Source organism: Ciconia boyciana, chromosome 14 (genome assembly GCF_034638445.1).
Source record: "Ciconia boyciana chromosome 14, ASM3463844v1, whole genome shotgun sequence".
Classification (NCBI taxonomy): Eukaryota; Metazoa; Chordata; class Aves; order Ciconiiformes; family Ciconiidae; genus Ciconia; species Ciconia boyciana.
The window spans coordinates 11,484,117-11,612,500 of NC_132947.1; the positions used below are offsets into that span (position 1 = coordinate 11,484,117).

The following is a 128,384-nucleotide window of genomic DNA, read 5'->3' on the forward strand; positions in this document are numbered from 1 at the left end:
GTCTGAACCAGCTGCAGCAGCTAATACAGAAACCTCCCTGGGATGTGACCTCTTCTCAGGTTAAGGCCAACATCATTATCAGCCAAGATCATCCTGAGGAGGCCAGGAGATAAGGGGGTGGGTGGGTACAAGGCCAAGCATGCTGAAAGAAACCCACCACCTTCACCACAACGGATGATGCCTCAGGCACTGGAGGAAGGCTTTGCTGCCAGGGAATTACTGAACCTGATGCTACTTGCAGGACTGGAGCCACCTTCCCACCAGTAGCTGTTTGGGATGATGACAGGTCCCCACTCCTGCCCCACTGCCTGGGTCAGTGCCCAGAGACCTCCACCATGTGGGACAGGAGACCCTCCCAGTGCCCGCGCCCCAGGGAAGCCCAGCCCAGGCATACACCAGTCCCTCCCTGCCCTGGCCCCCATTTTCACAAAAGGAAACCTAGAAAGAAGAGCAGGGTGTGAACCAGGCATGTTCCAGCAGGTCCCAGTGGGTCCCCACAACACACGGGGGCAGGTCCCAGCACAGCTCGGTCCAATTCCCAGCAATAAGGAGGTGGGTCCATTGCCAGGGCACATTCCTCTGTTACGTTGTTCCTTAAATAAACACATCCCATATTCAAGGCACTGGGTATAACAGCTGGGACTCAGCACCACAGCTCTGAGAAAAGCCTTTCAAGAGTACTCAGAGGAGCCAAGGGGTGAGGCAGAGCCATGCTCGCCATTTTGCAGGAGGAGGAACCTCCTGCCGGGATGGAGGGGATCAGGCCCTTCTCACCCTGCTGAGGTCGCTGCCCTCCTTGTAGACACCATGCACCAACAGGGACCAAGATTTGCACCCAGATTCAGCCCAGCCTGGCACAATGTGCTTCTCCTGAGGGTTTTTAGCACCATCTCAAAAGGCACAGCTCACTTGCAGATCGAAACCTCCACAGGAGCAGCAGCACGGTGTCCAGGCTGGGGCTGGAACATGATCCCAGTGCCCCACTCAGACCTACCTGACCTCTCCTGCAGAGCTGGACTAGCCCTTCTGGGCCTCGCTCGGAGCATCCTGAGCCAGCGGTGCAGCCCGTCGCACTGGGACCTGCCGGGGAGGAGCGGAGGGAAGCATGCCAAGCCCCATCCGGAATGACTCCCCCACGCACCCCTTCCTGCGGCACTTCTCTCGAGGAAGTTCTGCACCGAGCGGGCTGCCCTGCTCTTGTGAGGGGGTCACTGAGCAGAGCAACACAGACACAGCTCCCAAGGCTAAGCGTAAGCCCAGCTGTGGCCAGTTAACACATCTCTATTCAAATCCACTTTTTGAACAAGGACCAGGAGAGGGTCCAGAACAAGGACATGGGCTGACACCTCCGATTTTCTCTCTGCAAGGCAGGGCCCAGGGAGCCAAGGCTTGTGCAGTTTTACATGTATGCAAATTTCTGTGGCCCCAAACCCACGGTGCTTCCCCAGGTATTCCTCCCGTTATCCAGGGCTGTGTTGGGAGCAGATTTCCATCCTCACAGGCCAATGCAGCCATGAAGGAGCTAGATCAGGTTTCACGTCCTGTCCCATGGCCAAGTACTGTCTAAAAGTTGCCGAGTCAGGGCAGAGTAACAAGGATCCCAAATGAAACGCCTGGTCAGGGTGTGCGCACACACCTGGCAGCTGTGACCAGCAGGAATAAGCTTCTCCAGCCCCAGAGGAGACTCTGCGTGCTCAGGGTTTAGCTGCACGTGTTGCACTGGGGGCTGAGCTGCCCTCCAGCCCCAGCATAAGCCAGGTAATTAGATTACAAGCGCTGGGCCAAACACTGCCACCCGGGCCACTAAAGGACAGAGGGGAGCCGAGGACAGCATTTCTCAGAAGGGCTGTGATGCCGCAGGTCAGCGCCACGCACCCCCATCTTCACTGCAATGGCAAAAAAAAAAAGAGGAGAAAGGGAGAACGCTTTTGCCAAAACGGACCTTCTTAGAGATGCTTGGTTGGGTCTGAGCAGCAGCAAACAGCAGCATAATATTGCCCCCCTCAGACTCTTTCTAATATCACAGCCTCAGCTCACGAGCAGGGTGCTGTCACAGCAGGAAGACCCCGATGTCCCCAGCCCACAGCACAGCTCCCCGGCCCAGGGCAGGCAGGGCCCAAGGGGTTTGGGAGCTCCCAGCTCCTGCTGAACCCGAGGCCACATCTCACCTCTCCACAGGGTGCCACTTTCTGGAGCCTGTTCTCCCCCCTCCCCCAGGAACCCATAGGATCAGCTTTGTGCTTCTTCAGGGGTTTTCACCGAGCTCTCAGCCCTTCACCACGCAGTCATTCAGGGTGGGACTGGGGGAAGAGGGATGAGAGCAGCGCTGGTCAGCTGCTCCAGGGATGTGGGAGCTGCTGCATGGGACAGGTCATGCATGGGGAGGTGCTGCCTGCAGGGTCTCTCAGCACCAGGAGGAACAGGGCATCCCCTCCATCTGAAACCCCACCACATCAGGGATCTAATGCTGGGTTATTCCACCAGTACAGGCTCTGACCAAGCCATCCTGCTCAGGCTGTAGCACAGCAGTGCCAGAGCTGAAGGGGGTCTCTGGTCTTCTCAGCAGCACCTGTGGACCAGGGCTAAAGAGTCCATCATTGTCCCCTACCTTCATCCCCACCTTAGTCCAAGCCAGACATTTGGATCTGTGCCCAAACCCAGGTGTTGGGCCAGCAAGGGGAGCAGCACAGACCCAGAGGCAGCAGCCAGGTCCAACCAAGAGCCCAGATCATAAGGCAATATCACAGTGATGAGGCAGGTCCCAAGTCAAGCTGGGAAGTCAGTCTACCCATCAGGGTTAGGATCAGGTCCAGGAGCACCAGGCAGGTCCATAGGGATGGGGCAGGGCTGACACCAAGCCAGGAAGACAGCAGGTTGAGGTCAGGACCAAAGGCCCCATAGCCAAGCATTGACTGTAGCTAATCTGGAGCCTAGCACTCCTCCAGCACAGCTTAGGAAGAGCCTGATGCCCTGGGCTGAGCTTAAATAGAGTTCCTGGGCCCATGGGTGTGGGGCCAGGTGAGGCTGGTCAGGGCCATTAAAGCCCGTTAGTGCTCTCAGGGCTCTGACACTTGCAGCATCATGTCCTGCAAAGCAAAGCTGGGGGATCTGCCACCCTGATGCAGGGCACGGTGAGACCCCATGGAGCTGTTAAACCTGGCAGACAGCAGGGTTTGGTCCTGGCACTGATCCATCCCTGCCTGTAGGTGGTTTTGAGTGATAAAGGAGCTATTTTCATGCCCAGAGAGCAGGAACTTAAATTGTCCTTCCTGGTCCCAGCTCAAGGTTGCCATCCCGGGATGCTCAGATCACCCGCCTTGCAGTGCCAGCTAGGGTCTGGATGATCCCAAACTGAGGGTCACAGCACTCACATGTGGGGTCCTGGTCCCAGGAGATGTTCACTCCTCAAAGTGGGCTTGCAGACCACCAGCGGAAATACCAATACTAGGAGCTATTGCATCGGGTGCTATTAAAAGGAGAAATAGCAGGAAGGGAGAGAAAGGCAGGTGAAGGGGAGAAGAAGCAGAGGGAGAAGGAGAACAGCCAGGTGCTCCCACCCATCTCCCCAGTGCTGGCTCCCAGCAGGGATGGTGCTGCTGGGGCATACGGGGTCTGCCTGGCTGCTGCCCCGGCGAAAGGTGGCTGCAAGCCCCAGGGCAGACTGGGCACGGCCTCCTGCTCAAGCAAAAAATGTTTGAAGAGAAACTGATCCTTGCTGTGTTGAGCTGGAAATTTCTGGAGACACTTTAACTCATCTAATCCAGGGCCCTGACCCAATTAATATTCTATAGGATCTCCTGGAGCGCTTGTTTTGTTCTGTTCTTGGCTTCGCGGGCTGCAGAAGAAATTGAAAACAGATTATTGGGAAGAAAACAGCTTCAATTTTTAGACAGCTGTCTCTAGTGAAGTTGGCTTCATTTCCAATCATTCCCCAGGCGTGATGCAAGTCTGGCTACAAAAACTTTTCCCCAGTGGAAGCAGAAAGGCTTTGCTTAAAAGCTAAAGGTAAATATGCAGGAACGGTGCTGAGCAAAGAAAGAACAGGCCCTGCCTGCGAGCCCGCTGGCCTTGCTCACACCTCCCGCACCCGTGAGCACAGCGTTGTGATAAACCAGTGCGGGCACCCAGCCGAGAGGCACGGGGAGGCACGGCGGGGGCGGGGGGCCGGGGCGGGGGTGCGGGGCAGGGCGGGGGTGCGGGGGCGGTGGGGGAGCCCGGAGCAGCGATGCTGGAGGGAGATGCGGGGCCGGGCGTGCAGCCCCTCACCTGCGCCCGGCGGAGCCCGAGCGGAGCGGCCACCAGAGGGAGGCAGAGCCCGTGCGCTGCTGCGGGCCGGGGCTCCGGGGCCGGGGCTGCGGGGCCGGGGCTGCGGGGCTGCGGCCCCACCGCCGCCCGCCCCGCCCCGCCCCGCCCCGGACCGCGGCTCCAGCCCCCCCGGGGCCGGGGCGATGCGGGGCGATGGGCCCTGATTCAGCAGGGGTGCCGCGGGAAGGCCGGCCACTTGCGGTGGTACCCGTGCGAGACCGCTGCCCGCTGCCCCGGGAACCTTTGGTTCATCTGCTAGGCCTGGCTGGGGAAAAGACGATGAGCATCTGAACACACAAGTTACGGCTACGGTCCTTTTGAAGGGCTGTTTTCTCCTCCAGTGTCAGCCCGGCTGTGTCCCGTTCCCTGTTCACACTGAAGACGTCGGTTGTGGATGGGCTGTCTTACAGGTCAGCAGCAGGACCGGGCGGAGGGGGAAGCCTGGGAAGTCCCTGCGGTTCAGCTCCCATCTGGAAATCAGGGGCAGTCACCCCACTGTGCCTTACAGAGAGGCTGTGCAGATACACTGCATTAAGCAGGGGAGGAGCTCGCAGGGATGGGCTGTCGGTCCCCATGGCTGTATGTCCATCCTCTGTCAGTGGTTCCGGTTTGGCCTCAGTTTGCACCATGACAGGTTGCTGATCAGCACCAGGTGGGGTCAGGATCCCATTCCCACCACGGGTTTGGTGCCCAAATGGGCCCCAAAAGCACAGTCAGCAAGGCCCCATCGGTAGAGGGGTGTCCTGTTAGCAGCCGGGCATGATCCACCAGCCCAGGACATTGTCACGCTCTGCAAATCAATGGCCCCTTTGGATACTGCTGACACACTGCTGCTGAAAGACCCGAACGTTCGCTGGCAGCAAAGAGACAGGGCACTAGCGGGCCCAAACACACCTGGCAGGGAAGAGGCAGCCAAAAAGCTGCAGCAGAGGTGTGCTGGCTACCAGGGGCCAGGGCTATGCCAGGGCCAGGAAAGCAGCTGGAGGTGGGGAGGAAACTTGGGGAAGCTTCTTGTGGAGGTGTTTTTAAAATCACATCATGCCAGGTTCAAGTGTGGACTTCCCAGTGACACACAGGAGAACTGGCACTGCGATGCAAAAGTGGCCCAGACAGTGACTCGTGATAGTCCGGTGACATTTTAAACTCTAATTTCCAGCTAACTGAAGACTTTTGAAAGAACAACCTGAGGCCAACCTGGTAAGTTGTCACTGCATGGAAAACCACTCCTTGCAAAAACCAGCCTTTTGGGGGGACGCTGCACAGAGGGTGGCACCTGCGGCACAGCGGAGCGGGTCCCCCGGCGCTGCCAGCGCACTCTGCGTGCTCTGCCAGGCCAGCACCAGCAACGCTCCCAGCCAGTGCTTGTCTGTCTCGTGGCTTTCCAAGACAGATCAGCTGCCCGCCCACCTCGTTCACCAACTCAAGAAACGAACAGGGAGGGCAGAGGAATGCAAACCAGGCCAGAGGACTCATTCATCCTCCCCGCTCCCGGCTTCGGCGCGTTCCAGGCAGTCTTACTACAATGCAGCATTTTGTGCACTGCAATCCATCCATACACACGCTCGCCTCTCATCCTCTGCCAGGACTTACTCTCCCGAGGCACCTAGAGCTGAGTCTGTAATAAATCAAGCAGCAGCCTCCATCCAAGACACGCACACCCCGGTTTGCTCTGCTGAAAAATGAGTGCCTAGCTTTTCATCTGAACACCTGCAGCAGGCAGGCAGCCGCGCTGACCCAGGGCGCGGTATCGCCTCCTGAATGAAAGGCACATTGCTGTGCAGACACTGTCTCCCTGGCCGGTTTGCTGCGCTCCAGCATTTTTCTTTTTCCCATAAAGGGCAGGCTGCTCGCTCCCACATCCTGATGCCTCAAGCTCTGGGTGCCCTGGTCTGGCTCAGTGCCGCCAAAGTGAGTTGGAATCCATCGGCCTCTGAATTCAGTGATGTGGGTGCTGAGCGTGGCCATTGCTCTCTAACAAGCTGGTAGGAGACTGGCAGTACAGTCCTCCCAATGCACCGACAGAGGCTGGGACAGAGACCTGGGAACGGGCACACGCAGGGTGTGGTGGAGGGGTGTGCTCCTGCCCAGCCACAGGCATCTGGAGAAACGTCTCCAGCGGGAGAGGTGGGCATGGGGGGATTTTGCCCAGGGCTCCTGTGGTAGCACACCGGCAGATCCAGCGCAAGCACGGCTCTGCCAGCCACAGGAGGAAGAGCAGCAGCGGTGCTTGGAGCTGACTCGCTGCACTGAGATGCTCGGAAAAGTCAGGAGAGTGACCGGAGCCAGGACGCGGGGTGCAGGAGGGCGGCCACACTCCCAGAGACACCTCGTGAGAGTGGCCAGGTCCCCGGCAGCTGGGTCACCGCATGGTCCCAGCGCAGCACAGAGCCTGCAGGGACGGCTGCCCGAGGTGGGGAGCTCACAGGCTCAAGCTCCCTGCGCTGCACAGGGGGGCATGGCGCCGCTTGGGGAAGCTGGAGCTGAGCCCAAACCCATCTGGCTTTGCTTTGCATGCTGCTGAGATCTTTTTTGTTGGGTTTATTTTCACGCAGATCCCCAGAACGCAGAGACAGGCAGGAAAGCGAGAACTGAAAGCAAACAGGAAAAAGGCAGGTTCCCTCCACTTCTATTTTTAACACTGCAAACAGCATTAGTGTCATTATATTTAGAAAAAAAAAATTCAGAGCGTTTCCTGTCTCCCCTTTCAATACCTTCAGCTATTTCCTTGCAGATGTTTCCAGGGGCCAGGGCTCAGAGGCAGGAGGAGAGAGGCTAGGCTCTCACCCTGCAGATCAGCCCAGGGAGGGGAAGGTCCTGGAAGAGGAAAGTCAGCTCGAAGCAGGTGCCCGTGGCCTTGCGTGGGGACAGGGAGGACAACCAGGCTGTGGAGGACATGGCCAGGTCCAAGCAGAAGCTGCATGTCACCGCAGAACCTTCAAGATGCCTCTCCGTGAGTTGTAGCACCTTTGGTGCCATCGAGGGTGGCATAAGGGTGACTGCAAGGCAGGGGAAGGCACAGCGGCACCACCGCGGCACAGGTTTAGGGGAGAGAGGCTGTGGCAGCCGAGGCTGGAGACATGGCTCTGCCCCACTGCAGGGACCCTGGGCTGAGCAGAGCACCCCTGAGCCAAGCTGCTGGGGAAGGGGGCTGGTCTACAGCAGAGCTTGCACCGCCTGTCTCCTCTCATGCCCGGCACCACGTCTGTGATGGGGATCACGCGTGGGACTGGTGAACAGCGTGAGATCTCAAAGCCAGAGTTGCATGTAGAGGGTGGCTGATGTCCCTTGGAGCCAGAGCCTCTGCACTTGTCGCTTCTCCGCTCGTGCATACCAGGCTGGCTCGGCTTTGCCTGCGCAGCTCGGAGGATCTTCCCCTTTGCTTTGACAGCTCTCGGCTCATTGCCTCGCACTCAAGGACTGCGGTTTGCAAAGTGTTTGTGTTAATTCTCATACAGGCAATCCAGAGCATGTTTTCTGGATGGCAGGCCAGTGGAGTGGCTTTGCCTGCGCAGGCGGCAGACCACATCTCAGCAGGACCGGGGGATGTAAAGAAAACCGGGGTTTGAATGCGGTCAGCTTCTGGCGGTGGAGAGCGCAGCCAACCGCCGGGGAAACAGCTCTCCTAACCCCAAGCACGCTGTGCTAGATGTGGTTTCCAGCAAAATCACAGCACGGGGAGACCAGGATTTCTCCATGTGGCCTGGGGAGCTCCCTGCCCCAGGAAGGAGATGGAGATAATGTTGGAAATGTGGCACAGACAGCATGCACGGCAGCCAAAAGCACCTCAAAACATTCCCTCCAGCCTGGGCCGTTAGTGAGGGCTGAAGAGCAGCGTGGCTGCCCCCCACACACACTGCTCTCCATGCTCTAAGTTGCTGCCTTGGCAGTACCTGTAAGAGATGTTGTCCTTTATTGGGCTCAGCCAGAGCAGGGAGAGCCGACGTCTGTCCTGGCCCACAGTGCCAGGGCTTCCAGGCTGCGTTTCCCTTCCTGGAGTGTGGTCCACGAGAGGAGCTGCCTTGTGACATGCTCCTCTGGGGTTCTGGCTGACTCCAAACCAGAGAGGGAAGCCTGGCTGGGAGCAGCTCCTGGGACAAGCCGAGCCACAGTCAGGCTGCCATCGCCAGCCCTGGGCACCAGGTGCAGACAGTCCCATCGGTCAAACACTCCCTTTCTCTATTTCCCTCCCCAAAGCCCTGCAGCAGACGGAAACTCAACCCCAGAGGGTCTTGATGTGAGGACTACATGAAGGATGCCCTGCAATTCCCAGTACAGCCCAGCCTGTCCCAGTTCCCAGCATGGCTGTGGGCAGGAGGCGGTCCCGCTGAAGCTCCACCACGAGCTGCTGGGCTTTTTCCAGGGTGGAGGCAATGGCCGCGGGTGGGAGCCTTGCTCTGGTGACCCCCGGCAGGAGCTCCTGCTATTGTTCTCCTGGGGCTGCAGGGATCTGGGCTGCTGTCAAGGCACACATGGTTTTCACAACACTGCCCTGCCCGCCTCGCCAAGATGTCTCTGCAGATGGTCCCGGAGGTCTGCAGTCAGCTCGGCAGGGCAGCGATGCTCTGTCATGCTCAGCAGGCTCCTCTCGCCCCGGGTTGTCTGAGCTCTCAAAGGGAGCTCACCAGCAGGCTCCCTGGAGGAGCTGTGCCGGTGGTGCGGTTGGAGCCAGGGAGGTGCCGATCTCTGCGCCAGAAGCAGAACTGGACTGGTTATGCAAGCAAAAAAGGCGATCCGTGGCGAAGAGGAGCAGCCCAGAACGAGCAGATGCTAATCCAGAACCTGACACATCCCAGTGAGTCACGAGTCACGGACGGGCTTTTTTTCCTTCCCCCCCCGCCCCCCGTGCTTTTTTTTAAGAAAATCGTCAAAAAACTTTAGTCAGAAAAGGAAAAACTTCCAGAACAGTCTCTCTTCCCATGCCTGGGAGGGCTGCAGGTGCAGGGACCCCACGCAGGCAGGGCTTGCATGGCTGAAGGCCAACGGAGTCCCATTAAATAAGAATCGGGGAGTTTTCCTGCAACTGCTAATCAAGCGTCTCGTGGCAGCGAGGTGGGGTGGCTGCAGTGCAACAGCATCCGGTGGTGGCTGTAACTTGCAGCCTCACTCTGCCAGGTAAAGATGGAGCTGTCACCGCAGAAGATGGAGACATCACTTTGTTTGATGGGCAGCGGCAGCTCGGAGCCTGCCGAGCAGCCCAAGCAGGAAGGTGAAGCACTCGCCACTCCATCGCCTCCTGCCCCGCGGTGCCAGGGCACAGGTAGCTCCCAGCCCAGGGGCTCCGTTCATCTCTTTTCCTATTTCTGCCTCTCTGCAGTTGTGGTTTCTGGGGATGGTCTCCTGAGAAGAAGCATAGGTGGTGGGAGACTTTCATGGTGGGGTTTCCCAGTCTCCCTGAGGAACAGTGGGACAAAAATGAGACTGTCACAGCCCTTCTCCTTCTCTTTCCTCACCATGTCAGGGAAACCACCAATTCATGGGAGACCCCCATGCCCCAGGACACCATCCCCCAACCTCTGCTTGCTTTCTCAGGAGGAAATTCCTGGCACTTCCAGATGGCCGCAGGCACCAGCTTCATGGGGACTTGCTGCAGGGGATCTCCCAGGCCGTGCTTCCTCCTCCTGATCTGCTTTTGTGGGTGCAGTTCCCCAAGACACAGACACTGCATCTCTCCCATGCAGATTGACACCATGCTTGACACAGCTTGGGCTCAGCCAGCATGAGGTCTGAGGACACCGTCCCCTCCAGCTCTGTCCCTGTGGTCCTGCAGGTCTCCAGCCCCCCACCAGTGCCCACGCAGAGCCCCAGCCTGGGCTGCACTGGGTTCCAGCCCACCAAAACCTCCCCACATCCTGGGGGCCAGCATAAGCCAGCCTGGCTGTAAAGGGCCAGTCTCGGCTCATGCTTTGAGGTCAGAGCACAAAAGAAGCCCAGCCAAGCAGGCTGGTTGCTTTTAATTAGATTCGGGACCTGCATGAGGCAGCCGCCTCCGTGTTCCTTTGTGGGGGATTCTCAGGGGCCACCGGTTTGCAATTAGCAAGTCACTGCTCTCCCACCTCCCACAGCAGCAGGTCACCCTGCCCCGTGGGCAGCCTGACAGCCGGGCCAGAGCACACCCAGCCAAACACCTTTTACAAATCATTCTGCATAGTTCGCATTCTCGGCCAGTTTATGAGCATTTTAGCTCCTCATATTGATCAGGACTGGAGCCGAAGTAATTACGTTCATCAGAAATAATTTCCCCTGATTTTGAGTCATATTTGAGCTGGCGCCCACTTCCTCTGCTCGCCCCTCAACACAGGCAGCTCTCTTTGCTCGCTGGTACATACTTTCCAGGCGACATCGTTGCTTTCATAACCATAGTGAGACCGAGAGGTTTGTTTTTCTCAACTGGATCCCACACACACACTAAAGGTTTCAGTCGTGTCTGTATTGACTTGGGATGTGGACAAGAGGAGGTGGTTTATGTGAAGTGCATGCTTGGGAGATGTCTCCAGATGTCTTTGGCATTGGGAGGGGGCAGAGGGGAGGGCTGGGGGCCTGGGACCCCTCTGCACATGGAGGCACCACTGGCCTCAACCTTTCTAGTCTTGCTCAGGAGGTGGAGGGCAAGCCCAGCCTTTGCTTTATTCCCTGGGGTGGAGGTAGGAAGTGGGACTCACCCCCAAAGCCTTTGGCGTGAGCCCTGGGGAGTAGCAGCAGGTCCCCTTGCCAACTGGTTTTGGGTGGTGACCAGTCATTTGGGTTTTTTAAGTGCTGGGTTTGAACAAAGCACTGATGCAAGACAGGTGAACTGGCAGCTCTTCAGTCCTCCCTAGACTGGCCGACTGCGCTGAGCCCTGCTAACGTGCCAAATGCCTAAGCTGAAAGCCCCTTCCCTGCATAAGCCAGACTCCTTCCAATCGACAAGGATGCTAAGAAGTGCCTGCTGCACAAGGTCTTTGGGAAGGTCCCAGCAACAACCAGGAATTTGCAAGGAAGCTGTGCAGAGCATCCACTGGAGATATGCCAGCCGAGGAGGGTTATCTTTGCCCCAGGTCACTGTCCCCTCCCCAGCACCGTCCTGTCCCAACACCATCACCCTCCCTTCCCTGCACACATCCTGGATCCACCGGCACCCTGAGCTGCTCTGCCTCGCAGTGCTCCTGCTGATGGCGAGCCAAGGCCAGCCCTGGGGCTGTGAAGGGCTGTGACATTTGGGAACAGACAAAACCCGTGTCACCCAAACCTCTTCCAGCACCACCCGCTTCCCAGGCACAACACTAGCTGCTGCATGGGTGCAGCACTTGCGTCCTCAAAGGTCTTCCAAGAGCCACAGAAAACAGGGCTGGAAGGAAACACAGACATCACCTAACCTCTCCCTCTCTATAGCAGAGCTGGCTGCAATTACAAGGTGAGTTTGGCAAGACCTAAAAGCATCACTGGCTGTCCCTTAGTGCATGCCTCAATTTGCAGTCTATTTGATGCTGCAAGGCACATGGCAGCTGCTTGGGAACACATAGCACACTCGAGCAAGACAAGAACCGAAGGAAAAACACTGTCTATTTTAGCCTGAAACCACAAGAAAAACAGAGATAGTCAAAAAGAATGAGCAATTTGATCAGGAAACATGAGTTAGCCATGCAGTTCCATGGAAAATACCAAGGGCCTGTCAATAACCACACAAGGTCAGGATCTGGGGTTTATATCTTGTCTGAAAGACAAAACTTCTAGTGAGATTTTTTTTAAGTAAGTTTATGTTTGATGATGTTTGATACCAAAAATAAACTCTCAGAGGATCATAATGTTTGATACGTGATGATTTCTGACACTGTTTTCCAAATAATAATGGAAAGACTCATCTGGCTGAAGTTTCCAGGCTTTGTTTTACAAAAGTCTTATTCTTTGGGTTATCTGAATGTTTAACTTAGGGGGACAATTATGAATTGCTCTTGTCTGGACTGCAGCAAAAAAAAAAAATCACACAGAATTACTGACCAGGGTTTGATATGTCTATTAAGAAAAAGCGTCGTCCTTTCACAACAGCTGATACAAGTCTGGACTGTACTAACGAGAAGCCCCTCAGTTTGAACGATGAGATCTTGATATAGTTTTGGCTAAGCAAGCCCTTTCTTGGTTGTGATAGTCCGTTTGCTCCCTGTGTAATCGCTCGGCTCCTTCCTCTTGGCAATGTCAGCCTTTGAGACCAGAACCAGCACCGAGTCCCAAAACCAGTGTTTCTTTCTAATGAAACCTACTTAAAAATGCCTGGAAAATGGTGAAGGATCAAGTGTCCTCACCACCACGCACCATTCCCCATCCAAAAGACCCTTTCTCCTTTGGAGAGGGCAATGCCCAGCTCTTGCTCGCTCCCTCGCTGGCCCTGCCGCGGTGGCTGGGAGCTTGGAGGGGTCAGTTGGTCCCAGATGAAGCCGAAGTTTTCTGATGTAGTTGCCTGACCATCAGAAACTGGACGGCAGCCCTGAATTCTTTTCTCACAAGTCACTTGGACAGGCACCAGATGGTAAATACTTTCAGTCTCTCCCAGCCTGGCTCTGGGGTGGAAGCAGTGACCTCAAGGTAAAAGATTGCCTGGCCTGTCCCTCATCCCTCGGGGTGGCCAGTCCTCCAGCCCGGCTCCACTCTCCACTTAAGGTGTGAGAACCAGAGGGAATAAAAATGGCCAGACAGGGATGGAAATGGCCATCACCACCTTCTCAGCTCTTGCTGTTTGAAACTGGAGCTGGATTCGTTCTGGGTAAGAAACAACTTTCCCATCCTGCCAAAAACAAAGGTATTTCAAAGTTTCCCAAAGCTGGGGTGTTTCCAGAAGTCTCATGAAAAACAGCCAGCAGCCACCTCAAAGTGTCCAACAGCTGAGGGAGACCTGAGATGTTTCCTTTTAATCTCAGGGCTTTTGGCTTTCCCAAGCTGGGTGTTTTTCCAGCTTTCCCACCAGTGCTGTCCACCCTCCATGGACAGCCTTGCTCCCCTGCAGCAGAGATTTGAGCCAGGAGTGCCCAGAAGCAAAGGGAACATCCTCCCCACCAAGGTATGGAGCTGGTCTCACCCTAGACCCATGATTTCACTGTTGATACAAAGAGGAAGAGACCCAGCAAGGACTCAGGACAGCCTAGGTGCTCCTTAGCAGAGATGGACGTCCAGACCCTGATCTGACCTCAGCCAGCTCTAGGGAGGGCGTTGAACACATGGCGTAGAGTAAAGAAAGGGAGAGTCTTGAGCAAAGGAAAGGGATGGAAGGAGAATATGGTCTGTATCTGTCACAGATGGATGCAATTTCAGCTGAGAGGGTGCACAAATGAGAGCTTTGCAGTGTTATTCATGATGGCATGTTAAATGGCACAGACATGAAAAAAACCAGCTGTCTAAAATGTAAATTCACTGGGTCAGTTCCTTCATTTCTATAGAAACAGCAGAGCTTGCCAGCGGCTAACTCAAAGGAGATGTATTCAGATCCCTGTATCAACTATTTTCTTGCACAACTGACCACAAAAAAAAAAAAAATACAACCCCCAAAAATCCTGACAATAATACCATGGAAACTGTGGAACACAACATATGGACTTAATTACTAGCTATGAAATCACACGTATGGTACAGAACACATACGGGCTACATGCTCCAGAGGGGAAGGGTTATAACTGAGTATTCATAAAATGAACTGCTAATGTGCTGCTCTCGTGCAGCTTCGCAAATCAAAACCTGCGCAAGGGCTGTATCGCTTTGCTGGGCCCTGCCTGCAGCCCATGGCCTCCCGGTACGGCAACCTGGGTGGGCACATGGGACCCCAAGAGCCAGGAGAAGGGAAGCTCAAGCCCATGTCACCCATGGAAAAGCCTCCTCGGGAAGGCAGAGTCACGGTGGACGTTGGGGGTTCACGGTGGACCCCCAAAATGCAGCGAGGCACCGCCAGGGATTGCCGATGTCATCTGAAGTATGGGCAGCTGGCTGGGTGCGGGGTGGTGGTTTGGCCCCCGTCCGGCTGCTTGACTCAGCGCTGCGGCTCTCTGTTGCTGCCTGAGCTCTGCTGGCTTCCCGGTGATGTCATACCATCACAGTGATGTCACCTTACTGCAGCGAAATCTCAGTGACATCAGGTGTGTGCGGGGAGAAGCAACGTCCTCTCTTACCCCAAGCTGAGGGAGAGCGTAAAGAAGGGGTCCCCACCCCGAAGAGCCAAACCTGTGCCCAGGAGAGGGCAGGCAGCAGGCTCCACAGGCAGCCCTGAGCCCCAGCCCCCCCAGGGTGCCCGCTGCCCCCCGAGGCGTCACACATGGGGGTGTTGGCTGCTCCCAAAGCTGCTTACTGAGAGCGATGAGAGGATTTTATTTCCCTTACCAGCACTGTCACCTGATCTCCAATTGGGAAATGAAGTCAAGCCCATTAATCAGGATTCCCTAATAAACACAAGCCTGGAATAATTAATTGAACTCCCCATCTCCCTGCGGCAAGGCTGGATCAGTGCTTTGGCTGCTCTCGAGCCATTGCTGGTAGAGGCACTGCAGCTGCCTCTGGGACATCTGGCTGAGCCTCGGCACCTGAAACACGGTGGCCAGCGGGAGGGCATCAGCCCCGGGGCGCAGAGGAGAAAACGGCAGCATAAGATGTGCCTCCAGCCTGAACCCCCCTGCTAGCGAGGACGGGGCAATGCGTGGTCCGCACGCCTCCCCTGCGACGGGCAGCGTTGCCTCCGGGCAGGGCTTGGGCGATGCAGGGAGCTGGGGCTTCTCCACGAGGAGCGGAGACTCCAGCGCCGGGAGAAGTGACAGCAGCCTTTGGAAGGTGGCCTGGTATTTCCACAAGCTGCCATGACCTCGTTAACAGACTGATTGCAGCTAACGAAGCAAAACCAAAGCAGAGAATCAGAGCTCTGAGTGCTCCTCCCTGCGGGGCTCTGCCCTCCCTGCTCCGTGCCCCAGCTTCCAGGCTATGGCAAGCGGCGGAGCTGAGGTCAGGATTGCTGCTCAGGTGACTGAGGACCTGTTTTGCAAAAGCAAAAGCAAAAGGAAGGGAAAAGAGGCTGGAGGGAGGGATGGGGCATGAGTCCTAGTTGCATGATTTCAGTCCTCTGCTTATACAGCACCTGGCTCCTCCTGCGCATTTGCCAACATATATCAAAATATATGATATAGAGCAGCAGTTCTCATCATGCCTGCAAGACACGGAGAGTCTGTGCACAGCTGCCAGGATCTGTCCCTTGGGCTAGGGCAGAAGCAGTGCTCCCGGCCCCCAGACCATGTCCTGCAGGCAAGGGGGTGCAGGAGAGGGGCTGGGGAGAGCTGCCAGGCACCCTGCATCCTTATGTGAGCTCAGGCCTTTCCTTCGAGCTCTGGACTCACAAATTGCCCTTCTTACATCTTGTGATAGGCTCTGGGGGTGGGAACATGGAGAAGGTTTCCTGGAGGTCTTGAGATGTTTAGTTTTTTCTTTCCTAAGAGCCAGCCTCAAGTCCCCAGACATGGCCACCGCAAGGAAAGCTTGCACAGGGCAGACTGAAAAGCGGTAAAGCATTGGGAGGCAAATGCTGAGCACCTGCTCCTCTTCCTCGAAACTGGATTTTAAATTCTCATGATTGCTTAAGCCAGTCATAATTTTTCAGGAGCTGAATTGGGGCTTACAAGGCTTGAAATCAGCAGTGCTTCTGCAAGGGCCAGACTGCAGCCCTCTGCATCATGTACCAGCGCTGGGGCAACGCAACCCGATGTGCGTCCAGCCCCCCCGCCCCAGCTGCCTCCCTGGGCAGCGCAGCCCACGCAGGACGGGGGATGCTGTGGCAGCAGCACCACCACAGCAAGTGCCTTTCCTGCTCTTGGGGTGCCAGAGAAACTGAGAAGGGAATCGCACCTCTACGTCCTGGAGAGCTCGCCTGGCAAACTGCCGCAGCCTGAGTTGCTGGCAGTCAAAAGGAAGTCATGCACTGTCCCCAGCGATGGAGGGACAGGATCCTGCCCTTGACTTCAGGGCTCTGTACAGCGTGGGCAGCTCACCCCTCTCCCGCAGCCTGCCACGCACTGCGCTCAGCATAAAACGTAGGGGTGGGTCCCCTGTTCCTGCTTGGTCGTGGCAATGTCCCAGGGTGGCAGCAGGGACAGCCCTGCCAAGCCCTTCGAAACCCAGGAGAAAGACACCAGCTCTGTCTGGGCAGACCTTGATCAGTAGGAAGAGGCATGGACCTTCCCTCCCGGTCATGGCTAGCAGCAAGGGGCTGGTTCACCACACCAGCCTGGCTCCCCAGCCCCTCTCCCGTGCTTCCCGGGGAGAGCGTCCCTTCCCTTTGCTCACTGTCTCAGTGGACAGCACGTTCTCACCTTGAGGGGAGTAGAAATGGCAGCTGGAATGTGGGCTGGAAAAAAAAAAAGAGAAGAAAAAAAAAAAAAGAAAATGCTGAGGCTTGTCCAAACCTACTCATGTTTATATTGGAGCCTGTGAGTGACATCAGAGCGGGGAGAGTATAAACACCAGCAGGACCTACTCAGGGCTTTAAACCCTGCGAACACGCCGCTGCCTCCAAACTGCCTGGGGGGTGATGTGCCGAAGTGGCGGAGGGGAGAGCAGCATGAGGCTCCAGCTGGAGAAGCAGCTCCTCTTCCTCTCCCTCCTCTGCATCCTCCCCAAGGTAAGGGAGATGGGGCCCTGGGGCGGCTTTAGCCTGAGTCGGGGAAGCACCCGGTTCTTTCAAAGTGAGATGCAGGGAGGACTGGGGTGTTACAACGAGCCCGGTGGCTAACGCCGGCTGGCAGACAGGCTGTATTTATGCAGTCCCATGGGGATAGAGCTATGCTTGGGAGAGACGTTTGCCGTTAAGCAGCAGGGTCTTAACGTCCATGGGCCAAAGGAGTCTGTTCTGCAAGTCCACGGAGCGCGCAGGAATGACAGCAATGCGCTCTGTTTGCTCGCCCCGTCCCTGCAGCTCTCCTGCACCCGGGGCTATGGTATGCGTCCCTGCGAGCGAGCGAGCGAGCGGCAGCTTGGCGGTAGCGGCTCCTGCAGACTCCTTGGTCCCTGCCCAGGCTCCCGAGGCAGGGGGCCAAGCAGCGAGCACCAGCCTCAGCATTACTCAGCTCTCCCCCTCCCTGGGGTGCTCATGCAAAGCCAATGCCTCCGACAGGATTTGGGTCGTTGTAGTGATTTTTTTTTTTCCTCTTGGACTCTGTGTGAAAATAGTTGCCTTGTGCAGAGAGCAGGAAAGTTGAAAAGTTTGGGGTATCTCAGATCCAAGTTCTTCTAATTGCTGCTTGAATCCCAAGGCAGACCTTCTGCAAGCAGGGACATCATGGCAGCGTTGTACCTATTTGACTCCTTTCCCAGACAGTTAAGATCTCTGATAGGAGCCACATTGTCATCTAAAGACAAGTTAATTACAAGGAGCAGGGGGAAATGGATTAATGGAGTTGGCTTGGCTAATCTTTCTAAAACATTGACTTGTAATAGCAACCTCCTGAAAGATGAAAAATGCCCTTGGCTGCCTGGGTAAGTTGTGACGGAGAAATGACTCCTGCCCCAGGCGCTGAGTGCCTGGAGAATCACCAAGGGCCCTTGTGCCTCCAGCCCAAACACGGCCAGTCCTTCGGTCCCTGCCGCGAGTCTCTTTCTGGTTTCTGCCACACTAATAATGCTGCTCACTGATAAAACTAGAGCAAGACCCAGATTGCCCAGCCCATTTCAGATGTATTTTATCTCCTGGCACTGACATTTTTACAGGCCCATAAAAAACATCTGAACTGCTGCAAATGGGGAACAGATAGCACACCAGTGCCCACCTTCTCTGTCTAACTGGTCACATCAGAACTGATGCTAGTGGGAGAAACTAAAAGAGAAAGAAAAATGGTATCTAAAATCCACATGGTCCAGCTGAACCCATCGATCTCTTGGCAGTCTCAGCAGAGACACCAGTGTCTGGACCAGCACAGGGCTGAATTTTTCGGTTGCACATTTGCTGAACTGCTGCCTGCGTTGCACGTGCTGGCCGTGCAGCAAGCAGAGCGGCAGGGCTGCCGGAGAGCGGCTCAGAGCTGCTGCGTGGGGCTCACACATGTGCAGAGTTAGGCCAGTACTGGCAAAGAATTCACTTCCAAACTGCAGAGCCAAATCACTTGGCTTCAGGCCCTATATGCAACAGCCCCGTCAGATACGACATGATGGGAGCATGAGCGCTGCCTGCAAAAGCTGATTGTGCCAGGGTAATTGTGCGAGCAGAATGGGCCATGGATATAAACACCTACCTTCCCCAGGTGAACTCCTGCAGGCACAGCCCTGGCAAACGACCAGCTGAGCAGCCAAACGCCTGTGGTGCACAGCCCTGCCGAAGTAATTGCTCAGTCCAGCTGGGAGGGGAAATGTAGCTCCCAGTCCTCGAAGACCTGCCTGTCTCGGGGCTCCTCAGCCCGCAGGCCAGGCCAGGCAGAGGAGGCTGCAGCCAGGGACGGGCAGGGGAGGCAGCTGGTCCAGGAAGAAAAGCGGGGAGGTTCCTTTGGCTTCAGTTCCCCCACTGCCAATGCAATGCCCTGTTTCTCAGGATGAATGAGAGCTGTTAAGACTGTTCGGAGGGAGATGCTGTGCCCTCACCACGTGCATTCAGCCCCTGCGAAGCCACGTCTCCAGCTGGGCACAACCTGCCGCCCAGCAGCAGGCGTGGGGTCAGGCTGCTGAGGGCAGCGCACGGCTGCCTCCAGGGCTGCCAGCCCCATTAAATCACCACCGCTACCTGGGATGTTCGCTTTGCAGCTCCATCCTCTTCCTTTGTATTCAGAGCAGTGGTGTGTTTAAGTTCCCATCCTGCGGAGTGCTGAGCATCCCTGATTCTCCCTGGTTTCCATGGGTGCCCATCATGCTGTGCCTTTATAGCTTTCCAGGCTGCTTCTCCATATTCCCATGGATTTTCAGAGCCTCCCTCCACTGAAAATCTGCCCCCATGATTGAGAGAGGATTACCTGGCTGTCCCAGTGAAATAGCAGCCACTAGCCAAAAACCAACCTGTACTAAATCAGCGATGATTTTCCTCCGCAGGTGTGTGCCCAGCTGTGCCGGAGACCATGCTACTGCCCCTGGGTGCCACCCCGCTGCCCCCGTGGGTCCCCCCTGGTCCTGGACGGCTGCGGCTGCTGTAAGATCTGTGCCCGGCGCCTGGGAGAGCCCTGCGACTTCCTCCATGTCTGCGACCAGAGCCAGGGCCTCGTCTGTGACTACAGCACGGCGTCCGCGGGGACAGGAGCCACCTGCAACTGTGAGCCCCGGGTGCCCGCTCCCCGCCAGGGATGCCCCTGTGCCCCCAGCCCAGCACGCACCCCAGCTCCGGCCAGGGCCCCAGCCAGCTCCAGGCATCGCTCACCACTTTCAGGGAAGCTGCTGAGGCTCCGAAAGCAGCTTAACTGAGGCTGATGCACACAGCTTGGCCGCGGGGCTGTGCTGCAGCTCCAGCCAGCTCTTGTGCCATTTGCCAACTGGGTTTTCGGGGTGGTTTGAGTGGGGATGGACACAGGGGTCCCAAGGATGCTGCAGTCACCCTGCCGGGGCTGGAGCCTGGGGGTCCTGCAGAGAAATTTCAGAGAAACTTTTCCTAGCCTGAAAATCCTGAAAGGCAGGGTCAGGCCAAAGGGCAGTGGGTTTCTCACCAACTGGTGAGCTGCTGCTTTGAAAATGAGGAGGGGAGGTAGGGAAGAGGAGGAGGCTTCTCAGTCCCTTCTGTGGCCCCCCAGTTCAGTCCCTTCGTGCCAGCAGAAGGGGAAACTCTTCGGTTTCCCCCAGCAGTCCCCTCTGCCATCCGCATCTCTCTGTCACTTTGTCCCTAACGGGCTCCCCGGCTGTTGCCTGCAGTTGAAGACGGTGAGGAGGGCTGCGAGGTGAACGGCAGAGTCTATCGAGATGGGGAGGTTTTCCAGCCCAGCTGCAAACTGCAGTGCCGCTGCCTGGACGGGGGCTTCACCTGTGTCCCGCTCTGCCAGGAGGATGTCCGGCTGCCCACCCCGGACTGCCCCTACCCACGGCGCGTGGAGGTCCCAGGGAAGTGCTGCCCAGAGTGGATCTGCGAAGCCCGGGACCGGCACATCCTCCAGGATGCTGGGGCAGGTAAGATGCAGGGCATGCCAGCGAGGGGATGCCCGTGCAGGTCTCTAGGGATGGTCCCTTCACCCCAGACCATGAACATCAACACGAGACACCTTATTTCCCCGCCATGCAGGGCTATGCCCGCAGCACCCGGAGGCTACGCTGCACAGCATCTGGCTCCAACCACCCTTTTCCCCTCATCTCTTTTCATCCAGCCCCTGGGGCAGTGTCCCCGCCGCGGCCGTACCCCTGCCAGGAGTGGGGCACGGAGTGGAGCGCCTGCTCGGCCACCTGCGGCGTGGGCTTTTCTACCCGCGTCTCCAACCAGAACCGCTACTGCAGGCTGGAGACTCAGAGGCGGCTCTGCATGGCCAGACCCTGCCCGGCTCTGCCAGCAGCATCCCCGGTGGTAAGTGAGGGCCTCGGTGAAGCGGGCACCTCTGGGAAAAAGGTTTGACCGAGAAAGGGAAATGCCAGCCAACACGAGCCATGGGATCCCCAGTTACCCGTGGGCACCCCATCACCCCTCCCCAGCCACAACCTGACCGTGTCTCAGGGACAGATAAACTGTCTCCTGAAACTGTGCTTGGAAAACAGCTGATGGCAGGTGCAGACGTGAATTTTGGGGTCTCTGGGTATCTGAACCCAAGAGCACCGTGGATCCCACATAACCCTGGGACCCACAGGTGGGTTTCACCTGCCCCTGCGGCTGGAGATGCATCTGCAGCTCCTGCCTGGCTCCCTGGGTACACCCGAGAGGCAGGGCTCTGCCACCCCTTTAATTAGCCTGGCACAGCTCCAGCACGGACATGGGGCAAAACTGCCTTGCTCGCATGGCACCCACAGTGCCAAGTGCCCCTGCTCCCTAGACGCAGGGGACGTGCCTCCGCTCCGCTCCATCTCCCCATCGCTCTCTGCTCTGCCTTTCCAGAGGGGAAGAGGAGGTCGTTTGTAGCTGTGCCCACCCCAGTCGCATCCCGGAGCCAACGCCTCGTCCTGGCAAAGAGTCTGGCACAAGCCCACGGCACTGTGGTTTCGGTGGAGATGGAGGATGCATCCCTTGGGAAACTGGGGAAGAACTGATGGACTTTGGCTGCAAAGGAGGGTGGAAATAGAGAACAAGATCCCCATGTCATGCAGCACCCGCCCCCTCTGTGCACCCCCGCTGCCCCAGGCAGGGTCACTGGGCAGCATCCCTGAGTTTCTTAGGCTGAATGAAATGGGAAATGGGGAAACCCTGCCATGAGCATGAACCCATCCGAGAAAACAGGAATTGGTCCTTTCCCGGATCAGTGGGATTTGGAGAGGTGATGCTGCTCCTCCACCATGTCACGCACGCAGCTCTGCTCTGCAGGGGCTGAGAGAGAGACCGTCTCCACCATCGAGAAGCCCAAATCCCCAGTGGGGATGCCTCATGCCCTGGCCCCCGGGGAAGGAGCAAGTACATCGGGCCGCGCACCACAAGTCACCGCTGCGCCGGGCTGCGCAGCTCGACTGTGCATGAGCTCGGCCATCCCACGATATCCCAGTGACCCGGCAGCCGCCTTCCTGGGCATGGGCAGAGGCGTCCTCCTGATGGCAGCTCTAATTCACCTTCCCCGCATCTCTCCAGAATAAACACAAACCTTCCTGCTCCGCCTGGCCTCCTCCTCTCCAAAGCGCTGGTGGTTTGGCAGGGCTTCGGCGAGGGAGGAGCTCAGACGCAGGAGACACCGCTCAGCAGCACCAGACATACCGCTTGCCATCCAAGCGCATACCCCACGAGCCAAGGCCAAAAGAAAAGCAAGAAAAAGAGAAAACAAATCACAAAGATGAGTCGGGGCCGTCTCCCGACGGGCTGGAGCTGCTCCAGCTATGCAAGAGTCGGCGCAGGAGAGCTGCTCGGCAGCTCTGCCTTTACTTTCTCCCAGCGATAATCCTTCTGGGTGATTGAAAAATGAAACCCAAATGCCCTCTAACGGCCTCGCACAAGCGTGCAGAGGGAATGCACATCCCATGGCGAGGCAGGCGAGAAGGGCAACTGGAAAGGAGCAGTGGTTTAGGTGACGTGTCCAGGCGAGATCTGGGCAGTTTAGATGTGTATTCGTGGAACTGAAAATAAAGATGCGCTCGCCTAGGTGTGGAGCTTGTCTGGGCCTGTCTGTGCGGGGTGAGCCTGGCTCCGGCGAGCCCTCGGGAGCCCTGCTGCTCATGGCCAGCTCGGCTGCTGCAGAAAAGGCCTGACCCAGGACGGGGCAGCTTGGAGGCACCTCGATTCAGGCTGCTTAGAATAAGAAAATAAAAAAGAAAAATAACGTTAATCAAAGCATTGAAAACATTATTACAGTATATTATATCCTGGATTAAATCCTGCCCCTTCCCTTTTACCCAGCCAGGAGCTCCATCCACTCTGCCGATGGGACCAGCCCTGCCCATAGCGGTGCCTGGGTCTCCACTCGCTGCCGGGATGCGGGGAAGAGCACGGCACGGTGCCGGCTGCGTTACTGCTGGGTCTGCAGCCCCAGGCACAGACCAGGCCATGCCTCTTCTCAGCCCCCCAAAAACGAAGCCCAGATTCTCCCCCTGTAACTCATCCCTCCTCCCGCCAGCCCCACACCTCCTCCGCTCACCCCGGACCAGGACTTCCCCGGCACCATGCCACCATCATCACCAGCTGACCGTCCTCCCGGCCCTGGCCAACGCAATACTGGGGCAGATGTAGGGGTGCAGGGGCAAAAGGCAGAGGGAGCTCCCCTCTCCTGCCCGGGGGAAAGCCTCCCCACAAGCAGCAGGAAAGGCAGCAGGGCCAAGGCAGCCACTCGCCCGCTCTCCCAGTCCCTGCAAGTGCTGAAAATAAAATTAAAGTCAAGGATGCTTTTCAGTCACCTCTTGGGGGGAAAAAAAGAAAAAAAAAAAATCTCACTGCTCATGCAGTAAAACATTGCTTACAAAGAGAATTATTTACTGTGATCATCTGGTGCTCTGCTCGAATACAAATCATTAATTCAGTTTGAGACGGGGGACGCAGTGAACCTCTGGCAGGCAGCAAATCACAGAATGAACACGGCCCGGTCTGCAGCTTTTGTTGGCTTTTTCCCTTCTGCAATGGCTGCACCAAAAAAGCAGTGACACGAGGCTCATGTAGACTTTAAAACCACAATGTTCCTTGATTGACATGGATAAGATATGTTCTGTGTACTGAAAATCCTGGTTTTTAAGCCAGTTCTTGTTTCAGCATGTTGGGACACGGCCACCAAGGCCAGGTGAGCTGCTGGCAGGGAGCGCTGCCAGGGCTCTCATCCCCTCCCAAATCCTGCCCAGCCGCCTCTGGGTGATGGTAAAAATCAAAAGGTCACTTTTTAAGCCACAACCTGCAATTCTCATCTCCAACAGAAATGACTCAACGCACCTCTGCTATAATTTTCTTTTTTTTTTTTTCCTGCAAAATGTCATTTCTCCCTGATTCACTAAGCAGAAAACATCTAAATAATGAATTAATTAATCCAAATAAATCAGAATTATTTTTCCCTAAGAATACAGGGAAATCAACTCTTGCAATTTGATTGCTGGTCTCACAATATTTGCTGTTCCCTCTAAAGCCCTGCTACCCTGGAAACGTGGTTATTTGAGGATGATGTTTATTGCAGCCTCTGACACAGCGGGTCCTGGGCTTTGCCTGCTCTTGTGGGGCAGTAGAGAAATACTCTGCCATCCACAGATGATTATGGTCACCTGTAAAGATAAAAAAAAACCCCAAAACAGAAGACAACTCACCCTGTCCTCAAGGCATACTGCCACATCTGCACACATAAATGGCATGTGATTTGACAACCATATTCCCGAACCAGCAGTGAGCAACAGATCACAGCTCGTTTCGGAGCAAGCACACCCAGCACCTGAAGGAGAAACTGCGCGCTGCTGCAGGAGTAAACAACGTGCATCAGAATTTTTTTCCCAAGCCATTCTCATGACTGATGATTTTTAAAAGCATGGAGTTGGCTGAGAAAGGACTGGATGAGCCCCTCATTAAAGCTAAACGTTGTCACATACCTCCCTGAGCACAAGAGTGCAGTGCTCAAGAAAAAAAAGCAGATCAAGGCCATTTTTTTGCTGTTGGTGAAGAGCCTTGAGTTGGTTGCCCAAAAGCCCACCACTCAGGCTACGTGTTTGCTACCCGCAGGAGCCATCCCAGCCCTGTGCTGTCACACGGCCCTGGACGTGCTGGTAGCAGCATCGCTGCTGCGTGCTGGAGCCGGGAACCGGGGCGAGCATCCCAGTACAGGATACTCAGGCAGAGCTGGGTGGCAGCACCTCTACTGCGAATGAAATCACGGCTCAAGTGAACACCTTAAACACACACGAGGCAGGCACGAGAGAGGAGCCGTGCCGCTGTGTGCGTGCCTCAAACAGGTCCAGAGAGCAGGAGATGTGGAGGGCTCGGGGCTGCAGCCGGGCATGGGCAGTGCTCCCCGTGCCCTGCTTCTCCCTTCCCATGGCAGGAGGCACCCAGCCCCAAGCCTTCATTTTGGGGACAGAGAAAGTTTTCCCTACAGTGCTGAGAGCAGCTTGTGACCCTTCCAACGCTTACAGCGGCTGCTGTCTCTGCCTCGGTTTCCCCAATGGCTGGTGCTCTGGGACAAAGGGGACCGCTCCCAGTTTGTTCCTCTCATCTCGCTGCACTTCCACACCTCCATAAAGTTGCTCTGCAAGTGCCACCCCAACCCCAGGCTGCAGGAGCAGCTGAAATGCATGGAGGCGAAGCGGGGAGGAGCAGGGCAGGATGGAAGGGTGCTTTCCTGAGGGGTGAACCCCATGGACCCCCTCCCTGTTACTCCAGGAGCACAGCTTCACCACAGCCTATGCAAACCTCAGAAAAGCCATATCCTCACCCCATGGAAACAGCTTTTAAGCGCCACATCTCGGGGCACGCCTGTAGTGGTGAGATTTTATCATGCAGGCAGGAAATAACATACAGCCTTTCCCATCATTTATCTGCTCCAGCAAGCACTTTTTGGAGTCAACACACTGATACTCACAATAAGAGCTACTACCACCCCATGTCTTGGGCTTCCCTACGCTGGCCCTGACCGGCCGTGCCCGAGTATGGTCTAGCGGAGATGTTCGGCTGCTCCCAGGGAGGGAAGGGCAGTCGGGATGCCGCAGCAGGACTCGCCCCCCTCCTTCCCTGCTGGCAGATGAGGTACCAGCCTCTTCCCACCCTGCCCCAGATGAAGTTCCAGGAAAGCAGGGAGCCGTGGCCCTTCCTGGGCCCAGACCTTTACTTGACATCATTTTGCCAAGGTCGTTTCCCTATGGCTTGCCAGGGTAAACCTTATCCCTTCTGATTGCCTGTTTACTCCTGCGCCTGGAGATAAAGTTATTTCTGGCCTTGTTTATGCGGCAGCAGCTGCTCAGCAATGCAAACGGGGGCCGGCTTTCCTTGGGGGTCCTCTTTGCGGTGGCTGGTTTTAGCTCTTGCCCCAACCCCACCGTACCTGGGTGTCTTCTGCATGACATCCCCTGCGACAGGGAAGGCAGGAGAGGAAGGTCACAGCCTGCCTCGCATTTCCTCCCCGCGTGGGTCAAAACCGCTCCAAGGGGAGGGGGAGAAGAGGATTTGCGTACCTGGGGAGGGATATAGAAGAAGTAGGCAGCAAGAGCGGGTGGTCGCTGCCTGCCGTAGGGAAGGTGCAGGTGTTGGGCAGGGAGCGGGGCTTACTGCTGCCCGCGCCGAGGGCGGGCGGCTGGGCCCGCCGGGGCCCGCTGGCGCTGCCTGCCCCACGCGCGCTGCCGGAGCGGCACCGGGCCCGTGGGGAGCTGCCGGTCTCTGCCTCACCCCCGCTCCCCGTGTTTCTGGGTGGACGGCGCAGCCAGAGCAGCGGGGCCAGGAGAAAGGGCGTCCTGAGGGGAAGCGAGGGACGGCTCACGGGGAGCAGGCTTCCGGCCCCTGGGCTGGAGGGATGCGGGGTCTCTCCTCCCCCCGAGCGGGACAGGGCAGAAGCGGGAGCAGGCTGAAAGCTTCGGCCCCTGCCGTCAGACAGCTCCCACCCGCTCTGAGCCGGAGCCCCCCCTCCCGCCTCGCTGCTCCCTTCCTCCCGCTCCCCCCGGGCACGCCCGGTGTCCAAAATAGCCGCGGGCCCGCGCGTCCCCGGCGCCCGGCTCAAAATATCTCAAGTGGGCCGGCGGCCGGCGCCGAGGGAGCGGCGGAAGCCGCCGGACACCCAGGCTCTCCGCCGAGGCGGCCCTCGCCACATCCTCCCCACGCTCCGGGAGAGATCCCTGCACCCCAAGCCCCCCGTCCGGGGCCCGGCAGGAGCGGGGAGCCGAGGGCAGCCGCAGCCCGCGCCGGGGCACACCGCGCTGCCGGGGCACACCGCGCTGCCGGGGCTGGCTCTGGGCGCGGCGCTGCCGCTGCCACCCCGCCCCCGCCACGGGCAACCGGCAGCGCTTCGCTTCGTCCGGCGCCGGCACCTCCGGGCTGCACCACGACCGGCACCGCCCCGGGAGCAGCCGCCCCACCGCGGGCAGGGCTGCCGCAGCGCCCGATGGCCGCGGAGGCTCTCGCCCCGTGGCCGGGCAATGGCAGCGGAGCCCTGTGCCCTGTGGACACCGCCTTCTCCCAGCGCTTCTTGCCCGCTGTCTACCTGGCAGTGATCCCCCTGGGGCTGGTGGGGAACGGGCTGGGGCTGTGGCACCTCTGCACCGGGCCCCGGCGCGGTGCCCACCATCCCCTTGGCCTGCTGGTGGGCAACCTGGGCCTGGCCGACCTGCTGTACATCAGCACGCTGCCCTTCCTCGTCAGCTACTACCTGCGGGGCAGAGTGTGGCTCTTCGGGCAGGGCTGGTGCCAGATCACCAGGGGCCTCTTCCACCTCAACCTCTACGCCAGCATCGGCTTCCTCACCTGCATCAGCATCCACCGCTACCTGGGCATCGTGCACCCGCTGAAGGCGCGGGGCAGGTGCCAGGGGGCAACCTCTTCCGCGTGGCTCAGCACGATGGTCTGGGTGTGGGTCATCGCGCAGGTAGCTCCCGATTTCACCTTCAGCAAGATGGACAACACGGGGACGCGGTGCCACGACACGACAGGGCACGAGAACCTGGGCGTTTACTTGCCGTACACCGTGGCCATCACTGTGACTGGCTTCGTCATCCCGTTCCTCATCATCATCAGATGCTACTGCCATGTGGTGGTGGTGCTCTGCAGGAACGATACCATGGATTTCAGCCTCAGGAGAAGAAGCATCAGACTGGTGATTCTCGTGATGGTCCTCTTCTCCATCTGCTTCCTCCCCTACCACATCTTCAGAAACCTCAACCTGTTGTCTCGAGGCTGGCAGCTGCAAGGGTCCTGCACGCAGGCTTTGAAGAACATCTACATTTCCTACCAGGTGACCCGAGGCCTGGCCAGCTTCAACAGTGCCCTTAACCCCCTGCTCTATGTGATGACCAGTGAAGACTGCATGTCACGTATGAGGACCATCCGCCAAAGAGCCAGCCAGTCCCTGGGGTCCACCTTCAGGAGCAAAACCTCTTGCCAGGCGCATGAGAAGAAGATTAAGATCATTCTTTGTGAGGAGGAGGCTTCTGATGAGCTCTGAGGTACTCAACACCCCCTCCAAAGGATGCACTACTTCGGTTTGCAATCGGCCCCTTCTCAGGAGCAGCCCCCCCCACCTTGATGCCTGTTTTGCAGAGATGGTGACTGCAGCATCACTGGCTCCAGTCTCACACAAGGGACAGACAGGACTGCTGGTGTCAGAGAGCAAACTGGGACCAGGTTTTTAGAGCAAAGCTACTCAACCCAACCATTTTGCCTACAGTACACCTGGAGATGGAAGGAGGTAAATGTTGCATTTATTCCAGTCCTGAAGTATTTCTCAGCCCAGCTTCCAGTGCAACTCTCAGAGCTGGTTAACGTCCCCCTGGATCCCCATCCGCTCATCGAACTCCTCAGTGAGTGAGAGATAGGTGTGAACGCTGCCTTGTCCCCCCGCTGCACCCCCTCTCCCCCGCTGGACATGGGTTTGAGACAGGATTCCCTCCTTCACCCAAGGAGACGGCACTGGGAATTAACTCCCTGCATCACAGCACAGCAGAGAGGGTGAATTTTTGCAGGGAGGAAGCGCTTTGGAAATGGAAATATTCATAAAAATATCAGGTTTTAAATAGATGACTAAGCTGTGCCAGTTCCTGGGTTAGTTGTTCCTGGGTGACTGAGCTGCTTTGGGATCTGTGTTATCCTCTACTGCCCACCTCCTTCACAGAAGAAAAAAGAATTTTAGCATTACTGACTCTCTTCCAGAAGAGCATATAGCAGACAAGAACAAATTGGCATTTTAAAGTTTCCGGAGGCTGTTGGTTGGGTTTGGTTTTTTTTGCAAGGCGAATGACTGCAGTAGCCTGAACCACTGCTTTCAGCAGGCAAATCCCAGGAGAGTTTGGAAATCTTCAGGTGGGTGACTGCATCTTACTCTTAATTCCAGGCTTGCGTGGGGATTAGACATGTCTATTAAAAATTAGACATGCAAAAAAAAGAGAGGCAATGCTCGTTTGAAGGCTTGTGAAGGCAAGATTCGATGGCAAGGGCAGTCTGCGTGTCGTTGCCGGGGAGGGTCGTGGGGATATCTGCTTCGGGGGGGAGCAGAGGCTCCCGAGCAGCTTTTTGGTTTTTGCTCTTGGTGTTCCCCACCATCAACAGCTTGAACATTTCGATCCTTGTGAAAGGAGCGATGCGATTTGCAACAGCAGATCTTGCAGCTCGGCTGAAGGAAGTAGATTGCGAGTTAAAACCAGCCCGTTCTGGGAAAGTGCTGACCCATGGACACTGTGCTTTTTGGCCCAAAGCCCGATATTTATCACGTCAGCTGCTCCTTGCACAGACCCACCTTTGCTCCTGCACAGAGGAAGCGACTGGCTTTCAGATGGAGCTAATATGTCTGAAGTGCAAATAAACACCTAATGCTTTCAGTCATGAGTCGCCTGACTTCTTTTAAAGCTTTATAGGAACACGGGAGCCAGCTGTCCTGCGGGGCCCGCCTGCTGCGGGGAGCGGTGACGAGTTTCCCAGGGCTCTGCAGACGAGGAGCTGCCGGGAGCGCTGCCGGCCCGCGCGGCGAGGCTGCAGGCAGCCGGCGGAGAGCAGTGCTGGGCCAGGCGTGCACTGAGGTAGGTCCCCAGCGTCTGCTCAGCACTAGGCAGGGGTCCAGCAAAGCCCTGAAACTTTCAGCTCCCACCTCATCCAGAGGAAACCCAAAGGCTAAGCTTAAATTCCCAAGTGAGATATTCTTCTGTCTCTGCAGTAGGGAAGACTTGGGACATTAGGATCAGATCTGGCCTCTGTTCCTTGCACACACTCCCTGGATCTGGGCTTCTTCAGAGCTCTGAACTCTTCTCCTCCTTTCCTGAAAAAATACCCACACCTCCGAAACCTGTCCAGCTCTTCCATCTTCCCACATGGATCCCATCCAAGATGCTGCAGCTCCCCACAGCCCACAGGAGCTGCAGCCCCCTGTCACTGCACCCACTTTGTGCATGACTGATTGAAATAAAGCATCACTGCAACCCCAGGGAGGGAGAGCTGCGTAGGAAGTGCCAGCAAACTCTGCTCTCACCCCCTGCGTCACTGTGCCCAACTCTGCCTTCTCCAGTGCCCCCTCATGTCGTTGTTAATGATGATTTAAAGATCTGTATCCTGAGAAACATCTCTGAGCCCCAGGGACAATTGCAACCATAAATGTGCTCATTTTTCTGTGTCCTGTATCTGTCAAATCAGCAAAAGCCATTAAGGATCTGTGTGTTGGGCTGATGCCCCTGAGATACAGGGTGGGTGGGGTTCTTTTGTATCTTACGCTTTGCAGTCCCCTTGATTCTCAGACAATGCTCCTTCCCCTTGTGAACTGAAGAAACCAGCTCCTTCCCTTTATTAGCTGTATGTGTAATTAAGGGCCAACCGCTGGCACATGAGCCTGCATCGCCGGCTTTCGCAGCTGGTGATAGAGCAGCAAAGCAGCCCTCCCTCCTCCAGCCCCTGCGGTCAGGGGAGGCTCCTTCCCTCGCAAAGAGCAGCCGCTGCTCTCTGCGGGACGCTCCAGGGCATGGTCACTGCTGGGGACCCGCTCAAAACGCGTGGGCACTGCTGAGCCCTCAAAACCTCCCCAGTGCTCTTTATCTCCTGGGAGCAGAGCGGTGGGATTGTCCCTGGAGCAACCAGCATGGGCAGCTCTTGCTCTGTGCTAGTCCCCACTCATGGCGTGGGGAGGCGAGGACGTAGTGTGTGTTTCAGCAGTGGACGAGGGGACAGGGGAGGTGGGGAGCTGCCCTGTTCCCCCTTCTCCTAGCAGCTCTGCCAGCCGTTGGCAGGGCCGTGCGCAAGCATTTGCTGCTGGCAGGAGGGGGTCAGTGCCCACCGGAGTTGCTGTGCCGTGGCTGCATCCTGCACCAGGCGTCAGCCTCAGCTCCTGGCTGGCACAAGTGCAGGGAGAAGACCTGAGCAGAAGACCTGCGGCAGCGCCTGGGTCGGCACCCACCCGCTCAGGGGCTGGCTTTGAGCGAGGTCCTTTCCCGTCTGCTGCAGAGACCTTCCAGTGCTGTCAGGTTCCTTTATGTGAGCTGCACGTCCTCATGGGGTGAGATGGCTCTGCAGGAAGAAATAAATTAATTTCACTTCTTTTGGGCTCTGGACTTGAGATTATTTGAATGTTCCTCTTTCGCTCCCTTGGCTATCTGTTGCTGGACTTGAAGATGCCTAAAATCAGGTGAGAGGAATCCCACCTGTACCGTCTGCTTTTCCCACAAACTCTCTGGCACAGCGAAATGGAGCAATGAACTTGTCTGCAAATCTGACCCGAATGCAGATTTTTAACTCCCTTACCCAGATTAGACCCAACCAACAAACCAAACATGGTGGGAACTCTCCTGCTGATATTAATGGGAATGGGATCAAGCCTGGAAATTTGGCAGCATTTCTTGCTTCATTAGATAAACCCCTCTTGGTTGAGGATTTGCTGCAAACACAGTCAAGATCTGTTACATTAAAGAGAACTTTTGAGCTGACAGCCCCGGGAAGCCGTTCAGGCAGAATTAACAGGCACACGTACAGATGCACAGATGTACAACCACTTTCTTTCCCTAAAATGCAAACCTGTTTTTCTTGGCATGCAAAACACTCCACAAGAAGAAAATATCACTATCAGCAGCAGCTAAATGCATAGGACTCAATTCTGTTTAATTCTTTATTTCACTTTGCGCAGATTTCTAAAAAGACACTAAACACGTCGTGTTTCCAGAGGCACCCAGCAAAGCGAGGGGGTGAGAGGCTCCCGTGTGCAAGCGGTGGGGCGCGGGAGTGAGCAGCGAGTGCCGCAGGAGCTGCAGAGACTCCTTGAGTTCAGCAAAATGATTGCCAGGCCTTGTTTAACGGCTGCTGGCTGCAGAGGTACAAGACATTAGCCCGCTGGAGCAGGAGGATTTGCCCACACCAGTGAATACAGAGTTCACGGTGTGTGACACATGGCCTCTGGCTGAAATCTGGCTCTGACCGAGCTGCCCAGCTCACTTCAGGGGGGTTGGTATGGCCAGTAAAGCCCTGTTCACTAAACAAGCGTGGGTTGGCTGCCCTGTGCTGAAAACATGGGCTTATGCGTTTGTGTCAGAGATTTCCACAGCCTGGGGGAGCGGGAGCTGCTGCTCAGACAAGGGCTGGGGGTGCCGGGGACATAGCTGTGGGTCCCCAAGATGGTACACGGGGTCCCCTCCATGCAAATGGGGCACCTCCATACCGCGAGAGCCCCCAGGCCCAGGTGGAGGTGTGAAGACCACGTGCGAAGCCAGAGGAGAAGCAGTGTGAGCCGGAGGCTCCCGTGGGGCTCGGCTCCCCATTACGCCGGGCACCAGGCAGCGGGACTGCGTGGTGCATCTTTTACAGCGTGGTGGGAGGCTGCACACAAAAAGGGATGAGTCACTCAGGTCACTAATGAAAGGTCACAGCATCCTCAGATTCAGCGAGAGGCACTTATTTCTTCAGCAAAACAATTTCATTGCTGAAGTACCTTTGGCTACAGGGACAACAGACCTGACAGGTTATCTTATTTACCAAGGATATTGATCAGGCTGGGGAAGGAATAGTAGATGCAATTACTCCAGGTGACCTGGGAAAAAATGGTAAATATACCTGGGACTGGGTGCCATTGGTGAAGATTTTAATAAAGGAGAAAAAAATCTGAGTCTTTGTCTATGCTATGCAGAGTGTTTTGGCATCTGGGAGATCAACAGCTTGTGAAGAAGAGCAAATCACATAAATAGAATAACATTTAGCATGACTGTGTGAGGCCATCAGTCTAATATTATTCCTGCAGTGCATGCAGTTATAAATAGGTGATGCCGTGTAGCGTGGGACCTGGGGAGAGCGAGAGCTAAGGAATGCACTTGCAGCGTGGCGGCAGCAGCACTGCGCAGCTTGCTGCTGTAACACGCATTTGTATGTGCATTACAGAGCGATTGCGGCTGCACCCTGCGGGCAGGGATTTGTCCTGGAGGACTTCGTGAGCCCAGGCTTAATAGAGATGTGCCATTTTTCAGACCATCCCTCTAAATATCCCCCGGCAGCAAGCCCTCCGCGCCCCTCGCCATCAGTGCTGCTCGTTGCTCAAGGCAGGGGTGAGCACAGAGAGCAGAGCAGCGAGAAACCCCCGGGGAGCTGCTCGGCGCACCACGACCTGCCTGCCTTCTCAGCAACCTGGGAGGAGACTGTAGTTTGAATTTCGCCCAACACCTCCGCTCTACCCTGATCAGTAGATGATCAGGTCGGATCCGGCTCCCTGAAGAGCCCTTCATGCCAGGGCGCAGCCCAGCCAGCATGAAATTCTTCTGCTTGTTTGGGCTCATGGGCAAAAAGTTTACCCTAAGGAGCATCAGAAAGCTCCCAGGCTTCTCAGTAGCACCACAGCTCCTCCTCAGAGAGGCTGCTTTGATGCTGTGCAGAGGACGTCCAAGGACAGGAGAGAGATTAACTCAGTCCTGGCTGCCTTTGCTCTGATGCGGAGGTGTTGCTCAGCAGAGGTGGGCGAGAACCGCACACCACAGCTCCCAGTCAGCTCTTACCAGCCCAGACCACCCTGCAGCACAGCTGTGCCTCCAGTCCAGGCCGTCTGGGGTGAGAAGGTCCCACGGCAATGGGAAGCTACTGGCACGGAGGACGGCTCAGGGGCAGGTTTGTTGGTGGTGATGCCGAGAGCCAGGCACTCGGTGAATGAAGCATTATTTGGTTGTGGGGGCAAAAATCCCCCTATAAAAGAGTGTGCAATGCTGGGATGGCAACACAGTACTGTGCTGAGAGCCCAGAGGAGCCGGGGACGCAGAGAGCCCTTGGGATGCAGCTCATCTGGGTGCCTGGGGCTGTCCAAGACACCAGCAGGTCTGCAGTACCCAGCAGGAGATGCTGCAGCCTCCCCAGGGCTGCTGGGGCAAAGCATCTTTCGGTGTCCAAAGCAGAAACAACAGTCCCATCACCACAGCCACTATCCCACTGCACTGAGCTGTGAGGGGGGGAAGAGCTCTGGCAGGTTTGCCCTGGGGCCAGCTGCAGAACAGAGATGCCAACGGCACAAGGTGCCCAGTGAAGGAGAGGGGCCCCGTGATTTGAAATATTAGGGAGAAGTGTGTGTTGTAACCCGCCGGTCCACAGGGATGAGCATGAGCCATCTCTCCATGGCTGGGTTTTGTGGCCACAGCTGGGGGTGGAGGAACCAATCTCTGGGTGGGTCAGTGCCTCTTCCCCCTCCTTGCCAGGTCTCCATTTGGTAACTCCTCATCCCCAAATTTACTGTCAGTAGCTCTGGTAAGCCCCAATGGGAGCAAACCCAGCAGCACAGAAGGCAAGAGGAGGGTTTATTTTCCTTTCCAGTGCCGCATGGGTGAGGGGCAGAGGGTGGTTCATGGATGAACCCGAGGAGCAGACTCAGCCTGGGAGTACGGGGCAGCATCCTCTCCCACAGGCACAGCACAGGGATGAGCGGTGGACTTGCAGTCGCATCAGCACCTGCAAATCCCAGGCTGAGGGACAGCTCGCAGCTCTCAATCTTCCTACATCAAGGGGACCATTCACATGCGGTTCCCAAGCCAAAACCACAAAAATGGCCATGCCCTGAGTCTGTCACTTGGCCCTGTGTGGAGGTGCCCTGGGGGGGTACCCAGATGAGCGTGGTCTCGTGTCACTGCTCAGCGCCTCAGCTCCCACCCCAAGAAACACTCAAACAAGGGACCCAAGAGCTAAATATTTCAGAACCCAGAGAAGCCTCCGGTTTATTTTCCCATTTAGCTCAGGTGGTTTGCCTGCCTCCAGAAAAGCCTAGTGTTAATTTGATTCCCTATAACTGATTCATGGCATATCTGGCATCCTGATGCCCGGAACAGCTGTGATTCCTGTGCTGCCGTTTGCTCTGCCCCAGGGACACCGCACAGCCCCTGAGCATGGCTGGAAAGAAAGGACCAGGGCTGGAGCAGGGCACAAACAGCTCGGCCAGGCGCACACAAGAACATCTTTGCATTTGCAATTCAGAGAGGATGTGTCTCATCTTCCCAATTAATCCTTCCAGAGCAAAGCCTGCAGAGAAGCAGCTGGAAAATCTCTGCATACAAACAAGACTTAGTAAAATCTGCAATTTTGAAGTGGAGGAAGAAATGTGGCCCCAACACGGTGCTTTCACGGCAAGAGAAAACAAATATTTTCATTTTGTTGTATTCATCCCCCACTGGGAACCTGCCGCGCTCTCCAGCATGGCGCAGCTGGGAGCATTTTCACAGGGCAATGCACAGCTCCCTCGGCTGGGAAATTGCTTGTGGCCCCAAAGCCGGAGCCGCTTCTGTCTGGCAGAGGCAGGCGGCTGGGACCAGCCTGCGGAGCATAGCTAGCAGGGAAAGAAAAATGCGTCTTGGTGGAATCAAACGCTGCGTTGAAATAAGTTGGTGCCTGGCTGGGAAGCTCAGTCAGCATCTCGGCACTGGTTCCCTGAGCTTCAGAGGCAGAACAGCAAAGGACGTCTTGAGTTTTACTAATAAATGCACTTTCCCCCAGTTGAAGTTCTGGGGCCAATTTGTTTCCTGCCGGGTTATTTTTAGCATCGAAACGAGCCATTTGCTGTAAACTGTCTGCCTGGGAAGCGAAGCCCCGGGGCGGCAGACAGGGCTGCCGCAGCTCCCGTGCCACGAGGTCACCGCCCCGGCTGCCGGCATGGCCAAATCTCACCCAGAGCACGGCTCAGCTCGCTGGTGGGACAGCAGCCACCGCTGTTCCTCCCTCAAGCACACCCAGGCAGGCACGCACACGCGCTGCCGGAGCCGGCAGCCGGCAGCAGCTGCCTCCTGCCCAGCCAGCCTGCGGTGCTGGCCGTGGGACCCGCTGCCCTGCGGCTCCCCTGTGGGAAGGAGGGTGCCATGGGACCCGGGGACCCGGCTAATGAACCCACTATGCGGGCAGACACCTTTGGCACTGAAGCCACCCACAGGGCTCCTGGCAGGGGCTGTGGCGCTCACCGGGTGCCACGTGGGTTACGATGTGCCACGCAGCATGGCAGAGCCCGTCGCTCGCCCAGGGGTGTCCCACAGGAACCCTACAGTGGTTCAGGACCTTTCCCATCCCCATGGTGCAGTGCCGCCGTGGCAGGGGCTGCCTTGCAGGACAGGGGCGAAGCTGTCACCAGGGCACCCTCTGAAAGAGCCTTGCATATTTGCAATTCATTCCCAGACCCTTTGGCCCCCTGCCCTTGACCTTCCTGGCAACCCCGTGGGCTGTGATGCAAGGAAGTCATTTATAGCATCGCGACGCTGCTGCGGTAGGAGCAGCGGCGTGCTCAGGATCAGGCCCTGCTCTCCATTTGGCCAAGGGTTTGACGTGGCCCTGTTTCTATGGTGAGTCTGCAGTTGTGGCCACAGCAGCTCATCTCCAGAGGAATCTTCCCAGGGAGTGGGACCCTTCTCCAGACACATTCCCAAAGCCTCTCTCCTTCGTCACTGGGGTCCAGTGCTTCCTCACAGGGACGAGCCCACCCCGGCACTGGCAGCAGCACCATGGAGCCTCCCACCTCCAAGCCCCAATCCAAACTGGTTGCCAGCTCTGATTTAACAGGCTCTCAGCAAATATTTCCACAAATTATGAAGCAGGGGCATTATTATTTTATCTCATTATTTTATTATTAAAGCCAAGATCCTCAAACCAAATAAATGAAGCAGCTAAAGCAGCTGAGATCGAGAACTTGCTAAAGCAGAGCAGCACCTTTCCCGTTTGGTTGCAGTCCAGGCACTTTGTGCTGGCTGATGTTCAACTGACAGCTTTTCAAGCGTATAAAAAACTTATTAGGCTGAAAATAGAGTTTGTGACCATAAACTGTCAAGAGCACTGTCAGCATTTCCAGCCCAGGTCTGCTTCGTGTACAACCGCTGGCAGATCGGGCTGTCGGGGAGCAGGCATGGGGAGGATGGGGCTGTGCGGGCCCTTGCAGGACCCGTTTTGGGTAGGAAGGGTAATTGGGGAAGGCTCACTAACGGGCTGTGGGGTATCAGGGGGAGGCACGGCCGAGGTTTAGCATGGCTGGTACGAGGCAAGGTGGTTGAAGACAGTCATACGTGGAGCTGTGTCCACCTGCCCTGGGGTTTGAAACCTGCAAGCCACATCCATGGTGACCATGCAGAGGCAATCTGCATTTGCAACCAGTTTATATCCAACGCTTCATGAATTCCCTCACTCAGCTTCCAGATTATAACGCAGAGCAAAACGCCTGCAGCCGTCCGAGCTACAAAGAGTCAGGGAGGGAGGCAGCAGGGAAATCCCAGAGCCGAGAGAAAGCCATGACGTTCCTGAGCCTCCAATAACCCAGAGCATGGCCTGTAGGACAGAGACAAGTCAGCTCTGGCTAGCAGGACGACATTTTACAGGAAGATTTATGGAGTCTTGGGGCAGAAGCAAACATTGGTACATCCAGCCTGGATCCGGTCAGGGACTCTGCGTCCGCAGGGCATCGCCGTGGCCCCTTGCGCGGAGAGGAGGGATCGCTCCCTGTGCCTGGCTCACGGTGTGGCCTGGCCTGGGACAGCAGGGCAGTGCTCGGAGTCCCGTTCTCATCTGGGCAGCTGCAGCTGGTTGTTATTCATATCTCGGTATCTAGTCCTTTTTAGAAATGAACTAATGCATTGCTTTAAAAATATCCTGTGGCATTGTGAGGCTATAATCTCGGTATTAAATGGCATTAAAGCCAGAATAAATGATGCTTTTACTAAGGCAAAATAAAACATCTATTTGGTCTTTAAAAATAACCGAAAGAAGAGCAGAGCACGCCAGGATGGTCCCCAAGCCCCCAGAGAGCTGGAGCACTTTGCGGCCAAAACCCGGGGAGGGGGCTGACGCCTGCCAGACCCCGTCCTCGGCCCTGGCTGCCAGCCGTGGGTAGGTGGGCAGTGCAGCCGAGGTGTGATGGCAGCCGGTACTGGACATCCCGCTAACATTGACCCCTTTGCTTGGGGACCAGGAGCTGTCTGCGCAGAGCAAGGCAGCGTCGATGCCCGAAGCAGCTTGGAGCAAAGCTGGCGGGATGCTCCCCCCTCTCCCCACGTACGTCGGGCTGCAGGACCGACTCAAACAGACCCACACTGCTGGTCCCTATTCAGCATCTTTCATCTGAGATGGTTAAGCAGCTTTGCTTATTTCAATCCATTAAAACTAGAAAAGCTTTCTAATAAATTCCCCGCCAGCCTGGAATTAGTAGATGTGGGCCAATTAGGCACATTAATTAGGCACTGGTTTAAACACAGATGAGATTTGACTTTGTTTACCAACCCCAGAAGGAAGCAGCTTCTCAAAGTTCACCTCCAAAGGACTGAACAAACAAGGTATGCTCGTTCCCGGGCACAAGCACCTTACATCAGAAACATATCACTTTGACTTCTATTTTATTTTCAGAGCTCTTGCTTTCTCTCTGCCTCCCCATGCAATAAAAATGAGACATTTAATCTCATAATGCAACTTCTCACTGGAAATCAATGATAAAGTACATTATCTTGCCTGGCCTGATCCTGCGGCTCCCGCCTGACCTTTCTCAAGCGCAGCGAAGTCAGGGCAAAGACAAAGGTTGAACCGAGGGAGCTTCCCAGGGTGCCTCGGGAGGGACTGCTCTGCACAACAGCGATCTGACACAGTTTGCTCTTGCTCATGCCCCTGTGCTCGCTGCATGCAGGAAAAAGAAATGCATGAGCAGTAAGATGGCAGAGCAGGCTGATTTCAGCACCATCTTAATTATGAAGCCTATCAGCCCCTTCCGAACACAGGGCTGTGTGCATTACTGCCGCACGGTCCTGGTTTCATCAGCGCTGGATTTGTTACTGGGGGGTTTCTTATTAGGAGATGGATCCTGCTACCCTTGTTCCCGCTGAGCAGCATTTATTCACAGGGGCCTGTGACCTGCATGAGGTCAAAGCAAACCCCAAAAGGAGAAACCAGAGACATCCCAAACCCCCGTGGGAGTGATCAGCAGCCGTTTGGTTGTGCCTGTTGCTGAATGAGACCCTCTTCCAACTCTGCTCCATCGACGGCATCCCCTTTTCCAGAAAAAGGATTTGGCTGAACCTCTGTAACTCCCAGCGTAGCAGGGAAAGGCCATGCCAAGGGAAGATCCATGGCACAAGACACTTCCAGCTGAGGATTTCTTCTGGGGTCAGGAGGAGACCCGAAGAGGACAGGGCTAGCAGAAACCACGCTGAGGAAGCGCTGAGAGCTGATCATACTGCGGGAGCGGAGATGGACCCCCTGCCCCAAACGGCCCCAGCCACGGGGAGGTGAGATCCCATCCACAGGCCCTTTCCCTATGCAGGTAGTGCTTTGAGAAGGCTGTGCTCTACCATCTCTGCCCAAGCACTGCTGGCCGTCATTGCAGACAGATGTTTGGAAACAAAATGTGGAGGATTTAGGTAGCCCGTGACCATCTATGATTGATGCTGCTGATAAAGGAAACCATGCAAGTAGCTTGTGCTGATCTTCTCCCGTGGCTGGAGAGCATCTCCCAGGGTTTTGCATGCTTGAACCTGCACTGGCATGTTGGCCCAACGTCTGCACAGAGCAGCTGGCTTTGGACAACATGCTACAACATCAGCTTCATGCTCCACGTATTACCTGGGGACAGCAGAATTTGACCTGCAAGGCACTGGAGGCCCCAGAACCCCTCCTAAAAGATGTGTGACAGGCACCCAGTGATGTGATCACCGTGACAACTGCTTCCTCTGTAACAGAACCAACGGGAGCTCAATTAGCAGCACTGTGTCCTGTCTTCAAGGTGGGATGTCATTGTTGACCAGTGGAAGAAAATTACCAGCAGCTGGATGGCAGCAGGTGAAGCGTATCTTCTCTAGCAGGCGGCCCCCACATTGCTCTGGGTCTGGAGGTTTGACGGTATCCCAGGCCCCATTAGCAGGGCTGCAAACGACACCACGGAGAACATAAACCAGACACGCTCCTCCAGCAGAGGCTTTGCCGTGTGATTTAGGAGGCTGCAAGTGCTACGATGTCCAACAGCAGTCCACCGACAGCTTGTGCTGCTGGTGATGGATGCCGGAGCCTGTATTTTTTCTTCAATACCAACTTTCACTAATAGTGCTGGCACGGAGGCTCGGCAAGGAGGAGGGAAGTGGCAAGTGTCCAGGGTGAAAAAGAGTTCACGATTACAGCAGGAAAGGGCACCGTGTCCCTCATGCTGGCCATGGAAATGCAGAGGACAGGGCTGGAAGGGGCTCCGGGAGGGCATCGAGTCACCCCTGCTCCGGGAGGGCATCAGCTCTACCCACAGCACTTCTGGCAGACATCTGCTGATCTTATTTTTAAACTCCTCCAGTGATGGGGCTGCCACAATCTCCCCAAGCAATCTGTTCCAGTGTTTCACTGTCTTCACGGTTAGAAAGTTTTCTTATGACCAACTCAAACCTCCTTTGCTGCAATTAAAGCCCAAAGCGCCTTGGCCTCTCCAGAGAGAGAAGTGAGACGGATGAAGAGGGATGTAAGCCTGCTCGTTGGTTTGTTTTCCTTGTTTGTTTTATTCTCAGTCATCAGGAGAGTTTATTTCTTGAAGGAGGTAACTATTTCCTGCAACATCCAACTCAGAGAAGTATCTTCCTAATTTTAAAAGTGAAACATAAGGGTTACATAAAAGCTCAGGAAACCAGTAATGAGAAACAGGGTCTTCACTTTGTGGGCTCTGTCTCCTACCACAGTTAATTTCCCCGCACCTCCCAGCCGACCTGGGCTGTCCGCAGTGCACCAGCACAGGGAGGCTCTGCTCCCTGCTCCCCAGGCCAGCATAGGGCTGCTGGGCCCTGTGTCCCCCCGCCCCTGCGGCATCTGCTGAACGTGTCAGATAAATCAGCAGAAACCCTGAACCTGATTATTTTGTTCCTTTCTGCTCTCTTAAACCAGCACTGGACACAGCAGGCCAAACCATCCGCTCTGGGACCGGCCGGAAAAGCAGAGATAACACCGATCGCACGCACCGCGGCGCGTTCCTCGCTGCTGCGGGCGTGAAGCGGCACCCGCCTGCCCAGAGCCGGGCGGAGCAGCGGAGGCGAGGGCTGCCCGCACCGGGCCGGCACCGCAGGGCTGCGGGAGCAGCGGCAGCCCGCGCAGCCCCCAGCGCCCTGCTTGCGGGCAGGGCAGGCGGTGAGGGCGCTGGCACCAGAAACCCCTCCGGCCTGGGAGCAGCAGCCAGGTGCACCTTTGGGAAAGGGACCGTTACGAATGTCACCGGCAGGGGATGGAGCACGGCCTCGCCAGGGCTCGCCTGCGGCTGCCAGCTCCGGCCCGGTGCTGCCAGCACGGCGGGCTCGGGGCGTGCAGGAGCCAGTCTCGGTGCGAACGGGAACCGGTAGCGGTGCCCGCAGCAGCCGGGGCCTGGAGCGGCCGGTGCGCGGGGAGGCGGTGCGCGGTGCAGCCGGTGCGCGGGGGAGCCGGTGCGCGGTGCCCGGGGAGGCCGGTGCGCAGAGGCCGGCAGCCGGTGCGCGGGGAGCCGGTGCGCGGGGAGGCGGTGCGCGGCGGCGGTGCGCGGGGCAGGCGGTGCGCGGGCGCGCAGGGGCGGTGCGCGGGCGCGCAGGCGGGGCGCGCAGGGGGCGGCGCGGGGCCGGGCGGGCGCGGGGGACGCGCGGCGGGGCCCGCGGGGGGCGGCGGGCGCGGGGCCATGCGGAGCCCGGGCTGAGGCGCCGCGGCCGCCCCTCGCCATGAAGCGGCAGAACCTGCGGACGGCCGCGCTCATCCTCTGCATCTTCTCCTACCTGCTGGTGGGCGCCGCCGTCTTCGATGCGCTGGAGTCGGAGGCGGAGAGCGGCCGCAAGCGGCTGCTGGAGCAGAAGCGCGGGGAGCTGCGGAGGAAGTACCGCTTCTCCGCCGACGACTACCGGGAGCTGGAGCGGCTGGTGCTGCAGGCCGAGCCGCACCGCGCCGGGCGGCAGTGGAAGTTCGCCGGCTCCTTCTACTTCGCCATCACGGTCATCACCACCATCGGTGAGTGCTGGCATCCCGGCGCGGCTCTGCGCCCCTCCGTCCCCACGTCCCTGCACCCCCGTGTCCCTCCAGCCCCGCACCTCTGCGCCTCCGCAACCTCCCACGCTCCCACCGCCTCTGGGTGCCCCAGGACAGCCCGGGGAGGGGGGGTCGCCTGCGGAGGGGAGGCGGGTCTCACCCTTGCAAGGCCGGGACATCTCTTGGGGCCACCCCCGCCCTGACCCCGTGGGACCCCAGGGCCCAGCGGTGGGAGAGGGAATCCCCGGGCCGGCTGGGGGCCAGCCGGTGCTGGGGGATGCCGGGGGTGCTGCGGTGGCTGGGGCCACAGGACGCGGCGTGCACGTTGTCCCAGGGAGGTGGCAGCACGCGGAGCTTCTGCAGGCACCTTTGGGGCAGGCAGCTGCAGAAGTTGGCGGGGTGTAGGAGGGCAGAGGCGGGAGCCGCGGCCGTCCTCTGTGCAGCGCTGTAGCCAGCAAGCCAGGCTGAGGAGCTGGGCAAGAACTGTTGGCTTCATTGCCAGCTCAAAACTCTGGATGTTTGGCTGTATGAGACCCGCTTCAGGGAGCCAAGGCAGCCACCAGACGCTGAACCTCGCTCTGCCTGCACGGGAACCTGTGGAGAGATGGGTGCCAATTAGCCTGGAGGGGAATGATTGAATCTAATTAAACCCCCACGTAGACACGCTTACCCATACTAGAGCCCAGCCTTGGTTTGCCCTCTTCAATTTTGCAAGAGAATGAAACTAAATTGAATAAGGATTGCCTTAATTCTAGGTGAGATTAGCCACGTGGGAGTTTAGCGTTGTTTAATTAATCCACTTTTATTAATCCATGCACCCTGAGCATCCCGTGGGGGTAGACAGGCGTGGGATCCTGTGCTCATGTCCTGGCTTGGGCTGGGATTTCAATCAGCAGAAGTGTTTTGGAGGCAGGAACCCTGAGGCCGAATCCTGCCCTTCCACAGCCAGCAGCCACCTCCTCGTCTGTCGGACGGGGCTCAGCCTCACCGAGGGGCTTGGGATGGGTGAAATACGTCTGGTAGCTGAAAGCGTCATCCCTCAGGACAAGGGCTGGTGGGATCAACTGTGCTGCGTTAGCAGGGGACAAGAGGACAAGAGGGGCAGGTACCCCGCAGGCCCTGCCCCGGGGGGCTCCGTGTGCCCCCACGAGATGTGGTGTGGGGTTTGTGCAGCTGGCAACACACGTGGCAAACAGCGATGGGTTCAGGGCACGGTTAGTGCCAGGCCCCAGCAGGAGGGTAGGATGAATGGCTTCAGTGAAAATCTCCATCATCTCGTGACAGGTTATAGCTTCATTTACATTATTTTCCTGTTGACTGTGACAAACAATTGCTACGCTTATCACACACCCCATGCGATAAATAATTTCAGCCCAGGTGCCATATTTCTAAAACGCTGGCACGTCAGATCTCTTTATATGGGGCTGTGCTCTGACTCTCAGTTTTAACATTAACGTAGCTGTGTTTACTCTTTCTAATTCCCCTTGTCATTTTGAAAGCATCAGTCAAATGCTCTTTCAGCAGTCTTTCAGGGTACAACAACTGTTTTTCCACTTACTGCTCTTCTGGATCATTGTATTTACCTCCTCATTGCTGTCATCGTATTATCTTGTAGCCTAGGACCTGATAATTGCACTTGGTTATTAAGCTTGGATCTGACTGGGGTTTTTTTGCCACTGCGATCTCATGTCTGCTCTGTAATCTGTGAAATGTGGCATGCAGGCATCAAGTTTGTAATTTTTGATTGTGTGGGTTTATGAACAGACAGAGCAATTAGAAACCAGTCCCTGCCTGCCTGCTTGCAGTTTGGAGCACAGCACGGTCGAGGATAACGCTGTCCTCGGCCTCCCAGCCCTGTCACATTGCAGGAGTTTCCTGGAGCGGGAGGTGTGCTCGGGAGCCTGGGACAACATGATCTGGTCAACATCCTCTGGTCTTCCCATCGCTGCGTGCTAACAGCTTCCCTCAGAGTCCTGGAAATCCACTGGCAGCAGAGACAGAGGGGAAGCCAAGTCACAGCTTTGAACAAGACTTAGAAATAAAAAAGGGGGGTTTCCCCACATATCTTCGTGCAAAAGTCATGTGGTGGTTACCTGGAAAAAGTGCAAATGTAAATAGCTGCTTGCAAAAGGCCACACAGCAGGGCGGGAAGGAGCCGGCGCTGTTCTGCAGGCGCCTTCAGAAAGGAAGTTTCCAGCCCTGGTAACTTCTCATAGAAACCCAGTTTCTATGTTCTCATAGTTTCTCATAGAAACCCAAAAGAAAGGCTTGGATGCCTTTGGATGCCATTACTCCCCACGCTGCGTGACTCCCTTGCACTGAGTTAGTTACTCATCCGCTTAGGTCAGAGGCCACCGATTTCTGTTAAGCTTCTATAATTAAGTGAGGTGGGCGCAGAATCTCTGAAGTCCGGAAGATTGCAGTGAATACCTCATTACGACTCATGGTATAATTGTGTGTGTCCTTGAGTCACAGCTCTGAAACTTGGAGCAAGGTGGGGAAATTAAATCTCAGAAGGCGTTCAAGGAGAACCTTGTCCTCTTGAGCTCCTTGTCCCTGGGACAAGGGCTGACAGGGCTGCGGTCCATAAATACTTCCCTACATTTAAAACAGCACAACCCCTCCTCCCCAACGATCCTGCAGTGCTTTAGGTCTGAGTCTTAGTGACACTGGAGTAAATCCAAAGTTGCTCTGCAGAAGGCCTCCCAGACTTAGCTGCTCCTGCGGCGGGGGCCCTATAGCTCCCATCCAACAGAGCACAGGGGCCCTATAGCTGCTATCCAACAGGCCATGCAGCAAATGATCAGATAGCCGAGAGTCAAAGATGCACGTGACACTGGAGGGCTCAGGGGACAGGAGGGGCAGGAGTGGGTGCCAGGGGGAGGTGACGATGGCCCTGCAAGGGCAGTTGTGGACGAGACTGGCTGGGTGCGTACCTTCCTGCAGGGTGACCTGGCGCTGTTGGTCTCAGCATCCTGCAGAGCCTCCGTCCTCCCTCGCTGTGGGGATTCAGGTTACCCTGCAGACCCAGCGTGGCACGGCATCATTGCCTGTACATTGCTCGTGAGCTGCAGAAGGCTTGCAGACCCCAATCCAGCTCTAGGGCTCCTCTTGGCCTCCATGACCTCATACAAGCTCAGGGGCTATCAGGAGAGTACCTTCTCTCTTTAGAGGCCAAATGAGGTTCTGCCCACATGATACTGCGATGTGCCATCATCCCAAAGGATGTGGCATCCCATGGCCCCGTTAGCATGGCCTGCAGATCTGTTATTGATTCATTTTCCATTTCCACCTGCCATTCTCCTACTGCTCCTCTTGGTCCCAGGGCAGCCTTGCTGGCAACCCCAGTGAGGGCTTGACGCCCGCCTTTCCTCTTTCCTTCGCAGGCTATGGGCACGCCGCCCCGGGCACAGACGCCGGCAAAGTTTTCTGCATGTTCTATGCCATCCTGGGCATCCCTCTGACGCTGGTCATGTTCCAGAGCCTGGGGGAGCGCATGAACACCGTCGTGCGGCTACTGCTCAAGAAGATCAAGAAGTGTCTGGGCATGAGGACAACCAACGTCTCCATGGAGAACATGGTCCTAGTCGGCTTTCTGTCCTGCATGGGGACCCTGTGCATCGGCGCAGCAGCCTTCTCTTATTTTGAGGGCTGGACTTTCTTTCATGCCTATTACTACTGCTTCATAACCTTGACCACTATCGGCTTTGGAGACTTTGTGGCTCTGCAGAAGAACGAGGCTTTGCAAAAGAAGCCCCCGTACGTGGCTTTCAGCTTCATGTACATCCTGGTGGGCCTGACCGTCATCGGCGCCTTCCTCAACCTGGTGGTGCTGCGGTTCCTGACAATGAACTCGGAGGACGAGCGGCGGGACGCCGAAGAGCGTGCCTCGCTGAGGAGGGCCCGGAACAACATCCACCTCAAGCCGAAAGAGGACAGCCGGAGCAGCAATGCTATTTTTCTCCCCGTGGAGGACAGGACAAGCCAGGTGAACCTCATCCCGCTGATCCAGGAGGATGCGGAGAGGCAGAGGCGCCAGTCGGCCAACTCAGCGGCCGCGGTCCCCTCCTTCTGCACGTGCCTGTGCTACAGACCTCAGCTGTGCGGCAGCCCGGTGCCCTCCCACCCCGAGACCCTGAGCTGCCACACCAACCCTGTGTATTACAACTCCATTTCCTACAAAATCGACGAGGTCTCCCTGAGCACACGGGGTCAGACCGGCTCGTCCCCGGGGAGCACTTTATCATCCAACAGCGCTCGCTGCCGGCAACACCCCCGGCTGCGGAGGAAATCCATCTAGGAGCGCGTGCCGAGCTGTACTCAGTGCTCGAGTCTTACTATGATGATAAATTAAGAACAGAGTTGTCAGGTCCTTCTTAATGCTCATTTCTTCTGTTCGTCTCCCCTTTCAGCTGGCAGCCAGCCCCACGCAGGGTCCAGCAGGAGCCTTTAAACCCTGTTGAGAAATAATCATTCCTTTTTGCAGGCACTGAATGACATTGTTAGTTTCTCTTTGCTTTTTCCTCCCAAGTAGGTTCAAGCATTTGGGTCTGGCAAGAGGCCCCCCCGATGTGAAGCCCAGCAAGCTGTAGGTTTGCTTTCCCACCTTCCTGCTCCCCAAATGGAGGCGTTGCTGCCCTCCCACCCTGCCTAACCTTGGCTGTGGCTGCTGCCAGCACGTGCCTCGTGCTACATGGGCTGGATTGCACTTGCTGAGAGCGTATCAAAAGCAAAGCCCACGTTAGTGAGCTCTGCAGGGTTGGGGATCTTTAAGTTGTCCCCTGACGCCGGGTGCAGGTAAGTCGGTGCCACGCAGCAGGTTTGCAGCTGGAGGGTGGGCAGGGAGAGGTGGGCAGGAGGGGACGGGCTGCAGCCCCGCTGCCCAGCACACGGGGACAGCTTCACGGCACTGCATCTCCCCTGACCAGCCCTCCAGGTCTAAGCTCAGGCTTGTGGCTGGCTCAGTACTTCTGGAAGCTGGAGGTCCATACACTCACCCACCTTAGCTCGCTCCTGGTCGGTCCTCCAGGCTGAGCTGGCTGGAGGAATGCTGTGTCCCATTCGCAGGGGAAGCTGAACTCCTCCAGCCCAGCCGTAGCCCTCCTCTGGGATGAGCCCAGACTGCACTAAGGGTGCAGCCCCAGGGACAGCTCCCTGAACCATACAGAGCCACCTCCAAAGGGTTTGGCCCTGATGAGGTCATTAGCTAAAATCACCCTTTCCTTCACCACCTTTCCTCTAGCTGGCAGCCCAGCAAGCGTGCCTGCTCCTCGCCTCCTCCCAGTCCCCACGAGCCCCTGGGTTTGCGCTCATTGCTGCTGGGGTCATCGGAGGTGGGGTGATCCCGTCTCGGTGTGCATCCCCAGGCGGGATGCGGTGCCCGCAGAGCCCCACCTGGGAGGCTGTTTCCAGCTGGTGCCATGGCCCGTGTCCATCCTGCCTCGTCTGCAAGAAAGAACTGGGCTCTGACAGCGGTAGGAGCTCCATTTCACTTTTTTTGCCCAATAAAGGGATATTTTCACTCTTAGTTCTATCTAAAATACCCTCTGAGGGGGTTTTTCCTGGAAAAAAAATCCCCTTTTCCTGGTGAGGAAGACGTGCAGAGCGCCAGCATTGGGAAGGCCTCAGGGCAGGCTTTGCTCTCTCCTCTTTTTGTTCTGGGCAGTTTAATAAAAGGTGAATCCAGCTGGTGGTGGTTGGTTATTTGTCACGAGGGGGAGCAGAGGGATGTGTCCGAGCCCCAAGCCCCAGCCCTGCCTGGCTGCAGGGGTACACCAGGGCTGGCTCCCCTGCCACGGGGGTGTGGGCAGCGTTTGTATCCAGGGATATTATCCCTGTGGATGTTTGCTGGGATTTTTGGGCGTCAGAGGGAGGAGGGGGTGGGGTGGCCGTCCCAGAGCTGGGAAGCAGCTGGGTCTCGTTGCTCATCGTGGGATGGTGTCTTTGCCCCCGCACGGGGATGCCCTGGGCTCCTCCACCCTCCCTGGCCAGTGACCTTCACGTTTCCAACCTTTCCTGGTGCTTGGGCTTCCCTGGAGCCAGCTTTGGGCTTTGATGTCACCCCAAATCTGTGCAGGCTTGTTATGACTGGGACTTTCTTGTTCCGGGCTCTAAAATGGCAGGGATTTGGGCTTCGAGACAGGTGGTGCCCGAGCAGGCAAGTAGAGGGATGGGCAGGAGCTCTGATTGCTGGGGCTGGCAGAAGAGCAGAGCGGTGCCGGCAGGGCAGCTCTGCAGAGCGGCTGCTGTGCTGCCTGGGTAGGTGAGGGGGGTTCCTCACCTAGTGCCGTTATTTGGGGGACATTCTCTGGCACGGCTGCCTGCCTGCCAGGTTCTCCACCCCACTGGAGGCAGACGTAGGACTTTACACCTCCTCTTGGGGTGCGACATGGCCACGGTAGATCCATCCTTCCTGCTCCTGGGCAGCAGGACTCTCATGCAAGATGCTCGGCCCTTCCCGGCCTCAGCCCGTCCCCTCGTCCCACGTGCGGGCAGGGAAGGGACAGTGACAGAGCCAGGAGCACAGCCCTGGGCTGCACAGCCCAGGGCACGCAGGCGGGGAGGACGGTGCAGGCGCTGCTGGGCCGGCACAAGGGGCTGCTTTGCGAGACCTTTGCCCGGAGGCTCCCCAGGGCCCTTCGGGGTGTGTGGCACCTCGCGGGCAGGAGGGCAGGGGGGTGGAGAGCCTCCCACCACCAAAATGCCCGGGCTGCAGTTCCTCCCAGGTGCTCAGCAGCTGCATCGCTTTGCACCAGTGGCCCCAAATCTGGACCAGCTGCGTAAGCCTTGGTTTAAATAGAAAGGGGGAGGAGGAGGGGAGAAGGCAAGCTGTGAGCATATAAAACAGGCTTAAAAATGAGGCTTTCGTTGCCTTCTCAGCTCCTCAGCGATGTCATTTCATGCTGATCCCACCAGCTCAGCCCCTTTGTTGCCGTGTCCCATCTCCCCCCACCCTCACCAAGGCTGCCAGCCCGAGGCTTTGGGTGTGCTGTGGTGCCCTCCCCATCAGAGCTGTGCAGCAGACAGAGATCTCCCGCCCTTTCGTGTTGAACCTGGGACATCTTCTGAGTGGCCAGGATGGAGCTGGCACCTCTCACCCTCCTTCCACTCTCGTGGAAGGAAGCAGCTCTTCAGTTCCTGCACAAGTCAGAGCCCACGTGGCATCGCCCCAGTGAAACCCACCTCTTCTGGAGCTGGAAGCAGGAGAACAACCCCAGTCCGGAGGCTGAGCCAGCCTTGCACTCCCTGGATTCAGTGCGGTGCTGCCAGTGCTCGGTGGCTCCATGCTCGTGCTGCAGAGCCCGCTATGCAATGATGCAAAGGCAAAGCCCGGCAGAGGCACCGGGGCCGGCGGTGTGACGTCCACACCGCGGAGCCTGTCTCGGATGGAGGATGGAGCTGGTAATGAGCTGACGGTGCAGAAAGCAGGGCACCTGCTCGGGTTTACTGCTGCTTTTGTGCAGCCCGAGCTGCTAGGCAGCGCTGCTGGGGAGCTTGGTTGCTTAGTGACTGCCTGAGCCCTATCCTGCTTTTGGAAGCTGGTGAAGGTCTGAGGGTGGGAGATGCCCTTCATCCCCAGGTGCCATGCTGGGCTGGGCTGACCTGACCTCCCAGACACTCACACTGCTGGAAAAATCCTCCTCCTCCTCCTTCCTCCACCACTGCTCCCCCCGGGGCTGCAGCTGGGGCGGGTGGGTGGCTGGGTGGGGAACTGCCCTGCCCCTCGGCCCTGCCCCGACGACCTGCAGAGGGATTTGGAGGCATGAGAAAAACCTTTAAGAAATTCTGGGTAAACTGGGACTTTGCCATCCCTTGTAATTCCCATGGGAAAAGGGGCTTGCGCGGCAGGTCCCCGGGGAACGCTGCCTGTTCTTGCCACTGCCTCCCGCAGACCCCTGCAGCAGGAGTCACACCAGAGCTCCCAAACGCTCCCCACCCGAGGGCTTGCAGCTCAGGGCCACCTAGGACCAGGCAGTAGCTGCACACCCAGTAACACCCATGGGTCTCCTTCCCCGGGGGTCCCCAGGCTCCCCCTGCACGCACACTGACTCTTGGTATTCCTAACAGCCTGGGCCAGGGTAGTTTTTTCTGCCAGCAGCATCTTCACCTCCAAGGTTTCAAAATCAACCTTGAACGGCCAGTGTTGACCATGAAGAGTCTTGGGAAGAAAACAGCAGGAGCAGGCGGCTTCCGACTGGGGTAGTGAGCAGAGTACAAGCTAGGAGCAAGCTTAGCTCTGTGCCTGGAGATGCCCATGGCCAAATTACGTCTGGAAATGGCACGGGGAAATGCAGGTTTGAAGCCAGCATTGATTCAGAGAGGGCCCTTGCACGGAGAGGACTGGGAAGGAGCCTGGGACAGTGCTGGGACACACCAGGCTGAGCTGCTCTCATTCCCTATAGGCACAAGGAGAAGGGATGGGCCAGCTGAAATCTTAGGTTGAAGATAATGGTGGTGGCCACAGAAAGGGCAGAGACACTCCACAGAAAACCTCCAACACACCGTAGGAAAAAAAAAAAAAGGTTTTATTATCACTATTATCAACGTTTTCATTAGCTTAACACTGAATTGTAAATCACTCAATCATTACATATTGTCTGAATAAAACCTACAGACAGGAAAAAAGTACAGCAGAATCCTCTCCCGACTACAGACGAGCAGCCGGTGGCACACCGGCGCTGCCGGGACGGCATCCCACCTTCCACCCAAGGCAGCCCACGCACCTCGCAAGCGACTCGCCATGGTGGCAAGCAGGCTGCCCGGCTCCATTGCCTGTGTTCCCTCCAGCTCCACGGAGATTACATCTCACTGGATGACGTTAAAAACCTCCAAAAAGTTTTGGAGAGGGTTACAGAGGCCAAAAAGAGCAGATCAGCTGCCCCCACTCCTACAGAAAGGCAAGAGGAGAGGTAGCAACCGTGTAGTGCCCCTGCAAAGCTATCGGTTTTCGTGAAGCAATTAATGAAGTAAAAAGGTTTAATTCCATGAAAGCAGATTTCCCTACCGTGGCCAGGCCCCTGGGCAGTGGGGGTACAAGGCAGAGCGCCAGCACGCTGCTGGGGGGGTGAGAGCGTGGATGTGCTGGGGGTGGTGGCTCCATCCCCGAGCAGAGGCCAGCTCTGCAGCACCGCCCCGGGGCTCCCCGCGGGCAGCGTGGGATGGACGCTTCAGTGCAAAGAGATGCTGCGGGCAGCCTCAGTCCCCTCGGGTTGGAATAAGGCCTCGTATCGAGAGGGAAGGGAGAACCCACGTAGGGAGCAGCGGGCACAGGGGAAAGCAAAGGGAACCTGGAGGAAAGCTTTCGGGGAGCTCCCCTTCTCCCTGGCCAGCAGAGGCAGCTCCCTCTCCGTCCCTGCCTTCTCCTGGCTGTCTACATGGCACATCACGCCTGCGTGGGCTGCAGAGCCCCTGCAGAAGACCCCTAGCTCCTACCAAGGACGGGAAAGGAAGAAGCCCCTGTGGTCTGAATTCAGGACTGCCACAAAACGTGGGCAGGACGCTGGCATCCCAGGTGGGTGACAGGCCATGGCAGTGCTGCGTTGAGGGGGTCTCGGGTGAGGCACTGCATCCCCAGGATGCCCTTTCCGCCCGGCGCAGGGAGCAGCCTGCAGCTCGCAGGAGGAAGCAAGCCCAGCAGGGTGAGGCTGGGGGAACGTGCCTTGGATTCGCTCTCCAAACCTGGCTCTTCCTTGCTCCAAACAAAGCCAAAACCAGCTCCAGGTCGAGGAGATGGAATCACCAAAGCAGAGACCAGTGAGCAGCACTAGGTAAGGAGCAACAGCCCCAAAGAAAAAATTGCTGCAGGATTTAAAGTTCCAGGCTGGTGTTTAGTGGGATCCGGAGCCCTGGTGGGCAGCCATCCCGATCTGTGGTGCCCAAGCAACTACAAAAACGTAGCTCCTGGAAAGCTTGTGGGCATGGCTTCAGCAGAAGGTGTGCCTCAGTTCTGCCCTTGGGTCGCTTCTGCCCCCATCACCGGTCAGCAAGCGGAGCTCACTGCTGCCCACACACTTCGTGTGCCCACACGGCCTCTCCGCAAGACAAATCCCTTTCCTTCCCATGCAAGGGGGTCTCAAGCCCACGCGAGGTGCCCAGCGTGCAGTGTAAATGCAAAGGCTGTCTACTGACCCAGCAGAGCGGGGTTTGACAATATAGCTTTGGTTGCCATTTTAGCTACTGGAAAGTCATGAAGGGAAAATCATTAGGTCGTAGCCTCGGTTTGCTGGTGCTCTGTAAAGGGCTGGTGCTGGCTCCTTCTCAGTTTCAGCCGCTAAAGTGCAAAGAACCAAATGCTACAAGAAACTCTCCCTGATTCCTCTCCTCTACCAGGACGAGAGCAGCTACCTCAGGGAAGGGCGGGCGGACGGGTGTCTACACTATGAGAAGAGCTTGAGGTTCCCAGGAATGGGCCTGATGCTGCTGTCGTGGGCAAGCGGCTGGGGCTAGGGATGGACGTGCAGCTGCTTGGTCACTGGGACATTGGCCACTGAGCAGAGAGGAGTCTGGCAGCGTGAATTTAAGACTCATTAGCCACATTTTGAGAACACCTAATCACTTGCAAACTCCCTGGGGAATTACCACGTTCATAGACGCGCGCTGGAAAGCCAGGCGGAGCGTCAGACACACGCAGGGTGCAGCAGGAGCACAGCTCTGGGTCTCTGCCGTGCCGGGTCTCACGAATGTCCCACAGACTTGGCTGCTGGGTCTTGCGTGGGCAAAGGGCTCATACAAGGGAATGAGACACTGACTGCACAACCAGACAGCCTCTTCAGAGGGATTTCACCTCCCTAAGGGAACCTGGCATTTTCCAAAGCGTTACTGTGCGCCGTGTGCCTGTATACATTCAAACAGACACACATATACGGAGAGCCACAAACGTACGTGGCTTGGCAGGTGTGCACTGGGGTAAACATGAAAAGGCTTTCACTGATCATCCTCTTTTCTAAATGTTTGGCTCAAATTTGATAGCTGCAATTTAATTGTAGATGCTTGCTCCAGGTCTCGATATACTCTGGACTTCTCTACTGACGGCACTTTGCATTTACATGGCTCTTTTTCTTCTCAAAGCATTTCACAAAAAAACGTGAATTATTTCATCATTCTTTGGGGCTCCCAGCATCACTGGCCAGTGACCTGCTGCCTGCATGGCCAGCAGACCGGCCATCTTGAGAACAACATGAAGATTCTTCCTAAGGGAAATGCTGTGAGAAATCCACAGGCAATGAACTGGGATGCTGTTTTGAAGCTGTTTCATTTTATGCACTGCATCAATGATAGAGCTGACTTAAAATCCAATATCCCGATCCTGCCACTTTGGAAAAATCTTTAGATGAGCCCAGCATTATCTAACTTCTAAAGAATGGCACAGAACAGCCTGTTCCTGTTTTACACATTAGTCCCCCCGATCCTCTGCGAAGGTACAACCTCTCTGCCTTGGGTGGAATTTTCTAACGAAATGGACAAATACCATCTATGAAACGGACAAAATAACCCACAAAGCCTTTAAAGAAGAGCAGCTCAATCTGCTGCTCTGAAAAAAGCTTCCCTTTAGCTTGCCCCTGGTATCTCGAGGAAAATAGGCAGCTGTCAGGCAGAACTCATGTGGCCCCAGAGTGCAAAGGCTTTTTTGCTTTATCAGGGCTACAGTGGCAGTGGGAACCATTCTCATTGAGTTACAAACACTAGATAGCCTAAGAAAAACAGGGAGATTGAAACAGTCATGAAGTTTATATTGAAACTATTTTTTACCTCTGTGGTATGAAGTCACCTACAGCTGTTTCATTCTTCACCTAAAAGAGATTTCATGTCGATGGGCACATATACTGACAGAGAAGTCTATAGGGTGAATATATCTCACAAGGCAACAGCCCAGTCTTCGTTTTTTACAATCAAAGTTAATATGGATCTTTTTCAAAAGTGATGTCATTGAGATAGAAGACAATTATAAACTGTATCAACAATATGTACTACAGCCTGCAAGTCACAATCTGTGCACACCAAATGGAATATATTATTGCTTGTTAGCCTATTAGACTTTCTTTATAAAAAGATTTTTATACAGAGTACAGGATTATGACAAAACTAGCTAAGTAGTTTTCATCTTGAAAATACAACATCAATTCTTTCAACAAAGGCTTGAATAGTAGCTGAGAGTTAATGAACGATAACAAATATTCACTAATAATTTTATGGCCAGTTTGAACAGAATTTCGTATAGGACTCTTTTCTGGTGTTTATTTACATATGCCTCTTTTCTTTTGGAAAAAAGTTGATAAAATATAACAAGGAACACAGGAATCGAAGGAATGAGTAAACTTCATACCAAGAACATTAAATATTTTTGAAAACACTAAATTATGTTATCTGTTAAAAAACATACATCATTTTGTCTTTAAAGAAAAATATTTTTCCTGTTTTAAAATATTACCAACAGCATGTAATAAACTAACTTAAAATGAGTTTCATAAAAAAGTTGTCTTGCTGTCTAAACATTACTAAACATGCTTAGGTTGAGATTCTGTTAACTGCCTCAACATCTTAAAAATAGCTCCTTTACAGGAACTTGTGATATTCATACTCCAGAAGACCTGCAAATTTAGAACAGTACTTTGATAAAGGATCCGGTAGCTAGAAACAATAAATATATATTTTCATCCAAAGCAAATAATTCTGCAACTTTCTTTGAAACAATCCATGGCCAAGAAGTGGGGATGTACTTGGCTAAACAATAAAGCCGTCTGGCCCTTACTCTGCCCGTGGACACAAACGCCCGCACGCAGTGCAAAAGGGATGCCCCAGCCTGCGCGCGTGGCTTCGGCTGCAGGACGAGGAGCCACGGACTGAACTGCAGAGTGAGGACCTTGTGTTGGCTCTGTGGCATCCCAGCTGTGTTGGGGCAAAGGGAAAGCGACACCAGGAGACTGGGAAAATATCACGTTTTTTGCCTGAACAAATCAGGACTAACCACGGTCACGGCTGCTTTTTGCTCAGACCACAAAGAGGACAAAGCCACGTGCGAGGCACGGTTTCAGTGCTCTGCTCTCCCTGTGTGCAGGGGATTCCCACTGGGGAGAGATCATTTTGCTCTCAGCATCAGGATTTCTTTGTTTTCCATGGTAATGGTAATGCAGGTAACATTTAGTGACCGGCTCTCCATTTTTTTTTGGCAAGCAATCCTCCCGTTACTATTAAAATGTAGTATTTCATGCACAAGGAACAGGGAATCAACCGTGAGCTGGGCAAGTATTTCTCTCTCCTCAGTCTCATCCCTCATCACTGCACTGAGACCAAAAATACTATGAAATCTTTTTTTTTTTTTTTTTTTAAGTCTCCTGCTCTTCCTTTCTCTCCCCCTCCCTGACTATAACTAACAGCTAGACTTGGACACAGGAAAAAACTCAGTCAGGACTTGCAAAGGGGACCAAAGTTTAGTTTTCAGCTACTCATCACTCTAGCAAACTGCTACTTCTTACGCGACCACACTGGTAATCCCAACTGTCATATCACATCACCTTAGACAGAAACTGGCAAGTCAAATTGGGGGGGAAAAAAAAAAGGTAGGCTGTATAGAAATAAGCTATTCCAAGCCTGAGACTTGCCTTGCATGGATAACTAGAAGACTACTTCTTTAACTATAATATGCCATGGTCAGTGCAGGAATCACAGGCATGAGTGAAGCAAGAATTTAGACTGTAGGGTACCGTGCAACGCTCCTGGCCTCACTCTGCGCCCCATGGGCACTCTCAGAAGGGCTCCTGTGAGTCTGCTTTACGAAGGAAGGTCATCTGCACTTGCCAGTTCACGTGACTTTGCTGTGCGTGGCAAGCAGGGGTTGCAACGTTCGCTTACTGGGGAGAAACAGGACTTGGAAGTGAGTAGAAACAAAAGCGAGAACCACTGGACTACAATCAACCACGTAAAAAATGCAGAAGAAAACAGGATGGAGCGGACTGTTAAAAGTGCCTCCAAATTTCAGAATCTGAGACGTTAACAAAAATAACACAAGTAGAAGTCTAACTTTTTTTTTTTACCCTGACAGTGACCTTTTAGCATGATTAAAAACATATGGAAGATAGTCTTCAGTGTTAAGTAGTCCTATTGTAACTAAACTGATCATCACTGAGCTTGCAGAGCTTTTGGAGGGGTAGGATACAGAGACACATCGCATTTGCCAGGCATACAGGAACTGAGCTTTTCAACAGACAGTCATTAAACAAAGTTTTTTGGGGAGTATTTTTGGCATATATAGTCTCCTACTCTCCATTAAAGACTGCAAAAATGTTGCATTCATCTTATTGGACACAGGAAAACCATGATTAACTAGCTATTACTGGTAGATAATGTCCAAACTAAGTACCAAGATAAAGTTTTCGGTGTAACTTAAGACAGAAGCCCTGTTACTCAGCTGCCAGGTCTGGCATGTACCTGGAGCTCCCCACGGTCCTTTTAAAGACATAGTTATTAAAAGATCCAGTGCTACAAACCACTAAATCTACCTAATCTATTCTAGTTCATACACATATTGTACAATATTGCCTAGTACTCACTACATACCAAGAGGAAAAGATGCTGACTTGAATTACAGTAAATGTGCTTTTTTTAAAAAATAAAAATAAAAGAGAGCCACAACATAGTTTGACCAGCATGCAACAAACTTTCTTCAGCTAATATATAGAAATTGTCTAATACGATTAGAAAAAATAATTAGTGAGAGGCCAGAGACGTATTTGATCAAGGAAATTAAGAGATTTATCTGAAATGTTGAGGCTTTTGCCACTGAAGACTCAAAAAACTATTCATTCTATGTCCCTTCTCCTTCTCCCCTCTCCTTTATATTATATCATTTTTCACAGAGATTATTGTAAGGCCTATTATTTTTGCATCTATCCTGTAATCTATCTCAAAATAATTTAAAATGCCATAGACAAGCTAGAACCAAACGCAACTGCTTTTACCAGCCACTCAACACTCATGCTTTTTTTCTAACAAAGCTGAGGTCCACATGCAGAAATAAATGTTCAGTATGCCTCTATGACAGGTCACAAATCTGCTCATTCCTAAACGTGACATGGGACCTTCACTTTTAAATCACAAAGTAAAACATCTCCAAAAGCTGAGACAGCAGTCATCAAATCCTCATTAGGAACTAAGACAAAACCTAGCCAAAACAGGTCTATCAACAGAAAATCTGTGGAGATTCTCTGTGATTTTGGATAATAAGTTTTTAATTGTCTGAAGGATCTAGCGCACTTACTCCAGCACGTGACTCTGCTGACAACAGCCACCGTAGCTCGGCAGCTCAGAGAATGTGCTTTACTGGCTTAATCTACAAGACTCGTTTACAGTTAGTGTTGCACTTTAATTAACAAAATATACATGCTGTGACCACTGCGTCTTCAGATTCCTCACCCACTACCTCTCCATACTTTGGGGATTGCATCTCCTCTTGCAGGACACTTGACAATGTTTGTGTACTACCAAGACTGCCTAAAGCACCTTTCTCTCCACAAGGAAGGTTACATGCTCTCCAGCACCTTCTTCTCAGGTGACAAGCTGAGGTTTCTTTCTTCTGCACCCCCAGAAACCTCAATCTCCTCTCCTGTGGCAGAATAAAACAGTCCTCTTTCAGGTCAGTCCATAGCACAACAGGAAGGGCAGCAACTCCAGCAGATATGTACCAGTACAAAGGAGACGGAAGAAAAGCAGGAGATAGAAGACATCATGACTGAAGGATGCACAGCAACAAGTAAGGGAGTCAGTAAATTGCAGAACGTTGTATCTGACAATACAAAACATATCTCAAGCTGCAAGTCTGATGTTCAGAACCCACTTCTAGTGGTTTTTTTCTGAGCAAAACTGCAGTTAATTAACCTGTTAAACTAGAACTCTGCTCAAACTGTCTGGTCTAAGTAGGCGCTACTTATTCTCCCGCCAAGTATGCTTCATCAGCAGTGTTAGACAAGTAATGCAGTAAAGACACTTGCTGGTAATTTGGCACAGTTTGAAAACACAGCGACGACAGTGTTACAGTTAACATGACGCAGTGATGTGGAACTGATTCTAAAGAAAGAGTTGCAGGTTTCTTTCTTTTTCTTCCTTTCAAGAAGAAAGACCTTACAAAAAACCTAATGCTTCCTCTGAAACTTTCTGCTCTTGCTCTTTTTAGGTCAGATATCGGCCTCTGAATTTTTCAGGTACTTTCTCATGAAAGAATCCGTATTATAAATTTCTAAGACGCACGGTTAAGAAAAATACCTTCCTTACTCCCCCCAAATGCTGCAACTTTCCAGGGTTAATACTGATCTTAAACAAGGGTCCAAGAATGACAGCGAGAGAAGTGAAACAAGACGGGTATGTCTAATTTGACAACTAGGACTCATGCCCCACGGCACCTCCTCCTCGGGTGGAGAGGGCACAGCGCCCTGCCCCTCATCTTCTGTCTAAGGTCACTGGTTTATCCTCCTCTTCCAGCTCCACAAGAACTGATTGAACATGCATTGCGCTTGAGGTCAGAGTTCCAGCAAACAAAACCTTGACAGCATGTTTAAAAAACAAAAGCAGTTCCCCCTTCCTTACTAAGACCTGTCACAGCAGGGTCCCACTGTGCTCTCCAGGGAAAGCTGTGAGGACTGACGCAGGAGCGGGCCTGTAGTGGGATCTACCATCGAGGAGGTTGGGAAGAGCTTGTACCAGCCAATTGCTAAAGTTGACAAATCCAGTTCTTCCAGGAGGACCCTGGCGACTCCCATGAAGTGCTTGCGCTCCATGCGTCCATAGTTTCCCCAGACTATCACCTTAGGAACAAGAGGGGGGAGCACAGTTAATCCTCCAACTTGCACACTTTCTTGGGAAGCACAAGTCTTATCAATCCTCCTTTCTACTCATCCAACTTCCCGGGGCTTTACTACAGCCCAAGAAGAGCAAAAAGGTTTACACTACCAACAGGTGACATGAAACTCTGGCTGATGCATCTACAGTTCTTTTAAAGCACACTTTTACAAATCCTGATGTTATCAGACTTTTTTTCCACCCCCATGGAAAAGAGGTGAATGCATGTGTGGATGAGACACCATTCTGCTGTTCTACCTGCTGGGCAGGGCCAGTACATGCACGAAGTACCTCTGGAGCTGCAGCTCCAACACCTGCATGTAAAACCTGGCCCTGGCACAGTAACGGGCCTTGGACACAACAAAAGGTGGCCTGGGAGAAAAGGGCAGGAAGGGCTCCTGATCTGGAAAAAAATACACCAACAAAAAAAGGTGGGCAACAGCTTGGGTCAAGAGCCAACAGTTTGAGAAAAAGAGCATGTCTTAACTTCTGCACTTGGAGCTCCTGACACTGAGATGGTGACGAGGCATGGCTACTCACCTGGAGAAAGGGCAGGAGCCAAGTGCTGGCAAGTGGGACCGGTGACGCAAGGGGCACACATGGAGTGGCATGCAGGGGAAGCAGAACAGACTGCCGAGAAAGGCTTGCAGTTGCAGAGGAAGGTCTAATGAAAGAGAGCTGGCAGACGAGCAGGGAAAGCTGAATCACACTTACGACACGATGGAGACCAGTGGGTGGAACAACAGATGTAGTGAGGGTCATGGGCTTAGGCATACTGGAGGTCTGCACGCGACCAAGTGGCCCTATGTGGCTCAAGACAAAGGTGACGACTGACTCCAGAGCGAGTCCATGTTCTGAAGAGGAGGGGATGAGTACGATGGGTTATGACGGTGACTAGTGATCTCTGGCTAATCCTGACAGCTTCCTTCCCTAGGGTCCAAATAACCAGAACATTACAATTTTCTGTAAAATGAGGTAGGAGAGACAACGAATGTAAATTAAAAGACAAAAATTAACACCGTCAGTCAGCATGAGATGGAACAAGCCTGCAGAAAGTTGGTTTGGTGGCATGGCCGCTGGCAGAGAGCCAACCTCCCCATTTTATTCTCTTGCAGTAAGTGCCTTTCCGGGCAGCAAGGCAGCAGGTAAGGAAACCCATGCAAGGCAAGAGCAGACCACGCCAGGTCCCACCCCATTTCAGTCAAAAATGCACAGTCTCATTGCAACAGGGGAAAATCCTTCTAATCAAGGTAAATGAGGAAGAGTTCACTAATGAGAAGGGTCCAGCAGGTTAGCTGGCAATTCATATGCCAGTGGAGGTAAGCAATAGAAACTCATGGATTAATTACATCAGTATTACCAGTGGATTTTAGCCAGGCTTTATTGGATGGAAATGATTTAGGTATGAATTAACGATGCAAATCACTCTTTGCTCTGGAAACATAGGTGCAGGATTGAAAATATGAGTATGGCAGAAAATGTATGGCAGTAAAAGAAAAGAGGTAGAAAAAGGTAGGACATGTGATTGGGTGATGGCCAAAGCAGAGTGCTCTGAATACATATAAACACAGAAGACAACCTATGCTGCAAGACTGTTTAGCATCTATAGGTACTACCTATCTCCTAACTGGGTGGGGAAAAAAAGAATTCAAAAAAATAAAAATCAACATTTTCCTGGTAGGCGCTCAATGACACCCTGTCAGGGTGTCAAATAATAATCAGTTTGAGAACAAAATAAAGGTTTTCCTTTCCATTTGTTATGCTCAGATTGAGTGCATTTGGTTCAATGAAAACACTGGCTTTTTCTCATCTATGTTAACTATCCAGATCCCTTGCCAGACTTAATATCTTCCAGCAGAGGTGGAAGAGAGAGATGGGCAGACCTGAGACTTGCTTGTCTTACCTGTAAAACTTTGCCCTGGGGGCTCTCGGCAAACAGTAACACCTGATTGTACAAAGGGTCTAATGATTTGCGAGCCACTTTTGTCTTCTTTTTCGCAATGCACACGCCATTCTCTAGCAGGTAAGCTTTGATGTAAGCAGCTGGAAAAAATAAATATGGTCAAATATGAAAAAATCTTCATGCGCACTTTAGAAAAGACAGAGTGCCATGTCTCAGGTATTTCTAAAGAAGGCATTTTACAGCAGTGAAAAGATTTGCTCAACCAGCCTTGTTTTCAATACCACATACAGACTGCTTATTCCTGCAGAAGCCAAGCGGAATTAAAATTTTTTCTTTTCACAAGCATCGCAGGAGGCTGGGGCTCAGTAAATTACTTTAGGAGGTCAAAGCATACTACCTGGCAGTGTTTTGGAGCCGGGTTTTGGTGTCAGTCCTCGAGCCTGAATGATATCCACTTCTAGCTGCCCATTTCGCTCTTGCAAGCCAATTTCCACATCCCCTAAACCAAAATGTCAAAATAGACAGAAGACTTTCAAAACAGTACATCTGTGGGCTACTAAAATGTTAGAAAAAAAAAACAATCTTCACGTCACGCCTGCTACAAGCTGTAACAAACTGTAGGCCCTGAGTGCCTGATCTCTTCCCGTGTTACTCTGGAGCAGCTCTGCAGTGATTCAAGCCCACATTTTCAAAAGCAATCTCTAATGTCAGCCCTCTAACACAGCTTTGGTGACTCAGTCTCATACTCTTCAGTGGCAGCTAGCCTCTCATCTCTCCCAAACCGAAGCACATAGAATTGCAGGCTACTTTGGAAAATGCAATTATGGTGGACCATAAGAAAATCTTTAGAGAGCCCAGTGGGCCTTAGAGAGCAAGAAAAACATGAAGATACACAGGATGCTTTTTCAGGATTTGAGCTGTTTTTTACTCAGCCTATGCCTTTCAGATCTGACGGAGGAAAGCATAAAGCTGATGTTCTCCTAGTAATGCCGCATTCGCGGCAATCAGGAAAACCTTTCAGCCAAGCTTACTTGAGTTAATAGAGAAACAGAGTGGGGGAATGGTAGATCAGCAGATGCTGGACACATTATTAGGTGGCTTGTAGGAGTGGTCTGTTCAAGATTAAATTAAAGCCACCTAACATCTTTGTGTTCCTTACCCATCGAGGTGGTGGCCAAGGTCTGACGCCCAACAAATTGTGCAGGGCCCATGCTGCCCAGGAAGTCACTAAACTGCCCAGCAGATGCCAGATGGACTCCACTGAAATTCAAGCTGCAAAAGAAATTGATTTTTGGCAAATGGTTAATTCGCATTTTAAAGCAACGCAGTAGCTAACCAGATTTAATGTATCTTTGAAATTAATGACATCTACAGAAGCCTTCTTCCCTTGCACAACTCGCTGATTTCCAGGCAGTTTAGATACATGGAATCCATTTTAAATCCCTTTCCTCGTACAAAAAAAAATAACCCCAACCCTGTAATGGTTGCAGTCACAAATTGGTTAATACTTGTTCATCTATAACTAATTGTCTGTAAGGGAAAATCTCTGCCACCTCAGGTTATCATGCATCCTGTAAATTCTTCTAGGCAGCATTATAATCTAAGGAGCTTCCTGGCATATCTTACAGGATCTCTCTTGTTAGCTGTCCCTTCCCAATCCTCATTTCTGGGGAGGAAATAATGCATCTAGAGCAGCAGTTAAAAGTGAGACGAGGGATGCTGGCATCGATCCCCTTGGGACTCAATTCCCTATTTATTTCTCACACATGCACAGAGCAATGGGTCTCCTTCTTGACCAGAGGACCCCATTTCCTACTGCTCATCACCAGAAGCACCCATCACATCCACCGTGTGGTTTTCATACCTGCTTCCATGACTGGGCCTGAAGCGATCATGAAGAGGACCTGAACACTGGTGCAAGGCTAAAGGGCCAACACCCTCAAACACCAGCAATGCTGCTGCAGTCACTGCAGCAAACAAAAGCTTTCAGGGGGACACAGCCCCCAAATCTATTCACCAGGCACCTGAGGCTGGTCTACAGCTTGGCTACAGGTGCTGGTCACTGCACTGGACATGGGTGAAGTCAACGCAAAAGGGTCAAACCCTGTGGTACACTGATACAAATCAAGGTTTACCCAGTTGTACCCCGATTTACGCAGCTGTATCACAGGTTGTGGGAAAACTTGCTGCCCCACTTGCTGTGCACGGTTAAGGAGCAGGCTTGAGGCCACCATTCGACACCGACTTTTATCCTACAGGCGTCTGCCAAACCGAAACACAGCTGCTGAAACACACGTCAGGAGCTTTGTGCCAGGCTACCCATGCTACCACGCTGGGTTTTGCACTCTGCCTCCAGGGAAGCTGCTGCACACCGAAGTCAGGCAGAATTACAAACCTCCTGCACTTTTCCAACTGCAGTGGGAACACAAAGCTGGGAGACCACCACCCACAGAAACTCCACTTGCTGCAGAATAGCAAAGAGAGACCCTTCTGGCCCCCAAATACTCAAAATAATTCACGAAACCTGCCACAGGAAACCATTTCCCCTTATCTGCTGGGGAGAGAATCACGTCAAAGGCTGATGCCAAGTATTCCTCTGTGCTTGATACATGCATGGAGAGAAACCACCCCTGCTCTCGCATACCAGCTCACCCCTCCTTTGGGCAACACTGCTAGCAAAGGCTCTGCCCAGCAGCTGGGGCAGCTCAGGAGAAAATAAAAGTACCTGCTAATGGAGCAGCCAATGCTGCAGCCTGCATCAATGATATGGAGCAAAATAGCAGGAGAGCATGAAGAACAGCATTAAGAAGCACAAGAACAAGAGCTCTAAAGGTGAACCAATGGCAACTGGAAGCATATACAGCAAAGCAGACATTACTGTTCTCTCCACATAGATTCAGAAGTCAGAGGGCTCGGGACAACCTCGAAATGATGAACACTCATCAGTGCAAATTACAGCGAGAGGGCAGGACGCTGCTGCAGGGACACCAGAGCTGTGCCGCAAACACGGACCCTTGCAAGGAGAGCAGTGGAGCTGCTCCTCGAATGAAGCTGCTGCTGCTTTGTAGCATCAAGGCTGATCTTCAGAGGAACGACAAAAGCCCACTTAAAAACACAGGCCAAGGTCAAGACTCCGGCAGTTTGGATAACAGCCTCAGTTAATAGCTTTACTAGCACTATATGAAACTCAATATTAGGTTAGACAGTTAACGTTCCCCGTTGTTGTTATATTTTACTGGGAAGGGAAGACGTAGGGAATTAATTCTTTAACAGATTATGCCATTAGCTGGTGGGACTGGCTGCTATGTTGCACAGAGGCTGACCTTTTGCAGTGCTGCTTTATTAGACATTAGAAGCAGCAGCTCTAAATCAGGCTCCTTGGCTTTGGCCGATTCCTGGACATATGTTTGGGTATTGCCAATAACCCTGCAATGGAAACAATTTCTGTCTGGAAAAATCATAAGCTACCTCCAAGAAAGCCATTGCTTCTCCCTTGAGAGGAGAGGGAAGGGGAAAATAAAACTGCAGAAATTTAGTATGAATGTGAATTAAAAACGGCAGGAACCATTTAGCTGAACTGGCTAAACTTAGGATGCTCAAATCCAGCTCAGTGAGCTCTGTCTGTCAACTGCTCGAAGAGAAGCTTGGATGCCGAGGTGAGGGGGCCGCGTACGGTGTGATTCTGAAATCGGTGGGACAGATCTTCCCCATTCACTCACTTGCTTTTCCTGCAGCTGATCCTGCAGCTGAAGCAGGGAGGAAAAGAGCTCCAGGGACCACCGTGACTTCTTTCTGGTCTTTAAATGCAGCCCTGGCGCTCCCAAGAGCCCCCCCACCACTCTGCCACATGCTCAGCAGACTTTTCCTGCCTGACCTCTGAAGAAACCGAGCTGTTTCTCACCTGCCCTTGATTCAGCAACCAGCTCTCCAGCTGAACCACCGCACGCTGGCTGTGCTGACAGGGAGACATGCTCCCGAGGGGATCTGCTGCAGGTGACAGTGGTGGCTCCACCTCGGGTGCCAGCCAGCAGATGGGTTCACACGCACTGCAGAGTGACCCTGGAAAGCCCTTCCTCTGCCATCGCCAAACACACCTCTCCCTTAAGGGGAGAAATCACTACAACCTGGCTATCACCAATACGAGATGCCTTTTTTTTATTGCAATCTAAAAAGAAATACTAAAAATAGCTGGAGGAATAAAGTGGGAGCGTTTTGCAGCTGACTTGCAAATAGCAGCTGTCATAACCAGCAGTGCCCTGGGGACCGAGGCTGCGGCAGGACCACCTCGTGCTGACAAACAGCCGCACAGAGAAGATTAACAGGTGACACTTGTCAGCCTTTTGTCTAAGGGACACAAATCCTCCGCTGAGCGAGGGCAGCACAGCCTTTTGAACAGGAAAGAGAAATTAATTATCTCTTCTCTGGCCCTCTGCTTTCACTAATCATGATTCATGGGCTCTGCTTTGCCACAGCTGAATGAGAATGATAAAGATTATGGGGTTTGCTGTGGAATTGGTTTTAAGTTGAATGTGACTCTGTTACAGACCTGAAGGCACAGAGAGAGTACAGGGAGGTCAGTGACACCTCCGGGTGTCAAGGACAAACAAAGGACATTTTGCTGGAGGACCCATGGAACATGGCCCTCAGCCGTAGGTAAGGAAGCAGAGCAGCAGCAGGTCGACCCTCTGGAGGCTACTGATCCTGGGGTCTCCGAGCCCACCAATGCAAAGTAGATCAGCAGAAACCTGCACAAACATTAATTTTGTTTGCACAGGTACCAGTTCCACCCCAAGGCTCAGCACAGGCTGCAAATCCCATTTCGGACACATGGATAAAAGAGCCATTTCTAAGCCCAAGCTGTCCCTGGCACACCAGCCAGCTAGCGTGGATGCCTCCAGGCCATGCTGAAGGCATCACAGCATGGACACACCTTGGGACAGCAGGGGACAACTGCTCCTGTTGCAGTCGTTTGGACACCCACGAGAGGGAGACAAGACCACGCAGACACCGGCCTGCGAGGCTGCAGCTGGCAGAGCCCTGAGCCCAGCCCGGCAGCTCCCGTGTGCAATCCCCATGCAGAACGTGTACCTAATTACCATTCCCGACTTTATCCCGACTGCATAAACAATTTATTTCTTTTGTGACACGTTTACATGCAGAATAAAACTGTGTGTTCACTCAATCGTAGGAACCATGTGCTCAAACTGGGGCTGAGATGGCCTAGATGATCTTCTTTTTAAACACAACATTCATAATCCTGATTATTTAGGAAATCTGTGCAGCAGTCTCTGAAGACTGTGCTCCTGCGTTGCATGCTGTAGGTCAGGGCATGTGAAATCTGTCCTCTGTGCTGTAATTTAAGAGTGGCTTAAAGGCTCTTTGCCAGCTGCTTGCTTCTCTGCTCTTTCAAGGTAGCAGCATTTCCTGACCTACCCATTGCAAAGATCTGCCCTTCCTCTCCCCGGGCAAAGCATCACGCCGTTGGTTCCTTCACAGCAAGGCTGCTGCTCTTCATATATATTTGGATGGAGAACTAGCTTTTCAAAGTTTGCTTGTAAACTGATCAGGATTTGAATGCCTAGATGGACAATGCTGACTTCAATATGAAATGGTATAAAGAAAATTCAGAGCACCTGTGCCGATCCCTCTCATACTGCATATGTGGCTCTGCTCAGCCTCTTCCGCACCCCCACCCGTCGTTCGCTGCACATTAGCATGCAGAGTGCGCAACAGCACAGACACATTTAGGGAAAATGTATCATTAATTTATTTTCCTGTCCATGCAGAGTTTGTCTGACCTCTTTTCTAAATCTATTTTTAAATTGCTTCTGGGACTCTGTATGCCAGATATACCATTATGCTGCTGCAAGCATCTGCAGAACCAGCTTGTCAAAACCTTGCAAAACTCGCAGGAAATATGGTAAGAAGGCATCTCCACAGGTCACCTAGTCCACACCCAGGTCCCAAGGCCAGAGCAGCTTTATTTACACCATTCGCAACAGCTGCTTGTCTAACCTATTCTTAAAATCCCTCCCTAGAGAATTTATTCCTGTGCTTTGCTTTACTTTTTCCTTCCAAATCTTTTTCCAGTCCTTCCTCTTTGTACATCAGTCCTCAACACCATTTGGAAGTTATCAGTTCAAAGCACAGACCAGCATATTTCCTTTATTTTGCCCTTGATGCAGTACTTTTTAATTCTACCTTACAAGACTTTGGGACTGGTCTCGACTGTACCAACTTGTAATGGCCACACACTGGCTGCTGTGTCTGTGCAGAAGAAACGCAGAGCAAGGCATTCATCTCCTGCTCCCTTCTCAGGCTAGGTGTAACACCCTTTGGTTGAGGAGCTCTGTCAAGAGGAGGGGTATTCTGAGAAGACTTTGTGTGCCCCCCCTGGCCCCTCAAACCAAATCCCCATTACTGCCTCTCTATTACACTTGCACATCTTGGCTTTTGCAGAGCTGCACTGCTCCCCTGCTGGGGGTTCAGCCAGGTGGGGTAGCGGTGAAGCCAGATAGCTTCAACACAGCCACCCCCTGGCACACCCCGAGAACAGCTATTTTCAGAAGATAATATTTTGCCTTGCGCTTTTCATGGATTTATTCACACTATCCACACAACTGCCTATGTGCCATCAACTCACGCCTTTAGAAGCGATACACTCTTAAACAGCTGCTCCACTGTGTCTAGTATGTACATGGGATGTGTTTGGGCCCAGGGTTCAGAAATTATTGTTCTGTTCTCGTAAATATTTTCTAAAAGACTTTTTTTTTTTGTCCTCTTAGCACACAAAGTTGCAATTAATAAGCAAGTTGCCTAAACACAGCCATGCAACTGAATGGTTTAACTTGCACAGCTGAACTAACAAATTTGTTGTACGTCTACTTCTAACGTATAGCTAAGTTCTCCAGCTGTCTTTAAAAACCAGGGACAGCAACACATACTTCCTTCGTCCAGAAAAAAGGGGCAGGGGTGAAGTCTCCTCTGAGACTGATAACATATTTGACAGTTATTTTATTTGAGCATTAAAAAAACCCCCACCAGAACTCCAATTTCAGGGAGCAGTAATGTACTGTATAACAATCCCACTCATCCATATTGCATGTCAAGGTCTTAAATCGCATCTTACACGCAGAAGCCAAGCAGGTATCTATCAGCTAAGGAGGAAGGCAGAACTGGTTAATGTAACGTCCACTGCCCCATCTTTAAAATACTTATGGTGCACATGAGGAATTATTAATGCGATACACATCTGACCACGTTGTCAGGGGATTGGGCACACAGCCCCTTACCCTGTGAAACTCGATGTGAATGCTGCAGGAGCCTTCACTTTGGCTGGAAAGGTTTTCTGTGAGCATCTGTCCCTGCAGGACCCAAACCCAACCTCACCCCACCGACCGCACACCTCTCCTCTGCCAGGCAATATCCCTGTCTCTGCCTCTCAACAAGCTCCGCTCCTCTCCTGGCCACTCCACTTTCTGTAACATTTTTAGCACTGTGACGTGCTGTCTTATGTGCTGTAACACGCTGTACTCCGCTCGTGTATCCAATTCCTTCTGCTGTATGAATTCTGCCACCTAAATGGAGCTATAAAAACTGTGCAGTGAATTATGTACAAAGACCTCCCCCATTCCCTTCCCCACCTTACCAGGCTAGCTCCATTTTTAGCAATCACAAGTCATCTCGGACGCACTGAATAAGAGATAGCTACCTGCCTTCAGAGAGCAATTTTGCCTGTTCCCAAGAGGCTGCTGAAGGTGGGATTCACTGTATTTACTGCTGTAACTACAGCTCTCAAGGTCACATCCTCTCTGAGCTGTGCTGGTCAAGCTTAACAGCACAAAAGGATGTGCTGTTGCTGAACAGGCTGACTAATTTCTTGGCGTATTACAGATACAATCTCCATGCCTTTCCCCGCTTCCATCTCGAAAGGCCTTGATTTCTTACAGCCTGAACTGTATTAACAACACATTTCATTACATTTTTTTAAAAGGACCTGGGTAAAAGGAGAGCCCTAAAGTTAATTTGCTATAAAAGAGTCTAGAAGTCCCCTGGCTTTGGATGCTCAGAGAGAGACATTCAGTGAATAGGTACAATGTGAATCTCCTGAATGGTGCGTTTAGGAATCAAGTCTCTTGGTAATTCTTGAATGATGATGGATAATTTTTGGTGAAAGAAAGTGAATTTTCACATGGCCATACGGTCACAAGCCAGGCCAGTATTTTCTCCAGCTTCCTTTTAGCTACTGCTCCGTAGTGAAGCAGAGAAGGGCAGGTAGCTCTCCTAGCCTAAGTCCCAGCGTTGGTTCACATCAGCCCTGTACGCACAGATGGGAGAACTGGTACAGGCTGTAGCTTGCAGAAACAGCACGAGACAGAACAAAGCCGAGAGGCGTGAGATGCCCGTGCCGGCAGCATGCACGCCAGGCTGCATTCTGCCTCCAGCCCTCGTCACAACGCTGGCTTCAGGCAGGGCTCGGGCTGGTGCTGCCCTCACGATGGGAAGAGATGATATGGCCAACAACAAGGTGCTTCCTTGCTGGACAGGCAGACTCATCTCAGATAATACAAGAAAAATTCTCTAAGTCTTTGCTAGTCATCACCTGATGTGCTCTTCTAAGGTAAAAATCACCTTAGCTCTCCATGACTTAATCATCTCAGCAGTAGCCAGCAAGAACAAAAAAGCCGACGAGTACCACTTTTTAGGGACTACGGCAGCTAGCAGTCTTTTGTTCCAGCTCCATTTTTGTCTTTCTGCTCCATTTTCAGAAAGAAAAGTGGTTGGCAGGAATAAGTTACACATAAGTCCAGAATCTATTTCTTTCTGAATGTTGTACATGGTCTCGTGCAGCTGCAGCAAAAACCAGCCAAAACAAGATGTAGGTTGTGCAAGAGCCAGGATGGAGCTGGAGATCTCTGTTGAATCTCAGGGGCTTGCTTGTGAGTTATTCCTATATTCGGAATTTTATCCTTGCAGTAATCTTGGTGCCCTGAGACTACCCGGTAGGCACTTGCTACAGTGGGTAACTGTCCTCTCATACAGATTTTTAAGTACACACATAGAAGAAAATATCCACTGCTGTAGAGATTTGTAACCAGTACTAAGATTGGCCTGGATGAATTACGAATGGAAACATCCGTGTGTGCAAAAGCACAACCAACAGCAGCAGACCTGTCCTCTGACGACACGAGGGCAAAAAGTTAGAGCGCGCAACACTTCCATAGCCTGTCTGAAGGCAGACTATAGCCATAAAGATGCCCCAAACAAGGAAACAAAAAGGTAGCAGCACTGCTTAAGGTCTATGGAAGCTGAAAAAAGCATGACCCTGTGGTGAAAGATCACCCCATAATAACAGGTAAGTCCTAGAAAGTGTAAAAAACGTCCAAGAGCCAGTCTGTTGCAAAGAACAACTCAGAAGACACAGCAAAGGCTTGACAGATGGTGTCCCTGGTCCTCCCTGCAGCACACAACCAAGCCTGGCTACAGCACCTGGATGCATGAGGCTTGGTGCCTGCACGGGGCGGTGAGAGCGCGAGTGAGCGAACGCTAGAAGCGTGAATGACTGAAGACAGTTTTGTTTAGAATAAATATCACCTTTCCCTTCTATAAGGTCTCACATTGAGTTTTATTATATTAATTTCCTACACTGGTGTACAACCACCGCAGTATAAAAGCTGGGTAATGCAGCTGGGGGACTTTGTATGGCAAAAAATTAAATGGAGCAGTGGGTTGACATTGTCAGCACTTACTGGCATGTGCACGAGCTTAAATTCCAAGAGACACATCCTTTAGACCAGCTAAAGGATGGTCAGGTAAAACCCTAAAGGGAATATTTTCTTGAAGGAGGGCCTAGTATATCCGAGGAGAAGTATATCCCTACATAATAAGCCTCTCCATAAAAAACACCTGGATTTCATACACTCTGGTATTCACATAAAAAGCAGCATTGTTCAAAATCATGCACTACAGAAAATTCTTCCGTTGCGATGCTTTGCACTGGCACTGAGCAGCTGTAGCTAGCTGCAGCCAGCTCGCCACAACAAACATGAAAGCAGTCAATCAGCGTCACTTTAAAAGCACATTTGTATGACTGAGAACATGTATTTTAAGAGCTTCTGCAGCAAAGTTTCACCAAATCTTTGATCATTTCAGGTGCCACTTTTGGAAGCTATCCTTTTAGTCCTTAAATTGAAAAGGATTATAAAAACATACGGAACTTGGGGGATGAGGTTTTGAATCCATTTTCTTCCCTGTGTGAACATACTGAAGAGATGCATGGGTAGGAAGAACTAGAGCAACCTCATCCTCCTGAAAACCGGGTTTTTGACAGTCACTGGTAAAAACTGTCTCTGACCTAGGAGCATCTGCAGCAGAAACCCAGCATTAAAAAGAAAATAAACTTGCCACAGCTAACACAGTCATATGAATCTTCATTTTGCCTCCCTGGGAACACAGCTACAGCAAATGAGGGAGGTCAAGAGAAATCTGATTTAGGAGAATACATTTCTGTCCCTCAAAGCTTTTCCTCAAATAATTCCTTTCTTTGCTGCAGGAAAAGAAAGCAGAGAAACTGCCCTTCCACCATGTTTCAAGAGAATAGAGCCCTCTTAGCTCTTTGTACTCTCAGCCCTGTTTGCTTATCACTTGCAGCTCAGACAGACAGCTGCAATTCCCACCGGCTTTCTAGAGGAGATCAATTATCCCACCTAGGAACAAAACGTCCAGGAACCACTTAATCACACTTTCCAGAGAAGTAAGAGGAGAAACCGTCCCATCCCTGGCAGAGGGGCTGGTGAGGATGTTCTGGCAGCGTTCGAGGTTGGAATACCAAATGTTAGACTTCTAATAAAGACATTTGGATTGCAAGACAGGATTTTTCTTTCTTTGTTGAGCTGATAGCTACATGCTGCTTGCCTTCAGGGTAAAAGAGCACTTTTATGGGTGCAATATTTTGTTGGCAGAAATATTCTCTCTCCAGGAAAGTGCAATCAAAGCAGCCAGCGTATGCAATGATAGGACACAGACCTTTCAGAGAATTATACCCCTTCCCAGGAGGGTACGCTATGTAAATATAAAAAGGAAAGAATTCTACTCTGCACGAAAGCAGATTCTTGCCCCACATTGCCAAGGGACTGAACTTAATCACTAATCCTCTGCATCTCGTAGTGGAGGCAGAACTCCAAGCCACAGGACTGTGCTGGTGTAGCAGGAATATTTCCCCAGAGACAGCAGCTCACAGAAGATATAAGGTACATCACAGCTTTGGAGTGACAAGATTGCTATCGCAGCCTGTGCCTCATTACTATTTCCAACCTTCAGCACAGATCTATGATGCCTTTCGAGGATTAGCCTACTTCTAAAGCTAAAGAAAGTCTCTCTTAATTTACAGCCTGTTACTTATTTAACACCAGAATCACATTAATTGAGAGCACCTTTGGACTATCCCAGCATTTTTGCAGTACAGTGTACTTGGAATACCACGTAGGACTAGAGAGTATACAGAGCGATGCCAAGAGCAGTACTTGGCTTAAACAGAGCACGTTTTAGGTATACAAACATTTTGGCCTCATATCTAGAAGCACAGAATCTGATAGTATATATTGCCCCCTTTTTTAAACACTAGGGTTTTTTTGCCTCCAAAGATTCCCATGAGTGGTCATCTTAATAAAATGATGATAATCTCCATATATGGCTTCAAATAATGGAAATACAAAAACGAGAACTGGAAAAAAGTCAGCCCGCAAAGTTCTGGCCTAAGGATCCCCTGCTTTGCATTCTGGTGTAAAGCTTAAGTGCAGCAAAGTGTGTTATAACTTTTCTTGGGGTCAAAAACCATTTCTAAAATACATTATTTTAGGACACTGCAACTCAGATGAAACAAAAGAAAGCTTGTTACCAAAAGTATACACAGGCTTCCAAATATGTATTTTGATGATATCAGAATGATTATTTTGCTACTTGCATCCTTTTCATCACCTTGGCACTTTTTTTTTCCTCCCCAAACCAAAAGGCTATCTTGAAACAGGGAAGATGGACAGCTATTGTGCAACACTGAAGACTACTGGCTTATAATTTATTACCAGTAATGAGCCTCAGCTATTCACCTGGAATTATTCTTCTAAAGGCAAAGTGGTTAAAAGCAATGGGTATCTGCTTCAGCTCAGAATAACGAGGACACTAAAAAAGGTATATAAACAGCTAGAGTATTTGCCAGCTATGCAGGCAGAGAGATCCGCTCTACTCTAATTGAATGGGCAGTACACCTACACACAGGCAAGTCAGACAAACACATCATCTATCATGCTGAAGGAAAATTAATAGGTATAAGAAGAACAGTGCATCCCACAAGTGATCACCCAGCTCCCTTTCAATGACTTACTTTCCCTCTGATCCATAGCTGTTCATGCTGTCCTCAATGGACTCATGGCTGGCTTGACGGACTGTCCGGCTGGGCATTTCGACAGCCAGCCCAGTTTCTGTGCTCCTTTGGATGGCTCCTTTCAGTCTCCGACCATCCCCATCTAGGAACAAAAGGGGAGAAGAGACAGTCAGCTATTGTTCCCAGAGCCTTTTGCAACGATAGAGTCAAGGAGAAGCAGAGAAGGTCTTTCAGAAGATCAGCCTGGCATCTGGCAGCCAGGCAGTATTTTGCACTCACGCAGCGTTTCGTTACTTAGCCCTGCTTCATCAGCAGCTCCCAGTCATCTTTGGAACAAACCCAGCGTTCCAGCAAGCCAGGGCCCAGCAGAAACTCAAAACATACATACCACCCTACCTACTCCAACCATTTGTACCAATTAATTATGCACCGAGCGCAGGTGCACGCAGGCACACAACCTGGCTATACATGGAGCTACCCAGTTCGGGAACACAGCCGCAGTAATGGGCGGGCAAGAGCTGAGGCGTACAGCCTGACCATGCCTCAAAACATTTCCTATAGCCCATGTTGCTGCCTCAGATTGTGCGGAGCAGCAAAGAGCCACAGCTCCCGGTGAGCATCACGGGAGCAGAGGGGAGGAAAAGGCCAGGCAGCAGCAGAGGTGCTGCGAAGGCAGGAGCCCTCCCAGACGGGCCATAGGGCGATAGCTGGGCACGGCCAAAACGTTCCCTGGGGGCACCTGGAATGGCACCAGGAGTGGAAAACCCCGGAGACGACTATTCCCCTTCGTACACACCCTCGGCCAGAGCACAAAGGGAATTAAGTAGGTTCTGGTTCCTCCTGGGTGCAGTCTTCAGAGGCTCAGCCCTCTGAAATTAACAGCTGCTATTTTCATCCTCCATCTCTAGCAGTCTGTTTCTCAGAACAAACCATGTTATGTAATGAATATGTAATGAATACCATTACTATTAATTGCTTTAGCTGGTGTTAGGAAGCTCCAGATTTCATCCCACATACAGCACTCATCCTGAAACACATCTGCTACAAGTTTTCTGAACAAAGCAGAATTATCTAAATCCTTAAAGGTGCCCATCCGTTAAGCTGGATTCAGGCAACAAATCTCTGACCCACGGTGCTCTCAGAAATCCACCAGCTTTTTGAGTACTACCCTGGAGAAGAAATGACCCAGCTATTGAGTCTAGAGAACTCAGGATCCCCAAATATTAAAGAAAACAAGTCTTTCCCAACTACTTTGGAAATATGAGGACATCTGTAAGAACCTGTCTAAAACATGCAGGACATTATTATTTGTGTAGCAAGCTGCTTGACGTACAACACTTTTCTTTGGATATTGGTGTAAACAGATGTGAAATAAATCAGTAAGATATCAGAAATGCTTCCCATCCTACTTCTCGAATTATACTTACACTGAAATGCAAAGGCAAAAATTCTTCTATAAACTCAGCTATAAAGTCCCTTTTCCTCTGGTAGCATGAGGTTTCCAACTGGGTAAACGTGTTGGCCCCAGGGCTCTGTACCAGCTGCTGTCCCCACATTTGGTGCAGCATGTGTATGCGTGTCCCGATGGGCTAAGAGGATAGAATATGCATGTTCTGGGTTAGCATTAACTACAGTTTGTATTGTTTGTGTGCCTAGAGCAATGTATGAAGCACATTGCGTAAATCAGGAAGTTACACAAACGTAAAACATATTTTTAACGTGCTTTCAAAATCCAAACCTTCAGGCAAGAATAACAATACAGGCATCAATAAAAGAAAAGCATCATGAAATGGCCTTATCTACTTCCCCAACCACTGCCAAACAGTTCCCTTTGACGCACCTTCGACAAGCCTTGTACAGCTTGCTGGATCCTCTGATGGGGTTTTTAGGTTCCTTTCAGAGAGCATCCCGCAGCCTTGCGGGCAGACTTGATGGTCCATTTAGTTTGTCTCACATTCACCTCCACAAACAATCTTTTAGTCATCTACATCCATCAATGCCCATCCCTCCTTTGCATGTGCGCTCTCCAAACACTCATCCTTCTGCGCCTTTTAGGCTATTCCTTACAAGAGCCTCGGTAGGCAACCACAGTCAAAGCAGCAAATGACATACATGTAGGAAACAATAAAAGTAAATTAAAAATGCCCTGTTGCCCAACTATGCAACATCTGTTTAAAAAAATCTCTTATTTCCCCAATCTAATGAGACATGCCTGGAGACATTCATACTTAGAAGACATCCACATCTGGCAACAAACGAGAGGCTTGGGACAGAGCAAGGCTTTAGAGCAACCCAAGGTGCTTGCTGCTTTCTATTAGCCATCTCCTGATTCAAGCTAATGACATAAAGCCGACGGGCCCAAAGACAAGGAAAGGCAGCACCGTGGAAAACGGGCAGTACCAAAGCACTGTACCGGAGACGGTTCAGCCGACATGGGGCAAGTTCAGCTGTAGCACCACATGCACAGCTTTGCACTGCTGGCTTTCTATGAGTGGGTGGGTTTCTAGTATTCCTGATTGCTTTTACAGCTATGACACATGGATATTCTTACAAAAAAAAAAAAAAAAAAATATATATAATCGAGAAACTCTGGAAAACAAGACGACAGGAACAGATGACAAGAATCCTTCGTTCCTCCGTCCTCTTCCAGACAGAGATGCACAGCAACTCCTGCATCTCACAAACCATCTCCCATTATTATGGAGAAAGGTTTCTCCAGCCTTTTTCCCCTCCAGTCTCTTTTTGCCAGAAGTTTCCCTTGAACAGAAGGGGAGTAACCTGTTCTGCCAAAAAGGCAAGCTCCCAAACCACTGTGGCCAGAGTCAAGACTGAAACAGGGTAAGAGATTGGCATAAGCACCAGAGATGCCATCAGAAATGGGACATAGGTTCCTAAACCACACTTAAACCCTTTAGTCAAACCTTACCCATAGTCAGCACATTACAAAAATACAGCATTTTAACCCCCTCAGTTGGGAGAGAAGGGCAGATCAGGAGCAGCACACCTGGAAAGGGTCAGCACAGAAAGGAAATAAATACGGACAAAGCTGCACTGCTCATCTGCGGACCAAAAACACTTCACAAGCAATAGACACCTACTAGCAACCTTCTCTGGTCAGTGTGGAGCATCGCACAGGGGCTGTGCCTCCTCCCTTACCTGAAATCTTGTGCTTCAACACCTTTGCAAATCAAGAAGGTAAATGATATGCTTCTGTGTGGGTGCTGCCGGGCAAAAACATTTGTCTTAATTTAATTGTTAGCGGTATCTGGAACAAGTAAGAGTAGTATCAACATTTTCTGCAGTGTCACCAGATTTATTCCCTGCACCTTTTCCAATTAAGCAGTAAATGACAAAGGTTAAGCAGCCGGTCAAGCCTGCAGTGCAACATGCAGCTGAAGAGCAGATTCTGCTTCAGAACGACCTTGGGAAGAAGAAATCTTTTGCTCAAATAACCAGGATGAAGATACACAGCACCTCACAGATGCCAAGGAACCAGAAGGGACCAGCAGACACTGCCAAGTTCTCTGTGTTGACAGGCACTTAGATTTTGCTCTGTTCAGCCAAACAATTTATGTTTGGCTTAAGAATATCATCTAAAAAGCTATCCGCTCTGGATTTGAAGATAGAGAGATGAAGAATCTGCCATTTCCCTGTGCAGTTTATTTTACTACCTGACATTTAGAGATGTGACTTAAGTTTGGTTGGTTTCAGCTTCCACCCATCCGTTTTTTTTAATGCCCTTCTCCACTGCAAGGGCTGCTTTGTGTTCTCGCTATAAAGACTCTTCTGCAGCGTAATCAAGTCATCTCTCAATCTTTTGTGACAAGTTAAACAGACTGAGCTGTTTATGTTTCTCATGCTCTGGCATTTTTTTCTCCTGCCCTTGAATCTTTTTAATGACCTCCCCAGGTTTTAAATGCTCTTTTGAGAACATGCACAGCAGAACTAGAGACTGCATTTTAGTGCAAAAACATGTACAGAGGTAAAAATCAGCTTGTACTCTCATCTTCACTGCTTCTGCTTGCATCTCCCAAGACCACAGTAAGCTCTTGGTATAACATCACACCTCGCCTGGACGCTGTGCAGTCCCTGCCTGTCCTCCTGGTACGACCTTGTAGAACAGTATACTAAGAAATATGTAAGAAAACACATTTTATTTGAAGACAGAAAGCAAAAAGTCCAGACAGCTCTATACAACTCTCCCACCCTCAATACTATTTACTATCCTTCTAATGTGCATATCACCTGTGAATTTAGTGAGGTTTAAACTCATGCTTGCTCCAAATCAAATGAAAATGCTGAATAGCACCAGGCCTTCGAAAGAGCCTCCTGCCTTTGAGGCTTTTCCTTGACAGCTGCTTTTTCAAATGTGAAGTAAGTTTTTAATCTGTTTATCACTAACACATTTTTTAGGGTCATGTTGTTCTAGGACAAAACCCTTACATACTCATCACATTTACCCAGATACCTGCTTCTACTAAAACTCGGAAAAAAAAAAGTCTGACAAGACCCATTTTCCCTAAATCCTTCTTGACTGGTATTAATTATATTCCATCGTTTTGTTCTTTATTAATTGGATCTCATTATCATGTTTCCCCTAATTCTGTCTGTGAGTGACATCAGACCAACTAACCAAAAGTTCCCTCCAGATAACCCAGTAATGGACGAAGAGGAGTAAGGTGACCGTGCGGGTGCCCTGCATGGCACAGAGCATCCTTTGGACAGTTCCCTTCCTTAATTATATTTTCAGCTGTGAACCGCATTGAGAGGCAGCTCTTCTCAAGGATGATGCCACTCCTGTGGCAGAACTGACTGCCACCAAGAACTGTATTTGCCTTAAACCTTGGGGATGGGAAAAATAAGAGCGGCATTGTCCCCTTCTCTCCCCTGAGGAAAGAGTCACTATTTCTCACGTCCTCTTCTATGTCAGTCTAACACACAACTCTTCGAAGCCCTTCCTCGCTGCTACAGACAGGTCTCTCCATACTCAGAGGCCATCAAGTCTTGAAAAATCTATGTGAGTTCTGCAATAGCTCATCACAAAGTCATGATTATATAATTATTACTCCTACACAGAACTACTCTAACAACAGATGTTTATTGAGTTGATGTTTCCAAGGGACAGTGTGCCCCTTTCACTGTTATCCTTACACTACCTCCTCTCTTGTCACCTCCTTTTCCCCCACCCAGGTACTTGGTACCCTCCTTCTCTTTTCCTTTTTGATTTCAATTTTCTCCTCCATGTTCGCTCAGTTTGCTGGATGCTACCAAGACAAAAAGAAACCAGCATGATGCATGTGCTATGGACCCTCCCATACTTTAGAATTAATTGATATTGATTTAACCCTGATATTAGGAATTGACTGAATTTCAAACCGATGGGCTTTACTCCTAAATTAACCAGCTGCTTCCAAGCACAGAACATGTTGGTACCCAAAGCACATGGCCAGGCAGCACCAACCCAGGCCACCCAACACATACCAAGGGTCTGGCAAAACAGCCTGGTTAGCTTTTTTCCTTCCCAAACTTCACCTTGGGGTGCAAGGTGGAAAGGAAGGGGAATCAGTTGGATGCTTGCTTTCAGGTTCCATTTGTTCCTACTGCAAAGCTCTGGACAAAATAACATTTTGTATTTTCCAGGAAAGACTAGTCCAAGCCTGAGCAGAGAGACTGCATTTCTATTGCTTTTCTTACCCAAGCCAAGCAGCATGCATCAATTTGCATCCATACATGCTGCAGGGTTATCGACCTGGGCACACACTGCTCTCTGGCTTCACACCTGGGTTCCTCAGCAAGTGAATTATCTGCTTTGCACCAAAATGAGGCCCAGGTACAAACCAGCACTCATGGAAAATTGACAACCCCAGTGGGGAAACAGAGAAAAACCCATCTGACAGAGTCGATGCAGCCTTCGGAGCATCTTGCAGATCATGTAGAAGCAGAGATGAGCCAAGATGAGGGGGACGAACATCTGCAACAGCAGAGTGCATCTGCAGTCAACATCCAGGGGTACCAGGGGCACATGGCCGGGTGGGACAGGACCTGACTGCCTGCAAAGGGGATATGCCCCAAGCTATGCAGCAGTTTACGCCAAATCTGCCTGCTCTATTCTTGGCTCAAACGTGGTCTCGCAAGCCCTTTCATTTCCCACAGCCACAAACTTCACTCTTAAGGTCAAAAACAAAGAGCTGATTCTTGCTTTCTTCTCCATGAAGATATGTCCCAGAGAAAAGACGATGCATGTCAGTTTAGGGCTGAAAATGAAGAAGGGAAAACACCAAGCACCTATCTGGGTATTATCACCTGCTGAGATTAGGAAGAAGGTCCCCAAGTCCAACAACTGGTCTTTGGCATGTCTGCGGGCAAAAAGCAGCAGCGGGAGTCTCAGCTCAGCACCCTGTGAGACTGCTGAAGCGCTGACCATTTTACCTACTTCTTATTTTCAAATACTCTGAGAGAAGAGCCAACACATTAGCTTCTCTGCTTCAAACTTTGTCACTGCATTGTTGTTCCTAAAGGGTTTAAAAATAAAAGATTGTTTTCTGTTTAGTCAGATGCTGAGTCCCTACAGACATGTGCTAAGATTCGTGTGCCATGAATCAATTCTGAGATGAATAAAAGAATTCCATTGTTCAGCTTCAAAGGGAAAAAAGATGAGTCTTCCCACAGCCTTCCATGAATATCCAACACCTGCGACAGCCTGGCACATGCTGAGCAGAGCGGCTGTCAGGGTAGGCATCGCAGGCCCTTTTACATCAGTATCTGTGTTCGGAGCAAGCCATGCCGCTCTCCTAAGGGGATGCTACTGCTGAGGAAAAAAAATACATAAATACTGGATTGTCACTTCAGAATGCAGTTTAACTAAATGAACTCAATCTCATCATGCCTGGCAAGCTCTGACATCCTGCCAAGTATTCCCTACATCAACATCTTAATGGAGTGTGAATTATGAACACCTAAAGAAAGGTAGTTTGTACTACGCTCCAGAACATGCCAGACTATCACCACAACCTGAATAATCCACCAGAAACGACTGAGAATGGCTGGGGATAAGCTGGGGCACTAATCAGGCTGTTTGCTTCATTCCCCTTGTCCTAGTTTCAGACACTAATAAAATCACACCCTTTCTTTCCAAATTAAGCAGAAAATCTTCTATGGGATGGAAAAAAGAATTTTTTTTCAAGTTGTTAATTCTTAATCTGTGCAGATTAAGTACCTCCATGGGGTTGGGAAAGGTCAGTCAAGTCTTCTTGTGAGAGCTAGAAAATAGTAAAATTAGCAACTATTTGTATTGCTGTGGCAGCTGCAGACCCCAGCTGAACACAGAGCAGGGCCAGGACACCCTACCTGCTCAGGCAGCCTATGGAGATGCCAGCAAGACACCTCCTCCGAACTCCCACCCGCAGCAAAGTCACCGGCACGTCCCACTGCTCCTGGGCCACTGTGGTATTTTAGCACAAAAAATCTTTCTCTCATCCCAGCGTTCAACCCTGCCTTTCCTCGCCCAGACTGACAGGCGCTGGTCTCACCCGTGCCCAGATGGGTGCACGTCAAACCAACTCCCCCCCCAACTCCTAATTTTTTCTTCTTCGTTCTCACCATTAAAAGAGGACCAAAAATCATTCACAAGGTTATTTTTATTTTTATTAAGTAGGCACCTGGTGGCAGTCTCGGAGGCTGCCTTCCCTTCTTTACCCTCTGAGCTTGAGATGCACAACAGAAAACTTCCTCTGGCCCGCAGAAGGGCAACTCACTACGTAGCTGTGCATGGCACGGGAGCTCTGCGAGTCTTCATAAAGCAACAGCCCTATTTTTAAAGCCTAACACTAGCTTAATTTAGGTAGGACAAAGCTAACCTTCTTCCTCTTCCTTCCTATAAATGCTAAAAACGGAACACAGATCTGACGCTCCCCTGCACAGCCTGTCCTTCCCTCCCACCACCCCAGCGAGACAACCCTGGGAGAAGAGCATTTCGCCCTCTATACCTCTCCCACGCCAGCGGTGTGGGCAGGGGAAGCACCAAACCCCACACACCGGTTTTTAGGCTTGCCTGTAGTTCCTAACAACCCCGCAAACCCAGCCCAGATCCCCAACTCCTCAGCCACTTTAAAGCAGCAAGCGTTTTCTCCTCCAAGCTGGTCCGAGCTGCAGTTTGTTTTAAATCCAGCTATGTCTGTATTCAAGCAGGTCTCCACCCCCAGTAAGATGTTATCACCTCTTGTAGGTTGGGTGGAGCACTGGTAAAGCATTGATTTTGCTTCCTATCTTCGTGAGATCCATTTTCATATTTTAAACTAAGAAAGCATGATATATTTTTTTCTGCTCCTTTTGAGGTTAAAAACAAATAGTTCCCATGATACTATTTTTAATTTTGACCTTTTTGATAATTCATCTATATAAAAAAATTAAATGGCCAAAATTTTCATTTAAAAACATTTAAAGAAAAAGTTCTGCAACTAACATGTAGCCAGGAAAATTACTTTGAGATTTTTTCCTTCACTGACAAAAGAGAGAAAGCTAACAAACCAAAAGGTAAACATATATATTCCACTGTCAAGGACTTTTAAACAGATTTTTTTACTACCATAAAAAAATTGGTTACCTTTTCACCATAAAAAAGTTACAGTACCATAAGACTAACAAAAATGTTTGTTTCTTTCAGAGTATTTCATGGGAACTACTTTGCAGCTAGATCCAACTCTTCAGAATTCTTTCCATGTCTCTATTTTGTTTGCAGCAGCAGGATCCAAATAGCTTCATCTGATGGCTGCTTCTGCATTTTTATTTTTATAAGAAAATGGAACACGCTGCCCCCTTCTCTTCCCCCAATCTGCCATGCTTTGCAGGGGAGTCTGATTAAATGAAATGTCCATATGCATACAGAAGACTCACTGCTGTAGTATTTCTGCAGCAGCCTAGCAATGAAACCCACACACTGCCCCGTCTCCAGGCCCAGGTCTCTCGGGACAGCCAAGCACGGGACTGCTGATGCTGCACCAGTCGTCCCTGGAAGAGCTGCATGTCTGGGACAGACACGTCCCAGGCCTTTCTCCATCTTCTGCTTCTGTTGTGCTTGGGCAAGGGCTGATGACTTTAAAAAAGTTTCTTACTGTGATATTTATAATGCAATAAACCACATATATATACACACACATTCTGATTGCACAGCAATGAGGGGATCCAATCTTTCCACTTCTTGGATTTTGTGGTTTAAGCCTCGCTAAGAGTTTAACTCCCCCTCTTTGACATTTGCCCACCTGGGAGGCCCTGGGGGTCTGCTGTCAGGGGTCTGCTGTCAGGGGTCTGCTATTGAGTAGATGCCAAATCAAGGAAAGTTTAGCTGAGGGGCTCAGAAAACAGGTACATTTGGCACAGCCACAGGCAAGTAATAACAATAACTGATTTTATTTAAACTACTACATTGTAATATTTACTCCCTGGAAAGCTGGGGGAAACGTCAGACATAGTACCAACAACCAGCAGTGCTTTAAGACAAAATGTTCTCAGTTCAAAACTCTTAAAACTTTGCCAACTGTGAAGATCTGGGCATCAGGAAAACACGGAAAGCCGAAAGGTGGGTGGCTAGTTTGTCTGCCTGGGCCATCCCAGGGCTTTCTTCTTGTTATTTCACAGGGAGGACGAGAGGTGGAGCTGATTTGTGGACCTGGGGCTGGAAGTCCTCCAGCTGACCAACATAAGTTACAAAGGCCCGGTCAGGATCTCTCCTTAATTACAAGTGAGGTGAACCAGAGTGCTCTGTCCTAATTCTGCTGTCCGTCTCACACTATTAATAACTCTGAAGATGTTGCTTAAGTCCAGGATCTGAAATATGCCTGAGCCTGAGCTGCAGAAAACCTCTCAATTTAGAAGAGGATCACAAAAATGAGGTGACTTCACAAAAATAAAGCAGGTAGAAAGCGTCATTGTAAGAGAAGGATGGCATGAGATGAATGAGCTGACCTGCCTACACTTTGCTAAGCCAGGAAGCTTTGCACAAGGGTGTTCGGCTCTTCCTGAGCCCGCTGAACCTGCCTGCTCGCTAACTATACCTCCTGGAGGGGCCCAGCATCCTGCTCTTCACTCAGTAACTCTTGGGAAGAAAACAGTGGGCAAAATAACTTCAGCAGCCAGTTTGCAAGCTGTGTTTTTGCATTGTAGAAGAGGACTCTGAAGTCACGAGCCTCCTGAAGCAACCAAAGCTTCTCAGAGAAGCTGACACACTTTTCCACCCAGGGGATTTATAATGCTCAGCTCCAGGGTTTTGTTTTCACTCAGAACATTACTTTTAAGCTGAGATTATGTATCAGACCTTTTCTTCTGGGACCACTAATTTGGGTCTTTCTCTCTACCCAGAGCCGTCACAGGATCTTCACATCTTCCACTTCTCCACCAAATTTGGCCGAAACTGGAAAGTATGTGCTATGTTTATAGGAATGATGGAGAGAAGGGAGAGGGTGAGGACAGGGATCTGCCTTATGTTTTGAAGAAATAATTACCTCCCTCAAATTTACAGCTAGAGTAGGTAAAGTTTAGTTTTGGTACGGATAAAATTCAGAGGGAAAGGGCTGACAAGGCCAGATTTCTTAACAAGATTTTTCCCTTTTCTTCTGTTCCATTGATGCTCTTTTAGGCACGAGCAGCTTTGTCAAGACGATGTGTGTGTGTACACAAAGAGTGTGCGACGGTCTTGGCACAGTGAATGAGTCATACAACCTTTTGTTCATTCGTTATAAACACAATTAAAGACACAGCCACATTTCTTTAACAGGCATGAAGCCACAGAACCCTGGAGTCATTCATAAACTAGAATCATGGTGCAGAATCGCACTTAGAATAGCATTTGATTTGTGTTTAGCTTGGGCTGTAATTACTTCATCATATTTTCCTTAAGGAAATGAATGATCAAATTCACAAGGAGTTTACTTTAATTATACACACTGCTTAATAACTTGCGTCCATTTGGAAGCAATTATTTGATCCACTGTGGAAGCAGAGAGGGGGAGATGATGGTCTGGTTTCCAGAGAAGTCAAACAATTTCAGGCATTCAGCTTCTAATTCCAGTCAATTTCACCAGAGGATACAACTACCCGTGCCAGCCTTCACCAACGGTGCTTTCACATAATACCTGTAGCAAATGCTAAAGGAAGCCATCAACGAGGCACATTTTTGCCCTCTAATTCTACACATTGCTTTGGCTCACACAGACGTCCTTTAAACAGGTCCACGGCCATGTAGTGCCCATTCTGCCGGGCAACTACCACATGCCAGCATAGGTGTGCCAAAGGGAGCCATTTTCTTTCACAGAATCACAGGATCGTATAGGTTGGTACGAAGAACAGCACGAAGACCTCCACTCGCAGCACACCTACGGTGCTGAAGCAGCGAGCACGGAGGGTGACTGCGTTTCTCAAAAGCCTGGGGATGAGCCCAGCGCTTTCTGGCAGCAGAGAGAGGATCTGGCACAGCAGCAGCCCAACTTGCTCACTGGCTCTTCCAACCCACAAACGAGAGCTCTGCTCTTGCAAATGGGTCCACTGCACTCGTACCAGTTCTCCCGTACAGATCACTTGTCAGGATCTGGGATCACTTTAAAACAGCCCAAGTGCATGTTTCTGCTTGGGTGGAGTGAAAGGAGAGCACCCTGCCCTTCACGACCATGATAATTTGGCCGCGGGCATCTCTGGACGGCTAGAAGAGAGGGTCAGGCTTTGATGCTCAGAAGCAGGACAGGACCAGCCATCATGTTGCAGCACTACCTTACAATATAAAGTGATTCATGGTGACTAAGAAAGTGGCCAAAACACCGGGTTTCATCTCATAGCAAACAGCCCTGTCAATCATACATCATAGGTATCTTCAACTGGTGACAAGTCAAGCCGTTAAACACAGAAAACACCATCCAATAACAAAAACAGAGGCGTTGAAATTTAACTAGCAGCCTCCTAACAGGAAAAAAAAAAAAAACAACAACATTCAAGGAAAAATTTTCACAGCCCAAACCCTGAAGAGACACAGGCAGACTCTCATCCGAGTGATAAACTCTCCCACAGATGAACATGGCAGACACATAACTGCCTCCTACATCTGTCTTCTGCATGCACAAAAGCAGCGCTCAGATATAAAACCACCCCAAATTATTTGAAGTCCACTGGGAAATTCAGTTCCCTGTTTGTCTAAGCAGAGTATTGAGCTTCCAATAAAGGAAAATCAGCCCTTTGGCCAGAGCTGGAAAACAGACATAACATCTTCATCTCTGCTGAAAGATACTGGAGAACGTAGGAAAACAACCAAAATATTATGCCTGTCTGAAGATTACTGAGGATTAGAGGGGAAAAAAGCCATCAGTGGAGCAGATTAATATGTTTTAGGAACAATATAAAGATCTAGTTTTCTCAATTACCAACCATTAGATGCAGGAAGAATCGGTCTTTTGTCAAGAAGAGACACACTACAGTGTTCAATATTGTATTGAATGGAACTTGCACTAATCACTCATCCTGTAAAATGGTCGCACATCAGCCCAGCTTCATGAGAAGCAGATGGCTGTTTGTCGCATGGCTACCCCACGACACGTACATGGCAGCAAGTTCACCAAAATCCCATGATTTGTTCCAAATATTTCTAAATATGTTTTGTAGAAGGAGCAGGGATGAACAAAATGCTTTAGAGCACCTTGGTGATTTCTCTCTCTCTCTCCTATGAGAGCAGAAAAGAGAACAGGTGAAGAAGAAATAGAAGTACAGATTTGTGATACAGCCAGTATCAGTCTCGCAGACAACACTGCCGGTTCAGGAAGATCAAACATGCATTAAAGAGCAACACGTACATTTAGGAGTGAAAAAATAGTTTTAACATAACTAACAAAAAAAATGTTTGATGGGAACCTCTTTATAAGATGTGCAGGTAACGACTGACCAACAGTAAGGAAACAAGGTCAGAAGAGGACACTGTGCATTAACCTTGCTTATGAAGCACCTGCGTCTGCATAACTTGCTTCCTTCTTATACTTGCAGTTAACTTTTACATTTCTATTCTCATACTTAACAACCGGGCTGACATAAGAAGGCCTTGGGATTTCTTGAGATGGTACTGGCAAGGTCAGAGAAGTTCACTTCAGATGCGGCACAATCCCTTCCATCACCGACGGCACTCCGAGCGCTCCGCGGCACTCCGCTGCGTACGAGTGACCTGCGTGCATACAGCCACCTACCCCACGTTATCAGTACGAGGGTGAGGCTGTGCCATCGGGCTCCAGCCTTCACATTGACTTCAGCTGACACAGAAACAAACATAAGGAGGTAGGACACACAATTTGGAAAACGAACTTCAGAGAGAGACCCTCAGTCCCAACCCATCCACAGTCCCCGATCAAAACTACAAAGCAAGCTCAGGAGTGAAATAACGTCCCTTCCTCCTCCTCCTGCCTGCAGAGCCACAAGTTCAGGGCTCCGTTTCCTTGGCAACAAAAAAGAGCATCACAACAGCCTCCTCGCTAGCAAATGGCGTATGAAAATGTGTCTTTTTTTTCTCTCCGGTATCTTTTATCACTAGGGAATAAGCCTGAACTCAGAACTCACCATTCAGCAAAGATGGAAATAGATATCCATTATTGCTATTTAAAACGTAAGTATCTTTGGAGCCTTTAAGCTTGTCCAGAGATAGGTAGCGAGTAAGGGATTTTAATTTATTAAGTTAAAAAAAAAAAAAACCTTGCTGAAGTTCACCTTTAAAGACAAATTATAGAACTTGAGGAGTTTGGGGAAGAAAATGCAGCTCATAAATTTAAGATCTGTATTTTAGATTCTGTTAATATTCACTTTTGAAAAGCATTAGAAATGAAGATTACAAATTTAATAATGTAACACGGGGGAGGAATTATCCTCCTCCCCATATAAAAAGGCAATTTGTTCTTGCCTATAAATCGACTTTCTATTACTGTCATTAAACCAGCATAATGAGCTAAAATTAGGGTCTGCCCAACCACAGCTCTGTGGCAACCCACAGCCAAGAACTCATCATGCCAACAATGGAGAAGACATCCTAATGAGGCGAGAGGGGCAACGGACACTGCTCCCTGCCACGGAGCAGGTATCTCCTCACTGCAGGACTTTGTAGTGCTGCTGGACGTTAACAAGGGTTCAAAAAGCAACTGGACAAAGTTAATGAGGAAAAAAAAAAAGAGTCAGGAACAGAGAAAGTCCCTAAGCCACAAGTCAGTGGAGCCTGGGCCAGCACCCTGAAGAAGCATCCCAATAAATCTGGGCAGCTACTACTCGCAGGGTTATGAGGTGGGCACTCATAGAGGCCAACCTCACGGCTGGCAGAAGTGGGGCTCTCTGGGAAGAAGCCATGCTTCTGCTTTCAAGTTTCACCATCTCCCATTTAGCTGTGCATTACACAGGGATGGTGGTAAACCCATACTGCTGGTGATCAGGTCAGGCTGATGCCTTGTCCCAGCACTCATCTCCCTCACGGGTCTCCTCCACAGCGTCAGACTCTCTTACCATCCCCCTGACTTTCTCCAGACACCTTTGCAGACATGAAAACCTCTTACTCCTTCCATTTTGCCACAACACAGAGAAGTGAGATCACAGTCCTCAGACTGCAGTAGTCTCCCATTCACTTCCTAAGCTGCTTCCAAGTTTCCCTCCTCTATAGCCTGTGCAATAGGTTTACTGGATGTCCTGTGTGGTCTCCCGGCTCCACCTGTGCCCAGCGCACCAGGGCAGGCCCTGTCCTCCCACAGAACATCTCCTCCTCCCCTCTCAACATGCTCATGTCTAACTCCACACATGCCTGGACCATCAGGGATGATGCTACAACACCCACATGAGAACTTGCCTAGCAGTACCAGCATTAAAACCCATATTCAGTGGTCTCCTCAAATGGGCAACTACATACAAATAGCTCAATTGGAAAAACATTAAAATTGTACTGTCAGGTCTTTACTGTCCCATGTCCTACAGCTCTTCTAAGACCGTCTCTAAGTTACTGATGGGTTATGACACATTTCAGTAACTTCTTTGTCACTTCTCAGCACTGGGACCATTCCTCCCTTTCACCGGTAACGTACCTATGCAGCTACACATAATTCTGTCACTTGCCCTTTTTTTTTTTTTGTGAACCTGTTTCACTCATACTTTATGCAGCAGGCAGCTAGAAGACTTGCTCAAATCTTAGTTACTGATAGAAGAAGTCTGAGCAACTAGCACTGGGGAATGAGCTTATAGCACCTGCTGATGGTTCTTGCCCTTCCTTTGCTCAAGAATTGTCCCAAGTTTTAAAAGAAAATAAGCTGGTACTTGTTCAAGATTACTAAAGAGTAACATTGGCCAGTGCACCGAGAAGGTGCTCTGTTCCTGAGCAAGCAGGCTGGCATGCCAGGCCAGCACAGGACCTTCATGCACTAATGGGTGGCTGTGACAAGATGTGCCCTTTGCTCCGTGACAGGTCGGTTCTTAGACTGCCGGATGACTCTAAGTGCAGCCATCAATATTTGCTTAAAAACTTCCTATTTACTCAACTATTCATTTGAAGAAGCTTAATGGTTGGAACAATGGCAGAAAATGAACACGAAGGGGACTTGTGATAACCAAAGCGAATCCATTTGCGGGTCCAACACATGCAGAGAAAGCACTTTGCAGTCTCCACCGAAGCCTGGCTTTAGTCTCCCTGCTGAAGCAGTTTCTAGGTCATAACATGTGCAGATGTTTGGAGATCTGTGCTTTGTCCTTGGCCTCATTTGGAGAAAGACATTATGTTTTGCTTCTGCTCTGACTGCACATTTCAATCAGTAAACCATAAGGCCACACTTGACACTGAAGTCACTAGTAAATTTTAGTCCTCTGGATCCATGAATGACTAGTACCTCTCTTCTGGTATCCTGTAAGCCGTACTCCTTCTCAAAGTGTCCTGTTGTGTCCCTTGTCTTTAGAAATTTCACTTTACCAACCATGAGCTGGCCCTTCTGAATGTTACACAATATTTGTCTTTTTCATGTATTTTCTGCTACAGATACATGACTTTTCCCCCTGTATTTAACTGTTGTATAAAACAGCTTTCCCTTTCAAGAGCCCCCCCTCCTTTGCACAGCTGCTTAATGAATTCAAAGTGTGACATTTTGTTTTCCACAGTGAGGTACAAGAGAAGCTGTAAACCATCACTGCGAGATGAACGAGAAAACACAGAAGGCAGCAAGCCCTTCCCACCAGTCAGCCACAGTTCTCTCAACAGCACCCACTATACATTGCAAGACTCAGCTTGTACTCGACTAATCAACAAACTTCACTAAACAAATCAAAATGTCAACTTTAGGAAGTATACACAAGCTTCTATACACAATACAGTTTCACAAACCCCCAAGAGATTCTCTCCTTATTTTTGATACTCAATGTGCTATCCCTACCTGGCCACTTGCATGCTTTGCTCAAACAACGGTTCCAGGATCCAAGTGGATTTAAAGCCTAGAAAGACTTTCTGGAGCACTGCACAAATTTCTCTGATGTCGCCCACACAGGAGACTACAAATTGGCACCAGTAGTTGTCAACATTTTGTTTTGATCTTCTGGCAAACAAATCCACCCTCTGAAATGTTTGCAGGATGCAGAGATAAAAAAGCCGTAATGAATAAAGACCGAAGAGGTTTGAAGGTTTTATTTTTACCAAGTAATCAATCCCTTCTGGCAGTCTTCCTCCCGCTCTAATAATACCAGTGAGGACAGTAACCCTTGGCAGGTTTTGTACGCTGCTCTGCAAACATTATCTAATTAACCATCACAGTCCACTTCTGAAAAAAAGAAAGCATGACCTGAAGTTCTACAGCAAGAGAGAGACAGAGAGAAGATAAGTGTTGGGAAGGGACAGACGGGCAAAACAAGGTTAGAGTTTAGGAGCGACAGTTCTTGCACGCCCAATCCACTAACCACGCTGTCCTCCAGGACCAGCTACAGGGAAATGGTGTATTGTTCACACAATACGTGCTCACGTTTGCCATCTGTGCTTAGTGCAACCCTTGTTTTCACTTTGCTGTGACAGAGCATTAGGACAGCTGTCTGGGCCAACTCATTAATAAATCAAATGACAATAAAGCAGTTGGAGGGAGATGAATTATTGAACTCAAAGCAATTTAGTCCTCAGAGACAAAATCAAACTCCGTAAGCTGGGAGCTACTGAAGATGGAGTCCGATTTTCCTCGGAACAGTTTTACTGACACGCCATCAACTGCCAGTCCAGTGGAAACCTCAAAGAGGAAACACCATCTCATCTCTTCATTAAAACACAGCAAGCAATGGAAGCAATCTTCTCAACGAAGTACTATCCCTTTGCAATGACTCTGGATACTTGGATACGAGCATTTCCCCATCTTCGCTCCACTGGAGCCAAGAGGTGGATCCATCCCTGAAGCACTAAGCAGTGGGCCATGCTGGGCTAGCACGAAGTTGCTGCGGAGCTCGATCACCTTGCTCTCGCAAAGGCGGTGGTGTCATTGCCCTGGCACCCAGCCACAGCAGGGCAGTAGTGGCATTCCTCTGCTTTCCAAGTGTAGCCTTAACACTTGGTTACAGCTCCCTAACCAGGAGGTTGGAGCTCCTCCTCCTGATATGGCAGACCTGTGGTCCTGCCAGGTTGTTTTTACTTTAGGCTGTCCACTTCCTAGAACATCCCAAATCAGCAGTGAATTTTCTCAAAATGGGGAGCAAAAGCCCACCTCTAATGCCATATGACCACCGCTGTAGGTAAGCCAGGACATGGGAAGACAAAACTAGTAATAATTCACAAGTCTCACTGGAGGACTCTCACTGGTGTTCTGGACATCACTTGCTGATTAACCCCTGATGCCCAGCAGATGACGGGCAGATGACAGTAACCCACTTACTGATCTCTGTTCCATCCAAACTCAATTTATATGACTAGCCCTGCATAAGAGTCAGCTGAAATTTCTTATAAACAATCTAGTCCTTGGGATCTGTTCTCCTTTCACAGCTGGCTATTCCCATTAACTCCCATTGCAATGCAGCATGGGCATATGTATCCAGGAGAGAACTGAACTCTTCTAAATCCTACCTGCTAAAATCAAAAGCACCCTGCACAGACTGTTATACTACAACGGAAAGATTTTCCTATTGAAAGCATTATAAATAAAACAGCAGTTGCATTAAATAAAATCTTTTCTTCTTCCACATTTGTGCCCAACAAACACAGAACTGTATTCAAAGATCCCAATTATAAAGCAGTGTATAATATAAATCCATTTCTCATACAGTCATTTGTCCCACAGTGACAGAATATATTTCATACTGATACATTTTATACAGATGGTTTTATCTTTGAAGATTAACAGATTCCTAATACATACCTCTAATAACTATTTCACTGACAAGATGAAAGTCACTGCAGACATGTTATTGAGAGCTAATTATTTACCACAGCTTCAGATTATTTACACTTCACACCCCAGGCCTCTGACTCTGTGAAAGGTCGGAGCTCTCTGAGGTCCACAGCCTGCAGGAGACTTTGCAGGATTCCCACCACGGTGAGTGAGGAGGGCTCAATCTGCCTACAGTCCCTCATGCCCTCCAGGAAGGTGCGCGCCGGCTGCCTGCACACAAAATGACATCCCCCAACCTCTCATCGCTTGCAGTTAAAGGCCAAATTCTTAAAGATGGTTAGCCTCTTGACATACTGGATTGGTGGGAATTGGCTCATGAAGCACTCTTTAAAGCTCTGGGGGCTCTTTAGGTGTCTAAATACCTTGCAAATCCAACCCTCGCTCTAAGCACACAACCCAGGAGCAGTAGTTTTCCTCTCTGCAGAGCAAAGATAACCTTTTCATCGGAGCTGCCTCTGGAAACAAGACTTGTCTCTCCTCTTTTTCCATTCTCCGTAACTTCCGAACCTTTGAACTACACTGGAAGAGAGGTCAGGTTTCAGCGGCAGCATATTCCCAAAGATTCATGAAAATGAGCACCCATGGACAGAAGAGAGATTTGAATTAGTGCCCCCACCAAAGGAAACACCTGTTACAGTTCAGCCTCTTATCTGCCACAAGCAGCAAGAGCCAGGTGACCGGTGAGGACAGACGCTCCAGCTATGCCCAGACTGCAGCCTCCACATCCCAATAGGCTGCGGGTGACGGCAGGAGCCAGCAGAGCCCCAGTGGGTGTCTGGGACGGGAGGTGTAATCAGTTCAGCTATGCCTGCAACCGTCCTTAAAAGGCGGGGAGGAGCACCAATTGAAATGTAGACTTCCAAAAATGAGTCAAAAACAGTTTAGAGTCCTAAATCTGTTCCCTTCCCACTCACACATTATTCCAGTTGCTGCGATTTTACTGTCAGATTCACCTATCTGAAAAAGTTTTTCCTCTTCTCTCCCCACACAACATGAAAGCCCCAAAGAAACTGGTGGAGAATTGCTTGTCGTGCAGGGAAACAGAAACTGAGTGTGCTCCTGCTAAAGAAACAAGAAACTCGTAACAATTACATACCATTACTTATGTCCAACTCTGTTGTCATAAATAAGCAGTAACAGGAAAAAAATGTTACTTCTGACAGTAATGAGATTTGGTTTTTAAAAAAGGGAGAAAAACAGAGAAACTGCTTCCTCCAACGTTGGCTGTGTCCTTTCCAGGAAGGAACAGACAGCAGATGCCCTCCATAGCTCCCTACCCTCTAGGAAGCACACACACTACAAATTAAAGGTTACAGAATAACTTCACTGGGGCTCCTATTAACAGCAAGTGTTCCTCCTGACAGCCAAACTCAGCCGTTGTCAAAATTTCCCTATCCTGCAGCTCTGCTTCAATGCTCCCAATGGAAAAATTATACCAATCACAAGTCTTTGGTCAAAGCACCTCGGTATTAGGATGGCACTTTCACTTCTGTTGGCTTTTACCGGTGCGATACAAATCCTGAACTTTAAAACACATTAATATACAACTTTGTTTCCTCTAAGACACAAGAGAGCAGATGTGAGAATGGCTGTAGGGCCAGTTTTAAGGGGAAACATGGCTAGGAACAGCATGAGCACTGATCCTGAAACAGCAGAGACACACAGATACTACAGAAAAGAGAAAATTCAGAGTTTGCTGAAAGTCCTCAAGAGTATATTTACTAAATACATGGAGGAGCTCAGTACCTCCTTGAAAATTAGAATTTAAGATGCAGTGACAAGAAACCAGAGATAAGATCCAGTCCCAGATCAGGAGTTATATAAAAGATGTGACAAAGTCGGTATTAAGACAAAGAGTTACACCCAGCAACTCCACATTACTGAGAGTTACCAAGAGCAACTCCTACTTACTCCTCTAAGCACTGTGGAAGTTGCACCTTCTTCAGGTTCTTTTTGCATACACACATCAGTTTTGTAGCACTAAGAGAACAGTTCCAGTACAGATGTAATTTCCTTTAATACCAGCCAAAGAGTCACCAATTGCCTACGTGACTCCAAACAGTTTTGATACTCCCACCTGTACCAAGGCTCAGAAGAGGAATAAACTATCTCATAGCATTTCAGTGTGATATTGATATTTTGATGCTGATCATTAATATTAAAGATGGAAGATGAATCTCAGATCGTCAACCAGGAAAGCATCTCAGGGGATGCTCATCTCAACCTAAGCCAAGTCTAAGAAACATGTCTAAACACAGAGTCAGCAGAGGTGTCGATATAAATCCACTTCTGGAGTCTTCTGAACAAAGTATTTTCTATTACTTTGGGGCAGCCATTACAGAGTCACAATATTTAGTCAACCTTTTACTTCTACAGTCATTAATCATGCACCATTTAACTACTGGTTTGTCGTTTACTCTCCTAATCCTTTTCAAATCCTTCTCCTTATTTTCACATCTTTTTTCAATCCCATTCTATGTGTCTTGCTAGTTACACTCCTTCACTGTCATAGGCTGTTTCAACACAGACATGTTGAGCCAGAGTTGGTTTGATCACTTGCTGTGTTATATGCCCAATGAATGAATCATTTGCTATTGCGACATTTAAAATATAAACAGTGTTACTGGAAGATGATCAACAGTACTTAATTATCTGGACAGCTACTTATAACTCTAGGGGAGGAAGGGTGAACGACCATTTGGTGGTGTACTTGAAAACAAGGTTTCTAACCTTGTAAAAAAGAACGAGAAAGGGGAAAAAATGCCTAGGATTTTCATCTTCTCAAAATAAGGAATTTTGCTCCCTTGCCAGACAGTTTTCAAAGGACTGTTATTTGCAATTTTGCTGTGTCTTAAGCCAACCATTCTTGCTGGTCTCAGGAGACTCTCCGACTCCAGAAGTCAGCACACAAGGCCAGCCTAAGAGTCCCAGGTCAGCAAAAGCAAAGTCACATCCAAATGAGACGCCAAAATTGGGTGATAGATGAATGAGACAGAGCAGACGTCACCTGAAAACTTAAACTCAATTTAATTATTCATGGCCAAAAGGAAGAGAAGAGGCAGTGTGATGTATATAAGAGAAAGAAGGGAAAGAAGGAACTGAGGGAAGTAGATGACCGACTGCTGTAAGGAGCAATGGACTAGCTCTCAGAGGTACCCAGAGCACTGGAAATCTCAGCCCAAAGGTACAGGTCCACAGCTTTACTCCCAGAGACAAGTCTGACTACACAACTCAACATCGAGCCAACGCCACCCTGAACACTTCCTCGCTTGAATCTCGGTTTTCATTTCACTTCTACAACAATGTCTTGACCTATCATGCCCGTGATGCAAACCTTAAAACGGCATGCAAAGATGACTTTACTAAGAGCCTGGAAGAGTAACTGACTCATTCACCCCAGAGGACAGTTAACAGAGGCTGGTGAGGACCAGTTATATGCCACCATCATTAGCTACTAATTCAGTATCTTCAAAGATGGTAGGAAGCAATGAACACTTCCACCTCCTCCATGCCAACCTCCTCGGAGGTGGCTAGCAGTCCACACCGAGGAAAGCGTGCCAAGCTCAAAGGGGAGCTGAACTCAATGCACTTAGTACAGCTTGGAGACTACCATCTAGGTATGGTTTGTCACAACAACGCTTCCCGTTGAAGCCAAAACGTTCAACTAAAACACGTGAAGGACCAAACACCTCCCAAAACAACATCAGCACTGTGCAGGAATTGGTTGGACAGCTTCCACTTGCTAAGAAAAACGCTGTGGACACAGTATCTCCCAAATACACTCACATCGTGTAACCCCATTAGATCAGCAGCTCCTAATTAATTTAGAGTGTGGATCAGTCCTTGAACACCTTTTGCTATCAGTGAGACCTACTGAAAGTGATGAAGAGAAATTATTATGCATAACACCCACAAGAACTTGTTGTAAACACATTTGGCAGCACAGGGAGGTTCCTTTATGGCATAATCCATTTTTATATACACCTAATATTTCCAGGTTTTCAACCGATTGTCAGTGTGTTTGTAGAGGCTGTTAATGAATCTCATTGCTAAAAGCAGTTACAATTCTGTAGCTATTAATACAACGTGACATCAGTTATGTCAGCTTCCGAGTGAATCACAGTTGCAAACTTGTAGGTGTTCGATAGCTGGTTGTCAAGTCGAAACAGAACATTGTTAAATATAATCCAACTCTGTCCTAGTTTTGCAGCTCTCTTCCTCTTTCTGCACTGCAGCCTTAGTGGACTGAACACCTGCAGGCCTGAAGAGATAAGCACAGGAATATCAAGGGGAAAAACAGGTCAACTATTAGACCACTTAGATCAGCAAGTTTTAAAATGTTCACTTTTGACTGCAATTTCCTCTCAAATCTGATGGCTATAAGAGCTTAAGAGAGCAGGTCACTAAATCTTTTACAATGTCTAAACCTTGTAAGATGTACTTGTATCAAGATGTTAAGCTTTTTTTCCCTGCTTACAAACTGAAATAAAAGGCTGAGAATCTTTCCCGACATAGTAGTCTAGCATTAGAGCAGGCAAAATCCAGGTTCCAAACCATTTACCAAATATCAGAGACCAAAAGCTGCTTTAACCTGCATTACTGACACTTGCAGAACACTTTTGCATTGGTCAACTTGTACATAAAAGAACATTCTTAACAAAACTGACAGAAGCAAGGCTCGTTGAAAGAGCTTTAAACTAGATTTGAAGGGAGAAAGGGATAAAACCAGGCTCGCTAGAGATAAGCCTGAGGGCAGCACGCCAATGTTTCAGGGACAGTGTGCTAGCGAGGTCCTTTGGTCTGCCGTCCCAGTGGACGTAGGGGATGGAGATCCATGTGGCAGCAAAGACCAAAAGGTTATGGATGCGTTAGAAACCACGGAAGCACCTGAGTATGGTCATGTAGGAATTAGCGCTTCTCACCCCAAAAAGGTGACAGGATGAATAGCCCAACTGAAGTGCATCTACACCAATGCACGCAGCACGGGCAACAAACAGGAGCTGGAAGCCATTGTGCAGCAGAAAAACTATGATATAGTTGCCATCACAGAAACATGGTGGGATGACTCACACAACTGGAGTGCTGCAATGGATGGCTATAAACTCTTCAGAAGGGACAGACAAGGAAGGAGAGGCGGTGGGGTAGTCCTGTATGTTAGGGAGTATTTTGGTTGTCTAGAGCTTGATGATGCTGATGATAGCATCGAGTGTGGGTAAGAATCAGGGGGAAGGCCAACAAGGCAGATATCACGGTGGGAGTCTGTTAGAGACCACCCAACCAGGAGGAAGAGGCAGACAAAATATTCTCTAAGCAGCTGGGAGAAGTCTCAAAATCGCTAGCCCTTGTTCTCGTGGGGGACTTCAACTTACCAGATGTCTGCTGGAAATGCAATACAGCAGAGAGGAAACAGTCTCGGAGGTTCCCAGAGTGTGTGGAGGATAATGTCCTGGCACCGCTGGTGAGTGGGCCAACTAGGGAAGGCGCCCGCTGGAGCTGCTGTTTGTGAACAGAGAAGGACTTGTGGGTGATCTGACGGCTGGAGGCTGTCTTGGGCACAGTGACCACAAAATGATAGAGTTTTTGATTCTTGAGAAGTAAGGAGGGGGTCAGCAGAACTGCTGCCTTGGACTTCCGGAGGGCAGACTTTGGCCTGTTAGGAGACCGGTTGACAAAGTCCCCTGGGAAGCAGTCCTGAAGGGCAAAGGAGGCCAGGGAGGCTGGACATTCTTCAAGAAGGAAATCTTCAAGGTGCAGGAGCAGGCCGTCCCCATGTGCCAAAAGATGAGCCGGTGGGGAAGAAGACCAGCCTGGCTGAACAGAGAGCTTTGGCTGGAACCCAGGAAAAAGAGGAGAGTTTATGATCTTTGGAAGAAGGGGCAGGCAACTCAGGAGGACTACAAGGATGTCGTGAGCTTATGCAGGGAGAAAATTAGAAGGGTCAAAGCCCAATTAGAACTTAATCTGGCTACAGCCATAAAAGACAATAAAAAATGTTTCTAGAAATACATTAGCAACAAAAGGAGGGCTAAGGAGAATCTCCATCCTTTATTGGTCGCAGGGGAAAACATAGTGACAAAGGATGAGGAAAAGGCTGAGGTACTTAATGCCTTCTTTGCCTCAGCCTTTAATAGTAAGGCCGGTTGTTCTCCGGGTACCCAGCCCCCTGAGCTGGAAGACAGGGACGGGGAGCAGAATGAAGCCCCCAAAATCCTGGGGGAAATGGTTAGTGACCCGCTACACCACTTAGACACACACAAGTCTATGGGGCCGGATGGGATCCACCCAAGGGTACTGAGGGAGCTGGCAGAAGCGCTCACCAAGCCCCTTTCCATCCTTTATCAGCAGTCCTGGCTAACCGGGGAGGTCCCAGTTGACTGGAGGTCAGCAAATGTGACGCCCACCTACAAGAAGGGCCAGCAGGAGGATCTGGGGAACTACAGGCCTGTCAGCCTGATCTCGGTGCTGGGAAAGGTTATGGAGCAGATCATCCTGAGTGCCATCACGTGGCACGTACAGGACAACCAGGTGATCATGCCCAGTCAGCATGGGTTTAGGAAAGGCAGGTCCTGCTTGACCAACCTGATCTCCTTCTATGACAAGGTGACCTGTTTAGTGGATGAGGGAAAGGCTGTGGATGTTGCCTACCTAGGCTTTAGTAAAGCCTTTGACACTGTTTCCCTGGAGAAACTGGCTGCTCATGGCTTGGACAGGCGTACGCTTCGCTGGGTAAAAAACTGGCTGGATGGCTGGGCCCAAAGAGTGGTGGTGAATGGAGTTCAATCCAGTTGGTGGCCGGTCACAAGTGGTGTTCCCCAGGGCTCAGCGTTGGGGCCAGTTCTGTTTAATATCTTTATCAATGATCTGGACGAGGGGATCGAGCGCACCCTCAGTAAGTTTGCAGACAACACCAGCTTGTGTGGGAGTGTTGATCTGCTGGAGGCGAGGAAGGCTCTGCAGAGGGACCTGGACAGGCTGGATCGATGGGCCGAGGTCAATTGTATGGGGTTCAACAAGGCCAAGTGCAAGGTCCTGCACTTGGGTCACAGCAACCCCATGCAACGCTGCAGGCTTGGGGAAGAGTGGCTGGAAAGCTGCCCAGCAGAGAAGTACCTGGGGATGCTGGTTGACAGCCGGCTGAATGTGAGCCCGCAGTGTGCCCAGGTGGCCAAGAAGGCCAATAGCATCCTGGCTTGTATCAGAAATAGTGTGGCCAGCCAGACTAGGGAAGTGATGGTTCCCCTGTACTCAGCACTGGTGAGGCCACACCTTGAATACTGTGTTCAGGTTTGGCCCCCTCACCACAGGAAAGACACTGAGGGGCTGGAGCGTGTCCAGAGAAGGGCAACGAAGCTGGTGAAGGGTCTGGAGCACAAGGCTGATGGGGAGCGGCTGAGGGAGCTGGGGTTATTTAGCCTGGAGAAAAGGAGGCTGAGGGGAGACCTTATCGTCTACCTGAAAGGAGGTTGTAGCAAGGTGGGGGTCGGTCTCTTCTCCCAAGTAACAAACAATAGGACAAGACGAAACGGCCTCAAGTTGTGCCAGAGGAGGTTTAGACTGGATATTAGGAAAAATCCCTTCACCAAAAGGGTTGTCAAGCACTGGAACAGGCTGCCCAGGGAAGGGGTTGAGTCACCATCCCTGGAGGTATTTAAAAGACGTGTAGATGTGGTGCTTAGGGACATGGTTTAGTGGTGGACTTGGCAATGCCAGGTTAACGGTTGGACTTGATGATCTTAAAGGTCTTTTCCAACCTAAATAATTCTATGATTCTATAAGTCTGGGAAATTATTAATGAATATTTTGATCAGTGAAACATTATCAGGTCATCATGTTGTCACCGCTCCAGGATTCACTCCCCCCTTCCATTTTTCACACAGCTAGTACTCTGTACGGGTGATTTTTCGAAACCCAGTCTTAAGGCTCTAGGGGAAAGGTGTTTTAGGAAATAAACAGTTTTCTAGATTTCAGGAAATTAAACAAAATTATGGCCTGAAATAAGACTTCCTGATTTTCACAGTCAATCTGTCCTACAAGCTTGCTGTCTCTCTGCAGCAGATGGCTGCAGTGAACAGACTGTGAAAACAGAGAGTCAAATTCACCAACTAAAATGGACTGTGGATAATTTGCCTGGTATTATTCCTAGAGCAGCAAGCCAAATTTCACCTCAACTGACCATGCAATATTTCATAGAGCTCTCTAGTAGGTAAGCCAGGCAGTACTGAGACAGAAATAGAAAAATATTGAAATAGGGCCGACACGATGCCAGGTTTAGAGGCACTTGGCTTGGGTTGGGTCTTGGGAAAAACTGAGTTGAGGACAGGAGGCGACTACTACGTCCAGGAGCAGTAAAAGTGTTTCTGCAGAGACAGAGAAGACAGGTCACAAGAACAGACCTACTCCTGTTACTAGGCAGAAGCTAGGAATTCAGTGGAAACAGATGAAAAACAAGTTTATAGAAAGATAACTTGTGACTCTGGCATGGCTCAAAGCGGAGCCCTGGGCAAAACAGCAGAGCTGAGAATTACTGTTGTGAAACAGTCCAGAAGTGGGTCCTGAGGAACAGATAGGATCGAAAGTCAAGTTCTTCTCCTTCCCCTAGTCTCAACCTGTACTTTCTCAAGTCTCACATTTATCCTCTCAGTCACTTCAAGTGAAATACTTTAGACCAGATGTTAAAATCACAAGCACTGTGTTCTATCATACATGATCCCTTTACGCTACAGCACAATTGTGTGAGAAATAGCCTTGCTGTGCACCCACATACCTAGACTGCACACCCATAGCTTATGCATATCAGGTAGGCAAATCATTAGTTAATTGACTGTCTCTTTACCCATGCAATTTTCAGAACCTACGCATGTACAATAACTAAACCAAGGTCTCTCTACTGCTCTTACAAAGTACCAAGCAGAAGTGAAAAATGTGTGCTGGTGGAAGGTCCATGGGCTTCCATACAGAAAACATCTTTGCCTTTATTATTTCTTGCCAAAGCTCTAGCTTATCAATAAAATATTGAGAACAGCTTTCTCTATGTCAAGGGAAAGGAGCCAATAAACATGCGTTGCCTGCACAGTGAAAAAAAACCCATGATGCTAATTTTGGAAAACGTCACCTGGTGAAAATACAGAAATACAGAAAGAAAAGGGGGAAAACCACAGAGGGAATACTGAGAATCCTAATGGGACATTGTTACTGCAGTATAAAATATTGAAATATTTATAGGCAGGCCAAAACCATTAATCAAGAGATGAATGAAGCCAGGTGATTGCCATGGATGAGACTCTACCCAAAGACCTCAGGCTGCTGTCCAAAACCAGCCCCATGGTCAGCAGTGTCCGGAGCAGCTGATGGCTCCTGCAAAGGATGGGGAGAGGGAGCAGACTGCTATCGGGCTGCAGATGGAAATCAGTGCTAAGCATCCTCCGAGCTGAAAGGATCGGACCCAAAACAAGACTGGAGTGTCTTCACGAACTGAGCAATCTCCGAGTTGCCTGACAAAGAGCTGCAAGATAGGAGTGTGGGTGCCTCTGATGCCAGGTACGAAACAGCTATTACAGTGAGCTGTCTGATCACAGAAGGAAAGCTGCTTTTTTAGTGCAGCAGAAAGCAAAACCAAGTGCTTTTAAGAGGAATTATGTGAGAGTTGCTATGCTAAAAGAAGGAATACTTGCCTGAAGACATCCAAAAGCCCAGAGAGAGCCTCTCTTCCACCATCAGCCCCATAACTACTAGCAGTCACTGAAGAAATCCATATGATCAGGATGGATGGCCCCAGATGGATGAAGAAAGTACGACGATGACAGCATGCACTTACACCACAGTACAAGAACGGGTGTCATGGGATGCTAACGTTACCATGGAAATGTCCTCATACCGCGTAACATTTTGACACTGTCTGTTTTCTGCGAAGCAGCAACGATGTGGCAGCCTGCAAAGCCTGCATGAAACGGCTGTTAGAGTTTCGCCATGGTTATTACTGCAGCCGGCAGCCAATTCAAACTGTCTGGGTATTGGATTTTGACCAATCTGGCAGCTCCGCTTTCTAAAGTGCAAGAGGAAGCTTTTAACAGAAACAGTTCCATAAATCACCCTGATTTAATATGCACTGTCTGCCAGGCTGAGCACTGGCCTGCACGCCTACTTTCAGCATTGCTTGCCCTGCTTTCCAGACCAGCATTTCCAATGTTCCTTCATCAACTTATTTGAATTGCAGAATCCAAGGGAGAGCCTGCTCCTCTCTGCTCAAGCTGGCTTTGTGTGACCCGAGCGGCAGAGCCTGAGCCCAACGCTTGCAGGGCTGCGGGATGATTTTCTGAACTGCTGAAGGCAGGTACAGCCCCAAATCCCATTCACTTTCACCAAATACTAGAGACCAAAACTCTCAGGCAGTTTTGAAAATGCCCAACTCCGTATATTTAGTATTTACAACAGGCACAGACTCTTGTCAAAACAATGTTCATTGCAGAAAGCTTGTTTTTATCTCAATGCACATTAGGTAATACTACCTAACCTTTTCCTGTCTACTTACATTGAAACAAAAATCCCAGTCTGGAGGGGATGCAACTGTGGACTATGTGATTCACAAAGGCAGAGGTACGGTGATCAACCCACACAAAAATGTGTGGTTTTTTGACAAACATACAAAAATCACCACCGAAATGTAACACTGGGTTGTGATAGCAATTCCTGCAATTCCTTCTGGTTTTGGGGGAACTGGGGGGAAGCAGAATACTGTCAAGCCTCAAAAGTTAGTCTGGACCACTATCCACCTTTATCATGAGTTTAATTAAAACTACTATAAAGGTGAAAGGGCTCTGCAGAACTGCTGCAGAGCACTTGCTCTAATCCCACGGGCCACCAGTGAGATTTCATGGCAGCTAACAGGGCTTCAGCCCGAGGGACGGCAGCATGAACTGAACAGAAGAGACAAAGAAAGCTACTGGGTCCGATTTGTCATGATACCACCATCCAGAAATGAACCAACTACAACAGCTGGAAGTCCAACAGGCATCAGAAAGAGGAAAAGCCTCCTCATTTATTTTCCTGACTATCTGATTAAAACCCAAATGTGAATATAAAGCAGCAACCTTAAAATCTTGAATCAAATTTTCCTAACTTTTCACTAATGCTGTGACGTCAGGCATCAAATACAAGAAAGGAAAGGTAAATAGTAAAAATAAAAGAAAGAAAACCACCCACCCACCCAATCCTTCCAGGATGCTGCGAAGTGCTAAACAGGGAGCTGGATTTCCAACAAAAAAATATCTTAATCTTCTTAGACATCTTGGCTGCAACACAATTAACATGTTTTCCATCCACATGGCAGGATACATTCCCTGCTAACTGCAAATATGCACACTGCTGGTGGGCAGCTGGCAAAAGTCCCATGCCACTGGGAAGCTGTCACCACTGGGAAGCTGTCACCACTGGGAAGCTGTCACCACTGGGAAGCTGTCACCACTGGGAAGCTGTCAGCCTCATCCATACTGCCCATGGAGCCGAGCGAGGGGCAGGCTGTGCCCACACACTCCTGTCTACTGGTGACACTGCCGTTTCCTTGCCAAGGTGGGTCATTCTGCAGGTCTGACCCCACCCACAGCTGAGCTCTTGCACCTAAGAGGATGGTCAGCTCCAGAAAGGGACACAATCACGTGTGCCATGGGGAGGGAGACTACAAACTCTTAAAACAGATCTGTCACCGATGTGAAGTACTATTAACCACAATTATCTTTATTCTAGCTATTAAGTGTGAATGACACCTCAATGGTCCCTTGAACCGAGCATTGCAAAATGAAGTGATGAGAAGGTGCCTGAAAAAACAGGCCACTCCAGATGCACTGAAAGCAAAGGTTTTCACAATGCTGCACTTCACCCGTGGATCCTCAGTTACAGAGCTCACCTCCGGCTGCCAAACCCATCCACAAAACGGTGCAGTATTCCTGGAGCTCAGAGGAGAACGCACCTTATCACAGCCGTTTACCCCACCTCCCAATCCCACAAACGTCCCAGCAGCACAGGTCTTGCTAAACAACAGATACAGAATTCAGACCAATACTGATGGGATAAAATAGCTCACCCCTCTGAATCAATACAAGGAAACTAAATAAAGGCACATGTAAAAAGTAGTAACTTTAGAACATTGAAAAAATTAAATGCACAAATGCCAGAAAGGGAATGAGTAGCCAGGCAGCAGTCCTGCAGAGAATGATCTGGAAAGTGGCACGGATCATAGCCCGAATGTGAGTCAGGAGTGGGGACACTCTTGCAAAGTCCTGTGTGTATTTATAGGAATATTGCACATGAAGTGTGGGGGAGAGTTATTCCTCCCTGCTAGGAGCCAGCCAGACAGCAGCCAGAGCACTGTCCACACTGCTCCTCCTGCAAGATCCCGACTCCAGCAACAAGACCAACATGATGCTTGGAAAACCACTCTATGTGAAAAAATTCAATCAGGCTTCTTTAGTCCAACAATCAAAAGGCTGCAAAAGGAGGGGGGAGGGATGCCAGGCAGCGATGGTCGTGATTACGGTCATTTCCTGCCTTGGGACTATTGGCATGGGGAAGAACAGTTTTGTGATGTGAAGAGCTGCTCTAAAAACAGCAGTGATCCCATGTTGCTGGGAGCAAGACAATAGTGATCTGCTTAAATTAAGCTAAATTTTATGGTAAACTTCAACAGGAAGAGGTTACTTAGTTGGGGAGCAGACACAATGGGAAGAGGACCCCTTCTACCTCTACCTATTTCTAAGAATAAGGACACACAGACGTGAGCACGAGTTCTTCCTAGTCATAAAACAGTTTTGAGAAAAATGAGACATTTACCTCTGTACACGCTGTACTCTCCAAATTGTTGAGCACTCAAACATTTCAGACTGGCTTCTGCAAGGCTGTACAAGTTCTTTGTGTACTGGACAAAGGTGATACAACACTAACGACATGAAGCTGAAACATTATCTGCCACAATGATTTAACTGTGGCTGGATTTGGTTAAAAGATAGGGCTGCTGAGCTTTGCTTTATTCCTACATGAAGTTAGGCTGTACCAGGGCTTCCCAGCCTTTACATGCGTGCTGTTTTGCAAAAGCAAAGCCAAATACATAACTTAAATGCAGATCCCAAGGCAAGCATAGTTTGACAGCGAAAGCAGAGTGTGCTTAGTTTGTGCGTGTCATCAGCAGATGATTTAAGCAATGGCACCTACTGAGGCATCATTTGTGTTGCAGGATCCCTATCATGACATGTTCCCATACAGTATAGCATGGTTTTCACACCCTCTCCCAGAAAATAAAACCAAACCTCAAAGGAAAATCATTTAGATACATGGATATTCAAATTGCGTTGAACAGTTCTGCAGAAGACCAGAAATCCTTATTCAAATATGCTAACGGTGCTTCACGACAGATGTCTGTGGGTAAGGGAGGAGGAGATGGCAGGGCTAAGAAGCCTGTGTGAGCCAGGTCTCACTGCCCCACTAAAACACATTAGCAACCTGCAGACCGTTTCCTAAGTTAAAATGTTCACATTTCTAATCTAACTGAAGGCACTCAAATACGAGCAGATAGTGCTTCAGAAAATAATTGCACAGCTAAATTATTCCTCAAAACAACTACTCCAATCAAACTTAATTCTTCCCTACACAAAACAGATACATACATTCTGTCAAACAGAAATGTTGAAGCAAAGTAGTTACAGCATTTCACAACTTGCCCTGATGTAGGAATCTGACAGAGTAAAGATAATTTTTTTAGCCTGGAGAACAGAGTGCTTTTGAATTAATAAATGTTGCATTAAAATTAACTTCACATGAAACAGAAGCAGTAAGGAAACAGTCTCTCCTGGACAGAAAGCTTTCCAGGGATAGACTCTTCTATTTGGAAGTAAATTGACAGGAAAATAAGAGAAAGAGATATCTTTCCCCTGCGGCTGGCAGGGGTCACGTATAATCAGCCCTCTACAACTCCTGCACACGTGGCTGGAACATAACATCCTCCGAACACCTATAACGTACGTCAGGCCAGATGCAGTCACCTTCGAGGGAAGGAGACAATATTGTGCTTTCCCATGACTTCAAGTGTGTGCTGCAATCAGCAGTGCTAAGGGGACATCACAGTGCCACCATCAGGAGGCCCATGACCCCATCCATGTACCCTCTCCCCTGTAAATCCACACCCGGATGACCACCAAGGAAATGTCTATGCAGCACATGGCGGCACAGCGCTTGAGATCCCAGGGCTAGCCGCTACCTCTCTTCTCCCCCATTCTACATCGTTTAAGACAATTCCTCAGCCTACATCCAGCACCAGCACGAGGCACAGGTGGATGATCCAGGTTGGGGCGTGCTGGACGACTCTGCCGGGGTGCCCAGTGGGAGACGGGAGCGGGCGGCAGCTGGTGCCCCGGGAAGGCTGCCCGCCACGCGGTGTGCTGACCGATACCACGTCACCCTTCCCCTGCGCTCTCCCATCTGTCTAACCATACCCATCTGTTGGGTTTTGCCACAGACTGTAAGCTCTTTGGGACAGAGACTGCCATTTTGCTTTGCATTTCTAGAGGCGCAGCGTGAACTTGGACGAGGACTACAGCTCTCGCATGCGGCCGCAAGACCAAGAGCGACACAAATGAGGACAAGGTTGCAAATCTCTTGTTCCTAGTGCTGACTCATTCACAGGGCTCCTGCTCTCCTCTGGTCTCACACGACCACAGGAGAAGACAAAACCCGTCCTCTGCAATTGCAGTCTACTGATCACACATGCAGGCAACAGATCCAGAGAAGAGAAAGCTGCCTTTAGTGCACAGGAGATGTAAGGAACAGCACAGCTTGTTCAGCTCTGCACTAACCAGGCGCATCTGCTGTGTAAGAGTCAGTCGTTGCATTTATGGTCTGGATTAACTCGTGACTGGGTGTGAGATCACCAACCTCTGCAGGTATTATCCGTGGCATCTTCTTCTAGGCTGTTGGTCTGTTTCATACACTTTCCTCTGATGAAAGACTGATTTGACAGCAGCCCTTCTAAAATTGTTCTCAATTTTAATCATTCACAAAACAAATGTCTGCTTACCTAGAGCTAGAATGTGCCCCGCAGGGAGAGCGGCATTTCTTAGAACCACTAGGATAACCTATGGCCGAGGATACACCCTTTCCTGTGCAAGAACAGGGAAAAGCCACGGCTTTTGCTGCCTCCTGCGCCAGCCAAGAGAGCTGGCTAGGTGCGCAGCAGGGATGAGGCCACAGGCAAACCCTCTACCTACTTGTATATTCCAAGACTGATTCAGATTTGTCCTGCAGCATCCCTGGGGTAATGCATTGCCAGATAAGCCCTAGAGTCTGTGCCTTTGCAGGGTTACAGGGATGAACTATCATTTCATTTGTAAAAGATTAATAACAAAAATAGTTAATGTTCCAGCTGTGCAAATCATTTCCCTTGTCCGCTGTATGTTTGCCATGTGAACATGGTTACCTACCTAACAAACAACTAACAAAAATAGTTAGAGGCTTACAAAACTTCAAAGGTAACTCTGGATGAAGCAAAAACAGACTAAACACCAAAAGGACTTAACGTGCTTCACACATATGCATTTAAAAAAATATACAAATGGACTAGTTAAAAGACTCGAATCATCACTGTTTTTAATCATATGTACCCCAATCCAATACAGTGCTGCAACTGAGAAATATCCACAGCAACTTGAAAACACACACAGGGGCTCTCTCTATTTAATAACTTTGTGACGCTTTAATGTTTAAAATTATAGAGAAGTTCAATGTTTAAAATTATAGAGACGTTCAATAGATAAAACCCAGACAAAAGAGTATTCTAAACTAAATTACACGTCCACAGCACGTTCTTCCATCCCAACATTTTAACTGTTTTTATCAATCCATTAAATTAATATTTCACATAGCTTCTCTTCAAAGCAATTGATCATAACACAGTGCCTCTGCCAGTACTTGACAGTGTGGGGAAGCAGCAGCCTAGGCTGAATTTTATCTCTAACTCAACTCTTTTCTGAACGAGCAGCTGACACGAGGAAGGCTTACCGTCAGTATCTAGGAGACATTTTGACTTTGGAAACCATTTTCTCTCTGCCAGACACTTGGTTCCAGCTGGCCAAAACACGACTTCATTCTGCCGTCTAATAGCCAGGGCAGAGGTCTGCCAAGCTGGAGTCCCTGTGCTGGGGTCCTGACCTGAGGTCCTGACCTGCAGGACCCTTACACGTCCCTCGCAGCTATTCTGTACCTTCCCCTGCTTCCTGACCAAAGCCTCTCTACTCTCCGCACTTTCACGGGTACAAGATCCCTGTAAGGAACACATGCATTTCCCCTTGTGCATATGCTCAAGTTGTATCTGGATTTCAGGGCAGCTGCATTTGCAATACGACCCATGGCTATAGTCCTCCAAACATCCAAATTTGTGTCCCTGTCAGGGTACGCCTCAGACGCCTTCTGCCAGTGCAAGTGTGTGTCCTTCCTGAGGAAACCAGGACATACGATGAAACAGAAACAAGCTGGAGCATGCCTGCATCTCACCCACTTAAGCCACAGCACAGCTGGAGCACACAGCCCTGAGAAGCACTCCTGGATCCTGCAGTTTAGGCACAGTGGCTTAAGGAAACCCCATGTCCTTCAGCGATTTTTAGCATTTCCCTACCTGCGTTTCTTTAGGTGTAGTCCTTGTCCTCTGTAGTACACAGGGTCCTCGTCTGGAAGCTCTCACCTCTTCAGAGCTGAGGACTGCTTCTGGCTTCCTGACTCCCACCAGGTCCACCGCTATATTGACTGTCCCTGCTACTAAAACCACCTCCTCTCTCCTGCCCAAGGCTCACTGGGTTTTGCACATGCAGCTCCAAGTCAGTTGCCATTGCTTTTTACCAAAACCTCACGTTCTGATATGCTTTAGCAAATTTTCAAAACTCCATGCTCCATACATGGAACAAGCTGGTTCTCCCCCATGCCAGCAAACACATCCCCATTAACCTTAAGGACGTCCCTCATCCTGGACTGGGCAGGGCTGTAGTAAGGCTTCTGTCAAAGGTGGATTTCATACACCCCCATTCCACAATCCCGCAATTTTAATTGTGAACTGCACCCAGGACTCACAAGCTGCCTACAAGGCAGATCCCCACAGTCATCAAGAACCCTCAACACCCTATTTTTAACCCCCGTGCACTTGCCATTTGGCAGCTCGGTCCCTTGCGACAGGTCACCACAGGAATACCAGCATACCGAACGGCTGATTCCAGCCATGACCAAGACCAAGCGCATGGCAGATCCTCAGGACAGCTAAGACTTGTGCTCACACTGTTAGAAACAGGCACTGATTTAAGGCTCACATTTCTAGAAGCACGCACACAAAGAGAGCATGATGGATTTTTACCTCTTTTTAGTCTACTACTCCATGACTGAAATATTATCAGAGCTCAGGATAGACATTTGCATAAGTTAAACCAACAATTATGATGATAATAACCACAGTTTAAAGATCCTTAACTTCACTGGGGACCTCAATGGAGCGAAGATATAGCGGCACTCAGCCAGCAGGAAGGACAGCAACATTACCATGCCGAGATCAAAAGAGTTATTAACCTAGAGTCCTTACACTATTGAGCGCAGACAGTAATTTCTGTTATTTCAAAGCCCCACTGCAGCTTGCTGGTGAAGAGAGCTCAGTGTTTGCTCAGAGTATCCTCTTTGTATACGCAGCTGAGGAATGAAAAGGGTATTACAAGACAGAGTGCAAGTCCACATCCACCTCTTTGGAGAGACAGGCACGTGGCCTTATTTGCCACAGGACACATCTGAAACTCAATCACCCTCATGCTCTGGAAGCATTCAAAAGTGATCCAGTTTCTTGCTCCAAGTCCTATTGCTATCCTGCCTACGCTGGCTGCCGGCTTCTGCGCACTAAGATATAAGCAGGTATCATCTGCATCCACATCATTGCCAAGAACTCAGTCCCGACACACTGGTGGTGTGGCAGGCAGAGGGTTGTGGAAGATGAGAAGTCTTCTCACCTGATGTCCAGAAGGTGGACAGCAAAGAAGAACAAAAGGGCCACAGCAGAAAAGGAAATATTCTATAAGTAAAAGCATTTTTCAAAGCAGAGCCATTTTTCAAGACTAAAAGTGGGAAATACTGGAACCCAGAAGTATCATTAGCATTGGCCAGATGTGGCTAGCTATGTTTCCACATCGCCACAGCTCTCAGCGTAGGCACTCCTGCAAGTTTCCTTTTACACTCCTTTAATCTGACTCACTCTTAGTTACTTAAATGAAACACCTCAAGAATTTTTCTTGTTTGTAGATCTGAGCACTCATTAGGCTGTTTTTTCAGAGAAAAACATCAAATTTCCTTTAGGTTTGGTCATTTATCAGCTCCTCTCCTTTTTCTGTAGGATGACTATTCTCTTAAAGATGTGGTTCTCAGCTTCAGACAAAATGGATGATGTGTCTCTTTGAAATAGGATTGTTTACTTTGTCAATGCTCATGGGATCAATTTTTTTTTCCCTGCCATCTCCTATGGAGAACATCTTGCCAAGTGCAGTATTCATCTCCCTGAATGAGCTATCGAGATCAATTTTTTTGACAGAAATCACACTGCAACCCAAACTGGTCAGAATCTCTCTCAATTTCAGGAGCATGCATGGGTATGAATAATACAGAATCTTGTCTGGCACAATTTCAGCATTTCTTTTATCATTTCGCTTTCATGACATTTATTTTCTTGAGAAAATTATACGCTTGTAGTTTTAACGCAAAAAATACAAGGCAGCACACGTTCTTTCCTGCTGTTTGCTCATACGTGTCTGAATACACACTCATGGGCACAAAATACAGGAGCAATACTGCAATGTCCCCACCGTACTGAATGTTACCCCAAGCAGCTTTACTAACAAGACTAACTCAGGCAGGCGAGATCCACTAATAAGCTGCTGGAGAATGAGGCCTTAATTGTAAATTTATTTAATTCAGAGACAAGTACTTGTGTTGTATTAAGAGCAGCCTATTAACATTCATGCATGAGCATTCAGTAAGTGTGAATAAATACAATTCAGTGCAAAACCATTTTTCTAACCACTGGAAGAGGAAACATTCACTTAAACTGTCACCCTGCTCAGAGCAAGAGGGGTTGGACACCAGGGAATGAAACACCGTTCAAGGCATTGTGTCAGGTTCTCGTAGTCGAGCGTATCTCACTATCGATCATTTCTGAAGCAACACCGCTGAGACTTCCCAAAGCTCCCGTTATTCTTGTACACTCCCCAGCATTCAAACCAAATATGAAGTGCAAATAAATCATCAGTATAATTTTGAGAACAAAATTTTAAAAAATACATCCGTTGGAGGATACAATCTTCTGCATGACACCCCTGCACGACGCTGATGACAATCCTAGGTTAATCACACGGATGATGAATTTATTCTTACGTCAATTCCTTTAAAAACAACAACGTTACAGGTGTAGCAGCTAGCAGGCTGATCTGCCCATGTATTCCTGCTGGCATCTGCACATCTCGGGATGAGCCGTTAGACAAAGGAGCATGCCGGCATTTTGAGGGATGCAACCATGACAGCCAGTGTTAAAATATGCCTTAATTACCAACTTCCAGTATTTGCTGCTCAGAAGATTGACTTAAAGGTTTGGTCTCTGGTACAGCGTGTACCGTGGAAAACAACCTTCATTTCTAAGTGAGCTACCGGGAAGGGACAAAGTGCTTATACACCATTCTCCATCCACTCCCTCCTATGTCCTCCGTACCCACGCAGCTGCTGTGCTGCCCTCTACTCCCAGCCCCTTCTCCAGCACCCAGCATCCTCCCTTCCCCATTCAACCCAATTTCTTTCCTACTTTTCCTTCCCAATGGCCCTCTTTTAGAAGCTTGGTCTTATTTTATGACAAGTGCCAACTCTTTGAGGCCAGAAAGGTCTTTATGAAGTTGGCGAAAATCACTGCGACCGTTCTGAAAGCTTTCTGTACATGTTTTGTGATGTACTTCGCCCTCATTTAAACGGAATCCCCTTTACTCCCCTCTCTGAAAGCAGCGTGGCATATTGTGCTAATGACCCCTCAGAGCAATTAGCCTGAGAGTTCATCGCGTATCAATCAGTGGCAGACGGACGCAACGTCCCGCAGAATGGATGCCTTCTCCCCGAGCGCTGCCCTTCACCCCTTTACGCAGCTCAGCACGGGAGGAGGACTGGCGCGTAAGCCGCTCCGCTTGCAAACGCCCCGGTTTTGCTACGGATGAGAAGAGGGAGCGCGTTTCGTCGTCATGAAAAAATTCTCCCCTTGAATCTCCACAGGCACACGCTTCCCTGCACAGACCCTTCAGCACCCCAGCCCCTGGGACGTGGGCACCCTGCTGCACACAAACGCCACGCTGCAAACCCACCGGGCAGCGGAGGGGGACCCCTTACACCCCAAACCCACGGCGGGGTCAGGGTTAGTGCCGACACACCGCAAACCCGCCCTCTCCTGCCCGAACCCGCCGCACCGCCCAAGCCTGCGCCAGCCCCCGCTGCGCCCACGGCACCCGTGGGTGGACACACGCACACTGGAAACCGGCCCCACGCCCTGCCCCCGGCCCCACCGACACCCCCGGGTCTCCCCCCTGCCTTGGGGCGCCCTCCCCACCCCACGCACACCCCTCCCGCCGCGCGCCCCCGGCCCCGCTCGCGACCGAGACCCACCGGGCCCGGCTGCAGCCCCCTCCCTCGCCCCCCCCGTACCCGCGTCCTCCTCGTCGAAGCTGTTCATGCAGGGGAAGTAGATGGCCAGGGCCTCGAAGGAGGCGGAGAGGCTGAGGCGGCTCTGCGAGCGCTCCATGAAGAGCCCGGGTCCGGGGGCGCCGCCGGGGGCCTCGCCCGCCGCCGCCGGCGGCTTGGCCAGCTTCGCCGCCCCATTCTTCACTCGGAGCACGGCCCGCGGCGTCTTGGCTGCGGCGGGGGCCGCGCTGAGGCGGCGGGGCGAGGCGAGACAAGGCGAGGCGAGGCGGGAGCGCGGCGCGGCGCGGTGCGGAGCGGAGCGGAGCCACCTGCTGCCGCCCGGCGCTCTGCGCCCCGCCCCGCCGCCCCGCCTCACGCCCGCCAGCGCCGCCGCCAATCGCCGCCCGGAGGGGAGGGACGGGCAGCGGCGCGGCCCGGCGGCGGGAGAGCTCGGAGGGGCGGCCGGGGGCTCCTCGCCCCGGCGGCCATCTTCCTGAGGGGGCCGCGGCGGCGGCCCCGAGGGAGCGGGCTGGGCCTTCCCCCGCCCCGCGCGGGGCCCGGCGGCTCCTCACACGGCCCCGGCCCTGCGCGTCCTCCCAAAAACAATCTTGAGACTTGCAGGAGGTTTCTTCCAAAAGGGGGGGATGGTAAACGGCACTGGTGTAATTTAAGGAGCAGCCCGGCTCCCCAGCCCCACAAACAGCCATCTCCAGGATGGACGCGGGGTAGGGGGGTCCTCGGACACCCGTGGAGCCTGCAGGCCAGCAGCAATGGGGAGACCCATCCCTCCCCTTTCTGAAGGGATGCTTCAGCCATTGCCCATACCAGAAGGCCCTCTGTCTCCCCGGAGAAGGCTGTTCCCAACCAGGCCACGATAGCATTGAATTCCCTGCATTAAACTTTCTCCCCTTTCCTCCACCGCCATCCCAAAGGTCATTGTCATCACCACCCACCAGCACGACAGCCTTCTTTCCCCAGGTACCTCTTCAGGCACCAAAAAAAAAAACCCCACCCCAAAAAACCAAAAGCTACTGTTTGGAAGTATACAAGCTCAGGCAGAAAGCATATAAACCAAGAGGTTTTACTTAGTGGTCGGTTGGAGGGTTAAATTAAATTGGAAAGCTGCCGCCTTTCTGGCTCAGCATGTAAACCAGTTCTGCAGCACGCCAACGGAGAGGTGCTGGTGGGCAGGTGGGGTGCTATGTGAACAAGTGAATTTTAGGTCCTTCCCCAAGGCTAGCTTCTTGTATTTCTCTTATGGAGAATTACTGGCTCGGAAGTACGAGCTGTCCACAGGCGCTGAACACCGCTCTCTCCAAAGCGGCAGACATCACAGTATCGCCCGTGCCCACTTTGGGGAAGGAAACTCAGCATATCCTCCTTTATTCAGTGCAACAAAAGCTGGGATGGGATGAGACACAGCATGTTTTCTGACAGCAACTTGGTCTCCCCAGCGAGGAAGCTGTCCCCTCGGGGCACAAAGGAAGATGTTCCTCATGCACTTGGTCTGTCCACCCATCATCATAACCAAATGCCATCCCACTGAACACATGAAGTGACAGGCCCGTTTGTGCTATTCCAAAAACGCAGATGAGAGCCCAACATCTCCGTAAGGAACAGTGCAGCTAGAACTACTATACGCTGAGTGCTGCAGAACAACAGCCTAAAGTGAAAAAGTGTTTTCCTCCTCCGGTGCTGGATCCTGGCTGCGGACAACCAGAAGATGACTACAGTGGGCATCCTGGGGTCGGTCATTCCTGGCACTTGGCTCAACCCCACTCGAGCTCTAAGGCTGTAATAGAGCTAGAGACCTCATACTTACAAATACTGCTTTTGTTTTTATGTCCATGCACAGTAAGCAACATAAGAATTATAGCCTATAATGTTACCTGTACTCTTCTCTCAAACAGTTAATAAATCAATCCATTAAGAGTCTTCCATCTACTGAAAATCCCAGCAGAGCTGCAGTGTATTTGTGGCTGCCAGTGTCAGGAAGCAGCGAGAGCAGGGCTGCTCCCAGGGAAGGGGAGCCAGGAGCAGCTCCAGCACGGGGCACGAACAACCCCACCGACCAGGCACGGTCCCTCACCGTGGGAGGTAGAGCAGGGTGGTGATGGCAATGGGTCCTATCAACACACCAGCTCCAAGGTCAACCAAAGAAAGCCAAACACCAGGCAGGCTCACCTACAACATGGCCCAGGCAGGAACTGAAGACCCCCGGGGCTGGAGGTTAAGTGGAGCTTCTGGCAGAAGGGGTGGGTGGGGGCCCAGGTAAGGCTCATCAGGGCAATTAAGGCCTATTAGCGGACTCCTGGCCCTGACATCCAGAGTCGTCATTACTGGTGATGCATCCAGAATAGTGGACGTCATCTGAATATCAGATGCCAAGCTGAGTTTGCAGGGCTTCCCAGTAGAAAATATGGTTTTTTCATTCAAAAAGTAATCAAAATTTGCTCTGGGGTTAGCGGGTTACATGAATTCCTTCATCAAAGCTAGGCTGGGCAGGCAGTAAAGCAGAAGGAACAGAATGAACTTATTACAGACATTGATGACTCCAGGTCTGAGTTTTGAAAGGCAGGGACATCAGTGAGGAATGTATTACCATATGTTTAAGAAGAGATTTCAATAGCACCAATCAAGGCATTAGCAGCAGCTATAGGGACAAATCCAAGTGCATTAAAGCTGTTAAGACAGCTCCTGTCTACCAGTCCTGGCAGCACATGTGACTGGAGGAGCAAGAGGCATCTGTGAATCAAAATCTGCTTCTAGGTTCCCAGGCACAGGAGCTACCTAGAAGCACTGAGAGCTGCTTTCTATTCATTTAAAGCATGTGAGGAAAAATTTAAATGGGGAATAGAAATTTAATCTCAACCTTATGCTATGGTCATCTAAATGTCTCGTCTCACTACATCTTGAAAGCGTAGTGATGGCAGAGGTACCAGTGCCCAATGGACAGCACAGGCCTGTGGTTTGGCTAGCTGATCTCTATCCCCAACGCTCTTCTCTGCCCTTTGCTTTCTTCACCAGTGCACTGGGACTGAAGACCCTTCTGCTTTGAGTGCTTTGAGGTCTACATATGAGGGGCTGAGGAAGACCATCATCACCCACATCACCGTTGTGCACCTTTCTCCACCCTCTATCCATCTGCCGGTTCCCTCTCCCTCTGCAGGTGCAGTTCAAACCCCTTGCACCTGCACAGCTTCTCAGCAGTACTTGGTCACATCTTCTCAATGCTCCTTTTGTACATTTTTTTCCAAGCTCTCACACCTCCCTCTTTACCATACCTGTGGGACCAGCCATGCTCGAGCCCTTTCCTGCACCCTTCTGCAACAGAGAGGCTTGGGCTGAGTGGTCTCAGCGTCATCCCTCAGCTTTCCTGTCATCTGCCTCTCATTTGCCTGCTACAACATTTTGCTCCTCTGGGCAGGGACCTGCCTAATTCATGTACCGCAGGACTCTGATTACTGGTTGGGCCAAAACATCCTAAACCAAAACCATCTGCCTTAAAGTGAGACAAAATGCATTGACAGCTGGAAATCAGATGGACAGTTAAAGGCGTAATGCCCTCCAGATGCCTGGAGGAAGCAGTTTGTTTTGGCTGCCTGTTTAAGGGAAATAAGGATTTGCAGTGAAGCTGGAAATGGTTAGTCCATAAGTGTTCTTCTTCACTGATCATCATGGACAGAAAGATCCTTGGGAGAAACTTAGAGAAGTGAGCATAAGTGAGGAGGAAGATTCCTGTGATGTTGTAAATAAGCTGAGAGTGCAACCAAGAACAAATAAACTCAAAGATTTACTACCTCCAGAACAGCACGTCTGTGGCTGCTCTAGTGGAAGTGGTTAATTGATTGTTTCCCCAGTGAAGCAGGCTCTGACTGATTGAACCATGGAAAGCTCTGATAGATTTTTCCTGCTGGCTCGTTCTCTTCCCACTAGTCACGTAGCTTATATTTTTGCCTTGAGTCTTAGGTGTCTGGGTCAGCCTAGGAAGTTAGTTTTTATATACCGGAGTGAGAGGATATGCTGCCCTCTCCCTCTTGTACTCCCCTACAGTTCTGTGTATGCCTGTTTGGAAATAAAACCAAACTCCCTGGTTTGTGTATGTTGCTCTCTCTGTCCTGTCTGCCCACTCCTTGCTCAAAAAAGAGTCCACGTGCTGGGAGCTCAAACACAGCGGAGAAACAAACCCTGCTAGTGAGAACACATCACGTGCATAAATCTACTCAGATTAAATGCAGCATCCCTATGGTTGAGCTCCTCCCTGTCTCGTACTACCCCTTTCTTCCCCAGGGCGAAGCTGGTGCTGGAGCCAGGCAGTTCATAGTTGGCAGTACAGGATGTTCTCCAGCTCTCAAAACCAAAAGCAAGCTTGATCATCCCTGCTGTCCAGGGCTCTGATTGATTCCCTTACCTGATTTGAGTTCCTCTCGGTCTTTCTGGGCAGGCTGGAGGGCAGGAGGTGAGACGTGCTGGGCATGGATACAGATAACCAGTGAATAAACACCGCAGAATGGCCTGGCATTGCCACCCAATGGGATGCCATCCGGTATGGGATGATGCTGAGAGATACTGACTCACGTGCCCAACTACACCAAGTACCACAGGTTCACTGGGCTTGCTGGTTGCACACTTGTATAACAATACGCATTTTAACTTAGTTATTATTTCTTGCTGTTTGTATTGAGGCAATATTGCAGACCGATGTCCTGAAGAACCAGGCACAGTATAAACACAGAGTGAAAGCCTTTCTCTTCCCCAAGTGCTCACTGTCTAAGTAGTCAAGACAAAGAGCAGAAGGCAGTATAATTTCTCTTATATGAGTTCAGCGTATGAAGCATGGGAGTTTTACTTGGCTTGCCCAAGACCACATAAGGAAAGTCTTTGTTGGAGCTAGGAATTGAAGGCAGATTTCCTGCTTTAATCTCAAGACTACCTTCTGCTTTTCACTAATACAAGCATTCATATATTCTAACCTTAGCAAAATGACATTGTAAGCTAGACAGGCTTTTACAGTATCCTTTGCTGCTTTCCAGGCAAGCCAGGAGCAGTCTGGTTTGTTGATAGCCCAACCACATACATGCCTTGCCGTGGCCTAGCAAGTGCTGCCCTAAGGAGCTAGCCAGAATGCTACGCTGTGTGCACGGTGTAGTTCAAAATACACTGCACTTGTTTAAACCCAAAACCCCATCTACAAGCAGATTTGTTTTCAGTCTTGCTGTTCTTCCACCCTTCTCTCCTAATATCCTGTTGTCTTAGAGTCACATCTCTCTCTCCCTCTTTAGCTATGAAAAACAAGCCCACAAAGGTGCTAAACCACTAGTGAGACAGAGCCGAGAGGATGAGTAATGAGATGCTGAGCCGTCAGCCTTGGGTCCCTTGCCAGCCCTGCTTCTTCTCACATTTGTCTAGCCAGCCTTTTCCCGAGGGTTAAGAGAACTCGAGGCTTCACAGCACATGCTGCACTCTCTTTTAACTGTTGGCATCTCCTAAATCTGGACAGGTTCAGCCCATTCAGTGACTTCCAACCTCTGGGAGCAGGAGTGTGGGAGTGGGTTGGGCACTGCCACGGGGTATAACTCAGCAGACCATCTTCTGCTTCACTGTGCCTTCCCAAATGTTAGGGGGTTTTCTTGTGGGTTGGGTTTTTTTTCCGGTTCAGACAGCCAGGATAGGTAGAGGGATGTTAAATCAGGCTGGTTCTTTTATGATGACTAAAATGTGGACCCAGACTGATGAAGTGCAGGGCAGCGGTAATTTGCAGACACATGTTAGCTGTTGCAATATTCAGCCACGAGCAAAAGGGAAGAGGAAACACCTGCATGGAGAAAATGCTGTTAAGAGCAGGTACTTGCTTATCCACGTCCCTGATTTATCATAAACACACACCTCCCCAGGGGCTGTGCTATTCCCCAGCGCTCCAGGCTGGGAAATGCTAGGCACAGTGAGGAGAAGCTTGAGAGAGCTAGGAAAAAGAGGATGGAAGAGCAAAAGCACGAAGGCGGCCAAAACTGCTGAACTGGAGGAGGCACAAGGGGAGAAGGAAAGGACTGGGGAGTTTAACCAGTCAGAAGAAGTTTTGCATCCACCGGCAAGTTCAGGAGAGCTGGAGAAGGGGACTTGGGGCACATCCTATGGCCAGGAGCAAAAATGAGACACTAAGTAGGAGCTCATGTACATGAAAAGTTCACCTAGCTCCTCTAAAAAGCTTTATAAGAGAAAAGCCCACCTGGAAACTCGATCAAGAGTCATAAGCATCTATGTATTAAAGTAGCAGGTTGACTGGCCACAAATGATGGAGCAGCTCAGGCAGGTGGGTGTCTGTCCTGCATGGGTGTGAAAACGAAGAGGCTGCTTTTGAAAACCTGAACCACGGTGTCTTCATTCTGCAGAGCATCCTGTAGAGCAGACGTTCTGTGGAAAATATCCCAAGGGTTTGGGAGAGGGGAGTTAGAGAGGGGAGTTAGGGGAGTTAGATTATGACTGAATGAAAGCATGGAATTGTGCAGACAAACCGCTTCCTTCAGGCCTTTCATTCATACCCGCTCATGGCGTTGGCATTGTCACAAGCGGAGGCGATGCTGGGAATGACAGGTGGAATTTAGTGCATTTGAATTTTAATCAGCAATTATTGTAAAACACAATAATGCTTCAACTGGTGGGTAATTTAGCTCCAATTCCAAAAATATAGACTCATCCACTCTAGCTGTAAATTTCCAACCTCTTTCCTCCAAGCAAACTAGCATATAGGAATGTATGAACGATAACCAAGAAAAATAATGATGGCTGGAGAATTAAGATGGCTCAGAGCTATCCAGCCAAATTACATAGCAATCGTATGGCACCCATCCCAGGTCATGCTTAGAAAGATTCAGGCTTACTTCTCTCACTGACATTAAAAGGACTGTGACTCCACCTGATTCCCCGTGCACACGCACGAGCTTATGTTTGTGTGTGTGAAAGGAGAGTAAATGTTTAAATACTGTTATAACGTCAATATTCAGTGCCAAGACTGGGAAGTTCTACCTGTGCAACTAGATCATTTCCTGGAAGGAATACAGAAAGTAGACACCTCAGCTTTCTGATATTAGCTTCTGAGTTTGAAAGCGTAAATCTAGGGGTTTGGCTAAGGATGTGTTCGTGAGCTAACCCCACGTGCTGGCGTTCAGCAGCCCTCAGTGCAGAACACCACCCAGCCACCCCTGGGAAGCATCCCGCAGCACGGAGCACCCCGTGCCCTGGGCAGCCCCGAGGCACCAGGCCAGCTTGACGGGGCTTGGGTAGCTCACCCCTAGTCGGGAGGCCAAGAAACCCAGCAGGTAAGAGTACGTGAGCTCTGCTGCAGCACCTGGCGTGCTGCTGGCTCTCGAGCTAACTGGGAGCTGAGTTTGCTTGGGTTTTGCTGCAGTCTGTGGCATAAAGCCTCCCTTAGAGCAGAGACCTCTCAGCCACTCAGTGAATGGTAATTTAATTTAGATTTAATGTTAGGATTTAGGTCTTTTAGTTGCCAGAACATATAATCATGTGGACAAAATGTTCCTCACTGCATCATGCCTCATCTCGGCATTTCTGCTCCCTCCGCAGGAGTGGCACATTGGGGTCATCAATACTGCTGAAGTCATAGAATCGTAGAATCACAGAATCATTTAGGTTGGAAAGGACCTTTCAGATCGTCGAGTCCAACCGTAAACCTAACACTGCCAAGCCCACCACTACACCATGTCCCCAAGCACCACATCCACACGCCTTTTAAATACCTCCAGGGATGGGGACTCAACCACTTCCCTGGGCAGCCTGTTCGCTTTCGGGCTGCTGTCTGCTTGCGTGCACGCTCTCAGCCTGGGAGGCAACAGGTTTGTGAAATATCTTTTTTAAATGAGTCTGCTGAGTCTGTAATAAGAAGAGGACAGAAATAATCCTGTGCGTGGCTTCCTACAGATGGGCTTTAGTACATGTAAACGTTGTAGCAAATGGATTTGCTCCGGGTGTGGATAGACATTGACAGATTTATAGAATGAGAGGTGATGCAACATAGCGGCTACAGCAAAATTGCATCTTGGAGGGAGAAATCACGGCAAGCACTTGAGGATACTTCGAATGTGTTGCCATCTTGCGCCTGTGCCTGTGCTGAGGCTGGTCTTGGCCAAAAAGGGTTTTGTGTCCTGCAGTGCGGGGAAAAACCCTAGAAGCCAATGAAGAAAGGGAAAAATGCTTTCTCTTCATCTCAAAAGCCAGCAACAGTTTGGTAAAATGCGTTTGTATTTTTACGGTACTGCCACACAAGCCGCTTTTACCCTTTTTCTTGTTTTGCTTTGCCTTTTCCCTCCCTCCTTCCTCCAGGCTGCGATAACCGTGTTCCAAAATGAAAGGAAGATTCACTTGTCTGCGGTTACCAAAGGGGCTAAATTTGTTACACATTATGCACATTTTTCACGATGCAGCATTTTTTGCTGAACTTGAGAGGAATAATGTTACATAAGAAGCCCCTAACAGATTGTTTATAGAAAGACTATACAAGACAAATAATTTGAAGCTGTGACTCAAACTGTGTAACTACAAACTGAAGGCAAGACCAGTTATGATCAACCAAGTGGTAACACAAGTTTTAGCATAATACCCTAAAACATTGCATCAACTTGAAAATAAACAGAGATCTCAGTAACCTGCTGTGGTCTTCACCAGCAAGCTCACATTTAGCTTCACAACTCTGTCTTCTGACATAACCCGCCCTAAAACCAAAAATAATGTGCTCTACCTTTCAAAATGCCTTATCTATATATGCCATCAACAGACTGCTCTTTCAAGTGTTGTAACTCCCCTCTTAATTCTCTAGGTATAGAAAACTATAGGAGGAAATGTAAGGGATTTTGTACTGGGAAGAATGTATGTCTTCCTAAGGCTTACAATTAAAGAAGCATATGATAAAATTCACTACAAGCATATCTTGGAAATATATTTTTACATTGATTGCTTTAGTAGTCTCAGAGCTATTATATTTCTTATCATTTATCTATAAAGATACATTGGTTCTGGTAGTACCAGTAAAAACCCAGATAATGTTTTCATGTTTTTACGGAGACTATATTTCACACCAAGTACTTGACTATAGCACTCCATTTCTTATCTCACCAGTCTTATTTTTACTCCCTTCTTCACATTTAATTTCAACTTTTTTTTTACATTTGCAAACTCATCAAATCATTCACCTTTGTCAATCTTTTTGAGGGCATCATTGTCAACATTCCTAATGCAATTCAGGCTGGGTTTCACACTTTTTGCTAAGGAGGATTCTTCAAGTTCATCCAAGTTGCTTCCAATCTTCAAAATATTAGGCCCACTAATCAAATCCTCAGTGAAAGTACTGTAAAAACAGTCTACCATATTTTTTACTTTTGCTGCCAAAAAGACTCCCCCACTTTCAAGTTCAACTATTGAAGTGTTGATCATGATTGCCTGAAAACCTGCCCTTTTTTAACTTCAATTCTTACCATTAAGGGCTTGATGTTCCATTTCACAAAGGTACTGTGTTCAGTTTCCTTGACTCTAGTGGAAAACATCTTCAGTTTGCTTTTGAGTTGCAAAATGGAGTTGCAGCAGTGAATCAGGACTGCTGAAAAACTGTTTTAATAAAATAGGACACTTGTCATATGAGAGAAAATATGGCTTGAATGCATCTTAGAGGTCAATAAATCTGCTGCTGGCTGGCTGTAGAGATAACTACCTTGTCTTACAAGGTCTAAGAATTGCTTTTAGTTTATTTCAATAAAATTGTGGGGGATGTAGAAATATGGGAAGGAGGTATTCACCACTGATTATGCATCAGCACGTTTTGTACCAGCTCTTCTTTGGATCCCTTGTGGACTGGGTGAACAGTACAATCCCCATCCTGGAGGTTCAGGTTGAGGGGTTTTTTTTAGTTTTGTAAATGCCGTGTTTCTCTCCCTGCTGTCTGTCTAAAATTCACATCCCTAAAAGAGGCAGGAATTTTCTTTATCCAGCAGCATCTGCCCAAGGTCTTAGCGGACTGCTGACATGCTCCTCAGCATTTGTACCAGCTCACTGTGGGGATCCAGTGGCTTGAATGCATTTTTTCATGAACAAAGTGCCTAATTAAACTGGTATGTGTCATGATCGTATGTGTCTGACAGAGATGTACCCCATGCCACTCAGCCCCAGGAAATCCTGAGTTTCCCAGGGCTGGTGCATTGGCTGCGCTCTGGTTCCCATGCAACACCCCTGCACCACTGACTGCCCCAGTTTTAGCTTGAGCACAGAAGAGCTCTTTCTCCAGCAGATGCATTGCTGCCCTGGGGCAGATCACTTACTGGAGCAGTTGCTTATTTTTGCTTTTCAAGGCAAAACACACTCAACGCTGGAGCCCTGGACGGACTCTGGAGGAGATGCTCCCCGCATGCACACTTCCCTTAGTCCCCAGCTGCTGGCTCTGCAGGCATCTGCCCAGCTTCCCCTTCCCAGGGGCTCTATTCCCTAACAAGGCCACTTTCCATAACACCAGCGAGCGTGACCTTATACATCCAAGTGTTTGAAGGAAATGTGAAATACTGGCATATGAAGAGATGAGATGTTTGGGTAATTGAAGACCAGGTTTAAGCACAGAGCCCTGAATTCCCTGAAAACTCTCCTATAATGAACTTTGCAGCAGAAACCTGCGCACCCTGTGAGCTCTACCCCAGCCCCATGGCGTTCGCTCCCATTGCCCGGCTGCTGGGGGAGCCGCAGGGTGCTGCAGCACTCAGCTCTGTTGTCCCCACCTTGCTGGGATGGGGCCCTGGCACGGGCAGCGCGGGAGCACTCCTGTCCCCAGGTACCTGCTGTGGGTGTTATGCGCATTGATGCGATGGAAGAACCTGCCCGGTTCTTCCTCATGCAGGAGACAGAGGCAGGGGTTGTCTGAACACCTCTAAGACATCTGCTCTTGTCACATCCCGAGTCCTCTTTGTCCCTTTTTGGTGCACAACTTTATTCTGGAGGTTGGTCCTTGATGAGAGGAGAAGCATCTCCTCACGGATAGCAAGGTTTCTCTGATTTTGCCTGGTTTTCCCAGGTTTTAGCTAGCCCTGCGTCACCTCCCTGCTGTCCCCGCCATGGTACACAGTGCTGTACCAGCGCTGTACCGGGTGGGATGCCTGGCGTGGCACTGCCCCCCTTGGCTGCCAGTCAGAGAAAAATCTGGAAACTGGATCCATCTCCAAAAGACTTTGATTTTTTAATTTGCTTTCTGCTTGATTTAGCTATTTTTTGAAACAATCTCAGCAGTTAAAAGCCCTTTCAGAATAGAACAGGAAGGTTTCCTTTCTCCTGAAAACGCTGAAACAAGATGTTTGGATGCTGCCAGTTCTTTTTGTTTGTTTGTTTCATTTCAAAACAAAATTCCAGTGAAATGCAGTCAATTTTGTGAAGTACTTTGATTTTGATGGGTCCGTGTATGCTGGCTTAAATATTTTTCTGGCTATCTCCATTTGGGAGAAGTGGGAGGGAAGGCAGACCAGATGTCACGCAGTGCGTTGCAGAACTGGAGATCTGGCACCCATCTGACAAACAGCCTTAGGAAGTGTGGGAACACGGTGTGGGTGCATCCGGGGCCCGGGAAGGGACATGCTAAGGAAGAGGGAGAGTCATGGAAACCTGCCTGATGGCAGCTCCCTGGAAACCACTGATGGCCTGGCTCTGGTACCGGCCTCTGCTACTGACTTTTCAAGTGACCTCAAGCAAATGTCTGTGTCCCAGTGACCTGTGAGAAGGCAATAACAGAGTGACCCCTCGGACTGCCGCGTCCGCTGAGAATTTAGGCTTTATAGGGCTGTGACACCCTTCTGCGTTGTTATTTTGAACAGCAGCTTGAACAACGCAGCCCTCATCTAGGTTGTGGGCTCTTTGCTCTGTGCAAAGCAAGCAAGAACAGTAATTGCCTGGACCTGTGAGTTTTTGTTAAGACAGGCAGTGGCAGAAGAATTTAAATGCAGATCCCAGCATCCTGCGGACACAAAAAGAAATCCAGGCTTTGCAAAGTCAAAGAGAAGCGGTTTTGTCCTCCTGGGAGCTACGAAATAGGTTGGGATGCCAAAAATAACCTGCTACTAGTTATAGATGCTCCAGCTCTTTTACCAAGAGTTGAAAACTTGAGCTGGGTTTAATACAAGACACTTGTTTAGTGTCACTGTGACCTTCTGCAGATTTCCCACCCCATCTCCAACCAAATTACAGATTAATCCGTCCTGTCACTTCATTGCTTTATTCTGGCTCTTGGGCTGAGCTGGGCTCATGCTGCAAAGCTTCCTCAGTGAGATTCAACTCGTTTTTGTAAGGGCTCTGTTTCCTCCACGAATTTATTTGCATGAAAACCGGGTTCCCAAGTGGTTGGTCCATGTCATCAGGGAACAGAGAGGAATTCAGGCTCTGGTTCTCAGAAACACCCAAATGAAATGGGAGCTTCTCACAGGTGGTTTCAGAGCCTGGGGTCGCTGCTCCTATCCATTTAGGGTTGCAGACCCAGCTGGCTTAGGATGTTTAACAGTTGCACACCTGCATCGACAGAGCAGCGAGCCATACCAAATTTCACAGAGAAAATATTTGGCCCTCCTGAGGGAGGCGCAAGGATTTTTCTAAGGGAAATTATCTAAACTGCAAATCAAGCTGGCAAATTCCTCCTCTAGAGAGCATTCTGTTGGGCACAGGGGAAACAGAGGAAATCATCTGAGCAGGGCCACAGAGGTGGCCTCACCCTGGGGGCATTCGGGTGCCCGTAGTGCTGGGGCTCGGGGTGCTGGAGTGAAGTGGGGAGCACCCACGCAGGGTCTCGCAGCCAGTTCCAAGCCCAGCTCTTCTCACCCGGCGCCCAGCCACACCAGCAGCAGCCAAACGTGCCAAAAGCCTGGCTCAGTCCCACCGGAGTTTGCCCAAGCCAAGCCAGGGTGGAGCATCCGTGTGTCCCTCCATCCCAGGACATCCCTCTGGCCCGCAGCAGGAGGGCGATGCCTCCAGAGCCCCGTCCCCCAGCACGCACAGACCTTCTGTGCAAGCACAGACAGCAGCCCCTGCTCTCTCTGTGGAAGTGGAGGAGATTAGAGACAGGAGGTGAAGGGAGGGAGAGGGTGAGACGTGGAGGTTGGTCCTGCTCCTCCCCACCTTTCTCATTCCAGTTATTAGGCATTTCTCATGCTCCTGTCTAGTCTCAGGAGTGCCAGACCCCGCTCTGTGTTTTGGAGAAGCCGTGAGCTGGACAGAGGCAGGGTTTCAGCTGGGGATGGGATGGCTTGGAGGAAAGGTCTGATATTCAGGGCTGGGAATGATCACATCTCCTGCTCCCTCTGCCCTCGCTCCTGCAGCGCCCGAGCAGAGGTGAGAGGAGAGGCAGCAAAGGGGGTCACTGGAACAAAGCGAGATAAACAAAGGATAATCTTTCAGGCAACAATTCATCATTTAAAGCCAAAGCAGAGAAACAATTTCCCAGCTAGCACAGCATTAAACAGATGGACTAAACCACTTCAGCGGCAAGCAGGTGTCTCAGGGCTGAGAAAACCCATCCGTCCATGGCCACAGGGCGATTATCCCAGATGGCTCAGGTGTTTCCAAGCCCAGGCGGCCAAATTCCTCGCTGTAGCCACTGCTTTTATTGATTTATTTATTTGCACAAAGGGCCAGCGATGCCTCTGGAGGATGCCTGCAGTGGTACAGCCCCTGCCTGAGGAACAGATGCTCTCAAGGCGAATCATTTCCATTTGCAAGATCTCACATCAAGAGAGCAAACATGAGCCATTCGTGCTGCCTTCGCCCCAGCCTCCTCCTCTGTCCTCAGCTCTGCTCTGGCCTTGCCACTGCCAGAGCTACTATACTGTTTCAGTGTCAAAGCATGCAATAACTGGTTTAGTCTCCTGCTGATTTGCCTGGTTTGCTTCAGGCACAGCCCTTGCCTTGCCCAGGTCATGTCGGAGGTGGCACAAAAGCCAGCAAGGAGAGGGGGAAGGCCCAGGAGGTGGTTAGCGTTGCAGTCTGGCACTTAGCACATTCATTAATTTTCCAAACCAGGAAGAAGCCAGAGAAAGGGCTGTGGAGCACTTTATTAGGAAGACTCCCTGGGTGAGGTTTGGAGGCGTTTGCACTGCACCCGGGAGGTGCTGGGCTGGAGTCGGCTCTGCTGCACCGCTCCTGTGAGCAGCCCAGCTCCCCTCCGCCTCTCCCCTCCCGGGCTGCAGCCTGAGCCGAGCTGCTGTCGAGGCCCAGGGGGAGGTCAGGGCTGCAGGGAGAGGGAGGTGGCTCTGGGCACCTTGCCCTGTCTGTGTCAGGACGTCTCCATCACGGAGGGATAACAGCTCCGTAGCCATGCAGCACCCAGGAAGCATGAAAGCATCTTTCCTTTCCTCCTCCACCCGCGAGTTTCATGGGCAGCGGGCAGGTCGGTGCCCGGGCAGCCTGCTCGTCTGCTCTGACAGCCTGGCGAGGAGGAGGAAGAGAGCTCAGAGCTATCCAGAGGCGGCTGATGCTGCTGTTGCTGTTGGCAAGCTGTCACTCCGACACCTCGCTGCGCAGAGCTCTGACGTCAGATGCCTCTGACAAACTTTGCTGTCAGTCAAAAGCCTTTTCACAAACAGAGACAGTGACAGTTTGCAATGCAAACACCAGTCCTCGCCCAGCTCCTTTCCCTTCTTTTCCTTTTTAAGTACACAGATTTAAATTTTAACTTGCTGGTCCATTAATGGCCACCTGAGCGAATGAACCTTCCCATGGTCTCTAGTGTTGCGTCCTCTCCTCTGCCTGGCCCCTGCCCACTGCCACAGCCCTCGGGACCAGCCCTGGCCCCGGGGAGCCTCCTTGCAGCAAGCGAGAGCCCAAAGCCTTGGCTCCACCAGCACTGCGAAGCTCTCGGGAGCCAGGAGTGCGGGAGATGGTGACCAGAACAAAATCCTCCATCTCCTGGTCATGCTTAGCAGGTGGCGGAGATCCTGCAAAGGCTCACTCCCCCCTTTCCCTCCCATTCATCTCTCTTTCCTTTCCTTTCCTTTTCTCCCTTTCCTCCTTGCTGGAGGGAGCAAGGCTGTCCCCAGCTTTGGAGATCCTGGGTCCTCCAGTCTGTGGCTCTGGGGGAAGACACAGAGGCACCTCCGCAGGCAGGCAGGGCAGCCGGGCTGGTACCCTTTTCTCCTCCATCCTGAGCTGTGCTGGATCCCAGGAAATGTAATATTTGCTCGAACATGTCAGTAAATCCCCCCTGTGCTACAGGAGGTCACCTTCCCTAATCTGTGATGTCCAATTGCGTAACTGAGATACTGAACAAATAGCTTAAATTTAATCTTTGTTTTCTTCCATCTCAAGCGTGGCAAATCAATTCCTGGGCAAGCACAGCTTCAGCGCAGGGCTGGGAAGTACACACTGGTCACGTTAACCTCCAGAAGAGCAGAAAAAATGGGAGAAATAAACCAAGTGAGGTTTTACTGCCTGTTGCAGCACCTCTCCCTGTCAAACACCGCTCCAGGGCTGGGGTTTCGATGCCTTCAGCAGGGGATTTGCACCCTTGCTGCTCACCGCGGCACTGCCGGTGCAAGGCTGTGTCCAGGTGAGGTCCTGGGGCAAAGGCAGGAGATGTTGCTCTGGATGTCGGCAGATGGGTGCAGTTTTGAGCAGCCTCGTGTTAGTGTCGTGAGGCACCAGCTCTCATCTTCCCTGAAACCCTCCCACCCCATCCAGCACCGACGGGAGCCCAGCTCCTCCTGGCAGCTTAAAACAGCAGAGGAAGGCACGGGACAAGGGGCAGCAGGGCTTCAGCAGTGCTTGGAAGGTGTCCTGGTGGCAATGCGGACAGCGGGAGGCAGAGAGAGGGATTCGGTTCTCTTGTTTCCCTCCCCGCTCATTTTTCTTTGGTTCATTAATGACCTTTCATACAACAGCGGGGATATTAATAGGATGCTTCAATTCCAAACGTCCCCATCTCCCCTCCCTGCTCCCCCTCTCTCACCACTTTCTGGCACTCTCACAGCTTCCTTCACATTAATTAAAACAAATAACAAGCTTATACATCTCATCGGGGTAATTAAAAAACGAGACATGCCAGCCATCTATCGCCCCAGTCACTGTGCATGGAGCAAGACCAGCTCTTTTCTCCCTGCCATAGTTTCTCCCTCTCCCTGCTGGAATAAGGATGTGCTTTGAATGTCCATCCTCAGCCAAACACCCCGGGGGGCAGGAAATTCCATGCCTCTAAGCGGCTGCTGGGTCCTGCCAGCTCTGCTTCCCTGCCCCGAGTTGCTCTGGCAGGTGTCAAGCCCATGTCACGAGCTCTCACTCTCCTCTGCATGGCAC

The 128,384-nt window shown here is 50.6% G+C and overlaps 4 protein-coding genes across 4 annotated transcripts; 3 read left to right on the forward strand and 1 right to left on the reverse strand.

The window, feature by feature from the left end:
• Positions 1 to 16,761: 16,761 nt before the first annotated feature.
• Positions 16,762 to 22,465, forward strand: CCN5 (cellular communication network factor 5). Its single transcript, XM_072879329.1, has 5 exons — positions 16,762 to 16,918; positions 19,309 to 19,525; positions 20,116 to 20,367; positions 20,562 to 20,755; positions 21,278 to 22,465. Exons 1-5 carry the CDS (start codon positions 16,829 to 16,831, stop codon positions 21,299 to 21,301), a joined length of 777 nt encoding a protein of 258 aa, XP_072735430.1. The 5' UTR covers positions 16,762 to 16,828; the 3' UTR covers positions 21,302 to 22,465.
• A 4,234-nt stretch (positions 22,466 to 26,699) lies between these two features.
• LOC140659497 (P2Y purinoceptor 1-like) lies at positions 26,700 to 29,213 on the forward strand. Its single transcript, XM_072879228.1, has one exon. The coding sequence runs from the start codon at positions 26,871 to 26,873 to the stop codon at positions 27,924 to 27,926; it is 1,056 nt and encodes a 351-aa protein (XP_072735329.1). The 5' UTR covers positions 26,700 to 26,870; the 3' UTR covers positions 27,927 to 29,213.
• Positions 29,214 to 41,559: 12,346 nt separating this feature from the next.
• Positions 41,560 to 47,491, forward strand: KCNK15 (potassium two pore domain channel subfamily K member 15). The gene is made up of 2 exons (XM_072879168.1): positions 41,560 to 41,851; positions 45,256 to 47,491. Exons 1-2 carry the CDS (start codon positions 41,569 to 41,571, stop codon positions 46,167 to 46,169), a joined length of 1,197 nt encoding a protein of 398 aa, XP_072735269.1. The 5' UTR covers positions 41,560 to 41,568; the 3' UTR covers positions 46,170 to 47,491.
• Positions 47,492 to 58,439: 10,948 nt separating this feature from the next.
• RIMS4 (regulating synaptic membrane exocytosis 4) lies at positions 58,440 to 112,318 on the reverse strand. Its single transcript, XM_072879271.1, has 6 exons — positions 112,098 to 112,318; positions 72,979 to 73,120; positions 61,759 to 61,871; positions 60,997 to 61,098; positions 60,600 to 60,739; positions 58,440 to 58,662 (listed from the first exon to the last, which is right to left on the reverse strand). Exons 1-6 carry the CDS (start codon positions 112,192 to 112,194, stop codon positions 58,444 to 58,446), a joined length of 813 nt encoding a protein of 270 aa, XP_072735372.1. The 5' UTR covers positions 112,195 to 112,318; the 3' UTR covers positions 58,440 to 58,443.
• Positions 112,319 to 128,384: the final 16,066 nt, after the last annotated feature.

Bases quoted from the DNA above. Each gene is read 5' to 3' on its own strand.
- LOC140659497 (XM_072879228.1), top strand. From the start codon at position 26,871: ATGGCCGCGGAGGCTCTCGCCCCGTGGCCGGGCAATGGCAGCGGAGCC.
- CCN5 (XM_072879329.1), top strand. From the start codon at position 16,829: ATGTGCCGAAGTGGCGGAGGGGAGAGCAGCATGAGGCTCCAGCTGGAG. The intron at 19,526-20,115 runs GTGAGCCCCGGG...TGTTGCCTGCAG, and splicing joins GACAGGAGCCACCTGCAACT to TTGAAGACGGTGAGGAGGGC. The intron at 20,756-21,277 runs GTAAGTGAGGGC...CTGCCTTTCCAG, and splicing joins TGCCAGCAGCATCCCCGGTG to AGGGGAAGAGGAGGTCGTTT.
- RIMS4 (XM_072879271.1), bottom strand. From the start codon at position 112,194: ATGGAGCGCTCGCAGAGCCGCCTCAGCCTCTCCGCCTCCTTCGAGGCC. The intron at 60,740-60,996 runs GTAGTATGCTTT...TATTTTTTCCAG, and splicing joins CGGCTCCAAAACACTGCCAG to CTGCTTACATCAAAGCTTAC. The intron at 58,663-60,599 runs GTAAGACAAGCA...CTTGTTCCTAAG, and splicing joins CCCAGGGCAAAGTTTTACAG to GTGATAGTCTGGGGAAACTA.
- KCNK15 (XM_072879168.1), top strand. From the start codon at position 41,569: ATGAAGCGGCAGAACCTGCGGACGGCCGCGCTCATCCTCTGCATCTTC. The intron at 41,852-45,255 runs GTGAGTGCTGGC...TTTCCTTCGCAG, and splicing joins CACGGTCATCACCACCATCG to GCTATGGGCACGCCGCCCCG.